The sequence below is a fragment of the Astatotilapia calliptera genome, chromosome 4 (genome assembly GCF_964374335.1).
Source record: "Astatotilapia calliptera chromosome 4, fAstCal68.1, whole genome shotgun sequence".
NCBI classification, from domain to species: domain Eukaryota; kingdom Metazoa; phylum Chordata; class Actinopteri; order Cichliformes; family Cichlidae; genus Astatotilapia; species Astatotilapia calliptera.
Window position 1 is genome coordinate 23,650,651 of NC_137425.1, and position 128,163 is coordinate 23,778,813.

Sequence of the window (128,163 nt, forward strand, 5' to 3'; positions counted from 1 at the left end):
GATTAAAGATCTGGAAAGAAAGCTTGTCACTCTGTCACAAGAGAAGAATGACCTTGCCCTGTCATTGGCTGCAGTAAGTAGATCATTATGTCTACACACAGCACTGCTTAGCAGATGTTTCTGTGCATTTATGCTATATTTAGAGTCCTGCAAATTAAATTCCTGTAGTATATTGGAAATCTTTTTTCTGCAAAGTAGCACAGTAAAACAACCAATACAATAAAAGGCTGATGCCTTTGTTGTTTCTTTAGTGTAAAGGATGCTTATGAGCCAATGTTTGTGCTTCCCATGTGTTACCGTTACATCAGGATAATACATATTATACATCTTTAAATCGCTTTGTTTCTCTTGTGCCTTTGTCTCTCTGCAGGAGCAGGACACAGTGGGTGATGCAGAGGAGCGCTGCACATGGCTGATGCACCAGAAGGTCCAGCTGGAGGAGACTGTGCAGGTAATTTGCAATACAGGATCTGTACTGTGTTACAGACGTCTTTAGCATCTACCAGTAGAGCTCAGTGGAGGCCATTTGGTATAATCTGCAGTAATACAGCAGCAAACAGGATAAAGGGGATTTTTTTTGTCAGTAATAATAACTTGGATCGCCAGTATATGTGAATATAAATGGAGTAAAATTTAATGTTGGGATAACTAGCAAAATGGCCTTGTGTATGTTTAGCACATACACAAGGTCGAATACTCATTAAATGAGGTCATTATTATTTAGAGCTTTTCATTTCTTGGAATCCACAAAAAGTCTTTTTTTTTTCTTTTTCTTTTTCTTTTTCTTTTTTACAAACAATTGTGAGTTTAGGATCTAAATGAGCGCCTGGAGGAAGAAGAAGGCAACACAGCGTCTCTTCACAACCAGAGAAGGCAGCTGGAGGGGAAACTGCATAAGCTGAGGAGAGACCTGGACTCCCTGGAGTCTACACTGGCCAAGACTGAGAAGGAGAAACAGGTTAAGGGCACAGGGAACAGGAGTGTAGCAGCTGATGAGATGTAGCTCATTTGCATTTTCTGTGCCTGCAGACATTTGGACAAATAACCACAAAACCAGGAGATTTGATGCAGAATTTGAAGGTTATGACTAAATGCTGGTGACCTGTCCAGAGTGTACCCTGCCACTTGACGAATGGGAACTGGCATATGAAAAGTGAGAGAGGGGACAAGAGTGCTCTCACACACACACACACACACACACACACACACACACACACACACACACACACACAGATTTACATTTATTTCCTGGACACTTGCACTTGATAAACAAAACTTTCTTCCTTGAAAGCCTAACCTAAAAGTAAACTAAAATTTGTCTTCATCTCAAAATTTAAAGCCCGACATTATAGATACATGCTTTTTGTCTCATCATATTGACCTCATCTGTAAGTATAACATAGAAGAAGATAAAGGTTTACACCATTTCTACATATATTTGTGTATGTTCCTGTTATCTACAAACTGTCAGTGGAAATGGACCCTCTTTCATGTTCTGCTGTGTCCATTTGTTGTGTGTTTAAAGGAGAGACTTTGAAATTATCAACACGAACTAGAAGGAGGAGGATGAGCAAGCTCTCAGCACCACGCTCACCCAGAAACTCAAAGAACACCAGGTTGGTGAAACTACAATAGCTTTTTATTTTCACTATATTCTTAATAAGGGTTATTTGAAACTGTTCCTTCTTCTGTCAGGGCTAACAGGGTGTCAGAAGCACCGTACAAGATGCACACTTTAGCAGTTGTAGATGCTATTTATGCAAAACCTGAACTACAATTGTAAATTATTTTTAGCAGCACAGATGGCTGTACTAGTTGGTCTACTGTTTATACAGAAAGTTCCAACACTCTGAGTCTGGTGGTCATCTGACCTCTCTGACGGCATCATCATGAAGCTTAAATTTCTATTCATCCATTAAATGTCTTACCAACAGTTGGAGGATTGTTCATTTTCTTTTGGCTGCTCCCGTTAGGGTGAGCCACACATCATCTGCCTCCATCTCACCCCATCTCTAGCATCCTCATCTGTTACGCATATCCACTATCTGTCCTCTGCACATGTCCAAACCTTCTTCTAAACCTCAACCGGAGGAGTCAACCGGAGTCGTCTCTCTGATGTATCCTGTCCATCCTGGTCACTCCCAAAAGAATCATAGCATCTTCACGCTACAGGATGAATTCTAATAAATACACTGATAAAAGTGAACTTTTATTGGAAGTGAAGAGAAAAAAAGATTAAAGCTTGGTGAAAGCAAATGAAAGCTAACCGGACGGCTAAAATGACAATGATGGGAGCAAAGAAGCATTGCAATGTGAAAATTTGGAAATAGGAAAGTGAGAAGCAAAAGAGGATAAAGAGCAGTGATGATTAATAGTCTGGCTTTAAAGACGCAAGGTTTTTGCTGTGAGTGCTTATGCACGCGTTGATTCGTTTTCTATCCTCTTTCAGGGACGCATCGAGGAGCTGGAGGAGGAGCTGGAAGCTGAACGAGCCATGAGAGCCAAGGCACACGGACAGCTTGTATCACAGCTTTACCTAGCAGTTTCATCTTTGAGAGTCTATTTCAGTCCAAACGTGATACATACCTGACCACTACGCATATGAATTCAAGTAAAAAATACGCAGACATGTGACATTATGCTACAGCTAGAGAGTCAAGTTGTTTTCCTGTTAGGTAGAGAAGCAGAGAGCAGAGCTGTCACTAGATCTGGTGGACCTCAGTGACAGACCGGAAGAAGCGGGAGATCTCAACGCCACCGTGAAAGCTGCTCAGAAAGCAAAGCTAGATCTTTAGACTCTTGTGTGCTTAACTCTTTCAAAATAAAACAGCCACAAACATAGACGCTCAGCCACTCTTATAGATGAACTCTGAGGCCCACAAAGTGGAGGACAGCGTGTCGGAGGCAAACACTCGCCTGGCTGAGATGGAGCACACTCAGACAGAGCTCAGTGCTGGCAAAATCCATCTGACTGGTGAGAATGCGAATGCATGCGTTACTGTTCCTTGTTGAGCTGGATGCATCATGCATTTGCCTCTCCACCTCTCCATCCAGACTACCTATCCACAGGCTCATAACTCAGCCTGGTGAATGCCCTGCATGATCTCTTGCAGTTAAAGGAGCAGCTGGATGAGGAGTTAGAATCCCGTGGGGAGATCCAGCGTCTTGTGTCCAAGCTCACTGCTGACGTCACCACATGGAGGAGCAAGTATGAGACGCCATACGCCGCACCGAGGAGCTGGAGGAGACCAAGTAGGTTCAAAAGAATTTTAAAAAAAGAGTCTTATGAATCATGACAGTGATAAAATTTTAATTTAAATTCCACTCTGGTTCTTTCCTCCCACTCTCTCCCAGGCGCAAACTTGCAGTGCATCTCCAGGAGGCTGAGGAGGCAGCAGAGGCGGCTCAGGCCAGAGCTGCCAGCCTGGAAAAGGTCAAGCAGAGGTTGCAGGGAGAGATGGAGGACTTCACTATAGACATAGAGAAGATACACATGCACAAAAACAAAATCTCAATGTGTACAGGACACAGAAGCACCAGAGGCTATTACACGGCAGAGGTCATGCACATGAGGTTAGTTGCTAACAAACAAATCCAGCAGAGAGCAGTCAAGAGGCAAAATTCCAATAAACAAGCAAAGTGTTTTCAACAGCACTGGAAACAAGAGCAATGCTGGAACGTCTGATTATTCAAAGCTATTACTTAGAAACTTAGTTACCCAACTAATTTCTGATCCAGTTATCCTCACCTTTTGTGTGGATAATGCACTTCTTTATTATATTAATGCTTTCTGTAATGATATATCAGCAACAATTAATAATAATAATGAATCTAACTAACTGAGTTTGCTATGTCTGCCTTTGTGTAAGCAGTCCAATGCGGCAGCTCTGGATAAGAAGCCGGGAGTTTTCGATAAGATGGCAGCCGAGTGGAGCCAGAAGGATGAGGAGCTGCAACTGGAACTGGAGAACAGCCAGATGGAGAGCCGCTCCTACATGATGGAGATCTACATGCTGGAGACGGAAAGCCAGGATCACTTGATGACTGTCTGCAAGGAGAACAAAACCCTCTCAGGTGCTTTCTAACTTGTCCATTACAGCTGATCATAACTTGCAAGCATTTGAAGAAAGGAAAATATGATTCTCAGTGATTAACTGTTGTGTTTTTATTTCTGTGCCATTTCGTTTCAGAGGAGATCAAGGAGTTGACTGTCAGCTTGGGGAAGGAGGCCGCAGCGTCCACAAGCCAAGAAGAACGTGGAGGTGGAGAAAGAGGAGCTGCAGATGACTCTGGAGGAGGCTGAAGCTTCACTGGAAGTTGAAGATGTGCCTTATTTTCCCAGTGTTTTAAAAAATATTATGATGTTATTTAGAAAGGTTTAAGATTTGACATGTGACATGAGTGAAAGAAAGCAGACACAGTGTGTGTGTGTGTTTCCAGGTGGAAGAAGGTTGGTGCTGGAGCTGGCAGCTAATTTGTGTGTTTCTGTAAGAATAGCAGGCCAACAGCAGCCTGTTTAAATACATGAAGACCATCCATGACCTGGACGATGCTGAGGAACGGGCTGAAATGGCAGAGATGACCCTGACAGGAAGTGGTGAACAAGGTCTTAAACTATCAAAAGTCTTTAACATCACTGATAGTCATAATCAGTGTAGTCTTAGGAAATAGCCTGCATGCTGTTGATGTTTTTGCTGATGTGCTGTAAATGTACTGTATGTGTTTTTGTGGAACATCGGGTTTGGGGCTTTGGTTGTTGCTCTTAAAGTTTTGCAAAACTTTTAGATCCTGTATTGTCGATTAACATAGCAGAAAAATGTTTGAAATGTTTTTCTGTACATGTGGAATGTGATTTATATCATCTCAGCGTTGGTGCATAAGCCCTCTAGGAAGGAGTGGTAAAGCTGTGGTCTCACGTCAAGGATAGAGTCCACCCTCGCGTGTGAGTGTGTGTGACCTGCTGCAAAGTTCAATAAGCTGCAATGAAGCAACTTCTTGAGCACATTATTACTCTAGTAGCAGAAAATTTGTATCTTATTGTATTAATTTATTTTTTCCTTGTAGGTGATTCAGATTTGGTCGACTTTCCTTTAAAGTGGTAGCGTTTAAAGTGTCTACAAAAGATTCTGACAAATGGCTCCTTCACGTCCTGAAATGTTACATGAAATGTGTAATTCAGTTCAATTTCATTTCTAAATCTGGACTACTTTGAAGTTCAAGTTCGTCGCATTGTATTAACACACAGTGCCAAAAAATTCTCCTTTTATAGGTGCTCACACTTGCCGATGATCAGTTAATGAAGTGCATTTGATTTTCAGCACCTGGCTGCCATGTCATGTGGAAAAAGTAAGGGTGTAAGTATTGCTTTTGTACTGTCAGGATAACTTTGATATTATGGCTCTTGGCATTACCCCCCTCCCCAAAAAAAGAAAAGAAAAAAAGCATATTCTGACTGAGGCAGTTGGAAAGGGGAACCCACATCACATATGAGCAACATGGGGTACTATAAAAAACAAAGCCACATGTGGTTGTGCAATGGAAAGCTAAAAATTATTTTTCACCTACACGGGCAGGGCTCGAGTCCCACATGAAGTCAGCACTGACATGTACAGAGCATGCACACATCCCCATGCTCTTTTAGTAGGAAGGGCATTAAACTGAGATGGGAGGCAGGTCTATTTTTTAGATGCGATGTTATGTTACAGCACACTGCTCTCACTCGGGCGTTCTGGTCTGTGGGTCAAAGGTTTCTGCTTAGCAGGAGTCATTCTTTCACATACATATTATAGTAATATTACAGTGTGGCATAGAGGATGTCTGAAATTATGTGGTAACACCTAAAAGTATAAAATTCCGATGCTTAAAAACAAATAAAATAAAAACTGGATTTTACCTGACTTCTATTGCTCCAGTAGCTGTGATGCTGGGTAACACATCCTCCCATTCAGTTGGCCTAAGATGCTCTTTATAATGAATGCAAGATGCCAGTGCAACAAGAACAAAAGGCACTTAACTTCATACATCAACATGAATTTATTTTAGTTTCAGATGAACGTTTCACATTTTATACAAAATCATTAGAAAATGCCCGACACTCCAAACTCCCACATCTAATCCTTACTTGGTGGCTTCACACACTGAAAAGGATTATTTGGAGAATCATGCAGCATCCCGGCCCAGATGATGAGGCTCAGCCCGACCTCCAGATCACAATCGAATGATGATGCTCAGCTTGCTCGTTGGCCAAACACTCACTATCCCTGCGTGACACAGTGATATCTCGCCACATCTAATAATGTACAGAGTAAGATACAGTAGGATGAGTTGTTAAGAGGAGACCGGAGAGCTTCCTGCCTTTCTCCGTCGATCATCACCAACCACCGCTTAGATGTATGGACACAGTACCACATCAACAACACCATGCATGTTTTCATACGCATGACACATCATTGGTTATGATTAGCTATGTAGTTTAAAAAAAACAAGATTGATAGTTTAAAAATTAACCAATGACTGCAGGCCTGAGGACAGGGAGAGGGCAGGAGAAGGTCCACTGAGCCTCTTGTTTGGATGAGGTAAAGTGAGCAGGGGCAGGTGTATAAGCTCATGACTAGATGGTTTGCTAATGTACATGCCCGAGCACACACACGCACGCAAGCAAACAATCACATATTTGTCAACACCTCTGCCTCATGCCAAAAACCTTAGACTGATGCCTCGCCCTCTGCAGGACAGTGTACAAGAAAGTGTGTGTGTGTGTGAGAGAGAGAGGGGAAGGGGTCAGAAAAGATAGCACACACCCTCGATTAAGATTGAACAAATGAAAGAAGATTTTATTCAGCCAATGAAAAGAGGTCGCCCCTCTCAAACACAAAAAAGCCATCACAGCAAGGGCAGAGAGGCACTTACACAATCGGTTTCTACTCACACACACAGGCTCGCTGTGTGTGAGAGAGTGTCTTTAACAGCGACACAGCTACATTTTTTATTTTTTTAAATGACACTCACACTCTCAGATACTCATTTTTCACACTTAAGCTTTTGGCACATGTACATGCAAAGCTTCAGTTTGGCCTGCTCAGGCTAAACTGAGGGAAAAGGGAGCGGAGGGGGGGGGGGGGGGAAAGAAAGAAAAAAAGACGACGTGTATGTGAACGGACGGATGCATGAACAAACTGGCGGACAGGCTCTTGAACACTTTAAAAGAAAAACAAAGACACTCCCCCCTCTCCGCCTCCATCTTTGATCCTGTCCACGCCCCTTTCGGGGTCACGTGTCTCTAGCAGCACCAGAGGAGCCCTCTGATCGGTGGGTACAGCCATCAGTCCAGTCACTCGGTCTCGAGGATGAGCGGCGGTTGCTCGTTGTCTTCCTCTAAGTGTAGGTCGCTGAGGTCGTCGTCAAGCCCCACCCCTCCCACAGCGCCCTGCTCTTCACAGTAACCTAGGAAAGAAGAGTTCACAAGTCAAACATTGATGAGATTTCTTCTGATTGGATCACTTCCAAACTTGTCCCGCCTTTCTGCACAACTTAATTACAGATAGTCGCTCTAGAACAGCCATCTTTACAAAATAGAAAAAAGTTTATTCGTTTTTATTATTAGTTTTTATTTACCTATTGCCTTTTTTTCCCCCAATCAGAAAAAAAAGAAAGATATCAATACTGTGTCACCTACCCTTTGAGACAGCAGCACTGTAGGTCTGGGCCACAAGTGGGCGATCATGTGACCCCTGCTCAAGGATCTCATTGGGGGGCTCGGTACTCCCGTCTAACCTGAAGCCAAAGACTGAAATCCTCAGTTTAACTCCCCAAAATTTACCTTACCAGCTAAAGCGAGCCACAATCTGCCAATGCTGTGTTACCTGTGCTGCTTCGTTAGTGTGCATTCGCCTCCCTCCTGTGGATCCAGGTTGTACATATACAGGTAGCCATCAGCCGCTGCTACAAGCAACCTGGGAATCTTCTGAATCCTAATTTTTAACAATTAAAAATGGAGATTCATGAAAGATCCACAAATCCAATCCAACACGTCAATCACATTTATCCTCTTCAGCATCTTCTCTTCTTCAGCACCAGATGTGACATACCAAGCAGCTAATAAGAATCCTACAAGCTCATTAATATTTTCCAGTTTCCTATTCTTAGATTCCTCCTCTGATTCCTTGGCACACAGATGAGGAGCGGCAGAGGTGACGGATGTTACATTACTCAAGTATTTGCATTATTTTAAGTGCCTGTCAGAAGCTCAGGACCTATTATGGAAATGCTACTAACTTCAGTTCTCCATACAAAGTGGTACAAAGGCAGAGTGACAGAAGCCTGCACATCCTCAGGAAAACCACCTTGTAAAAACTCATTTTGATTATTATTAATATTAATTATTAATACTACTCGCTACAACTTTAAATTGAAAAAAAAAAAAAAGTAGGTCAAAGGTGACCAAAGATTAAAATCAGTCAGTATTTTAAAACTTCCTACAATCAAAGTGCAACGTAAATAAAATGTGCTAGAAATTTTGTATGACCTGTGATTGTAAATTCAGTCAACGCTACTTCACATTTCCCCCCCCCCTTTCTCTGGCGTGATAAGAAGTAACAATTTCATAATGTCTCAAACGCAGTGTTGCATTTGTGCTCACTGCGAGTGTGGAAAGTGTGTACTCACACAGCTAAGGCGCAGATATTCTTATGCCCGCAAAAGGGTAGACGTACAGTGGCGAAGGCTCGCCCCTGGGTAAACATTTCCGTGACTTGGGAAGGCAGGTAGGTGGTGGACGCCATCAAGACCTTCCCCAGGTAACCTCCCCACGTGGTGGGCTCCTCGGCTGGCCTGAGCGAACACGTACAGAATGTGAGATGCATGTTTTCGTTGGAGGAAGCAGCAGCTTGATATGTGGCTACGAAACAAGCCATCCAAAGACAGACAGCTACGTACACATACTTCTCCTTCTGTGTTTCTAATTTGAAGATGTGGACCGTCTCTGTGTTGCTGGAGGCAGAAAGGTACAGGCTGTCCATACTGAACGCCAGCGAACAGATGCTCACGCACCTGAGAAGACAAGCACGGCAACACACGTGCACAGAGGAGATGGTAAACGCGTACAAAAGCGTGCACAGATGTTACGAAGAATCAAAACTGCAGTGCATGAGCCGTCTACCTCTTGACTCCTCGTCGAAACTCAAAGAGCTTCTGTCCCTCTGGGATCGAGAAGACACGGATGACTGTACCCTGAGAGGAAGTGAAAAAAAAAGGCACAAGATGTACAGAGTTGCAACACTATTACAGGATGCAAGAATCAAAATCTGCATTTCCTCATGTGGAAAACAAAATTAGCTGCGGAGATGACAGGGTAATGTCCTGCACAGCAGCTGAACTACCTTCTCTGATGCTGTAGCCAGCTTAGTTCCAGTAGCATCGAAAGCCAGAGCCGCTAATGGGCTGTCGTGGGCTGGAATCATATTTGCTGCTCTCTGGAAAACGACACACAGATTAACTACTTTACAAACCTGCTTTCAGGCCCAGAAACACCTTCAGACAAAAACAGCCAAACGCACAATAAGCACTGCAGGAGTGCTCAGACCTTTATATAAGAGAAGCCAAACCACCAATTTACAAAACACACGGCACAACACAGGAGAACCAGCTGAAGAGGAAAAGACTCAACTCTAAGCCTGCACTTTAAAGACAAAGGTCGCTCTTTCAAAGATGCAAATGTTCACATTTTAGGCCGAGAAGATGGAAAAGTAAAGGAGGTCATCCACGTCCACTATGAAAGACCATCAATTAACCAAGTTTGTGATTCTGGTCAGACACAGGGGCCATTCAGTCCTTCAAGACTCCTCCATCACTGTGTGTTGCTGGAAGCGCATGAGTTAAGTATTTGCTGAATGGTGATTGGTTGACTAGATCAGGGAGCGACAGCTGAATTAACCAGCAACGCTTTTAAAAGTAATAACTGTGGTTCTTCACTGCAGCTGGCTGACCGACCAATAACAGCACTGCCTCCATCTGACAACAGAGCTCTCTGCAGGCAGACGGCTCTGTGCCCCGACTAGAGCGACTACATCTGCTGTTACAGGCTGTTCAACCCCCGCTCGCACTCACACTGTGCCTCAGGAGACCTCAGCAGCCACACAATGGTTGGGCGGGGCAGTGGCTGACGGAGGTTTCACACTTCGGTGCTCAGTGATGGTAATGACCCAGTCTTTTTTCACAACTTGGCTGATGATTAACAACAACCCTTAGTGGAAAACCCCCACTAGGTGTTAAACACCTCTCAGCCCAAGTAGTTTTAAAACTGAAGAAGCCTCTTTGATGAACCTAAAGAAATCCAGCTGATTTCTTTTCAAGCACTCAAAGCTACCATGACCTGGACGACTGAGTATCTACGCAGACATTCGTCAGAAACTGAAACACTACTGTGGCACAGCAAGCGTATGCCCCGGAAAATGCTTTGTAATAAATCCTGATGATGGCTTTATTTAAAAACAGGAGCACATAAAGTATCATTGTCTGGGTTCACCTACCAAGTTGACTGTGTCAAACACTTGGACCTCTCCTATCGTAGCACTGCCTGGGTATGCCAGGTAACAGTTATCATTGCTGATGGAAAGGGCACACAATCCTGGAGAGATACGAGCACAAAGACAAACTAATCAGTAAAAAAAAAGATGGAGAGAAAAAACAAAACGTGTCAACACAACCAACTACAACAATGGTATCGGTAACATTAAAAGAAAAGAGGAGAAGAAATGAAGTCTTAGTGTTGAGAGTGGCAGACAAAACAACGCTGTTCAAAATAAACTGAGAAAATGAAAGTGGAGACACTTCTCAGCTGATACGAGAAAGTCATATTACTGCTTTCAGTGGGCCTCACTCATAAACCGCGTGAGCACACGTTACGCACAAATCTGAGTCGTACTCTGCAAACAAATTTTGAATAGCTACGTATGAATCTTGGGCTAACTGAACAGATGGTCCTTTCACTCCAGCTCTTTATTCTCTTTTGATTAGTTTTATTCATTCGTTTTTAAACCTATGCTACAGTCCAGATCTACATACAGTCATGGAGGCCCAAGATTTTTTCCCTTTCATTTTAAAATGAAAAACTAGATTTGTACATTTCTAAATATTCACGATGAGGCCCAATACAAGCACATACATGTAAAGTGGAAAAAAAGGTAAACTTTTATAAAAAGCACATATTACATTCACTATATTTTCCTATTTATATGATGATGATGACAGACTGTTTCTTCAGACTCACCTGAAGGGTTAGGCGGAGTCTCTCTAATAGTGTGCAGCACTTTCATGTCTCTGATGTTGTGAATATAGAGCGACTCTTCCAGGCACACAATCAGCCTCTGCGGAGGAACCACGCAACATCAACTTGTGTGTACTTAGCAAACAAAGTCGTCATTAGAGGGTAAATAAGCCTCTTCATATTCATGAACACTGCAAACGACCCCTGGCCTACCTGTCTGTTGAGCTTCACAGCCAGTATAGTGTTTGAATAGGAGTAGTTGCAGATCTCAGTTCCCTTCTTGAAGTGACAGACTTTGAGCTTCCGGGGGGCCTTCAGACTAACTATAGCCACCAGGCTGCTGGAGAACAGACGCTCCACAATGCACACATCCTCAGTGTCAGCTGCAGGAGACGGACACAAAATTATTATTTCATCAGTGCTCTGACATTTTATAATCACTTATGTGATTAAAGGATTAGATCATCTTAAACAGTTTGACAATTTGGGCTTAGACATTAAAGCATCCCATAATAACTACAATACTGTAATAAATAATCAGCTGATGAGCAAAGGAATAAAGCTCCAAGCATGATAGTGCATTTGTAGCCTGCAGGTGCCATAGAGCACTGTGCAGACCCACATACCCGTTTACTGTCACCAGGGGGCAGTGTCAAAAATACAACAAAGGAAATACGTGCTACGCTGTTGTTAGTGTAGCACGTACCATCCAGAAGAAATAACTCAAAAAACTTAATCAGTGAAGTGAAACCAAATGTTAAAAACAGTAACCTATATCTGCTCCCAGTGAGTGCATTTCCCCATTCCTCTTTGTGGTGAGCTCTACCTTGTTTCCCCCTTTCCTAGTTGAGCTAATTGAGCTACACATTGTTGCTTCTTCATAGCTAAAGACTTACACCAATGTGTCTACCCTTTATTTTTTTTTGACTCTACTCGAGTTATTTTCTGTGATTCAGACTTCAAAATATACATATCCACCTATAGTGGAACAAAGAACCACAGTGGCATCACTGATAACTGAAAGAACTACTAAATGAAGTAAAGCTGAATTCATGTTTTTCTACTGCTATCATACTTAAAACTCAGCTTGGATCCTTTGTTTTAGTGATGATTAATAACATTGGTGGAATATGGGGCACAGCTGTGGAAGCGGGACATGCCACAAACAGGAGAACCACTACTTAAGGAAGCTGTCTTCTGATTGGCTGACATTTGAAAACAAAAGGTTTCAACAGCAGCCGTATGGGTTGCTGTCTCAAAGCCAGAGGAAATACAAAAGCAAGAGGGAGGGGAAAAAAATTATTACTTGCACAGATTACTCATAGTTTTAAACTGACCATGCTGAATGTGCACCATGTAACAGTGTGTATGAAATGTGAGCAAAACATTCTGGGACTGGGAATACCCCCCCCAATTATTCTCTCTTTGACAATCTTCAGCGTGGCTGCTATTTTTAGATCACTCCATGGAAGTCGCGTTAGGTCTCATTGCATCTGCGCCTCTGTAAGACCTGCTGGATCTCCTCCAGTGTCTCAAATCGTGATCCTTAAAACTTTATTTTCATTTTGAAAAGTGGAACAAGCTGTAGGAAGCCAAACGGTCCACGTGGCGAGTGAAAATTGGTTTGGTGAGGCCAAGAAGAAAACTCCTGGTATGCAATGCGACTCAGGGCTTTTCATCTAAACCGGGGGGGGGGGGGGGGGGGGGCCTCCAGGGCTCACGCACCCTAATCATTTGATTCGGGTGCGTGAGCCCTAGAGGCCTGGAGTATTCCACCCCTGATCTAAACATCATCTCTCCGAGTCCAGAACTCTGCAGAGGGAGGGCAATTCATGAGGCAGGGTCCTAGGAATATTGAGCAATGATTTCTCACACACACACACACACACACACACACACACACACACGGTCAGTGCTTATCTGCTTGCAAGTCTGAGGTCTGTGGTGAAACTGCAGCATGCACAGTTCCAGTGGTCAGAAAGGGACTTCCAGGGAATGATCCAAAAATACAGAGTGGGCTGGAATCTGTCTGGTCTTGCTCAAGAAGTATAGATGTGGATAGTTTTGCATTTTATACCTAGACTGTGTGAACTTCTTTCCTTCTTTTATCTAGGGTGCAAAAACAATCAAAAAGCTAGCCTTTAACACTTTGTTTCATGAAAGAGTCGAACGAGCGGTGTTCAGAAATTGTAGAAATGGCTTTCCCATTCTCTTGTGCTGACTATAAAACTTAAATCACCTACTCCCGTCTTCTTCTTTGGTATTTAAATATAAATTAATTAGCAAAAAAGTCAGAATACAACATATAGGTTAATAAAAGGGATGCAGCAGAAATCATATGTAACCTTTGTCCATATACAAGGAGGATGGTTGATGCTTAAGCATACTAGTGAGAGGAAAGGGCAGACATACTTCATTAATTATTTAAAGTAAAAGCACTGCACGAGTGGTATAGTGACTCCAAACTAACAGGAACAAATGCAGTAATACCTCATAAAATATAATCAAGCAATGAAGTAACAGTTTTTATAAGACAAGTACCTTTAAAGCCAACTAACTTAAAACAAATTATTTGCTCCGCTGCAAATACCTCAATGGCCAACTACATCTGGACAACTAGATAAAGGTATATCTGGCAGCCTCTCCAGCGAGACTGTCCTGCAGATGGACTGCTTCAGACTGCAGCTGGTAAAGGTAGTCGGCCATTTTATAACAGGCAAACCTTGCAGTGTCCTCCTTCCCCTGTGCAGTTTTTCGCGTTACGCCGCATGGACCGATTATCTACCTGTTGAACGTTGCTTCAGCTCTACAGTGTGCAGTCGATCGCCGTCATCGGCATCAGTCATAGGTAGCACAGATGGAATCTGTGCCTGGGAGTGAAGACTAACTGGAGAGGCAGAGGAAGAGCGACATCGAGGACCACCGCAACAGGGGCCTACTCTGTCTACGCCATCAGCATACACATGTGTGGTTAAATTACTGGAAAGAGTTTCATGTTATGCAGCCTCGTGCACCATTACCACCACCATTACACCCAAGTCGCACTTTCACAAAAACAAACCAAAAAAAATGCATGCCTTTAAAACAAAACAGCTAACTGCATGCAACTATTGTGTGTGCATTCTGTTTAGTGATTGGATGAGGAAAACAAACACAAACGGGTGAGTAGATGGAAGTAGAAAGCCAGAACAGAGGTCAGTTTATACTTACTACATTCATATATCTGCTCCAATTTGTCCACAGAGGACAGGGAGAAAAACTTGTATCCTGATTTGGTGCCAACAGCTAAGGACCTGTACATGACACAGAAAGGAAGCGTGGCAGTGACCAAGCACGGTGTCACAGACATACACTGAATAACAATGCACTCTGTGGTCGTTGTTACAGCCACATTGTATTAGTCTACACAATGAAAAACAGGGGGTTCGGTCTAATTTCAGTGATATCGACTAACTCCGCGTACCCTAGATACATTGGTCACTGTGGTCTCAGTGTGATTGTGATCACACGACTAACGCTGTGTTGCAATAATACCAGGCCTCTGCTGCTGAGAGCAAACACCGGCAAATTTAGTACATGACCGAGTTTAAATTCGACATGTCTATCTTAATCATATTAAAACAAATACAGTGACCCAATTCGAGTCACAATTTCCTACAACAATTTCCAGCAGTCTTCCAGCTGTTCACCAGTAATGAGTCCAAAACACAGAAAAATCGAATTGCCTTTTACTATTTCTATCTACCGCCAGCCTGAATAAGTAATTACAATTACCCGTAGCAAATATGCGCCTACAGCACACTTAATTTACGAGCATGTTGCTAGTTAGCCTCGGACCACAAAACACTATGCTAGCTAGCAAGCTATGCTAGCATCTGATAAAATAAAAGGTAAATGGGTAGTTTAAAAGAGTAGCTAACCCAAAACACGACGCCTACTGATAGTCTTTTCTAGCATGACAAAAACTACATCTAGGAGATTTCAAATCCATTCCTGTGACCCCGCTAGGCGTCCACACAAGTCCAAGCTGGGTTAATTAGCATTAGCTAGTTTCACAGCACAGGCCATCCGATCCCAAGCCACTTTCCCCGGCCCTGCCTTACGTGTTGTCCTGGTTAAAGTTGGCGAAGAGCAGCTGGCTTCCGCCAGCGTCTCCGCTTTGACTGGCCAGGTTCATGGGTTCGGCACCATCGACGTATAAAGCTTCAGTAGAAATAGCAGCAGCTGGACTGAATACAGTGGTAAAGACCAGAAGTGTTGAGCTTTACGGAACCATCTCTGTTTGCTGCTCTGCTCTAACGATTGTTGTTGTTTTCCACAGGAGCTTGTTGCTCACCCCCAATACGCATGCGTTATGCGCACAGCGTGCAGTTCCTTTAAAGGGCCATGACAGATTTTAATAAATGAGCTCCCCGGACTCTAAACAGGAAACGATACAAAACAAAAATATGAAATGAACAAAAACAAAACATTTAAATAAAGAAAAACCCCACAAACAAAATTATGGTAAAACGGTAAACATACTGGTATCTCGGTTTCTGTCCTTTTTAAACCAATAGGGAGACAGAAACCAGGACCAATCACGACTCTATCAGAAGACTCCTCTGTACATTGAGGATTTCAGAGAACCAGCGCCCCCCATCGTTACATTGTGTAAAAGTCATCTACAATGGAGGCGCTGCTAGTAAGTATTTATTCTACAGTTCCCATCTCCTCATAACACCAGCATGAAAAATTATATTGTTGTATCTTTAGCTTTAATTTAGTTTAAAATTTTAACCTCCTGTTATTCTCTTTTTTAAATTATTAAATATATATAAACAATCATCAATCGAGGCAACGGGATCCTCCCTAAAATGACGATAGTTTATAGTGAATTTTTAAAATGATAAAAAGTTAGTTTTTTTTTCTAATTTGAAGCCTCTTCAATCTACAATTTATGTGCAAGTTTTGTGTTTATTTGCCACTTCTTTTTTAAATGAATTTGTGCACTTCTTATTTCTTACTGAGTGCAGTTCCTGCTCTACACTATTGCAAAGCAAACCTCCAAATAACTAAAAGAACACTGATTGCGTGTGTGAGATTTGAAAAACTCAATGTACTGACACTTTCACTTTCACATAGTCAGATCTTTGTGTTAGAGAGAGGCAAGTGAGTGCAAACTAAGTAATGCCTTTAAAAAAAGAGTTGCAACATTTCATACATCACCATTTTTTAGCCATTATCTGTTGCCTCTTCAATTAATGTGCCGCAGTTTACAACATTTTAACAGATGCTGAAAGGATCATGTAGAGCAGCTTTCAACATATGTGAACATCAGATATTAAAATTGTATTACATATATGTCTAAGTAGCCCGCGTTTTTTCCTTTTAGTATGCCATAATACTGAAAAATAGAAAATTAAGCTTAATAAAGCCACTTATTTTGAGCTTTCTGTGCTTTTGCAAATGCCTTCAATGACTTCAAATGAAAAACGTTCTCTTTCCTCTTTGAATTCTCATGTGGGAGCACTGGACTAAAAACTTTCACATAGCATGACAAAAGTCCCAAATTCTGGCAGTTGGAACAACAAAGTATAAGGCGTGGAATGAAAAGGAAACAGCGAGTGATCCCATCCACTGACTGAAATGTAATTTAGAGCATGAGTCATAGAATTTTTGTCTGTGTATTGGTTTCACTGGAGTTTCAGGTGTAAGTCTGAGCATGTTGGAGTGGAAATTATTCACTCACGCAAATCTGACAGGTAACGTGAAACACCAGGATGAGACAGTCTTTCCAGACAGTTTATCAGTGAGGATCTCCCGGGAAAACAAAAAGGAAGTGTATAATGTTGAAATACTGTCACCTAGTTGGCAGAGGGGTAAAAGCATAGAAAACAAGAACACGAGTAAACTAAACATACCTTAACCAGAACTCAGTCCACTGTGACAGACTTTTAGTGTAATGAATTACCCTGTTTACCTACAAAAATTCCACTAGAGTAGCTTTGCATGAGTCACAGTATAAAGAAGGATTATTATTAGTGCAGCCTTTCAGTTCATTCTGTGTAGGATAAATGTTGTTTAAACTCTCTCCTCTTTAACACCACTTACCTTTCGTCCCATTGGCTGCTCCTTGCAAACAGAAGGTTTGAACAGCAGGTGGGTGGGGCTTGTGTGCCCACAGCCAGAACAATGACCTTTGATCTCGTTGAAAGTCTGGTGTATCCAGGATAAACACAAAACATATGGAAGCTTGGCTTTAAGAGCAGGAATCTTTAACCAGTTTCTCTCTAAGGCTCCTCTCAACATTATTTGGACTGTTTCAACACTATCTAAACTCTCATTATGAACAATATTTTGCATTTTCATAACCATGGTGACGACTCTAGTTTTTTTTACACAATCAAGATCGATTATAGAGCATCGCACACACATTTATTATAACCAGTGACTCCACCGAGAGCTTTTCATTTCTTCGTCTGCTCCAGTGCCTTCATCGATCTGAGTCAGCCGTGTCCTTTGGACCAGCCTGCCGTTTCCAGGGGCCGGGTGGCCGCCTCTTCTCCAAAGGTCTGTCAGCACAAACATGATGGGCAGAGATGTGCAGACATATCTTGCTTTTCAAATAGAAAGCAAAGCTGCAGTCCTGGCATTTGAGAAATTTAAAGGCGATTACAGTAGGAGACAGAAACCAGCATGTCTGGCCTACACAGATGTTTGTCACCACACCCCAATCTACCAGCTGTGTTACAGGATGTTAGTTTAAAATACATTCAGATACGCAGTGTTTAAAACTGAATGTTTGCAGTGAGGCTAACCACAGGCAGCTGGTATTTATAAGTATTATTCACCTGAACAAATATGGTTGTCAGGTCACTGTCCCTGATATGGAATCTTATCTGCAAACACAGCCGGGGTGGTGGCAGCAGTGTTGGTCGCCTGTGTGTGTGTGTGTGTGTGTGTGGGGGGGGGGGGGGGGGGGGAGGAGGAGGTAAATGTATAACACATTTCTCTCGCAGTTTGGGTATCTGTGCATTTGCATAATGGGTCTGTGCTGTCTCTCACATCTGCAGCACGGTGCCAAAAAGGGCTTCTGCTGGCCACTTTTACTGTTGGATAATATTTAATTTTCCATTCAGTGGAGCATATGTGTTTGAAAGGAAGAATAGGGGTGGTGGGGTTGTGTGTATGTGTGTGTTTATGTGTGTGTGTGTGTGTGTGTGTGTGTGTGGGGGGGGGGGGGTGTCTGTAAAATGCCAGGCACATAAATGAACTGTAGAGCCAGCAGTCAGCAGTGTATACTTTCCTGTTATACACAACATTTGTGTATTTTATGGGCACAGAAGAAAACATTGCTACAGGGAAGGACTGCATAAATTAAAACACTGTTAGTCCAAGTCCTAGCAGCCTTCTTCTTTACTTTAAATACACTTGCTGGCCACTTTATTGGGCACATCTGTAATAATCTAGTAATCTAATAATTTTATCAGCCAATCAAATGGTTTGCAACTTACTGCCCGTATTCATGTAAACATGGTCAAGATGATTTACTGAAACGGAGCATCAGCATGGGGAAGAAAGGTGATTTAAATGGTTGTTGGTGCCAGATGGGCTGGTAAAAAAAATGCCTTGTTGATGCTAGAAGTCAGAGGATAATGACCAAATGGCTTTTCACTGTTAGGAAGGTAACAGTAACTCAAATAACCACTTGTTACAATCAAAGTATGCAGAAGAGCATCTCTGAATGCACAACATGCTAAGCATTGAAGCAGATGGGCTACAGCAGCAGCAGAAAACCACATCGGGTGCCAGTCATGTCAGCTAAGAACAGGAAACTGAGGCTATAATTTACGCAAGCTAGCCAAAATAGAATAACAGAAGAATGGTCTGATGAGACTCGATTTCTGCTTCGAGATCATAAAATCGCATAAAAAACATGGAAGTGTGGATCCATTCTGGCTTGTATCAGCAGTTCAGGCAGCTGTTAGAGGTGTAATAGTGTGGGGGATATTTTCTTGTCACACTTTAAGGCCCTTGGTACCAACTGAGCAGCGTTGGCTCATTAGCCTGAATGAGTTTTGTTGCTGACCAAGTTCATCTCTTTATGACCACAGTAGTTAAGACACCTTAATCATTTCAAACTTGAACACGACAACAAATCCTCTTTAGTTTGGAAACTATTGCACAAAGAATTCAAACGGCTATAACTTTAGCTTATAAAGTGGCCAGTGGTGTAAATATCAAAAATCTAATAAATAAAATAATTCCAGTGGCTCCAAACCTTGAGGTCACTTCTTATTTGGAACATAAGCGAATAGCCAATAGAGAAATTTCTTTCTTTCTTACTATTTTGTTTTTCCAATCTTTTGCGAAATTTCTGCATATCTGTCCTTCCCTGTTCCTGGACTTTATCTAAATGAAACGTCAGAGGAAGGGGATTCCCTGGAACAACACAATAGCACAACAGAGTGATGTAAAACTACTTTCCCGAGAAGAATGTTGAGAGAATCCCATTGAATACTTTAAAACTACAAGTTGTGTTATCTCAGCTGGTCACAGTTTTATTATATGAATCTCTTGAAGTATTTGAAGTTATTAAGAAGTCACTCAAACCCCCAAACAGCTACTTTAAAGCACAGTGGAAAGAAATTAGAGCAATGGAAACAGTAAAGGAAATAAATAACAAACAAACTAGGTAACAGAGGTAAATGTCTGTCCAGGATGTGTTTGGCATCATTTTCATTGCAACAGCGCTCGCTCCAGTCTCTTGAGTTCAGTTGACTCATTTGGTCAGGTTTTGTTATCACCTTTGTGCCTCCCTTCCTGTCTTGTTTCAGTCCGGGTTTGTGTTTCAGAAGCGACCTGTTCACATGTCACACTTGCAAGTCACAGCAGAGGGTGTCGGTGCTTTGTGGTGAGGGGTTTGCCTTTCGTTGGTGAAGTTAGCAGCAGCCAGGAGAGCGAAAGGGGAGGGGAGAAGAGGGCAGGGGAGGGGTTACGAGCCCAGTCCCGCGGAACATCCTGCGACCACATCTGAGAGAGTCGGAACGAAGCTCGGCAAGGTCCCCTCACCGCCAACTTCTCTTGCTGCGCGCCGATCGTCGCTTTCGTGCCCAGTCGTTTAAACCCCGGAGCAAGCGCGGGCCGGTTGTCCTGGTACCCGCTCTGCGAGTCGCAGGCTCTCCTGGACTTATGTTTTTATCTCTGGACGCGCGGTGGTGGGACATCCGGAATGGGGAATCCGTAGGAGAAGACTGCGCTGGCTGGTTTTACTGTTTGCGATAAAAAACAAGAGAACGCAGGCGCGCAGACGCGCTGGCCCGCATAGCCTACGCACGAGATGGACTTCAAGAAAACAAAATTTGGAAAGTAAGTTGAATTCCCAGGAAAATAAGAAAAAAAGTTTGAGCGTTGTTATCTAGCAGCATGTTTTTGTTTTCGTTTGTGACAGATCCTGTGCATCCATGCGTACTGACGCGCCGGCACGTGCGCGATCAGAGGGATATGTTATAGATTAGTTTGTGTGAAAAAGCCAGAGAGAGGGAGGGGGGGGGGGGGGGTGTGTGTGCAGAGCAGCTATCTTTATTAAAAATATAAGAAGATTTTTTTTAATCTTACTGCGGTGATCGATCCCTTTGATGTATAAGTCGCTTTGTGGTATCTGTGCAATCCATCGGGCTTTCCTTGGGAAGTTGAAAATAGTTCAGTGTCAGTTAACTTTAGACAGAACCGGTCTGTCTGTGTGTGTGTGTGAGTGTGTGTGTGTGTGTGTGTGTGTGTGTGTGTGTGTGTGTGTGTGTGTGTGTGTGTGTGTGTGTGAGAGAGAGAGAGAAAGTGATCTGGGGACGTCGGTAATCATGAGAACCAGAGTCCCAGAGGAGATTAACTTGATCTTTGCTGTAAAAGGAATAGCCTTGAAGTCACAAATATTGGATACACACACGCACACACAATCTGTGGGGGGTTTATTCGTTTTACTGCATTCCTTAGCTCCTTACCCTAGCCATCACAGTTGAATGCCAGCATTCCCATAATTCTGGCCTTTACCCTAAATCCAAGTCTTGGCCTTGAAAAAAACCCAGCGTGATCTAACTAAACTAGCTTGTGTTGGTACAGTCAGGTCAAAGTCCCCACTGGGCTTGATAATGTATGGAATGTGCTGTAATGCTCAGTGAGATGAAAACAGGGGTGCCACATGCATGCACGTAACTGTGCCGTGACACATCTGCCGGAGAGGAAGAGGTGAGCGCACGGAGAGGGAGACTCTCAATAGAAAAAAGGGATGCTGATACAATAATGCCCTGTCTGATCAGCCTTTGAATTTCCATCCCTCTATTTCACTTCATTACTCACACACACACACAAAGCCCTCCTGTCATAACTGATTAGAACACATCAGAGTACCACACTGAGCCACAGTACAGCAACAGTGCTCAGAAAAATACTGCTCCCTTGTTCTGTTGCTTGGCAGAGCCTAAAGGGACACCGGACAAAGAAACGAGGAAAGGCAGTCACAGAGCGATCTAATGTTATCTTGCTAAATGCTGTTTTTGCTTTTTATTACACGTTTATTACAAGTTTAATGTGTCCAGAATTGTTTTTTTTAATTTTGCAGTAGGAAAACATTTAATAAAAGCACAAGAAGATGGAAGGGATGAGTCCTGGTGTGTGTGGGAGACAAATGGAGGTTGTTTGTAAATGATAGAGCCCTGATGACACCAGCCAGACCAACAACAACCCCCCGAAAAAGCACCAACTTTCCTGTTATGAGGGAATACATTCATATTTATGCATATTTATGTTTTAATTTTAGTCTGTTAGTCTAATCTCAAACAGTTATGGAAACCTAGAAATGTATCTGTTCATGCTTTTTCATCCTTCAGGGTTAGCTGGGTCCTCGCTCTCGTATTTTGGTAAAAACTATAAAGGCACAGATGCTGATCTGTTATTAAATTCTGCTATCAGCCACTGGCTTAGCTTCTGTGTCAGCAGACTCGTGCTCTGTAGATTAGTTTGACAGGGAGGGAAACCCGAAGTCTTCCTGCGTGCGAACACAAGTCGGCCCACACGGACCTGATGTCAGGGCGAACTGGCAAAGTGTAGTTTTAGCACGTTGCCTTGGTGTGAACGTAGATGACGGGGAAGCCGTTTTTAAGTGCAAAGAGGTGAAAAGGGGTTAAGAAGTCCACGCTCCAAAACCAGAGGGAGCTCGTTCCCCGCATGTGGGCACAAATTGAGGAAATGCTTTTTGTCTGGGAAAAAGCGATCAGGCAGGAATAATGAAATAGAGGGAGAAGCTGGAGAAGTTAGTCCTGGAACAAGCATCAGGTTCTTTCACAGCTTTGAGGGCATGAGGACAGATATCACCTGAAGGAGAATGTGAAGGAAACAGCAAATATTAACTCAAAATCTACAAAGAAACAAAAAATGAGAGGATGAGCAGGTCATAGCGAGGCTGATTGCCAACGTGTTGCCATCAGTTAATGAGCACAACTCAAGCAGACTTGACTCAGCTGGCTTCCAGCCACTGACAAAGTTACATTTGGAGGATGAAATTTGAAGTTAATTAAAGGTGATAAATACCAATGCATGCTGTTACAATACTCAGCATAATGACAATAAAATCCTAACATGAGTTAGAAATATTGTGATAAAAGTATCCTCTGCCCTCTATTCCCCAAAAGTGAAGTTTTACTGCTTTACTTACCTCTCCACAAAGCTGCGGCGTTCACTGACACCAAAAATACAAAACAAAAAACCCCCCCTGCTGTCATCTTGGCATTGGTCAATAAAAATGAGCACACAGTTTGTGCATTTTAAAATCTGATATTTTTTGAATTTGAAAGGAAGTCACAGTGGTTTCCTTTCTCCCACGAGCTGCATTTTGCCAAAGATACTTTCTTTTTCATAGTCACGTGACTTTCAAAGGGTTCCTTATCTGTGATATCTGTGAAGCGTCAGAGGTTTGGATTCAGAAAGTGTTTTTCTCCCTCTGATGTCTGGTCAGAGTTCACGTAGCCTCGTATTTGGTAGACATTTAGGTGACTAGTGTGTGAAGTCGTAGTGCATAAGCTTAAGCAGCCACGTTACCTTCCCTTATCTGCTCTCCTTCTTCTGCTTTACTTCCTCCCGACTTACTCTTTCCATTCATCTTTTATAACAACGCAAAGACGAGGCACGTGATGGTGAGTGCGCGGCCTAAATGTGTAATCAAATAACACAGCTGACCAACAGCGACGCACCTGTGGCCCTGCATGAGAGGCTTCTTTTAAACCAGTGTGTGCGTGTCCGTGTGTGCGTGTGTTCATCCTGATGTAAAAAAATGTGATTTCGTAACATCTCCAGATGTGTTTTTTCCCTTTAAGCTGGGATTGAGAGGTTTACTGCTGATTACGTAAATACAACACACACACACACCTACGCATATACACACACCCGCACACACACGTAGCAACTTTCTCATGGCGAATAATGCAATGCGGTTAATAGTTAATGGCCAGTGGTGTCCCTTTGTGGTGGTAACAATGAAGCACTCTAAAATGCAGACAGTGTGATGAGGATTAGAGAGCTGCAAATCCTTTCACAATGACCATCTCACACACACACACACACACACACACACACACACACACACACACACACACACACACACACACACACACACACACACACACACACACACACACACACACACAAGAACAAGAAGTAAGGCCTCCAGATCTCCTTTCATTATCTAAACACATACTTTCGCCTCTCCGTCTTCCCCCTCTCGGCCCTCTCTCAGGTTCATGAACTGCAGGGTGCCAGCCAGCAAGAGATACCAGCCCACTGAATATGAACACGTTGCAAACTGTGCCACACATGCGGTAAGTCTAAACAAATACGTACGTAGAGCAAACAAACAACACACAATACATGTACACAAAGAAATACACGTGTCGCTGCTGTGTTAGCTCAGAGGATCCTCTAAAAAAACGATGAGGAGGATTGTGAAGAATGAGGCACGGTGATGTGTGATGGAAGCATTGGGCTGTAATCTCTGAGTCAGCCTGTAGTTTCCTGTAATCTGCCGTAATCCCAGTGTGTCCCTATGGAAGACTACGACTGCCAAAATCAAAAATTAAATAGACATGAAGTGTAAAATAGTGACTTTCACCTCCCATTCTTTACTTTTCTGTTTCATTTACAAAATATTCCTCAATGTATAAATAATAAAATAGCTAATTAAAACTGATAATTATGTAAAACTACAATAGTTTTTAATCAATGCTAATTCATGCTACAATATTTTGTAGCATTAATGATGAATCATAGATACAGAAGATCTAATACGCCTCTAAATCTCTCATGGCAGTTAAAATACGTTCAAACGTGTACACAGTGAATATAGATGTAATGTCGCCGTTTGGTGCTCAGTTGAAATGTCAAATGTGCAAATATATGTAGTATTTGTACAAAATATTTGTATACACCATATAGATGTTCGCACTCAGTCCCAGAGGGAATATTTATGAAAAGTTTCATCAACATTGGTCCACTTGTCTAGGAGGAGATAGGGAACATACAAATATAGATCCATACGCTACGATCACTATAGTATGATATACATCGTTACTGCTTCCATAGGAATTAAGAAGGTCAGTAGCAGCCAACTGCTTCAAATCAAATGCACTGGATTAACTGCTCAGTGGGGTTCCCACCTGTATAAAAGCAGAACTTTTGGCAGTTTGCTCGTCAGGAGTTCGCAGGCATGTTAACACAATGCCACAGTCTTACCAGGTGTGGACGTGCCAGCAAACTCGTGCCAAGGTCAGACCGTGCACTGCTCAGAGAAACTGTAAAATACCCCAAAACCGACATCTGGGATTCCACAGGCCTCAGTCAGCATGTTATGACAGCACAATTAGAAGAAAAGACTCAGCAAGTATGGCTTGTTTTGAATGGTTACCTGGGAAGTTGCATCTGATTGAACCAGATTGCTTCTGAAACAAAGTGGAGATGTGAGACCATAATGCAGCCGCATACCTGGGCACCTTGCAGTCACTGAGTCGACCATGACAATGGCAAACTCTCTGACGGCCAAAACTGGGTCATGTGACAGGACAGTGATGCCAAACACAGTCTACACAGTCTGAAAAAGAAAAGACGATTCAGTCAATGTTCAGACCCCAGCCCGACTGAAAAGCTGTGGCGTTACCTTAACAGAGCTGTGCATTAACAAATACCCACAAAACTCAATGAGCCGAATCGTCGTAAAGAAGAGTGGGTGGAAATTAATCTGGGATGATGTGAGAGACTGTTAAAGTCAAAAATGAGTCATAGTCATTTATATATGACATAGCCTGATATATTTAGATATGATTTTGGCAGCTTGTGTCCTCCATATGCATCTTCTCAGTGAGAGTGAATGATACAAGCAGCGAGAGGAGACACTACAGCTCTAATGGCCGTAAAGCTTTAAACAGGATGTTCTATAGCCATTTGTGTTCATGATGTATGTTTTGATCATCCCCTCTCCTGCCACAAAGCCCATTAGCATGTGAGTCGGTGTATCTCGTAAACATACAAACAAAATGTCCTACTTCTGTTACCAAAAAAAGTTCAGTTTTCATCAGTCATTAACACTTATAAAGGATCCAAGTGGACTTTTAGTGAAATCGTGGTTAATATTTTCTTTATATCCCACTTTTGTCCCCTGGTTGTTCACAGAATAACATCAAATACAAAATCCGTAAATATAGTTCATGACCTTTTTGGGAAATATACTTACGTGCTTTATTATTATTATTATTATTATTACTATTATTATTATTATTATTTCTTGCTGGGAGTTTGATGAGAAAACACGACGCCACAATGAGTGGAAATAAAGCGGAAATTTTATTGGCTCTGCTCAAAGGTAATAAACTCCTCGTGGATTTATGGGGGAGTTATACGCTGGTATAATAACCACGGAGTTATTAAGTCTGGCAAATAAATAATCCCACACATGAAAGCACAATGTGTTATTTTTCAAAGGTGTTAATCAGCGTTGTTTTGGACAGAGCCAGACTTTCTGCTAAGCAAAACTTTACTAGAGCTCAAGAGTGCTATCAAAAAGTGATTTCTCCTGGGCTCAGAGGAAGAGAAATGTGAAAAGTTTCATTTTTAGGAAGAGTAAAAAATGCAATTTTTCATGACGGCGGTAAAGAAAGTTAATTGTGTAAGGGGATGGAGCTCTGGGTACATTTATTTATTTATTTACCTGTTTGGAACTTGATTAGCATTATGAACATGAGTGTGAATGAACTGCACATATTAAAGTCTGACATGATTATTGGATATTTGAATCTTTTCCAGTTGTGGATTCTTCCCAGTATGGTCGGTGGGTCCGTCCTCTACTTTCTCTCCGTGGACCGATGGCATCGTGTCGCTGCCTGGCTCTATGGGAGCGGCCTCACCGGCTTATTCATCACCTCAACTCTTTTCCATACTGCTGCCTGGAAAATCAGCCACCTCAGGTGTGTGTTTGTGTGTGTGTTGGGGGGAGGAAGTGCTGATAGGGATTTGGCAGATGTGCCATCGTGTACTTATGAGCTGCTCCGGTAGGTTTACGACACAGTTAGATGAACACTTTGTTTGTTGCAACCCAAAGGTTTTACAAAAACCAGACGAGGAACAATAATCAAGAAATTTCATGTCACTTTGGCTCACAAAAATGTGTTTTTGGTGAGTTTTTTGTTGTCAAAGTGTCCAAAACAGAAGATATTTGTGATACTGAGGTATGACAAGCAAATTTTATTTTGGCTAACAGCTTTTCCAAAACAACAACAACCAAAAAGTCCCACAAAGGAGAAAAAAAAGATTGTTATGGAATGGAGAGACAGGTTATTGATGGAAAAGATGGCAACTGAAGCGTTGCTTATGCACTTTTTATCTACTTCCAGGGGCAGTAGTCTCGCTTCTTTATATTTTGCTAGGAAAATGGGAACAAGGGGCCATGATTTATTGAAACATGCACAAAGATACTTGGAAATGCAGTTTATGAGCCAAAATTGGGTTTTGTTTAATTCTAACAAGCTTGAAAGTCAATATTTGGCATGACCACCTTTATTCTTTAACAGAGCCTGAACTCTTTTAGGCAGCTTTCTCAACATTTCTTTAAATTGTCTTTAGGAATACAGAGCTCTCAAAATTTCAAAATCCCTGGTAGCCCTTCGGGCAGGGACTCTTCAGTTTTTGGTAGCCCAAAATAAATTTAAGTAGCCCGAATAAAAAAGAGAGCAATTTTTTGATTGATGTTTTGTTTCCTTTACAATATTATACATTAAAGTATAATATTGTAAAGGAAACAAAACATTAATCAAAAAATTGTTGAAAAACAAATTACAACATTGTATAAAAATTACAATCATCAACTCAAATACTTGGTTCTAATTGAACAGAAATTTCTATGAACTTGTAAGAACTGTGTAGGACATGAATCAGTCTGTGTCAGATCCTGAATTTGAAATTTCCACTGAAGTCACGGGTAAGAGACAAGTGGAACCAAGATCTAGGCCATTTGCTTTTTAAAGTTTGCAAAGACTGCTACATTTTGCCAGTGGTAGTTCACTCTTTGCAACATAGTACGCTGTTCTAAACAGATTTTTCAGGTTTATTTTTAGTATGTTATTTGCAATTGGTGTTTGTTCTGGGAAAGATATTGCAGACTGAGCAATAATACGTTTCTTGCATTTCTCATGGGTTCTAATGGGGGCCTTTCTTAAAATAACTGGTCCCAGTAACAAAGGCGCTTATCGACTCAGAAATCGAGAGAAAACCAACAACACACCCGGCAGAACATTATGTTATTTACACGGGTGCACATAAGTGGTCCGCATGTGCGCATTCGCTGTCAAAATAAAGCGCACCAGATAAGAAGTTGCAACGCGCGTTTGCGTCCATATAAATAAGCACTGTTTTTGTCCGCTAGAGTGGGATTTTCACGGCACATTCTGCACCACATCTCTGTGCGTTCATCATTTGTTTGAAGCCAGCTCACCTCCTGCAACCACTTTTCCGAGAATACGCGCTTCTTTTGTGGTTCGGACTCCTTCTGACATTTGTCTGGAGGTGGAGGAACACCAAAGTAATTGCTTAAAGGAGCTTCTTCGACATCTTTAAGAGTTCTAAACAAATGTCTGTCCTCCTCCAGAAAATCTTATGTATGCAAACACGCGTTGCAACTTCATATCTTGTGCGCATTTTTTTTTTATTTTGACAGCGAATGCGCACCTGCGGACCACTTATGTGCAGCCCTGGTTATATAGCTCGTCATATTGCAGCCACAGAAATTCTTTTGTCCATGAAACCATAAAGCTGCACTTTCTTTTTGCCTTATAGTCTGATTTGTCCTAACTTTTCCGTTTTGTGGTAAGCTTTTCTTTGGCTGTCACTTCTTCACCCTGACCTGTCTTATTTGGCTCAGCAGAACTAAAATATATATCCTGCTGCTTTTACACACACACACACATAACGGTCAGCGATTCTCTGCGCGATCAACCTCTCACATGTTTAAGCTTGCTGCGGGAGATTTCACTTGTCATGTTTGCATAGTAAGCTAACGATTGATAAGACGATGTCAGAGGAATTGGTGCGCAAATTATCATCACTCACAGATCAGTGCTGTCGCTCTCTATACACAGTTCGAGCAATTGCAAAGTGAAAGCAAAAAACAAGAGCAAATTCAAACGTGATTTCAATATGTCACATATTGACAGTGGCTCACCGATGCCAATGACATAATTACCCAGCTACATTTCTGAAAGAATGCAAAAGCATTGACATTGTAGCGGGTCAGGGCTGTTCGGGGTTCTGTTTGTACAGTTACGTTTTGTGTATGTTGCCATGGTGATGGGTGATGCCCTCTCGCTGCGACGGTGTGTCCTTCCGGGGTCAGAGGGCGCCCTGTGCGGTGTTGTTATTGCTGTGCGGTTGCCGCGCTGAGCAGTTAGCTAGCGGCAGTGTTCTTCTGCAGATGTCAATAAACGGCTGTGCTCCCTGGCTAGCTCACGGGAAGCAAGACCAAACGACACCTCCATCTCCTCCTTGTCTGAGCTCGCCACAATATATTTTTCCTTCCTACAATAGCCCGACGGGCAGGGCAGAGAGATTTTGGTAGCCCGACTGGAAAAATCGCTAGCCCCGGGACGTCGGGCTAGCGATTTTGCAAGCCCTGGAATAGTTCTCCAGGCTTTGTGAAAGACATTTAAAGCTCTTCTTTGGATGTTAGCTGCCTCTTGTTCTGTTCTCTGTCAGAATGATCTCAAACAAATTAAGTTGTTGCCAGTCAGATGCTTTTCAGATGGTATTGCATGATGGTTCTTTCCTGTGTTTGTAATTCAAAGAATTGGACAATAACACAATCCTAATCCATAACAGAGCCTCTGCTGTGTTTTACAGATGGCTGTAGACACTCTCTGTTGTACCTCTGTCCTGTCCTTTCCATACGTATTAAAATGAATCTGAACCAGAAAAACGTTCAAATTGGGATTAATCACTTCATCTGACCTGTTGTCACTGATTTTCAGTTCTTTTGCAATTTGCCGTACTTCAACCTTTTCTCCCCATTCCCCTTCCTTAATAATAGCTTCTTGACAGCCACACTTCCACTGAGACCATTTCTGATGAGGCTTCAGTGAACAGTAAATAGGATGCATCTCTCAGGTCCCGTGTCAGGTCTTTGCAGGATTATCTCCGACTTCTTGAGGTCATGACTTTCAGATAGAGTTCGTCTGCTGTAGATAGTTTTTAGGCCTGCCACTTCTTCTTTTGTCCTCCACTTGCCCAGTTTACTTAAGTGTTTTAAGGACACACTGCACACCATGCTGATATGGCAAGTTTTCAAAAGAAATGGGAACATGTGTTGACATGTTTTTACTCACAACAAAGTGCCTAAAGATACTATTTAAAATTGGTTCCTTGCTAAGGTGTCTGTTATTTGTGGACACAACACGGCATCATTTCTTGAGTTAGTCACCTTTTTGATCCTTGAACAGTTCACAGGTCAATTTGTTATGTTTCAACAAGAACAGGTATTTTAATGCTGCTATATAAAAATACATTTCCAGGAGATCTAAAATTATTACATGGATTATGCTTATAAAATGTGCTCATGGTTTTGGTTTAACCCTGTAAGATCAAGCCTGCACGAGGGTTGATCTTAGCAGGCCACGTCACCGGGTGACTATTCTTGTATGAAGAACAGCAGATGTTTTTTTTTTGTCCCATTGCTGCAGGTGTATAAAATCAAGCATCTAACCATGCGTTGTAAATAGCTCACCAACTTTACACTAACTGTAACAGGATGCCACCATTGCAAAAAGTCAGTTTGTGAAATTTCCTCCACAATCTACTGCAAGTTATATTATTGCAAAGTGGAACCACTGCAAGGCAGCCACAAAGTGTCACACCAGGTAAAGTTACAGAGCGTGGTCGGCGAGTCCTGATGCCCACAGCACGTAAAAATCATCAGTAACTGCAGTGCTCCAAACATGAGCATTAACGCAAAAAGCATCAAGAGCTGTTTGGGTTAACATTGTAGTGCTGTAATTGTAATGTGTAGGTGATTCAGTTCATTTTGTTATACAGCCCCAGAAACGTGGATGCGTATTAAGAAAAGGTGCATGATTTGTAGGACTCACTTTGACAATTTAAATGTGTTTCTACCCTTTACACAACATTTTCACAGTCCTCCTCTGGTCTTTCAGCCATATTGCTGTCCAAAAAACAAACAACACTTTCCACACTTTGGTGGACAATCATATGACCCCCTATGAATAAGCAGTTGGCGACAGTGGAAAGGAAAAACTTCCTTTTATCAGGAAGAAACCTCCAGGAGAATCAGGCTCAGGAAGGGGCAGCCATCTACCCCAGCTGGTTGGGGGTGCGGGGAGGAAGACAATAAAAATCTTCATACAGCCTGGATCCTTTAAATTTTAGACTTATTATGTTACTCTAACTGAATCTTCACAAATGAGCTCATGCCTCCTCCTCTCTCCGTGTAGGAAGGTGGAGCAGCGCTTCCACATGTGTGACAGAATGGCCATCTACTTCTTCATCGCAGCCTCCTACTCTCCATGGTGGGTCATGTGACTACAGCAAAAAAATAAATAAAATAAAGACCAGAGCGAACACACTGTGACTGTGTAGGTGCGATGTTGTGTTTCCTCAGGTTGATGCTGAGGGAGCTGGGACCCTGGACGTGCCACATGCGCTGGCTCATCTGGGTCATGGCGTGTATAGGATCGGCGTATGTCTGCTTTTTCCATGAGAGGTAACACAGCCTCCGTTTGTACTGTGTGCACTAATTTGACACAGTTAACCTTTAACCTAAAGCCAAACGCCTCCATTCAAGTGTTGACAGAAAACACAAGACTGCTGTTTGGAGCACAAATAATTAGGCAGGAAAATGGAGGTATTGTTATTTTTATTATGACTTCACGGTCCAGTTTTCTACCTGCAGGTACAAGCTGATCGAGTTGCTGGGATACGTGGCCATGGGGGCTGTTCCTGCTTTGGTCATTCTCTCTATGGTAAGTCTACATCACATAGATGAGTCTTTCTCAGCGTCTGCCACTCCCCTTCCCCCCTGCAGACTTCCTTCCACTACCGTTACTATTTAAAGAACCAAACCGCGGCTTTTGTTTGAGTGCCCCATAACCCACAGATGCGTCTAATTGCTGGTAATAGAACTGCTGACTATTTTCCAATGCATAAGTCTTACATTGACTTCCCCTGTTGCACTGAATCACTGATTTCCATTTGATTACGCTCTTGATTTCAACTTATAGAAGCCTGAAATTGTCACTTTGAGGGTAAGACAGTCAACACCTACTGAAGTAGCTGCCACGTTCACTTACAGCCCGAGCCGTTATGGAGTGATTTCTTTTTCATGTCCCCCTGAAGATAAAGGTAGTAACGTAGCTCATTCTCTGGCTCCATAAATCACGCTGTGTTTTAGTTTCATGTCTGAGAAATTGTATTTCTTGACATCTCTTTTATTAAAGGGAAAAGCTGGCATAAATCTTATAGTCATATTTTATAAAAAGGCCTTAAACAATGTGCTCAGAACCTGAATCTGATTCCTTTGGGTTTCTTTTACCCACATGGAGCTCCAGGCCCTTATTTTTCGTAGCACTTCATAGTTATGGTGCAATTTTCTAATGTCTATTTGAAAATTCATGCTCCAGATTTCAGTGCATAAAAACACATGAAGGACAGAAGAAACAGAAATCATTTAGGCCAGGCAGGGCATGACTTGATATACAGTATACTCCCAAAGGTATTCACTCACCCATGCAAATCACTGAATTTAGGTTTTCTAATCACTTTCATGGTCACAGGTGTATAAAACCTGGCATCTAGGCATGCAGACTGCTTCTAAAGATGTCAGGAAGTCAGCGAATTCCAGCATGGTACTGTGATAGTCCAGCCCAGTCATGAAATTTTCTCACTACTAAATATTCCACAATCAGCTGTTAGTGGTATTATAACAAAACGGAAGCGACAGGAAACGACACCAACTCAGGCACAAAGCGGTAGGTCGCACAAATTCCAACATGCACCTCAAAATCACGTGTTATTACAATGTAAGGATAAGTGGTTAGGATAGTCCGTGATACAGCCTGGGCCCTTAATAAGTCACCGTAAGAAACATTGTTGGTCTGATCTTCTAAAATAACCAAAAACTACTCATTACTCAGTATAATTTGTTGCTTCTTTCTTTTAAAGCTTTGTTATCATGCTGTACCTACAGGTAAGGAATTTTAGGTATATAAAGTTACACTCTAACCTGTGAAAAAGTCCTTGGTAAATGTTGGAAAACTACACCAAGTATTGGGCTGTTCGATGAAGTGCTACTCCGTCTTTTATGGAGTGGGCATGTAAAACGGCATTTCTCAAAAATTTGGGAAACCTCTTTTAAATAAGAGTATTTCTTATTTCAGATGAATTCAACCAAAAACTGGATACATCTTTAGCAAACAAATATACAGTTAAATAAAGCATCTTTAAATTAAATACCAGCAAACTTTCCTATGTTCCAGGTGGAGCGCACAGGTGTGTGTGAACTGGCCGTGGGAGGTGTCTTCTATGGAGTAGGCGTGGTCTTCTTTAAGAGCGATGGCCTTGTGCCATTCGCCCATGCGATCTGGCATCTATTTGTGGCCGTTGGAGCAGGCATTCACTATTACGCCATCTGGAGGTACCTGTATTTACCGGGGACACAGCTGCAGACGTCGAGGTGACCGGCTGCATACTGACGTTAAGCGTTTCCATGCCGACAGGCTGAATGACAAAAGTGCATTTCATGTAGTTAGGACATTAGTGTTTTGACTACGGTAAGCTTCACTTACGAAGCTGGGCCACCGGGGACCAATTTTTGTACTGTGTGCTGACTATATAACATCTAGCCTCACTACACCAAATTGACGCTAATTTATAATGTCTAATTCTGCTCTTTTAGATGCAATTAGCGACACTGACACTGGTTTGCGTGCCATGTTGACTGTCTGTAGTGTTTCAGACGAGATCCGAGTGCCAGGCCTGCATTATGAAATCTTCCTTCCTGCTTATCTCCGCCAGTTAGAGGAATAGTTTCTAATTTTGGGAAATGTGTTTATTTTCTATCAGAGGTAGATGAGAAGATTGATAACAATCTATAATGTTTGTGGTAACCACGATACTGTGCACAGACATGTTCAGATCTACAGATTCTACATCGCGCCATCAGAGAGACATTTGATCACGTCAACGATCTGACCCCTCAAAGAGCCCTGATCCCAGACAGACATCATGGAATCAGTTTGGGATCACATGAACAGAAGCAACAGCTTCAGGTTATATTTCACCATGTTTCAAACATCCTCAGTGATGGGCATCCTGAAAAACACGGTTCAAGTGCAATGAAGGAGAACGGGTGCAAATTCAGACCTGAAAATAATGCTCAGTGTTTTGTTACGGCCTGCGGTTGAGCGTTGAGGTTGGACAGCGGTGTGCACTGGTGCGTCACAGCCTGCTCGGAGGTTTGCTTTTGCCTGGGGGGTGTTGGAGGTGTTGCCCCATCACTTGTAAACCCCGCCGAATTATTTAAAGCATTTCATTCCTATTATAAAAAATAGACATCATCTATTTTGCACAGTGGCACGGCAGTTGCCGCACAGCGAGAAGGTCCTGAGTTCAATTCCACCATCAGGCCGGGGTCTTTCTGTGTGGAGTTTGCATGTTCTCCCCGTGTTTGCGTGGGTTCCCTCGAGGTACTCCGGCTTCCTCCCACTGTCCAAAGACATGCAGCTTGTGGGGATAGGTTAATTGGATAATCCAAATTGCCACTAGGTGTGAATGTGCGAGTGAATGTGAGTGTGAATGGTTGTCTGTCTCTGTGTGTTAGCCCTGTGACAGACAGGCGACCTGTCCAGGTTGTACCCCGCCTCTCGCCCTATGACAGCTGGGATAGGCTCCAGCGCCCCTGAAAAGGAAAAAGCGGAAGTGAATAGATGGATGGATCTTTTGATGGGCTCTTACCGGCAAATATGTAAGCAATCAGGAGATACAACTCCATTGCTACACAAGCACTCACAGTACACTTAGCTTTAAACCCCTGCACACCACTCAGGTTTCTTGACTCATTGTTGCTGATGCTGTTGCACTGACAGACATTTACTTCCTAAAATACACTGTTATAAAAAAAGAAACACATTTTAATCAGATTATAGCATCAAGTCAATTAAACCTCTGGGGCATTGATCTGGTCTCTAGCAGAAGGTGTTTTCAGTCAGTTTCAGCTGCTTTAGTGTTGATGAAAAACAACAGGTGCACTAGAGAGGCAACAATGAGACCCCCACCAAAACAGGAATGGTTTTACAGGTGGAGGCTATTTTTCCCTCCCCATCTTTTTTGATTCTTTTTTTCCACTACTTTTGCGTTTGACTAGGGTCAGTGTCAGACAGTCATGCTGGATATCTGTGCTGATATGAACTGGGTAATGTTTTAACTCATCAGCTGGATCGGCATCTGCTTCTTTGTGTAAGGAGGAACATAATGAGCACTGCCAGAGCCACAAAATGACCCCCTGGAGGCCACCAAACAATTTGAAACAGACTTCATGAGAGTGGCTTGATGGGCCGATGTCCTCTAGTGGACCCTGTGCTCACTGCCTGGAAACATAGAGCCTGATTAATATTTGCTATAGAATACCAGAATTATCAGGTCCACCACTGACACCCTGTGCCTTTCACACAGATTCACCCACGTGACACAGATGAAAAGGCCTGAAGCAGCAGAGGAAAACATTATACTGCCAGTAACATTGTCCAGCATGACTGATTTGGTGGTAGATCAGACATAGTCTGGGGAGCCATATCCTCTACAGGCAACGGCACCATGACTGCCATTTGGTGTTGGGATGAAACCTTTGGACCTCACAGACCCTATAATGGTGCAGTGTGTACTGGGTTCCTCCTGCTGCATGACAATGCCTGGCCTCATGTAGTAAGAGTATGCAGGCAGTTTCTTGGAGGATGAAAGACTTGATACTACTGACTGCCCGCAATTCTCACCAAATCCACCTCTGGGACATCGTGTTTCAGTCCATCCGACGCCACCAGGCTGCACCTCAGATTGTCCAGGAGCTCAGTGATGTCGTGGTCCAGATAAAGATTTCAGGGTATCTTTGAATTCAGCCCTCTGTAGGTTGATCATTTTAATTTCCTTCAAACGATGTGTCATCTTTTGGTTCCTCATTACCCGTTCCATATGGTTTTCTTTCCCACTGAGATATTTTGTGTATTTTAAAGTGTTCCTTTTGTCCACACCAGCTGCTCAACTGTTGGTCACGACTATTCTGGGCATTATTTTACAAGCATGAGGTTACTGGAAAATCAATAAAGAAACCAGAGTATCACTATTTTTATGCCAGACTAGTAAAACTGTAAGAGTCTTATCGATCTTCTCGTCTTTACAAGAATATATATGCACTTTCCCAAAATAATGAAGCTTTACTTACTGGCATATCTGTTACTGAGCATTCCTAAGCTGTTAAACTCCCTACTTTCAGTAATCCAACCACAACTAATGTGCCAAAACTCACTACACAGGAATCCCTTTCTGCTGTTGGTGCTACATCCTTGCTCGGTGGTAAAATATGACAGTCAGGAAGTCGCCCAACAAAGCTGCCATTGACAGGCTTTCAATATTGATTTGGCTGTAAAAGCTGTTACAGATTTTTACCACCTTATGTGACCCCTTGAACATTTATGGACGATCTGAGAACTGTCGACATTGCCTGGGACGAAGCTGAAGCAGTTGCTGCTGACCGACATCGATGGAGATCACTAGCTGCCCGATGCGCCGCTCGGCGTAGGAGGAACTAAGTGCTAAGTAATGTGACCCCTTGAGAGGATCTGCTTTTGACTTCTGTTCATTTTCACAGTACATGCACGACCCCTGGTTTCGTAATTAAACATACTCATCTTTGGCCGACTGAGACCGAATTAAGCAATCTGCAGACAGACTTTAAGGTCACACATGTCTGTGTGACACACTGTAGCCAGACTGTAAATGATCAACCTGATGATAAGAGACGCGAGTAGAACCAGCTACTCGTGTGTGGCTGTGACTCAGCTTTGAGTTTTATTTTTTTTGACTTGTGTTCCAATTTAATTTTCCTAAAACTGTAATTTGATTTAAAAGACAAAGAAGTCCGTCTCATTATGAAAATGTCAAGGTCTAATGCATTTCGTGTCCCGTTCAGGGGAATTTTAATGCCAGTTGTTTTGTCTAAATGGTGCGCTCTTGACTTCTGAGCACTTTTCTATCAACACTGATGTGTAACGTAGAATTTGCTACAGTCCTCTGACTACGACAGAATCAACGTAGCTCGTAAATGCAAATTTCTATTTCCACATTTCAAGATTTTCTTAACTTCTAGTACTTTCATTACTTCTGTTTTAATTCTTGAAAACAGAGCACCTACTCAGGAAATGAGCAATTTTTTAATCTTTTTTTTTTTAATCAGATGATCTATTTTGTAAAATGATATTTCTGTCAAATCACTGTAATAAAGAAGAAAAATATTACACTGAAAGGGATCTGTGTGTTTTATGAAAATCATATCAGCGTCAACATCAAACAAATCAATTACAAAAATGCATTGTCAGCGCAGGATGATGTTGCGTTTTGTACATGAGTGTGTGTTTGTGTCACTGTGAGTGTGTGAGGCTTGTGAGGGCTCGCAGTTGAAGCGGCAATGCCACATTAGTGTCTCTGTGCCACTGCGGTGCGATGACATGGGGAGGTGGTGTCAGGACACTCTGAGCTACGCCGGGGGCCTTCAGCAGCGACCACAACTCCTCCCCTCGTGTTACTATAGCAACGAGGTCCTCCTCATCAGAGCACCAGGCAACCGATCCGCTTCTGGTTACAGTTCTTAGTTTAGAGAGGAACAGAGACACCCTAAAAAGAAAAACAAAACACACACAAATGATATCAGAACATTACAAAGTCCTGGATGAAGAAAAGAAAATATTGCATCTTTAAAAAGAGTCTGTTACCGAGGTATGAGGTCATGTGACCGTGACGCCAGCTTAGCGAGAGCGCTCATTAAAGTGTTGATGACTTTAGGGGCCGGGCAAACTGTTCCAGTTGGAGGGGCAGACGAAGTGATCTCAAACAGCACCGCCTCCAGTGCTTCAAAACAGGAAGTGATGAGGCTCACGGAACAGCGAGAGTCACATGACACAGAGAGGTACTCTCCCAGCACCCACACCTGAGAGACAAACAAGCTCAGTGCTGTTTCCGCATCAGGTTTTGAGCAAATGCTGAAATGTGAGAAGCACTGGGTTTTTGCACATAACCCAAGATACACAGAAGAGTCAGCACTCTCTTTACCACATGTGTATAAAGTTCCTCTTTGCTGTAGACGTTGGCTGTGCTTCCAGCAAACTCCAGCAGCTCGTGGGACTGGTTCACGACCAGAGAGGGGTGGAGCTTACATAGCCTCAACAGGTGGCAGCTGAACACCCTGCAGAAACAGTGAGAAGTGGTTGGAGCGAGTGAGTGAGGAGATGAAGATGAGAGTGAGGCAGCCAGCAGCGCTTTAGTGTTTCGGTGTACCGGTGTATCTCTTTGATGTACGCAGGGATGTTAAGGAGCAGGCTGCTTCTCTCCAGCATCACCAGAATCAAATGAGCCAAAAGCTTCTCGTCAGCGATCTGAAAGAGACGCGCGACATATTTTTTTAATAAGGTGTATATTGTAAACTGCAACACAGCAAGTACAGACGCAACGAATTTGTAAAGAATGTCGAATCTTTTCACCGTAACAATTGTGTTGAAGAAAACGTGCAACAACACGGGGACCGTCCGAGCACACTGAGTGACTCTCGGCCAGTCAGCAGCTTCAACCAGCAGCTCGTGGAGTGTGCTCAGTCGGTCAATTGTGTCACCTAAACAGGGAGATACAAAATTACAATGATTTCATTGGCTAGAGCATAATTTAAGAAGCTACCTGCCCCTGCTGCTTAGATTTAAACAGAATTACAGAAGAAACAAAAAGCAAATATACTGTGTGTGCAGTGAAGAGAAGACAGGAAAGCAGGGAGGAGCCTTGGGTCAGAGCAGACCTGGAACAGTTTGGCCTTTTATTCTTATTTGATTTCCTTCTGTTCTGTGACTTGTCCTACCTGAGCCTGCCTCCGTTCGGAGCACGAAGAGGAAAAGCCCTCTGAAAGAAGGGTTTCGAAATGCATCCAGTGACACGAAGCTGCGACCGACTGGCTCAGAGATGGGCAAACATGTGGACCTGTGACACATGAGACCCAGTGAGACAGGGATAAAAACTGTGCATGTAACCAAATCCCTGTGGGAAGCAGTTTTTCTCCTGCGTGTGCCTGAACCTGTGCTGCAGGACCAGCGTGGCAGAGAGACAGGGCAGGTCAAGCAGGGTGTGAAGCAGCTCCACCGCAGTTCCAGTTGTAACCATAGAGGGCAGCAGATCCACAAAGTCGTCCACCATCGCTGGACTGTCCCATGCTAAAAACTACACAGAAAAAGAAAACATGTAAGGAATAAAAAGCACATCCACAATCTAACAATTGTTGCACATGTTTTCTCAGCTTTTCACCTTCAACAGATTTGGAAAGTAGAGCGTGTACTGTGGAACCCGAAGCTCTATGCTTTCCACGTTAAGTCGAAGGAAGCGTAGAAGCTCGTGTGCCAGGAATGGGTCATTGAAAAGCTCCGTAGGAAACCGACCGAACACCACCTTCCACACGTTCTCACAGTCCACTGCAGCCATCTCGCCTGATCGGATACAAATAAACATATTCAACCTTGCACGCACAGAAAAAGGGGTCATGTATGATGTCATCGTGTGAGCAACCAATTTACAGTGAACACACGTGACCCTGTTTTCCGTTCTAAACTTGTGGCAGCTGCGAGCACATGTTGCTGTGTATGCGCACCGTGGTTGAGGTAGAACTGTGCTATGGGCAGCAGGACTCTGGCATTCGACAGCTCTGAGCTGAGGCGACCAAAGAGAGCCTTTATGCAGGGGAAGGTCCTGTAGACCAGCGAGGCGTCCTCAGCACACACGCAGTCCAGGATGCACACGGCCTCCACCAGACACTGAAACAGGAAACAGGACACAAGGGCAGCAGAATAAATCTTGATAACACTGCAGAACTTTCTTTTGGTTAACACCAGTGGTTTCTCTAATGCAGGGGTGTCAAACATAAGGCCCTAGGGTTAGAATCGGCCTGCCGAGGAATCCAATCCAGCCCACTAGAAAATGTGAAGGAGGGCTTAGTTTTTACACGCTAACTACATTTTCGTAGCTTTTACAGCTTTTCCAACCGATAAAAACCTCAGTCATGGCCAATCATACTGCACTAAAAAACCAAAGTAATAGATAAACGTCTTAATGACAGAAGAGTTCCTCTTTTTTATTATCTACAACAGAAATGTCTTTTTTTTATAGTGGGTCTGGAGTTTAAAAAAAGATTCTCTGTACACGTCTATTCCTTACAATTTAATCATGCTGACAGGTTTCCTCCACTTACTGCAGCTGCATTTCTCAATTGTGTCAAAAATCAGAGATGCACTGTTGAAACTGCACTTCTTTTCTCTTATATGAAGCTATCTGAGGGACTCGGTGCAGTTAAACAACACAGGAAGGGGAGTTTTCTCTGGTCTGGCCCCTTTCAGGTCAGAGTGGGCTGTGACGTCAAGGGGTGATGTCACCGCCCAGACTTGATGTCTGGTTCAGCAACATTTATCCCCAAATGAAGAATGACTGAGCACTTTATGCACTCAACAGCTGTAAACAACCTCCAGAGGGATACATTCCACCTTCCCTTTGAGTCACTAATTCACATAGTTTGGCTCTTTTTTGTTTTGACATGTTTCTATTTATTTACATTATACTGCAAGTCATTCCCAAACTGTGTTACATATCCACAGAACTCAGAAAAACAAGTCAAACTGTGAGCTTGTATCAGCAAACAGCAGTGCATCTTACAACACCATTGTGTGGAAGTGTAACGCAAAGAATGTAAAATGTAATTAGGGGGTTAGGGGCAGAAAAGGACAGTGTAGATCAGCAACTGAGCCAGACTAAGCCAAGCATCCTATCTAGGTCTCCTTCTTTCAGCCTGACTTCTTAAACAGAACACCAGGAGGCGCTCTTTACTACAACACAGTGAACAGGAAAAGCTACAGTTATCTACATCAACACTGTGGCTCTTAGTTTAAGTATTAAAGGAAGTCAGGCTAAAAGTGTCTAAAAGTGATTTAAACCCCTCAGTTTTACAAACTGCACCATGAAATGTGTTTCCATAGTGATAATAAGTGATCTGCAGACTCACCGCTTTTTGCAGTTCTGTATCGGTCTTCTTGTGTGCCTCTGATGGAAAGAGAACAAATAAAGATCCGTGCATGAGGAATTCTGCTACGCGTCTCACTTTTCTCTCACCCGGTGCAATTTAATGCGCACACACTCACTGCGGTCGCTCTGTTCGATGAGGCGCTGGCAGTACTGGAAAGCCTTCTCTCTGAGACGCTCCTTTGGAGGCAGCAGTCGGCTGGAGGAGGACGTCGCCGAAACCATAGAAACTACGGACCCGTCCACCTCCGATCGGTCATCTGTGACAACGTGTAACGGCTTGGGAATTAGAGGTCGTGACCTTCTCGGTATAATGATTCGTGATTAAGGTCTATATCCGATTGCTCCGAACACATCAGGAGTCGGAGTTAAATTGTGTTTCTGATGATGTTAAGTAGAATCACTACAGGTTAGTAAAATGCCTCATGCCTCGACTGAAACCTACTGTTGCGGTCTCTAATTTCACCTCTTAGAACACACAGAAATGAAAGAAATCAACACAAATGTGCTCATATTTTTGTGATGTTAATCAAAGCTTAGTTACAGTATTCTTAAAGTGTACCATGCAAGGGATCAAAAGAAGCATTATTAGACCACATTAGCTAGTAATAACTTTGATATACACTTTCATTTTAGGAACCTTGTTTTCTTTGCTCATATTTCAGACTCCAGTACTGTGAAGCAGGATTTGAGGCTCTGTAAGCTAACATCAAGTTTAACCCTTGGATTTCAATATCATGAAGGGCGTTCCCATCTTACTGGGATTCACCATCATAGCACCCACAGCACAACCTGCTCCAGGACAGATCCACATGACTACCAAAACACCACCTATTGACCCTGCTGCACAGACAGTGACAGGATCTCCCTTTTAGAGACCGTCTAAATCCCGACAAGCATCAATAAGAGACACAAATTCTCAACACAGGGAGCATTACTCCAGTCCAGGTTTGAAAGAAAAGGGGACACTGGACTTTCACTGTTTTAGCCATAACAGATCAGCTCCCTGATAGCAACACCCTGAACCGCTGTTACATGCAGGACGGATTCATGCTTCTGTGCTGTTTACACCAAATTCTGACCATCTGAATGTTGCTGCAGAAACTGAGATGTAACCGGGCAATGTTTTCCCGATCATCTTTTGTCCGATTTTGGTGAGCATGTGTGAATTGTAACCACACTTTCCTGTTCTTAGGTGACAAGAGTGGCACTCGATACGTTCTTGTGCTGCTCCATCTCATCTGCATATTTTGGTTGCAACGAGTTGTTATTTGACTTCTAAGTCTTGTAAACTTGAAGCGTCCTGACAATTCCGTCTTCCACAAATGACTCGATTTTCTTTTCATTTTCCTCAAATTTGTATTCTTGTGGGACATTTATGGGTTTAGCCGTATCCATGTTTGCGTTTGGTCACGCCTCTTTTACATTAACCAGCTTTTAGCTTGATTTGGAAAATCTTGGCTGACTTGTCAGGCTGACGCTGCTCAGCAGAACTATGGTATAGCCAGGTAGTAAAACAGATCTCAGGGATCTGTTGAACTTTCTTTGGTAATCTGTAACTGTTTCCGTGCCAAATTATACAATTAAATCATTGCGAAAAATGTATGCCAGTTCAGAGTGATCAGAATATTAAGCTCACATAAATCCTTTACAGTTTTGGTAAAAGATTCAAAACGCCATCAGATTACAGTTTTATAATTCATGCTTACAAAAACATGTTTTGACCGTGTGGAGAAAGGCCAACCATCACTGCATGATTAAGACTAGCTTCATATTTTGTTTGTATCTTCGAGCCAGTCTGTGGGCGACACTGATTTACCCAAATCACTCATATCGGCATCTGTTTGTATCAGTGGATTCTGTATGAGGCCAACTGGACTGGATGAGTCACACTGACAATGTAAACAAAACAGCGTCTACGTTAAAACTGAACAAATTCACTTTGTTAACAGCAAACCGATGAACTGGCTCTCTGTGCACACAGGACTCATTAAGATCTTTAGCTTTAACATGAGCTCACTACCGAGGGCTAGATGTAAGTAACCATACACGTTTGAGAAAGTGACGATTATCACTGATGACACAATGACTAATAATTGTCGGAATGCTATTATAAGAAAGCAACACAGTCAAATTAGGGTCAAAGACCACAAACATCCAAACACAGAAGTTTCAAGATGAAATTGAACTTGCCGCCCACACTTTACACAACACATGCAATGTGTGGCTGTGTGGCATTTGCAGTTCAGCATCTCACCCTTAAAAGTGGCTGCTGTCAGAGCATATTTGATCATGATTAGGACCTCATAAGAAAAATTAGGGGAAGGCAAATGACTGTGGAAAGAGGAGGTTAAAAGTCAGAGATTATGATTTCTGATTAGAGACTTGTTTGTTAGTTAAAGTTTAGAGTTGTGAATTGATCTGTACCGCCTCCAGTTAAAGAACAGTGGGGGAGTTCAGCTTATTTAATTCTTAGAATCAGGCACATGCAGGGAAGGTTCACAACCTCTCATGTCTTACCATTTGAAAAGGAGTGGGAGACTGACAGGCTGAGTTGTAGCCTGTTTGCTGAAGATGATGAAAACACAGAGCAGGTCATCTGAGACTTAGTCATATGAAGCAATAACAGCCCTAATACATCCTACCTTGAAGCAAAGGCTCCTCAAAAAATAGAATAGTCATTCTTGGAGAAGTATTATACGGCCATTCAAACACCTGCCATTTAAGCTAGTTTATAACTAATAGAAGCAAAAATGGCTCAGATGGGCAGAACTGTGGAGCTGTTTGTAAATAGAAACACATAAAAGTGTCACTAGCATATTACAGCAAATGGTCATACCTGCATCTACTGTGCTGCAGCTGGAATGGTAGGTGAGAAGCCAATGACGCAGCATGGAAAAGGAGTAGACGTTCATCCACTGGTCTTCAGTGAAGCCCTGACCCACACATAGGACAGTGAAGAAATCTCCGGACACAGACCCATCCAGCTCTGCTATAGGCACCGGCTGACAGTGGGAGAAGGGAAAAAATCCACAAGCAATCCAGTTTAGCTTTACTAACTTATATATTCACTAGTTCATTACCTTCCTGGAAGAGTCACAAGCTTAATGTAATCCTATACTTGCTAATACTAATAATACTTACCTAACTTACCTAATACTTGCTCAATATGAAAATTAACTGCTCACCTGACGGGATCTGGGCCCCGTGAAGAATCCTCCAGAGGAAGTCCCGACTCCCTGCATGACGCTAGCATAACGCAGCCAATCAACAAGCTTTTTGCTTACAAGGGTCATTTGATCTGCAGACAGTCAGAATTGGAGAGAGATCTGAGTGCAACTCTCTCCAGTGCAAACAACTTAAAGCAATAAGATAAGACACACGGAGGTGAATCCAGAGGTTTCCCTTTACCCCTCATTATCACTCTTCTCCAAATTAACTGTACTTTGAAGGACTAAACAGGCTTGAAAACACACAAAAATTTTCTTTATATACATTTTAATTTTATGAAATTACCAACAAACATAACACAGTGTGTTCTACACTGTATGAACAATTAGTTGGTGCACATAGCAGATGCAGGAAGTGATGTGGAATTATTTTTTACAACATTTGATAAAAGTCCAGATCTGTATCTGTATGTCCCGCTACCTTCGCTGAGGCACTCTGGGCTGTGTGTGAGGACGTTGTTGAGGACTGGCAGGGTGTGCATGAGCGAGTGAGTCGGCCCTTCAGACGGTCGACTCTCCAGATTGCGAAGGAGTTGAGTGCAGAGAGATGAAAGATCACCCTTGGATACAGCCTGTCAGGATTAAAAGTGTGAAAGAGGATTGCATTAGATAATGCCTTTAAAAAAGCCCAACAAGTAAGACACACACACACATACAACACAAACTGGGACTGTGTTACTAAATGTCTTCTATATTTAAAATTACAACAATACTGGCTAATTATTTTTCCAATATCCTGAGCTGAAAAAGGATGTGGTGAGTCTTTTAAATACATGTCTCACAGTAATGAAGAAGTAGGCTCAACCACACAATTTCAGTTCTGCCCACCTGTGAGAGCAGCAGACCAGCAGCGTGACTGTTCAGCTGACCGAGATTGTCCTGGTTGTAATTCAGCTCTTGACCAGTGAGGGGCAGCGTTTCTCTGAGCACAGCGGTGCTCAGCACCTGATGCTGCTCCGCAGGTGATGAGAGAAGCGCTACAAACCTCTTCTGGAGCTCTAAAGGCAGCCTTGGGTTGACGACAGCAGAAGAGAAATAAGACAACGCACTTATTTATCCCACAGTGATGCAGACCCAAGACATTTGGCTTGACTTGCTTTTTAATAATTATATTAAGCTGAGGGATAGATTTAAACATTATTACAACTTTAATTAAAAGTGTGGGAAGAAAGGGAAGCTGCTGTTTACTGTGAAAAAAAGACCACATGGAAAGTGAGAGGCTGAACTGTTGAAAACACTGCCTTTGAGAACACAGAGCAAAGGAACAGCAACTTGCAGACATAACAGCAAAATGTAAGACCTGACATTTATTCGTTTGAACTGCTGATTAGTGGAACTCTTAACGCTTAGGTGGTCACGGTGGATGAAACATAGTTTAGAGGTTGTTGCAAGCAAACAGATGACATAGGTGCTGATAAGATGATAGGCGCTGAGAGCAGAGGAGACCACGGCAGTGTGGAAATGTGGGTGTCTGATCACCGATTTCAACTCCGCCCCCAGTTTCTAGGCGTCCTGACTAAACCACAATCCCAAAGTTTTCAAAAGGAAACAGACATCGTGCACAGGAAGTGCTACTGAAATTGACAATAAAAAAAAAATGTAGTGTTTGCGTACCCTGAATCTCTGACACTAATGAGGAAAGAGTGGGAGGAGGGAGTGAAAAAAGTGGGTTTAGAGAAAGAGATAAGTAGCTTAAGTTATAAGAAATGAATACACAAAGGTGGAGATGAATCATTAAGTTTAAAATGTAGAGCAGTGAGAATGAAAACTGGTATCAGCTCATCCACGACATGAAGTATGAGAGGCGTGGGTGGGAGTTCTTACGTTCGGGTGTACTTGGTGGCAGAAAGGATGAGGTGCAGCCTCTGCAGGGAGTCCACTGTGTCGTGACCGAGCTCCTTGCCCTGAAGCATCTTCATTAATCTGCTGTAAAACTTCTGCAGCTCAGACTCCTGAATCTCTCTGCAAACGACAGAGTGCGGCTGGTTTTGATCTCTTTAAAGACCCCTGACAGATCTCACGGAAGCTAAACACTCGTTGAAAAAAATAAAAATAAAACTCTGACAGAGTTATGTGACAGCGAACACATTTCTTTCTACTCAAGTTAAAGTCGCGAACGCTTTAAAGAGCCCTGAGAAGAATGTATCTTTAAAGTGCGTTTGAATAACATGGAGATATATTCAACATGCTAGCTAGCTTTAGTTTCAGTAGCTAAACAGATTAAAGGAAAGCGAAATGCGGGGAGAAAAAAAGAAAGCTATCCTTTCATTCTGCCCTTACCTTGCTTGTTTAATTAAACTCTCTGAAGCGTGAGAATACATTTTGAAAGAATATTATTCTGCCACATCTGTCTGAAGCGGAAGGTAAACAGTCCGTTTGCTAATCGAGTCCTGACTGGAATCACATGACGTGACTTTAGTTCCGCTAATGAACTAAAACCACTGCCGGACTCTCCCACTTCGTTTGTATTCAAACAGTTTAAAGAAAAAGTGCACGGTGGCAGGCATATAATACGGACGAACCGAATAAAAATGACTGTGCCTACAAACCTTCTTCCGAAGCATTTGAAAAGGTTCCAGGTTTTTGCGACAGTCCTTCGACTACACAATACGTTACAATCAGACGACAACGAATTTCTCAATTATAGAAGGGTAAATTTAATTCTTAATAGGTTACATTGTAACTTTTAATTTTGTTATGTCTTTATATTTAAACATTTACTTAGTTTGATACTTTTATAAATACATTTTTTCTTCTCTCACCTCTCCAGCTTTGTCCTACTAAACCTGAGCTGTCCCTTTGATGTGATGGTTTCTAATTCTGTCCTGTTTAGCTCTGCCTCTATACATGATAGCAGGTCTCACTACCGTCTTGTAGTGCTGATACTTGTAGTGTTTAAACTAATACAGAGCCAGTAATGCCAATATCAATACTGAGACCGATACTTTCAACTTTCATGCTAGTATCGATCGGATACCAATACCAGTGTTGGTATCAATACTATAGATCTGCGGACCCTCACATTCTGTAACCTTCGCTTTCACCCTTCCCTTCCTAGGCATTTGTCCCACAAAACACCTACACCACTTGTCTCCACTCACTCCACCCTGCCTGCACTCTCTTCCTCACCTCTCTTGTGCACTGTCCATTGGTTTGCATGGTTGACCCGGGGGATTTAAACTCACACACATTCACTGTCTCTACTCCTTGCTGCTTCACTGTTACACCTGTCTCCCTCTCATCCACACACATGTATTCTGTCTTGCTTCTAATGACTTTCATTCTTCTTCTCTTCAGTGTATACCTCCACCTCTCCAACCTCTTTTCGACCCACTCCCTTCTCTCACTACAATGGCGTCCATAAACATCACAGTCCACGGAGACTCCTGGCTGAGCTAATCTGTCAGCACTTCCTCTTCCATCACTACTGTCTCGCTGTCCTCATACGTCCCTCATGCAGTACCACAGTTCCTCTCTTGGCACCTTATCATATTCATTTTTCTTTAAATCCACAAAGACACAATACTCCTTCTAATCTTCTCTGTGCGTTCCCATCAACACTCTCAAAACAAACATCCCATCTGCAGTGCTCTTTGTCATCATGAAGCCACACTGCTGCCTACTGCTCGTCACCTCTCTTCTTAACCTATAGCTTTAACGACTCTTTCCCACAGCTTCACAGTACGGCTCATCAGCTTCATTCTTCACGCATCCTCACACTCCATCCTCTCCTTATCTCCATGTCACCTGGACCAATCTCCTGACTACTCTTCATTTACTACTATAACTTATGTAAAATAAATTGTGTTTATTTTCTTTAGTTTTGATCGCTCATTGTGTTGAATTCTTTCTATGAGTCTGTCTGCAACACACAGTTGTTGTTTTTTTTAACTGTTTCTGAATCGGTCAAAGTAACACTTCTATTTGCTTTAATGAAAATTAGCCCCTAGTCGTGTGCTCTTTCTCCAGTGAAGAGAATACAGCTCCTTCTCTATGTTAATGATAGTTGCATAATCCCACCACAACGTCTTCTTCCCCTATTTAGACGTGAAAGACATTACAAATTTGCGCACTATTAATACGCATTTTGCTCGCGTGTAAAGACCAGGTTTTTTTTTTTAGCCAGTTGTGGCTGAAACTTCACTTGTATGTGAAATCTAGACGAATGGCACATCGGCTCTTATGGACTAAAGCAACAGATAAATAGTTTATGCAGTGTCAGGGTGCTGAAATGTTGCCATCATCAATGTAACAATATGTAGGCCATATAAAGCCATAAAAATACAAATACCTATCGGGTGCCTATGGCCAAAGGGTGTTTTCACGTTATGATCGGTGAAGCTTGATCCTCGGGAATGCATTTAAGTGTTTCTCTTTCTGAAGCACAGCATCAGACGAAGATAATGAAGTGAAATAAAAGGGGGAAAAAGAAGCTGCCGTTAAGTTGATATCACCCAGCTGAGTTTACGTCAGATTGTTAGACAAGAAGCATAACAATCCTCATATAATACACTGTAAACTCACAGGTCCCTGTTAGAGTGGACGGGTTTATGGCAGGGCAGTGATGCCGTATCTGATCACAGCCACAGCGCAAACACTTGCAGGTCACGGCGGCTGCTGCGGGGTTGCGCTCTTCCTCACCTCCGTGCGCAGAGCTTGTTATTTCCATCCGAGCTCACATCGCCCGCCTCCTCTCTCTCTCTCTCTCTCTCTCTCTCTCTGTTTCTCTATCTCTATCTGAGGCAGTGAGTCGGGGCCGCAGCTCCCATGCGCTCTCCGCTCTCTTTTTTAAAAAGAAACTTCTCATTCTTTCGGATAAATGGAGACAACCTGAGCTTTTAGGATCCATGGTGGATAAACCGGTGTTTAGATTTTAACAAGGCAAGAAAAACAACAGAATCAGGCTCCACACCGCAGCTAGAGGCCAACTTTACCGTCTCTGCGACTCTTTGAAATTCACATCCGCCGCATCTCAGGTAAGCAAAAAAATGGCCGGTATAGACTTGCCCGTCTCCCCTCCCTTTCCCTCATAAATATGTCAAAACTTTTCATATTTATTATTGAGGGAAAAGGTTCACCAACAGCCTTGTAAACGTGCCGCACTTTTTTGGAGTGGAAAAAGCGAGGAGTCACACAGGCTTTACACCTCATATCACCGCAGCGATGACAGACTTTCTAAACCGTGCTGTGTGTCATCTAGATTACAGCTATGATTAAAATATAGACCGCACCACCCTTCTGAAAACAAGGCAGGTATTCTCTCAGAAGAAACGACACTCGATAAAAGATGATGGCAAATCTGTCATCTGCATTTATGACTCCGTTCACCTGTTTTTCTGGCTCTTACATTAGAAAATTTATAGGCTATTAGATGTGTAATATAATAGCTGCAATCCTGTCATGGTCTGCTCTTTATCTGGCAATATCCAAATGTTTGGGATTCCAGCAGCAGGTGGAGAAACAATGACATCCAGTGAGAGTGAGGGAGACGCAAGGACACACACATGTCACGGACAGCGCACCGAGATGTTATTGGCGTCGGCTTGTAAAAAACCAAAAACCTGAAAGTGTTGAGTAATATTTGTCAGGAAATGGGACGATCTAATTTTAAAAAGTGCACACAAAGGGACACCACCCCATCAACAGCATGCACTCCCTTTTCAAATGCTGTAAGCAGAAAAAGGAGTAATATTAACTTGTTGTGAAAGCTGGTCTAACAGGCATGGGAAGCTATGCCTATTGCCTGTCATCTCTGGGCTCAACTGTTCATTCTTTTCAGTTAAATTAAAAGTGAGATGCAAAGTATTTTTTTGCTTATTTATTTGTTCTGCTAAACTACGAAAGCAGTGCATATTAATCTTTTAGAGATGCTCGACGTCCGCCTTTGTCTGCTGTGTTCTTTCACCGATCTCCACAGAGGGAACCCAGATATCAAATTCTTATAGCTTCAGCTATTCGGCCAGACAATGGAGTCTTTATGATGGTTTGTGCACCTGAACCAATCATAATCTGCCTATCAGCTAGCTGACCCGCCTGTATGAGGCCAACACTCTGACAGTAAGCCTTGACACCCCCCCCCCCCCCCCCTCCCCCCACGTAGGATCATATGACCTGATCTCGTGCACCTGGATGGACTGTATTTGAAAACTCAATGCAAAACATTTATCCGCAACAGAATAAAGCAGAAAATAGTACAAATTGCATGTGCGGATCAATGGCACTGTCATCCTATGTCACACATTGTGAGTTGCAACACTGTTAAGCTGTATATTAGATCAAAATTTGAATTATTTGTATTATTTTATTTAGAGAGGAATATCTGTGCGTCTTTACCGTTTGCATCTTCCTAATTAAATTCTTTCAGCACTCTGATTTTGCAGGGATTTATACAGAGATTTATGTTCTCTGGGATTTACAGTGAACACCCCCCCTGCCACTGACTTTTTCTTGTTGATTTGAAAATTAATCTCAGCTTCCATTATATGCTCTGATCTTAGATGGACCCGCAGAAACTAGTGTCATGTAAGTCTCAGAATGACTGCATATTCGCTGATTGTCAGAGAGTGGTCTCGAGCAAACTGATTCCCATGATACAACCTGGTTTCACAGCAGTTTGGTGTGTTTCCAAAGCGGTTCACACCCGGCCCTGAAAGAAAAGCTTTCTAAATAGTCAGTGCACTGCAGACAAAGGATCACCATTTTAAGGACACTTTACTGCTTTCCATTACAGATGCACAAAAATGAAAATGGTTTCAGAATGAGTTTGATGCCGTTGTATTTGAGGTGAAACACTGACGCTCAAAGCAACTGAAATCCCGTTTGAAAACCATATAAAGTAAGTCTTTCACTTGGGTGCACAGGTCCTGATGTAGAGCAACGTTAAAGAAGCACTTGAAATGGAGGTTTCTTTATTTATCGTGTTCCACTGAGTGGAAATACTGAAGCGAAAACATGTAGTGTGACTTCTCCAAAAAGGAAATTCAAATTTTTTTTCTTTGGGTGGGTGTGTGTGTGAGTGCATTTCTTTCTTCACCTGCAAAAAGTCAAACTGAGTTTTCTAAGTATAGAGACATTAACAAAAAGGAAGGGAGGGTTAGACACACACACACACACACACACACACACACACACACACACACACACACACACACACACACACACACACACACACACACACACACACACACACACACACACACACACACACACAGATGCACACGTCTGCGCACTGCTTTAAAATGGACAATCAACTCCTCTGACCGCAGTACTATAAACAAGAGTGGCTGTCTGTGAAGACGAACAGAGAAGAGAGGAAGGGAGCAGCTACTCACATCTGGTTTGAAAAGGAGGAAGCAAGGATGAGCTTTCTCGGTAATCAAGTCCAAATTAAGAAAAGAGAGAAGAGGAAACATGTGTGTGGTTACTGAAGGGGTCTGTGCGTGCATGTGTGTTTGTGTGTGTTTATAATGTGCCTGCATGCACTGTGTATTTGTGCATGTGCACAACTGCAGGGGTGTGTGTGTCTGTGTGTGTTGGTCTGAGTGTTTGTGGTTTTATCATCTGCAGTGACTGTGGCAGGGTATGCATGCTGTAGATACAAATAATAGCTTAAGAGTTGAGAGGGTGTGATGTTTGTGCTTGTATCGAACTGCGGAGAAGCTTGTCATTGATTTTGTTCACTGTCTGCACAAATATCTGAAGGCAGTTACAAAATAATAGAGGTAAAGCTGTTGAGAGGAGCTTAATCTCACTTTTAATTTACTTTCACATTTACAATAAAGATTAAACTGGGTACATCAGATGCTGCTCTGGCATTATAACCAGCATGTGTCATTTCTAAGCAGGACAAAAGCACAAGCTCCAGTTTTTACACATGCAGTTAGAGTATGCAAAAGTATGCGTGATTGTGTGTGTTTACATGTGCTGCGGCATCAGATAACCATGATTTGCCTAACTGTTGGCTTCAAGTCACAAAGCGGGCTTGTAGGATAACACCCACTACCCAAAGAGCATGCAAATGCCAGCAGTGCATGGACAGTGTGCATGCCTGTATAAGATGGAGAGAGGAAACCAAGTGGGAGTAAGAGGAAGATCAAGAGAGCACCAATTTGTCTCTGGAAAAGTAAAAATTAAAAGAGTGGAGAGGCAAATGGAAAGATGTCAGCCAATTAAAGTCTATGTCAAGAGTGTGTGGGACCAAAGTTCTGTTATACTTAGTAAGGCATGAAGCGGCTCTTTTAGATGCATCGGTTATCATATTTCAGGACCATATCAGCTATAAAGATAAATATAAAAAAAGATTTTACACCTTGGAGGTAATACAATAAATATGAGATCAGTTGGAAGTCTCAGATAGGAAAATGAGTCAATAATGATGTGTTTTCTCGAGTGATGTCAGTATATGCAGTTTTGGGTAGGACAAGGGATTTACCAGACGTAAGTTCTTTCACCTCATGGCTCTCGGAGAACGACGGAGGAGCTAGAGAATGACTTAAGCTGCTTACAATGTAGCAACACAGAAGCATATAATTCTTATTGTGCTTCCTTTTTTTTTTTTTACCATTGTTTATGAAGGCCATAAGATAATCAAGGCCTAAAATGGTGGTTTCTCTCTGTATGGAAACAATGGTGGCAGTGAAATGGTTCAGCAATAAAAACAACAAAAAAAATCTGCTTTAAAAAAAGTAGTGGCTTCATGTAATTACAGCAGTATCAGTATATACATCCTACCTGGCATAGCTTCTGGTTCTGTTGGGCAGCCACAGGTGCTCTGTCCTTGACCACTTAGATGAAAACTTGGTAAATGAGTGTTTTCATATTTAAATACAGAAATGTAATAATTTAGACATTTCTCTATGAGACAGCAGTAACTATATGCACTATATGCACTAAAGGTTTCTTTTAATGCCCTTTCTTTTAATTTAGCATTTAGCTTAGCATGTTAGCATGCTAACATCTGCTAATTGATGCCAAACATGCAGCTAGTTTTTGCACGTAGCTGGTGGCTAAAATTGATACACTTCCCTCTGTATGAGATGTGTGTATTATGTGTCACTTGGTGGTCTGTTCGGAAATTTTATTGAAAACCACAAATGTCAACTTTCTGGTAATAGTTGGTGGGGGTACTAACGGAAAAACTAGGAGGCTAAAAGTTCAATCAGCTTCCCAGAACCATTAATATGCATCCCCAGATTTTATCTGATGGCAACCCATCAGACCAAAGAAGGAAAGAGATTCCATCCATATGACAGAAATAAGTAGCATGAAATTCATAAACAGAAATTATTGTGGCTCACAAACAAAATCAACTTTTATATATTTAAAAACACTGTGTTATTCTGTTTTTACCAAAGTAGAAACTTCTTTCGGGATCATATAAATGTGTATATCTTTTAATTTGGTGCATCTTTCTTAGTCTTGCTGATGTCTGAAAGTAAACTAAGCTATCATATTTCAAATGTGGTTTCTCATAACCTAACAAATATGTCCTCTCAGTTCCTTCTCCTTTTTCATTCACCATTTTGTGCCTGATAACTGTTCAGGCAGCATTCACAGATCTGCGATGTCCTCAGCTAACTCGCATAAGTTAATTTCCAGTACGAGACATGTAAAAACAGACAACATGCTGCACAGCTAACCCCCCCCCTGTGGGTTCTGCTACTTTTTAAGGGTGTAAGAAATGGAAAATGGGACATCTGATGATGTGGAGGCATTGTGGGAGAAGGTGGAGAGCCAACGCTACAACCTGTGTACTACGATCACCCCGTCAAAGCTCACGCCCTACCTTCGTCAGTGCAAAGTCCTGGATGAACTGGATGAGGATGAGATTCTCAACTCACTAGTGCTTGCCACAAAAACAAACCGCACAAGTGGGTAGAAAGGCGTATTTCCACATTTGTTAATTATTAAAGGCAGAACTCCTATTTTGCTTTCTTTTTCTTTGACCTCTCACATGTTAACCCTTCCTCTCTCAGGCCGTCTACTTGACATCCTCCACACTAAAGGCGAGCGGGGGTACGTGGCCTTCCTGGAGAGTCTGGAATTTTACTACCCTGACCTGTACAAGCTGGTCACGGGGAAGGAACCCACACGACGCTTCTCCACCATTGTCGGTGAGGCAAAAATCTTTGCATCCAGCACATACATGCATGAACACACATCTTCCGTGTACTACAAAGACTCATACAGGCTTTGATGGACAGTGAAGTGTAGAAAATTTCTGAAGTGAAGCGTGACATGTGTGAGTTGAAGGTTGGTTGGTGGATCGATTGCCTGCTCCTTCTGCAAGATGCTGAATCCAAAGTTGCCCAGGAGTATTTGACTCAAATGGAGTAGATAGCTCCAGTTCATAACTCCAGTTATGGGAGGAAACTTTGTGAACTGGTCGTTCTGTAGCTGCTTTATAGCTCTGTTCAGGCAAAAGCAGTCACTTCAGTTATGCAGTGTAAGAGCTGAATTGATCCAAATCAGCTTACTTTGCAATCCTGTTATAAAGTCAGAGGTGTATAATATACTTTGTTTTTTTTTTCCTCCTCTGCTCTCCTGCAGTGGAAGAGGGTCACGAGGGTCTGACGCAGTTTCTGATGAATGAAGTCACGAAGCTGCAGCAGCAGTCCAAAGTCAAGACCCTGCAGCACGCTGAGCTCAACAAGAAGTTCGTCACTCTGGAAGATGAAAAAAGGAAGTTAAAGCTGGCCAATCAGGAGCTTCAGGCCTTCCAGCAGAGTAAAGTTTTTGTTTTTGTTTGATATATTTCCTGACCGCAGTTTACTAGCTTCCCACCATCTGTGTCTCTACGCTGAATTTGTATTAATAAGACTGACAATGCAGTTGCGTGGCTGCACTAAGGTGTTGTTTGCCATTCTCACAAAGCGAATAACTTACAGTATATCATTAATATGTTTACTGGGATGCATTTACCGAAAAGATAATGCTTCCAACCACTGCTGCTGATGTCTTGGATGCTTAAAACACACACACACACACACACACACACACACACACACACACACACACACACACACACACACACACACACACACACACACACACACACACACACACACACACACACACACACACCTACTCGCTGCAGACAGTAAAGACAGATGACTATTGTCTCAAATGGTTAAACCTAAAATCTAAACCAAAAGCTTACCACGATTTGCTGAAACTGCAACCCACCACACAGGCTTGGTTTGCCCCGCCTGGTGCACCACATTCAGGTTCGATATGGATAAACTCTGTTGTCTCTCAGAGACTACCAGTGAAACTAGGACGCTGTGGTCTTTATGCCCCATGCAGTTAAACACTGCAGCTGGAACACCAAGCACAAACAAATAAATACTAAAAATAGTGCAAGTACACTCTTTAGGCTTTCACATGCTCATATAATTAGCTTTGCGACTTTTATCATTTTTTTAATATATCAGCGTTGAGCTTGTTTTTGGATGTCATGTAATGTGCTGCAAAACATAAAATGATGTTAATCTTTACACATAAAGGGAAGCCATATTCCTTATTTCCACCAATGAAACAACTGCTGCCCAACAGCAAAGCGAATAAAGAAGAAGGATCTAGTAAAGCTACATTTTCACATTTTTGGTTGCCGCTTAGGGTACAATAAGCTGAGAGAGGAGAGAAACACCTACAGTGATGAGCTCCTGAGAGTAAAGGATGAAAACTACAAGCTAGCCATGAGGTACGCCACGCTGAGTGAGGAGAAGAACATGGCTGTGATGAGAAGCCGAGACTTGCAGCTGGAGGTACTGCCTGACGTATTAAAGCACATGCAGATAAACACCATCATCACTCTGTGTATTAATGATAATCAATGAACAAAAAACAAAAACAGTAAGAGCGTTCCTCTAGCTCGGTGCTGATCACTGTCTTGTCTGCGTTATAGATTGACCAACTGAAGCACAAGCTGAACAAGGTGGAGGAAGAGTGTAAGATGGAGAGGAGACAGAGTCTGAAGCTGAAGAACGACATCGAGAATCGGCCAAAGAGAGAGCAGATCTTTGAGCTGGAAAGAGAGAACGAGATGCTCAAGATCAAACTGCAGGAGCTACAGTCCATCATACAGGTACTTGAGCATTATGTAATAAAGCACTGACATTGCCTGCTCTGCTATCATAAGTTAAACCGACTGTAATAAATACATTTTCACCACTTCAGAGCAGCACAACAAGCTGTTAGCGTGAGCTGTCAAATGCTTATCTCCGCATGTGTGTAAAAATATCTTAGCAGCTAAATGCAACACTGAGTTTGCAGCCCAACTGCTGTTTGTCTGCTGCTGTAAGTGCAAAACAAAAGTGTAAGGTACAAAAACCATCGACACCAAAGGACTGAGCTACTGAGCTGGGTTGGACTAACTAATAATAGAACCTATTATTCATTCATTTTTCAGTTCCAATTGCATAGTTTTCTATTTGCATGATTCACAGATAAAAAATAATCTTATATCATCGGTCTATGTGTGTTTATTTGCTGTGGGAACTTTTAACTGCTCTGCATTTTTAGTAAGTAAGTAAGTAAGTAAAATTTATTTATATAGCGCTTTTCACAGATAAAAATCACAAAGTGCTTTACAACACAGAAAATGGGAATATAAAACAATATAACAGTAAATAAAACAATGTAAAACAATAAAACTATAAAAACAGCATAAGAAGAAATTAATCAAATGCTTTTCTAAATAAAAATGTCTTCAGCTGTTTCTTAAAACAATCAATGGAGTCCGTGCAGCGAAGAGACAGTGGGAGAGAATTCCACAACCGTGGTGCCACAGTCTGAAAGGCCCGATCACCACGAGTTTTACAACGAGTGCGCGGTACCACCAGCAGTCTCTGATCTAATGACCTTAAAGCCCGAGAAGATGTATGTGATTTCAGCAGGTCAGATAAATATTGAGGAGCCTGACCATGCAGGGCCCTAAAGGTTAGAACTAAAATTTTAAACTGAAACCTAAAATTTACAGGCAACCAGTGAAGGGAGGCCAAGACTGGAGTGATATGCGATCTTCTCTTGGTGCCTGTTAAGAGACGTGCTGCAGCATTCTGCACAGTCTGAAGACGATTTAAGGCTGATTTGTTAAAACAAGTAAAAAGGCTTATCTACCTTTAAGCCAACTTTTTTCTTGCCTGCCTCTCATAAACAGAAGGCTTTGAAAACAAGTGGGTGTGGCTTCTGTGCTCACCGACAAACCTGTTTGCCTCAGATGACCATATTGGGAAAATCTGCTCTCATTGACATCATAGAGAGCTAAGAGTATTTGGTCATGTTTAATATGAACATCCACCATCTTTAACAGTAGACACGCTCACTGGCCACTTCATTGGGTACACCTTGTTAGTACCAGATTGGGCCTCTTTTTGTCTTTAGAACTGCTTTAATTCTCCGTGGCATAGATTCAACAAAATGCTGGAAATATTCCTCTGAGATTTTGGTCCATATTGACATGATAGCATCACACAGTTGCTGCAGTTTTGCCAGCTGCACATCCATGATGTGAATCTCCCGTTTCAACAACACCTCAAAGCGTTCTATTAGAGACCATCTGAGTACAACAAAGTCATTGTCATGTCCAAGAAAGCACCATCCCTGCACCATTACACCACCAACAGCAGCCTAACCTGCTGAGGCGAAGAAGGATGGATCCATGCTTTCATGTTGTAATCTGAATGTCGCACTAGAAATTGAGACCAAGCATGTTTCTTCAGTTGTCTGTTTCCCCTTTTGGTGAGCAAATATGAATTCCAGCTTCAGTTTCCTGTTGTTAGTTGACATGAGAGACCAGATCCAATGTGGTCTTCTGCTGCTGTAGCCAATCTGCGCCAAGGTTACATAATTCTACATTCAGAGATGCTCTTCTGCATAACTTGGCTGTAATGAGTGGTTTTTGAGTTACTGGTGCCTTCCTCACTCTTCCTAATCTGGGAAAACAAGACATTGGACTCAAAACTAAGTACACATACACGGGACAGGAGGCTAGCAAAATAAAACAGGAATCAAAAGACAATGGATGTAATATAATGATGGGAAAGGGGTTAATGGTAAACAATAACTATAGTTACAAAATATAAAAGAAAAGAAATTCTGAGCTGAAAACATCATGGAAAACCAAACAGGAACTAAAGTTAGAATACAAACCTCTAAAGAACCAAGAACAGACTCCCAATCAGGCATTTCTACCCAGAGAACTGCAGCTCATTGGATGTTATGTCTTTTTCAGGACATTCTCTTTAAACTATATAGATGATTATGTGGGTAAATCCCAGTAGATCAGCAGTTTCTGAAATACTGATCTGCCCGACTGGCACCAACAACAACGCCACCTTTTAAAATCCCTTAAATCACCTTTCGTCCTCATTCTGATGCTCAGTTTGAGCTTCAGCAGATCGTCTTGACCGTGTCTACACGCACTGACTTGTTTTGTGTTAATAAACAGCTGAAAAGCTGTACCCATTGAAGTGTCCAGTGAGTGTGCCATGAAATAAGGGAACGGACAATAGATGCATCATTTTATTTTTCTTAACTTTGCTCTATAAATTACTCTGAAGAAGGTCTAAATGTGATGAGGTGTTCTATCAATAAACTCACACTTATTGGTTGACTCACTATTTCCTTGCTGATAAGCATAAAAAGGAAAGGTTGACAACTGCAGTGTAGCAGCCAGTCATATGATTTCATATCTAACAGTGTTAATGTGTGTGTGTGTTTCTTACCCAGCCCGGCCCTTTACCTGAGTCAGACAAGGCCATCCTTGACATTTTGGAGCATGACAGACAGGAAGCACTAGAAGACAGACAGGATCTGGTCAACCGCCTCTACAACCTGCATGAAGAAATCAGACAGGCAGAGGAACTACGAGATAAGGTTACAACCACACACACACACACATAAGAATGTATGGCTGTATGCTGTAAGTGGGCTAAATGGGAGTTTAGCAGTCATATTTCTGTCTGGCAGCTTGTTTCCATCTGTGTTTAAATGTGTGAATATGTAGCAGTGTGGTGCAGAGAGGCACACTGAACAAACAGGCTTTGCAGTAACACACCCTAAAAACCTAAACCAGTGCCCCATGAGACCTTTGAAGAAAGCCCCGTCTCAGGCCTCTTTCTGCATAATCTGGTGGCTCTTTATTTCTCTCCCGCTGTTTCTCTTCCTGTATTTCTCTACCTGTTTTTGTCTAACTATAAATAACCGTTAGTTTTGGTCTGTGTGCGTGTGTGTGTGTCCATGTATGCAGTACCTGGAAGAAAAGGAGGACCTGGAGCTGAAGTGCTCCACACTGCAGAAGGATTGCGAGATGTATCGCAACCGCATAGACACCATCGCTGTACAGCTAGACGAGGTGGAGAAGGAGAGAGACCAGGTGAAAACACACACAACACACATGATTTCATACGTACAAAATCATTCATACTTCTGTGTTAACTCCTCTGCTGCTTGCAGGCGTTTCGAGCCAGAGACGAGGCCCAGCACCAGTTCTCCCAGTGTCTCATCGACAAGGACAAGTATCGCAAGCAGATCAGAGAGCTGGAGGAGAGGAGCGATGAACTCCACCTGGAGATTGTACGCAAAGACGCTAAGCTGGTCACTCTGGAGTCTCGCCTGCGACGAATGTCCAAAGACATCAACCTAGACCAGGTCAGACACAGTAGTGCGAAGGGATATTGTTTCTTTTCTTCACATATCGATTTAAAAAATGCTCAAGTTTTCGCCAAACATTCCTCCCCTTTAACAGTTTCACTGTTTTTGCAGAGTCTACCAAGGGATTTACCTCCGTCCATCATTTCTCAGGGAGATGATAGTAAACTGGCACAGGGACAGTCTGAATGCTCCAGCGACGAGTCGCCTGACGACAAGTTCTTCTCCGAGGAGCCCCGACTCAGACGCAGACTCAACCTCAAAGCGGGGGTCAGTTATTCTCTCCTTAACCTTATAGATCATGTGAAGCAAAGACCAAACTCAATACCTTCTAATGCACAGAGCAGAGATTTATCAAATGGCTCTGCTACACATGACAAACTGATCAAAATGACTGTGTTTTGTCTTTTAGAATAGAGTAAAGTCTCCAGTCTCTTTACTGAAAGACTTTCCAATCAACTCAGAGAACAGTCACCCTGCAGGTAACACTACCTACCGCCGCATTTCCTACAGCAACATGTGACCAATCCTTTTGTGCAGCTTTATCAAAGTTTATCTCCACCTTCCAGCTTCGGCTCCTACCAACGGAGGCAACTTTCTGGAGATCAACGTGCCGAATTATGGCAACAGCAGCTCTCTCCCTCCCTCACCCAGCATCCCTATTTCCCCCACATATCCGCCCTCGTCGGCTCCCCCGCTCACCTGCTCTTCGTCCACCTCCCAGCTCATGTTCAGCCCGGTGGATTCACCCAGCAACAGGCAAATGGTGCGACTCAGTTGTTTTTGCTTACTTTTAATACCAGTGAAATTGCGCCGCTCTGATTTTGGTAAAAAATAATCATCCTGGCTGCTCTTTGTAGAAATCCTGGTCTATCCAGAATCTAATGCAGTGTTGACGTAAATGGCTTGTCCAGCGTATAATGGCGACTTCTCCCTTTCAGCTGCGTTGCCGTAACGACAGCATCCTGTCCACTCTTCCTGAACCCCCTGAGAAAGCGTCCCTTTACCGTCGAGAGAGGGAGAAGGAGCACGACTTCTACCCCCGCAGGTACTGAATAAACATCACGGAGACGACCGATTGAACTTCATGGCAGTAAAGTTTGAAGAATTTCTGCTGGTTTGCCTTCCCTTCAGTCTGATTTGTTTTGTCTGTTTTAGCATCTCTGACTTTGACAGTGACAACATGGAAATGGAGCTTGGTAATGCACTTTTCAAACATCTGCTATTTGTGATCTGAGATACTATGTTTACCTTCAGTTGACCTGGTTTTTCTTTTTGAAGGAAAAAAAATGATCCATCTATTTCTATTCTTTCCTCAGAGGATGAGCGTGGTCCTCCCTCTGTGCACTCATCTTCCTCTTCCCATCAGTCTGAAGGAATGGACACTTATGACCTGGAGCAGGTCAACAACATCTTCAGGAAACTCTCTTTGGAGAGGTACAGCATGTCCGCTGGTGCAGAAACGCACACAGGAATAAAAGCGAAAAGTGATGCTGACTTACAAACACCTTCTGCTTTGTGTCTTTGCGTGCTCGTGCAGGCCGTTCCGCCCGTCTCTTTCCTCCTTCTCCAGACTCAGCGGGTCCCTGAAGCCGGTGCAGGAGCTGTCACTGCAAGGCGACAACCTGCTGAAGGACATCAGGCTGATCGGTGGCAACGACAGCGGGATCTTCATCTCGTATGTCCAGTCTGGGTCCAACGCAGAGAAGGCGGGGCTACGAGAGGGCCACCACCTCATGTTTGTATGTCATCTACCTCCTGAATGTTTTAATTGTGAAAAGATTCATGGTGGCAGTAAGACGACCTCAGTTAAAACAGCTGGATGTGCAAAAAGAAAAGCTCTTTAGAGAACTGGGAACGTGGATGGACATTTAGAGAGGAACGAGGAACACGCCGAATTCATAATTTTAGACACCTGCTTGTTTTATTTGTTCTATTTCTGTTCCTTTTCCTGTGACAGTTTTTAGAAGGGACTAATCGGTAATCTTTGTTTCTGCTGTGATTGGCTGTCCAGCTTGAAGGGTGCATACGTGGGGAAAACCAGAGCATTTCATTGGAGACGAGCACTCAGGAAGAAGCCCACTGGACTCTGCAGCACTGCTCTGGGCCCATCACCCTGCACTATCGAGCCAGCCACGACTGTAAGTGATGTTTATATTGGAACATTTGTTTAATGTGACTCCACAGCATACATGAACTCAAATATATGCTCGCCCTGCAGCTTATCGCCGTCTCCAGAGCAATCTAGCAGATGGCACTTTAGCATCCGGCGACTCATTCTACATACGTGTCAACCTCAACATCTCCGGACAGTCGGACAGCTGCTCTTTGTCCGTGCGCTGCGATGAGGTGGTGCACGTGCTGGACACCAGGCACCAGGGCCGCTGTGAGTGGCAGTGCGCCCGTGTGGACCCCTACAGCGGCTCTGACCTGGCTGAGCGAGGCACTATACCCAGTTACTCACGGTACAGACTTTGTATGCTTTTGTTTTTTAAACTGAAGTTTGTGAGTGAGTTTTAGCTCAGATTTTCAAAATGCAGTAGCAGCTGATTACCACTGATCTCCTGAAAGATTACACATTACACCAAAGAAGCATTAACCTGAAACATCTGCAGAAACAGCCTGTTGTAACCTCAGAGCATAATAAAAAGAAGCCCGAGGGAGGACGAGTTCGTACACGGAGGGAGAATCTTGACAAGCATTCAGTGTGCATGTGTGTGTGTGTTTTTGTGTGTTTACGTGTGTGAATAGAGCCCAGCAGCTGCTCCTGGTAAAGATTCAGAAGTTAGTGTATCGAGGGGGGAAAGAAGAGAATGAAATTCAACGGAACAACAGGGTGAGAAACCTCAGCCTCTTTCTTTTTCCTCTCGCTCTCTCACTTAGTTTAAAAAAGTGCATTGAAAATTTGAATACGGGTATTTGACTAAAGCAAAGATGCGTAAATAAGTCTTATAGTCTGGGTTGCAAATTAAGGGTTCGCAAACTAACGCGTAATGTGGGGGAAAATCCTTCCTAGGTCATTGGATTGGCGGGGGAGGTGGTTTGATGTACACAACCGGAACAACAAAGGCAGTTTTCCCAGAAATGATTAATATCCAACTATTTCCCAATAAAAAATTTACCATTTAATAGTTCTTATCCTGGCCATCTCTGTATATTTTGGATATTTCTTTCCAATATTGATTGCAAGCAGTTTGCATGCAACCACGCCTGCATGATAGTTGCAACCCTCCCCTCGAAAAAAAATTTCTATGCATTTCCAAATAATCTGAGACTAGGCGATGGGTTTCCAGATTGCATTCCAGATTGGATTTATTTTGCAGTTCATCCATGAGATACCCTTTCAGGTACCTGCATTGCATGATAAACAAGCCGTATACATGCCCATGCATCTGCAATCAAAAAGAAAACACTCTAGAGTGCTCTTTGATAACACGCTAGAACTAAGCTTTCTGCTTAAGCTTGGGTCAGCATCAGTTTACATTGATGTCAGGTTGGTTGAGTAAGTAGTTATTTCAGGGCGTTATTCTGCTATGTTGTGCTCACAAAAGCGTGTTTGTTACAGTTTGGATCACAACATTCATGTATGCTTTTCATTTCTGCCTAGAATAATTTACAACCAGAAGAAACCAGCCACTCTCCTGATCCCAGAGCCAGCCCGCGCTTGTCTAGAGCGAGCATCTTCCTCACTCAAATACTGCAGGTAATAAAGTTCAAACAAAACCTCCAGTTGTCGCGATGTCGAGAGTTGTTCGGCGGTGCGGAAACTTAAGACAATGAATCAAGATTGGTCCTAATAAACTCTTCGTTTTCCATAAAACCGATGCGCAACTGCCTCCACGTCTCAGTAACTCAGGCCTTTTTTTCTATATCTGCTTTGATTTGCAGTTTGTGAGCAGGGTGGACATCAAGTACAAGCGAATGAACAGCAATGAGCGTGTGAGGATCATCAACTCAGGCAGCACAACACTACCCAGGCAAGGCTTTGAGGTGCTTCGACCCGAAGGTGAGCACAAAGCGTTGCAGTCGGTCGGTTGGGGGGGAGAGACAAAACAAAGACGGTGCACATGTGCTAACTACGGAAAATTCACAGCTGAAGCATTTGAAGTGGCTGTCAAAAGCGCAGAAAGTGAAAGCAGCAGTGGTAAAGAGCTGCTAAAGGGTGCATAGGTGCCATTTTCCATGCAAGCAATTCTGGTGAAGCTGAAGCGCGAAAAAAAGGAAGAAAAAAAGCTGAAAGGAGTTGAGGATTGAAGACACCGTGAGCACAGAGAGCAACTGAAGTAAATCGCGTCTAAAAAAGCAAAAGTTGTGGAAAGTTGTTTTGATGGTTTTTGTTGTCAAAAAGCTCAGAGCGTGTGAAGTGTCAGTTGTATAAGAAGCCCTGACAGGAGCTGAAGGAGTCATTGGAAGAGTAAGATGAAAGTGTGTGAAATGTCACTTGATGTAAACACAGACGGGTGTGCGGTGGAAACGGTTGGAAGTTGTGCTCAAGTGTAAGACTGGAAAGTGCTTGAACTGTGTGCTCTGCATAACATGTGTGAGCCAAAGCAGCAATTTAAACATTTAAATTACATAGCGAGGTGTGAAAAGGCCATGAAACTAAAACTGCTATAACAGTAACACTATAAAAATATGATAACGTGGAATTAACTGTTTAGGTGAGAGCATGAATGAAAGGCTTTAATAGAACATGGGGGTGGGGCTGTGACTGGAAATGTTGCTGCACAAGATTCATGTTAATTTTTAAAAAGAGTACTGAAGGTGTACAATGCAGTGCTTAGTTTCTTTTATCTGCACTGAGCCCTTCTTTTGCTGGCTGCTTTTTCTCTTTTCACTCTGTTGCTCAAATTCAAACTAGATATTCGTTTGCTAAAATTATTTTTGGCAGCTCTTCACTTTCTGTTCTCAAACTGAGTCATAATTGTGCTATACCTCTCGTTGCACGCTGTGGCTGTTGGTGCAAACAGATGCCGCTGACGGAGATGGTGAGCTGAGCAGGAGCTTGAGCCTGATTCCCTACAGTCCCGTCACCCTCCAGCGGACCCAGAGAAGAAGACCGGTCCTATTCACGCCCGCTGCTCTCGCCAAAACCATTATCCAGAAAATACTTAACATGGGGGGAGCCATGGACTTTAATATCTGCAAACCAGGTCAGTGTATGAAGGCTCACAATGAGGAATCTTTATACCTCATTGAGATAAGAAGTATATAAACTATAGACGAGTCGTTGAGAGAAGAGGAAGCAACTACTCAGATGTAGGTCAGGTATTGTGCTGTGTGTAAATGTTAAGGAGTATAGCCAAAGAGACAGCAGAGGCAGGATTTAAGATGACCCAGATGATAGTTAGAATGACGATGCACAGAGATGACACAGATAGTTTAGTTGCGACACTTCAGCTGACCCACTGTAATGTGAAAACGTTGCCGGCCCCGTCAGATTTTTAGAGAATTAACACTCCGGTCACATGACAAACCGACCGGTCCCAGTGGACCAGGGGCGCGACAAGTTGCCGGTGTAAAAAATGTTGAACATCTGGCGAACTCAAGAGACTGCTTGAAGTCTCAATTACGTCGACATTCCCCACGGCAAAAACCACAAAGGTTTCTGTTCCTTGTGCTAAATGTGCTGTGGTGACTGTTAACAAATGAACAGTTTCATCTCTCTGCCCTTAGAGCCACAATTTGACAAGACAAGAAACAGACTTGACATCTTTTCTTTTTTTGTCCTGTTTCCTTTGCATCCTGCTGAGCAGACAGCTTGACCAAGGAGGAGTTTCATCTAAAACAGAACGTGGAGCCCTTCATTCACTACAAAGAGAAACAAGCCACTTTTGAATGCATCACCAGAGAAAACATAGAGGCTGTCGCTGCAAAAGTGAGTTTATATTGTGTGTGTGTGAAAATGCAACGTCTCCTAATGTGTTTACTCCTTTATAAACGTTAAGGGACCACTTTAGTCAAAGGGGAGTGTGGAAGACTGACATGACCCCCGTTGTTGTGGGAATGTTATTCTAATGTAATTATTCAGATTTGTAAAGTTAATAATGATCGAGACAACCTGACACTAAAAGACATACAACAAATGTAACCAGTGATAAACCTGTCATATTCACAGGCCTAATTATCGCACACATAGAAACTATAAGGCTTTATTTGTTAACTTTACACTAAAGTGTACACTGTGTGTGATGAAACTGAAACAAACAAGCCTTAAATGTGCTATCATCCTAACCCCAATCATATAACTTACCCCTACTTCTCACCCTTTAAGAAATAGCTGTAAAAATGTAGTAAACATGCTATAGTAATGCTATGTGATTACAGTGGAAATCCTGATGAATATATTAACAGCAAGATATAGATTTTTTTGAAATATTGTTTCTTTTAGTAAGCGCACATATTTACAGGAATTCAAAAGTTAAGTTTAACCCTTTAAACCCTAAACTAATTTATCCTTTAAACCAGGGGTGGGCAACTCCAGACCTCAAGGGCCAGTGTCCTGCAGGTTTTAGATGTGTCCATGATCCAACACAGCTGATTTAAATGGCTAAATTACCTCCTGAACATGTCTTGAAGTTCTCCAGAGGCCTGGTAATGAACTAATCATTTGATTCAGGTGTCTTGACCCAGAGTGAGGTCTAAATCCTGCAGGACTCTGACCCTCAAGGCTTGGAGTTGCCCAACCTTGCTAAAAATGCTAACCGTCACCGGTGACAGGTTATTGTTTAAAGGGTTAAATAATCCATTTATGAATATTTTGCTTGTTATTTCAGTTATTTTGTGTTTAGTGGTGCAGTGGTTAGCACTGTTAACGCAAAATAAGAAAGGCCCGGCTGGTTGGAGCTGTATGGACTTTGCATGCTGGGTACTTGAGTTTCTAAACTGGCTAAAGGCATGAATGACTGTCGTCTGGCTCTCTGTGTTAGCCCTGTGACAAACTGGCAACCAGTCCAAGTGTACCTATGGCTTTCTTAGGATAACACTGATATACTGTCATAATATGAAAACTTAAAAAAAAGAAAATAAATTGAGAACATGAGAGTCGCAGCATTTTACAGTAATAAACTGTTCATAGAAATTACAGGGGGAACTAAAATAATAGTATAATGGTAACCAAAGATCCTACAATATGGTATTACATATCTTTTATTCTATACAGCATGATTATTTAAAAACATATAAAAAACAAACCAATATTACAGTTCAGTTTTACTTTTATTTGTCATGTGTGATTTACGACAAACACTGAAATGTGTTTGATGAGATGAAAAACAAGAAATTAAGATAAAAGAAGTAAGTTAGTAAGTAAGTAAAGTTTATTTATTAAGCGCTTTTCATAGACAGGTAGTCACAAAGTAGAGATTAAAATAAACAGTACGATAAATAGCAAAATGCACGATATACACAATATAGAGTTTAAATGTAAATTAAAAATATAAAAATGTAAAAAGCATTGGTCAACAGAAAGCTTGTTTAAACAGTAAAGTTTTACTGTAGTAATAAATAAGGTTAAAAAAGTAATGAATAAATAAATGTACATGGGATGGGGGGGGGGGTGCAATATGCAGCATGTTGCACATGAGGAAACTGAGAACTGTAAGCAGCAGTTGGGTGTTGCTGTAGAGGCGTCTGATGGCTTGATAATAACACGTGTTCTTTAATCTGTATCATCTGCTGTAAAAAACAGTTAAAAGCTGGTAAATCCAGTTTCTACATCCAGACACGGTGCACGGAATATTAAAACACAGACACACAATAAATAAATATGCAAAATAAGGAAACATTAAAGATGTAAAGCGTAGTTGTTCAGTGCAAGTCTCGGTCTTTTTTCTTCTCCTTAAAAAAAAAAAAAGTCAAAGAAAGTCAACTGCTCTAAAAATGACATCGTTGTTTGTCAGTCCTATTCATACCTTTTGAAATAAAGTGGGTCAGTTAAGTGATACCCCCCCCCCCCCCTTCCACCAATGTAAAGAAATTGAACTGCACATTTAATCCCTCATATGTTAGTATGAGAAAAAGAGGTGGAGGTTCAACAGTATGTTTTGGTTTTTCTGCCTGATAAAACAAATGCTGCTGTAGTAAAATCCCCCCCCCCCCCCCCCCCCCATTTTCCCAGGTGAATGTGCTGACTGACTAGCTGTAGTCCCGAGGTCCAAGTAGTGCTAGTTTGTCTCCACCTGTGCTTCATATGCCAAGCACGGAAACACCTGTGATACTCGAAGCAGGGGAGCTAAAATGGAAAAAGTGTGTCCAGTGGAAATGGGGTGCAGGCTTCTCAATCACAATGCTTCTGAGGGAAGTGTGAGTCAGAACGCAGGCCTGTAGGAAGCTAGTGCCCTCTGAATGAGCTGTCACCAGCTGTGGCTAATTAAAAAATAGACGTTATCTAAAGGCTAACCACAAGACACACATTTAGGTCTGATGAGCCTGTGGTAGGCCTACCTCAGCTGACAGCGTCTTGCAGTTAAAGGCCGAAACGGTGTCAAGATGTTAAGCCTTCAAGGCCGACCTCATTTAATTTATTCGTAGTGCAGAGAAATCAGGTTGTAAGACCAAGTCCTCACCTAACTCCTCAACAGAATGAATAGATATATATGCGAAAGCAGTTAACTTTAAAATCTTTTAATGAGACTTCCTTGTTCATGTATGTACGTAGTAGATCTGTATTTGTCTGTAAAGGCTGTTTTTTTCCACCCGTCACCAGGGCAAACACTGCCTGCTGGAGGCTGAGCTGAGCTGCGTCAAGGACCTTCTGCGGAGAGAAATCTACCCAATCATCATCTACGTCAAGATCTGTGACAAAAATGTCAAGAAATTAAGGTAGACCTAGCAAAGCTTGTTTAATCTTGCATGTTTACCCTGTGACTCAAACCACACAGCTGCAAACCGCAATTCTTTTTTTCCAAGAACAAGAAAAAAAAAAAAACAGTCCCTGATATTTTGATATGACACCAGATAAGAGTTGGCGTTGAGCCGAGGATGTCAGTTTAATGTTGTTGTTGCTTTTGAACTTTTAATCGTAGCTGGCTGCAATTACCTTTCTTTTTGTGTGTGTCCTGCCCAGAAAGGTACCAAGATCTAGATCCTTACTCAAAATATCTGTGTGCGTGATCCCCTCAACTGTCCGTTACGTGATTTTAAATGAAGCCAGATGTTTGACGTGTGTTATGGTGGATTGTGTCTTTAAATAGCAGTCCAGCTCATGAACCCATTACCGTCAGCCTTATCTTTCTGAGAAAAAGCATGCAGACCGCTGTTGCAGACTGTCGACAGGATCTCATCAGAAACACTGGGTTCTAAACCACACTCACCACCTCATCGCTGCTTCCTTCCTGTTTCCTCTCCACACAGGAAGTTGCCTCTGCGCGTGGAGTCAGAGGAAGACTTTGTGAAGCTGTGTCGCGCAAAAGAGAAGGAGCTGGAGGGCATCCCATGTCTGTATGCCACCCTGGAGCCGGAGGCCTGGGCAGGGACGGAGGACCTCATCAGGGTGATCAAAGACCGAATACTGGACGAGCAGAAGAAAACCATCTGGGTGGAGCAGGACCTGCTGTAGGCAAACACAGATACACGCAATAGCCTGTACATGTGCCGTTAAACACAGTAAAACACAAAAAGCCTTCTATATCATGCTTTTCTGCGTTTATATTTATGGTGAAACTCAAAAATGTAAGTGTGGAAATTGTTAAATAAATAAATGCATTATATATTTTGTAAATATGTCTTTTATTTAGAAAAATAAACAGTTTGAAAACATGAAAAAGAATCCTTTCTTTGCCTTGAATTGCATGTTAAAAATAAGATTAAAAAATGAAACTTAGCTGTACTTTCAATAAGAGTGAGACCGGACCTACATGAGATTGTGCTGCCCTCTAGTGACTAAAATTGGAACGGCCCGATAAGCAGCTTCATTCATTTAGCATGAAAATGATCCCAAACGCACTGCCAGTGGAGTAAAATCAAACTTGGATAGAAAAACACAGAGTGGAACACTATGAGTCATGGATTGGCCTCCCAATCATTTGCAGAGCTCAAAATTATTGAAGCAGTGTTTGATCATGTTGATGGAGAACAGAACAAAAGGCAGAAACATCCAAAGAAAAGCTTTGAATGTCCTTCATGAAGCCTGGAGAACTATTCCTGAAGACTACTTAAAGAAATGACAAGTAAGCTGCCTAAGACAGATCAGGCTGTGTTGAATAATAATTACATCTGCCGTAAAACTAACACAGCAAAAGATCATCAGCAACAGTGGAACATGGTGGTGGTAGTGTGATGGTCAGGGGCTGCTTGTCGTGATTGATGACAAGCAGCCCCTGAATGAATTCTTCTCTCTACCAGAAAATCCTGAAGGAGAACGTGCATCCATCACTTTGTGTCCTGCAGCTCAACCGTGCTTCACTTATGCAGCAGGAAAAACATGCCAGAAGGTCCGAGTTTGGGCTTAAATCCGATTGAGATGCTTTGGCATGACCTTAAACAGGCCGTTCATGCTTGAAAACCCTCCAGTGTGTCTGAATTAAAACAATTCTACAAAGAGGAATGAGCCAAAATTCCTCCACAGTGATGTGAAAGACTCACTGGCAGATATCACAAATGCTTGATTGCAGTTTTAGCTGCCAATTGTAGCACAACCAGTTATTAGGATTAAGGGGCAATTGCTTTTTCACACAGGACCAGATAGGTTTGAACAGATTTTTTATCGAATATTTAAATCTGTTTGATGATCTGAAACATGTAATTGTAACAAATTGTAATGCAAAAAATAAAAGCTTTCTTGCAAACTACAAAGACATAAAGAGTGGCTCTAGACTTGCTCACAGGTCCACATGAAAAGAACTTCTCTTCTTTAACTCACTGAATGTTTATCATGGTGTTTTCTAAGGCTTAAAATCAGTGTCTGGATGTTTTGGGGGTTTTTAATGACCACATTTGGATTCAATCTAGTGAGAATGAGGCTGCCAGAATGGGATTTAGAGTAAACCCTTTCATATGGATGCAGGATAATCTCCTCATCTGCGTGAAAAGACATGCTTGTGTCCACAGTAGTGATCATAACGGGCACACACTGAACATAACAAGCTCACCAGACTTTAACTCCAGTGTATTAAAAACGTATAACATACATGCACATTATAAAATGTATAGAAGGAATACATGGCTTGACATGAAAATAATCAGGATGGATGTGCCCCCACCCCTTTCTTTTTTTTTCTTATAATCCGCATCTATCTGTTCTTAGGAGTGATGTTATATATAATCTTAGTTGTGTGTGTGCGTGTGTCCAACGTATAAATACTGCCAGAGTACAGAGTACAAGGTTATAGTACATTTATGAGAACACAGGGGCCTAGGAGCGGGGTGAAATATGTGATGCTGATTGAAAACAGATGATTTTGTGTGTGTGTGAGGGGGATGCAAAGTAAATCAGCTGCTCTGTGGGGGCTCCTTGCTACGTTGGAAGTCACAGGATGAAAAGAGTTCACAAATAACTGGATTTTAACCGCATCAGCCCGAGGCAACGGAAATAATCACACGTACCCACGAACACATTTACTTAGGATCATTCTTAGGGTCTTATTTCGTGTGTTTGAGAGGAGGGTGACATTTAGGATTGCAGGTACAATATGTTATTTTCAGTACTCTGCTCCTGTGGGAGGTTGGGAGGGAGGGTGGAGAGGCTGTCTCCATAAATCATCCCCGAGCAGAGACACGGTATGCTGGAGCTGACCCAGAAAAGTGAATTTTTCCCTTCGTGCGCTCAATCTGCAGAAAGCTCAGCTTGTGAACTCTCGCGGTGCTTTGGGTGCTCGCGCTCCTCCAAGAGGACAAAACAAGAAAAAGCGGCTGGCAGCACAGACAGGTTCAGCTGACGAGGCGCTGGGAGCTAGTGGACACAGAGCGAGGTGAGAAATGTGTGTTTTTCCCACGTCGTTCCTGTCGTTACATAGAAATCTTTAAAGTAACGCAACGTGTCGGCTCTTATTAAGCAGCTAAACAGTTTTGCGCTGACCTTTTCTCCAACGCCGAGGACTACTTTAACACCAAGACACACCGCTAGGCACACTATCAGCCCGCCTTTGGCTTCTCTTCATTATTTCCCACGAAAAAAACCCGATAAAGGACAAACAGCTGCACGCGACGCTTTAATTAACCGAAACCCCCTCGCGGAGAGCTTTCCGGCGCGAGGAACAACCCGTTCCCGCGGAGCTGCTTTCGCGTCAAAGGCTACATTGTGTCCGGTCTGGCATCCGCTGGAGGCGGCTGCGGACAGGACGGAGTGATTTATCTGCCGCTCGGTCTACCGGCACACGGCTTTGTCTTTGGTTTACACCGGCGGGGTTACACCGGCGGGGACGTGCCGAGAAATAAAACAAACGCGAAAGAGTTTTGAAGCGACTGTTTAAATCGCTCAGAGGAAATGTTTCCAATAAGTCCGTCTAAAATCCAAAGCTTCAGCCTCCTGTCCACGGATAACAGTGCTGACTTGAATGAAAGAAATAACCACACATATTTTTCACAAGTTTTCTTAGACTTAACCAACTTGTTTAGGCATAAAAATGAAGGAAATATAATATTAATGAACAGATTTGGGTAGTTTAAATAGCATAAGCTTCATATGTGAGTTCTTATGTGGAAATCGTGGCCTCCTTGACATTCAGTATCCAATCGAAAAGATTTGGTAAATGTACTCGTATGAATGTGAATTTGAATGTGAATTTCTTGTTGTGCTGTTTGAAATGCACCAAAAAAATTCCACACAAACATACAGCGCAAGAAGATGAAGAAAATCCAGCGGATTAATTATTCAACTAATAATAATAATAGTAATAATAATAAATCACAACATTTACAAAATTCACAGCAAAAACAACGCATATGAGTAACATGACTAGAAAGTAGGCAAGCTAGGAATATGAAAACATAACAATACATATAAAATTAACAAATTATCAAACAAAGAAAGTTAAGTGCTATTTCTTCTATTATTATTTAGTAATGATGATAACCCGGTGTGGCTTATTAATTTATGTGCTTTTTTGTGGCAGCACGGTTGTTTCTAATGTGCTCGATCAGTTGTGAGTTTTTTTTAAATTATTTGATAGACCTTTATATATTTCTGTGTGTCAGATCTAGACCTAGAAGTACTGTAGCTGTGGTTTCAGAAAGTGTGCCTCTGATATGTGGTGCAGCAGAAGTAAAGTGCTATGAGACAGAAATACTGATTGGGGAAAAAGAAGAAGTATGTCAGAACTGTACTTATTTAGCGGAATTAATGTACGCTCATTTAGTGACTGATGAACTTAATGCATTTGGGCTTATGATGTATATTATAGAACAGCAGTTAATTTGTTTGTGCACAGAGAAGTGCCATCTGCAGGCCGCCGAGTAGGCTGATGATGACTTTCCATGTCAATGGACCCCTCTTAGCTTCAGGAAAGAGGAAATAATATGAGGACTGTTGCAGAGAGCTCCAATTTTAGACGTGCGTAGGAATGGAAAGTAACGCCCTGCGACTTTTAAACTGAACATGAAGGAGCAGATAGACTGGCGGTGGATTAAAACACATGAATTGCGGCTGAATTAAGTCACGGGGAGGACAGATCCTTTATGTATTCCATCACTTCCAGGCTGTTTTTTTTCCTGTAGCTATAGAAACAAACCCATTTTGTGCATCACTTGAAGACATAGGGCTTCAGTGTGTTTTGTACATGCAGACTACATCGTGGTCGGGTATGTAAAATATTTGGTGTTGACCTTTTTCACTGTGGGCTTTTACTTCATTACTCACTATTAACGTGCTGTGCCCTAATCAGCTGGAAAGCTGCTATGGATACAGCTGGATACTTGTGCAGTGCAAAACTTTTATGGCGTGCAGAGCCTCCTAAAATGGAAATATTTGACAACCACTCGTGATTTTACTGCAGGGAGTGGGAGTGAGGTCAGCTCCGAGCACTGACAGAGAGATTGAGTGCGCGCCTCGTCAAAAAAGCAAACTCAATAAACTGTCATGCTCGCTTGAGTTTGCTTTAGATTTCAAGTTCTTACTAATAGGAGAACCAGAATACCTTAGTAGGTTGTCATTTTACTTTAGCATCAACGTGTATGCTTTAGTAGGTTCGCTTAAATGTGGGGAAAAGTGGAAAAACAGTGAAAAGAGAGACGAAAGGAAGGGGATTATCCTATGAAAGATTTATTGTTGCATTTAAAAAAAAAAAATTGTCAGATTTTTTTTTTTTGTCAGATACTTTGAATCTTTTCACTGTATGAAAGTAAAATCATTAGAAAGCTTCTGTCATCCAGACTGCAGTTCTGTGCTTTTTAACCAGACTTCTTTTTTGAATTTGCAAAGCAACAAAATAATTAATTTAATAAATTATTGTTTCTGTGTTAGTGTCAGAACAGGTGTTGAACCCTGTACTCCAGCTGGACATTAAAGACACGACTATGCTTTCTGTGTGTTTGTGTGTGTGTAGGTATGACACAGAGGTGAGTTTATTGATGTTTGACCCCTTCTTCTCTTGTGCAGCGCGCTCCTGCAATGCACCAGCACCACAATAAGTCTGATGCTACCACAGACTCCGTGCATCTATCGCCATGGTGAGACAGAGAGGGAGAGAGAGAGAGAGCGCTCCTGGACCTTGACTCTGTTGCCATGGTGACCCTGTAGCAAGCAACAGTCACCATGGGAACGTCCAGGATGTTCCGCATTTTTGTAGTCCTGGGCTCGGCCTTTATGATCCTTCTGATCATCATCTACTGGGACGATGTCGGTGCCTCCCATTTCTATTTGCACACTCCTGTCTCCCCGGGCCCCAAAGTCCCACACCCCGTTCCCCAGAAGAGGCCACAGACCTCTCGAGCCCCGTCCTTCCTGTCGGACATCGATGCCTTTGTTAACCAGTTCTTAGAGCCGGGAACTGGTGAGCCCACTGACGCTGCCCCGGCTGACACAAGCAACCAGTCAGAGAAAGCAGAGGAACGATATATACCGCGGCGGGAGTGGAAGATTCACCTGACCCCACTGGCTCCAGAGCTCCGTGACAGACAGGTTAACTCAGTTTTTATTGTTGTTAGTAGTAGTAAATGTTTACTAGTTGATTAAAAGTTTTACTGCTGGCATTTTGAGATGTCTTAGCAGGAAAAGCACAGTTGCTGCACAAAAAATGAATCATTCTGCGTGCCGGTTTCTTGCTTCTTCAATGAGATGACTTAAATAGAGTCACTTAAGTTGTTCTTATTTCCACCTGTGTGCCTTCTCCCTGCTCCAGCACATCCAAATGTCTGTCATGTAACAAAGTCCAGTGAGGAAATCTGTACTAATGAGCAGAACCTTCACATTTCTGGGCTGTGAGTAGTTGACAGGAGCAGAGCTTCTAATTGAGACAGTGTTAACCTAGTCGCAGATTTAAGAAATTCAAACTGGCATTAAAGAAAAAGAGCCTGTTATAACTATAATCACGTGTGACAGCAGTAACCTTAAAGGCATCCACAGAGGTTGATACTGTTGATACTTCTTGCTGTAGATATAATTTTGGTTAATATCCCTAAATATGTAAATGAAGGAGCAAAAGCTCCCCAGTCAGTGAGCAATGTCTGAATATGAAGTATTTATAACCTCAGTTGGTAATTGTTAATTTTCCTGTGCTTCACGAATGGAACGATAGGAGCAGAGGCGGAGGTTGCTTCAGGAGATGTGCGCCAATGACAGCATCTTATTTCATGGCAAAAACCGTTCATTTGACGACATTCCCAACAAGGAGCTGGATCATCTAATCGTGGATGACAGGCATGGCATTATCTACTGCTATGTTCCCAAGGTATGCAGACACATGCTCCTGTAAAACTTAATAAGGCACATGTAACAACGGCATACATGGTTCCCTCCTGTCAGTGGTCACACGCTCATAGACAGTGTGTATCTGCCTGTTTCACTGTGACATCTGAGTGGACAATAAACTTTCCCTTCTCAGGTAGCGTGCAGTAACTGGAAGCGCATCATGATAATTCTCAGTGAAAGCCTGCTGCAGGAGGGCGTTCCTCAGAGAGACCCCCTGGCCATCCCCAGGGACCTGGTCCACAACAGCAGCATGCACTTCACCTTCAATAAGTTCTGGAAACGTTATGGCAAGTTTGCAAGGCACCTCATGAAGGTCTGTCCAAATTTCCCACCTTCTTGTTCTCTGTATGGTAGTAAAAAAATATAATTTAACTTGGTAAATATGCTGTTGATTTATTTTTTTATCTTTTGATGAATTTGCTTCGAGCTACCTGGAATGTGTTCTGAACCTTCTACCTCAGTTAGATGTTTATTCTGTTTTATATAAGGCCCTTCAATGTTATGGGGATGCATGACTGATCTCTCACAGAGACATTATTGATGCAGCACAGGAAGATGAATACTGCTCTCTGCTCTGTTCTTTTTTTTTTTTTTTTTTTTTCTCACCTTTACAGTTTTGAAATGCACATGTGTGTATTCAATAATTGAATGTTAAGAAAACTGTAATTTATTTTTCCCAGGTGAAGCTGAAGAAGTACACCAAGTTCCTCTTTGTGCGCGACCCTTTTGTCCGTCTCATTTCTGCCTACCGGAATAAGTTTGAGCTACCCAATGAGGACTTCTACCGACGCTTTGCGCAGGTCATGCTGCGCCGCTACGGCAACCAGCCGACGCCTCCTGCTTCTGTGGATGAAGCCTTTTCTTTGGGTATCCATCCCTCTTTCTCCCACTTCATCCAGTATCTCCTGGACCCTCAGACAGAGAAGGACATGCCCTTCAATGAGCACTGGCGGCAAGTGTATCGGCTTTGTCACCCATGTCAAATTCAGTATGACTTTGTGGGACACTTAGAGACGGCAGAGGAAGATGCTGAGCACTTGCTGCGACTGCTGCGGGTAGACAACGTGGTGGAGTTTCCCACCTCCAGCAGGAACCTTACAGCCAGCAGCTGGGAGTCGGACTGGTTTAGCACAGTTCCAGTAGAGGCACGCAGGGAACTGTACAAGCTGTACGAACCTGACTTCAGGCTGTTTGGATACGAGAAACCAGACTCACTCCTCAATGAGTGACTCGTGATTCTACTGAGCTGATGAAGCCACGCAGACAAGATGTGTTTGTTTTTTTTATTAAATGTTGACCCCAACCACAGTGACACATCCCTCCTTCTTCTGGGTTGTGCAGATGTTTTCTCCAGTGTTGCTTATGCTAAACTAAACGTCTAGACACTCAATCTTCTGAGGAAGCACACTAATGAGTCAAAGCCATTATCAGTTATGGTTTTTCTCAACAAAGCTAACAAGAAGCACAGAGGTTAGACATGAACAAACGGATAAAGTGTGTTCAGTGTAGTCCTTAAAGAGGACCTATTGTGTTCTCTCCTTATTTTCTTTCATATATGTGCTGTTACAGTGGTGGATGCTGATACGAAACGTGGCCAAAGTTTCAAACCCTTTTCAAGCCCTAATGTTTAATTTCAAACTGTGTTTTTTTGTCTCTTTTTCCTACTCTTGAATCTGAATCACATCAGTGGGAGCAGCTATTCCTAATGTTGGTTGTCTCATAGCCAGCTGCTCCACCCCTCTGCTGCTCGAACCTCCTGTCTACAAAGGGCAAAACCAATCAGAAGAAGAAAGCTGGCTTAAAGGGAGGTGAAAGGAGGTGAACAGCAGATGAGCTGAGGTTCTTCACCGAGGCCCAGTTTGTTTGTTTTTTTTGTTTAAACTCTGAATCGTGCGTAGTTGTGGCAGTATCATGTCCCCTTTAATTCAAAACTCCATGCTGCGTGTGCTGCAGTCTCATCTTTGATGTCCCCTTCATGCCTGCCATTTGTGGCCACAGTTGTGTTGTGACTAACTGTGATGATCAGAGAGGCTTCTGTAGTGCGACGTTTGAAAGATCCCACCTCTGCGGGGGCACGGAAACCATGCTCGTTGTGATGCTAGCACGGCTGCAGCAGTTTTGGAAATTTTGGCCTGCTTTAAAAAAAAAAAAAAAGTCTGCTTGCTTAGTTTTAATTGTAGTTCCTTTAATTGTAGGTCAGCTTATTTGTTTCACATTGTAAAAGTGCAACGTTTATGTTAAGCATGAAAGGGATTTTTCTGTTGAAAATGCATACTAATGACAGTTCAGTTATACCTCATACACGGACATGAAGAATATGTTCATGTTGCTAACTCTTACAGAGAAAACCCTGCTGCTTTTTCACACCTGGAACATTTGCATGGCCCATTAAATGATACCAACAGTTTATTCTGACAACATTTTAGCTGCTTGCTTTATTTTAGCAGTTTCAAAGCATGATGTAGCCTCATCGTACAGAAGCACAGCAGCTCCATTAGGCAGCACAGCAGGCAGATTAGTGGGATTTGTCTCAGCTTGTCTTTTAAAATATAAATCCCTGGTGTGAGGATTTTTTTTTTTGGTCTTCATAGTTGTACTTGTTCAAACGTGCCTCTGTGTATTTAAACAGTTTGTAAAGGGAACATTTTCTTTTGTTTCATGTTGTTGCCATCAACACTTGCTTGGTGTTTCCATGCACAGTGTACAGTTTTTAACACTTAATTATGCTGGGTAACCCTGAAGACTGCAACAGTGCCATAAAAGGCTGATGGGGTTGACGGGGGTAACCGGGGTGGTGTGGACACCCAACTTTGTGAACACGAGGCAACTTAGGAATTTCAAATTGATGCCATAGGTGATAACTGACCTCTTCTAAGGTCAGAGGTCAAGTTCTGAAAATCTTGTGAATGTGATAACTGAAGGAGGATACCATAGGTGCATCTAATAGGAGGCTGAGGGGGAGCATTGATAGGCAGTAATTTATTTACATTTTTTAAAATCTAAGGGCAGAATTTTCATGGGATGCATTGTTTTTGTAGCAAATGAGCTGAGCACATCATATGAAGCCAGCAAAACACAGTTTTCAGTTGTGCAACGCTACTGCGCTGCTGTGAGATGCATCGAGTTGGTTTGATGATAACATCAAAGTACAACTGTAACGTATAATGAGGCTATACTCGGCGCTAGCTGAAGGGCGAAGGCGTGAACACGGTTAGAGTCGGAGCTTCGCAGCATGAGGCTGGGTCAATTTTAAGGGAGAAAAGTGCAAAGGGAAGACAGTGCCTTTGGTTGCAAAAGTTTACACAGCAAAAAAAAAAGTATTTTTGTAGGACTTAATTTTTACTTAAATCCAAATACAGTAAGAGCTGTATGAAGCCACAGCAAAGTATGTTTGACGTGCTGGCCTGTGTTTATCGTGTGCAATCATCATTTGGGGGGGGAAAAAGGAAACATAGGAGCCCTTTTGGAGAACCGTAAATGTCTTTATGTGTGAATTTGTATGAATTTGTTTCTCCAGCGTGCCTGTGTTTGGTTCAGACTGTATGTGAGGTCATGCTCTGTCCGACATTATTCTGCACGTTCTTATGTGTGTGCACTCACAAACACACACACTGAGTCAGTGTCGTTTCAATGCTTTTTGGTTTGTTTTGTGCAACTGTGGGGTGTTGTTACTGTAAAAAACAACAACAAAATAATTAAAAATCTAATGTCATCTCAACATCATTGTTCTAAATATACAAAAAAAAGCTTGTTTGTATGAAGATAATGGAAAAAAACTGCATTTCAACCTTACTCGTGTTTTTTTTTTTTTTTTTGCAAGTCAGTCATCTTTAACAAAAACAAACTTCTGTTCTTTGGTCTTTTTTTATGTGAGTGTTCACATTCATTCAGTTAAAAATGATATTTTTCATTTCTGTGAAAGTGCAAAGAATTGACTTTTATTTATTGGCAGAAATAAAAATCATGAATAAATGCTGCTTTCTTTTTTCAACGGGAGCCTTGAACACTTTGTTTACACGGCAGTGCAAAAACCATAGCGTACTTCATCTCAACTGATGTTAAAAACACAAATGTCATATTTGAACTTGATGGCACATTTTAGAAGTATTCATGTAGCTGGAATTCAGAGAAATAATGTTGCGGGGCAGGAAAGGTTAATCTGCTCTTCTTTAGTGTGATTATGTGCAATGCTAACATTAATCTACCAGACTGCGAAAGGTTACACAATGTAAAACACAACTATCACTTTGAATGAGAGCTGAGAATCGTGGTGAAAAACACATGGCTTGTAAGAGAATAACAGGAAACCAGTGCAGCCCACAAAAATGTTAACAGGAAATGCTGACCGTGTCTCCAGTGTGAACACTTCAGCTCGCCACTTGCTTTAGTTTGTTTGTGCTTGTATATGTTTGTGATTCATATCACAGGTGGGACAAGCACCTCTACTTTTATTCCTCAAGGTGTCAGTGTGGACAAGTTTATCACCATCTTCCAGTCATTTTGTCGTGGCTGCCAGTGCTGATCTGGGCACCTATATACTAGAGCAAACCTAAATATTCGTGGCTTTAGTTCAAACTGAAAAGACGAAAAGTGTACCATAAACATGGCATGTCTTAAATATGCTTCCTGATTATGCCCAGTTGATTATGTCAGGCAGATAAGGTGCTGTGATGTATGTGTGATTGGCTGGAAACCCACCTTGATGATATACCCTGACAACAAATCAACAAATCTAAGTTTAATGATGCAGGTTCCAGCTGAAGGACTGACCCTAGGGACAAATGATGGTAATGTGAACAAGTGAATGGCAGAAAATAAATAGTTTAGATGAGTAGAAACAAATGAACAATAACCCGTTTTCTGCTTCTTTCATTTATTTTATATAACTGATGTCAGTCTGTGGGGACTGACATGAGTGGACATGAAATAAGACGGTCTCACAGTGAGAATTACATTGAACATGTGTCCAAAAAGACGTTCTTATCATTATTGTTGCTGACTACTATAAACAACATTCACTTTTTATTCCAGTCACGGAATAACCAAAGCCGGATAAGCAGTCACTGCTGTTAGATCATCAACGGCACGACCTTAAAGGTGGAACAGACTGTATATAAAAGATGGATGTAACCCCCATGACGTCACCCATGGTGAGTGAGGGTCATGCTGCGTTCCATTTGTCTCAGAAGTGAGAACTGGGAGTGATTTGACACAAGTGTGGAAAAACAGCACAACACCTGTTTTTGCTCTTCAAAACATCGCTGCAGTGCTTTCATGGATATTGGCTGGTCAGTGCTCTATGTATGGCTTATTTAGCGAGTCACAAATACACAACAGTGTATACACAACTTCAAATGGAGCGCACTGTTAGATTTAACCATGAAACTGAGGCCCACGGCACGCTCACTGCCTTATGACTTGTGAGTCGTGAGCAGAGATGGGCAGTAACGCGTTACTGTAATCTGATTACTTTTTTCAAGTAAGGAGTAAAGTAAGGGATTACTATTGCAAAAACGGTAATTAGATTACCGTTACTTTCCCGTAGGAACGCTGCGTTACTGCGTTACTAAAACCGTGATTTTTTTGCGAGAATGTCTCATGACAGTGACGTAAGCGAGTGCGACGTTCGTGACAACAGCTGTGTGCAGATCAACAGTGGATCATGTATCGAGTGCGGGAGAGAGTATGAGCGTGCAGCGTTTAAAGCGAGGAAGCACTGACCTTACTTTGAGTTTGATTCCATAAAAAGTGACAAAAACATTAGCGTCCGTTGTGCGTGGGAAGAAAACTTTTTACAGCGAAAAAACACCCTAAACAAGCACCGAGTGCGCTACGGCATAATGGGAAACTCACAGAGAAACTCACGGATTCTTCAACTGACCGCTGCGGCACACCTGCACCAGAGCACACCTCCGCCTGCCCCACTCCTGCTTTACAGGTGAAAATAGAGCAACAGGACCGCTGAGTCTTTGACTTTATTTATTTTCTGCTGTGTTTTACTTGCATCTATTTGAAAGACTGAGTGTAAACACAAAAAATATTTTATTTTATGTGCTGGAATGTGCAGAAAATAGGTTTAAATGTTAAACTAATTTCTTCAAGTTAGAGAATGTTGCATATAATTTCATTTTTGCTTGATGCATAAAGTTAAAAGATTAACACTGATAAAACAAGTTTAAAAAAAAGAGACTTTTCCATTTGATTACATTTTGTATGATGGATTATGCAGAAAAAGTAGAATTGGGCTGAAAAGGGCAGAAGTAATCAGTAAAGTAACTGGATTACTTTTTGGGGGAGGTAATCAGTAATTAGTTACTGATTACTTTTTTCAAGTAACTTGACCAACACTGGTCGTGAGTATACGCTGATTTATCCTGTTTTGTGACTCTAATAATGGTCATATTTACAACGTGAACCCAACTGTGACCTGAAATTAGTAACTGAGCACATAAAGTCATAATGAAAATGTTTATTCTCGTCACAGAGAAAGGAAAGTAACATTACTTATTTTTCTTTTAACAGCCTGATAAGTCTCCCCCTGCTGGCCATTAGAAAGAATGCAGGTTTAAAGCAATACGGCAATGGCTCACTTTTTAGTGTATACAGTTTAATTAATGCTTCATTCTCAAATATTACATTATGTATCAATGTTTGGAGTGCTTTTAATATTCAGATTAGTATTTGTGTTTTGTGCTGCATTAAGCTCTGCAGTCCAGAGGGCAGCGTAGTTTCATTTTCCTTCACAGCTTTAGTGACATAACTTTGTCGGGTTGTGTGTCTGCACTTCCCTTGTAATATCTAACGAATGCTATCAGGGAATTTCCTCAAACTGACACAAATGTTTATGTGGAATCCAGGACGATTTAAAAAGTTTTTAGTGGTTAGAAGTGAAGGTTTACTCAGATGAAATGATGACATCATAAAGGTTAAACATCGCAGTTTTGCAACAAAAAGACTTTTCTGGCTGTTATTTATCTGTTATTAATGCACGACTCAGGATTAGAAGGTGAGAGTTATTCATTTGCTGTCGTCTGGAGAATCAGTTTTCTCACTCGTTAGAGTGTCGAGTCATTTTAAACTATGACTGCCAGAGCTTAGCTATTTGTGTTTTTAATTTATTGGTTTTGCATGCATAAAAGATTAAAGTTAGCTGAAGATGTAAATCTTAGAAGGAAAGGAGAATACTTTGTAAAATATACATTTCCCAAACCCAAATTCAGCAGGAGTTCAGTTAGCACCGTGTTTTAGCAAAACTCACTAACAGCAAATCTTCCCAGTGAATGTCATATAAAATGCTTCTGAACACCAAATACAGATAATTTTTCATGTTAAATAAACAGATTGAGCCTGCATCTTTGTAAAGTTCATGCTTTGTTTAATGCATCTAGTTTTACACATCAGGGGCAGGAGTGATGGATTCCAAACCAAGACTTATTTGATATTTGATGGTTTAAAAACATGTCTGTGATTGAGAAACACAATGAAACTGCTTTGTGGGTTATAAAATGTTATATAATGCAAATTTTTCTTTTTTCTTTTTACTGTGGGGTTCATAAGAATATATTTACCTCTCTCATTTGGCAAATATGAAACTACAGCTGCCAGCTTAGCTCAGCACAGTGGAAACAGTCCCCCCACCTTTAGGTAAGGGTAACAGAATCTGCCCACAGTCACCTGTAAAGCTAACTAATGTGCATGTTTCACATTTGTGAGAGCTAAGACTAAGCACCATCTCTTACAGGCAGGTGTGGGCAGTCATTTTTTTCCCTTTATGAGCACAGCTGAAAGCAATGAATCTGTTTGATTGACGCTGGATCAGTATAAGAGTCGTTGGTGCAAGGAGGTGATGCGACTGATCGTCTTGGTTTTCCAAAGTGAGACTGACTTTGGCTTTGAGCCCCCGGCTGAAGAAAAGAAGGGCTTATGTTACACTCCTGTCAGAAGCTCAAAGCAGACCCTGCAACCGTATCCTGTGATACCTGTTGAAATGTGAATCTAATCTAAAGACAGATTTCAGGGCCTAGGCTATTGCACACCTATTGTTTGATGTATCCTGTTTTAAATGGTTTTATTTTTTCCTCCCTGAGATAAAGATATTTAATTCAAGTTTTTCTTTTTCTTTTTAATAGTGATACAGAGCATTGCCCTTGTAGATACCAATCTGGTGTGGTTTTAGGGTTGCCAAACCCTGTTTTTTTCTTTGCTTTTTTTGGTTCTAGACCGGCGATATCGAACTCATTCTATTGAGCCACATGCAGCCCGCTTTGATCTTTGGGTCAAAGCGGTCAAACGACATAATAATTGTGTAAAATGACACAAAATTTGACGATAGTTCATTGCACACACTGTCCTATAATTATTGTTATTCATTTAGAGTGGACTTAGTGGAACAACAGGAACGTTTCCTGTCATTTAATTGTTTATCTGTTAGTTAAAAACTTTTCTTATTGATAAAGACTGCCCACCCCCATTGCCAGTCTTTATCAATAAGAAAAGCTGTAAAACTTATGGAAATACAGTTAAAAGTTAAATATTTATGCACTCCTTACATTTACTAAAGCCGTCCAGTGGGCCGGAATCGAGTCTTCGCTGGGCTGATTCTGGCCCCAGAGCCTTATGTTTGACTAGACAGTGGAAGTGCTGCAGAGAGCTGGTGTGGTTTTTCTCACTGCTTCTTGCATGCAGTGCAGTAGATCTAAGCGGTAGAGGCCACTTGAGACTTCTTGACAGATCTCGCTGTTTTTTCTGTGCAGTTGACGTGTGAACATGTGGTGATTGTTTTTTTTATACTTACTGCAGAAAGCACACTGCCCATTTTATTTAGTTAGGCCACTCACTGCTGTGCAGTATTTAAATTATTTAATATTTAACTCATTATTTGTTGATTTCGTTAAATGTATTGTTTTGTCTTCTTAAATCGGTGACGACTTCATATTTTCTTAATATTAATATTGAAATTTTGAATCTGAATGCGCGTGTATGGCTCTTCTTGAACCTAAAATTAGTATAAATTTATACTAGTAAAACAAATGTTTTAACTTTATACTATTAACAAAGTGTCATTGGGTTTTACAGTGTTGTGTGGATTTTTTTCAGCCCACCAGTGAAATCTGGTAAAGCTAGGAGTCTTTCTTTTTATATAAACATTTTGATCTTGTTGAGTATGTGTTTATCTACAAGGACAGTTTTGTGGTAAATTGCTTTCGAGCTCGACCGGGTACAGTAATACTCGGCCGATTCATTCCTTCTCTTCACTGGGCTTGATGAGGTATCCACTGAACGTTATGTAGATATCTACATCGTCACTGTAAATGGCGTTCTCTCTCTCCCTCTTGTACAGGCGGACCCACACCTCATCGTTCAGCTCCAGCTCCAGCATCAGGCTCTGACTCTGCATGATTGAGCGGTCGCTGGGCTGAGCGTACACAATCGCCCGCTCTGTGTCGTTCTGCATTATGTGGAGGTACGTCTCCTTGAAGTTCCACGTGTGGATGTTGACGTTGAAGAAGTAGATGCCTGGGATGTGGCAGACGAACGTTCCCTTGAACATGTTGAAGTGGTCGTCGAGGTTAACGAAGACCGTGTCGAACACAAGTGCCTGATAGGAGTCCAGGCTGTGAAGGGATTTTCGACGGCCAACGGAGAAAGCAGAGTACTGGACTTTGCAGGGGTCTCCTGGGAGACCAGCCTGACCCTTAGAGCCTTTTGATCCCGATGGCCCAATAGAGCCTGGAGGTCCTTCAAGTCCAGCTTTGCCTGGTGTGCCTCTCTCACCACGGTCTCCTTTGTCACCTAAAGTGAAAATAATTACACGACAGTATGAGATCATTTTTAAAAAGTCCAAAACCCAGAACAGTCGTTTGATCCTGTTTGAAACTCTACCCATAGATGGTAGAATCATGCCCTTCAGAAAAATGGTGAGGATGAATTTAGCAAATAACATGTGTGATACTGTCATGTCACCAAGGAATGCTTCCAGCACCTTGCTGAATCTGTGTCATGAAGAATTAAAGCAGTTCTGAAGGGAAAAGGGCAAACCAGTATGAACCTGGTGGCCAGTGAAGTTGAAGCAGAGCTTTTAACATGAATGCCGTTGGGGGGGGGGGGGGGGGGGGGGGGGGGGGAATTGAACTAAAAGTACATGTAAGAAAACTGTCATCTTGCAAATGAAAGAGCTTTGCAAAGAAAGCTGGTCTAAAATTGTCTTTGAGGCTGTCGGATAATCATCCAAAACCTGCAATATGTTCTGTGAGTGGTGTGATGCTTCCTTCTGATGCCAATGACCAGCTTGCTTTATCATAACAAAGAGCATCATGTTAGCTGATGTCTGTGCTTGAAAAAATAAAAACAAACAAAAAACAGGTAACTGGATTTATTTAAGTTTTTGAAGACTTTTCACCTCTAATCTAAAAACTATATTTGCTGATATTTTTTGTTGAATAAAGTATTGAAATAAATAGTTTTCCCTCGCCGTCCATCATCTTTATCTATAGTCTCAAACACGACCAAATACTTCAGCACAGCCATACTTTCTGTTTTTGCACATTATACAGTGTAGAAACACTGGGCCTGTTGTGTTGTCTTTGGCTCGGTTGTCCAATGACCTGCATGGCTTCATAAACATGTTGCCTTCACTCTTTTTTTGTTGCCATAAATTCCATCCCAACATAACTCTTTATAAAACAAGACCTCTCCTTAAATTTCAAATACACATGTTTAAAAGTGTTTTTTCCCCCAAAATTCTGGCTTTATTGTGAAAACCTGTGAGTCTGCAGATGTTCTACTACATATATTACACAGGTTCACACAGAAAAATGATTTGGTGCTTGGTGACTTGACTTGACCTCAGATGGCTGCTATAGATGTGTTACCTTTCAGAATGGTCATGTTGATATATGTGCGGACCTCAGGGGCATAACTACTTGGCTGGGCGCCGCTGCCCTCTGCTGGCTCCAGGTGATCACAGCAGTGTCTGCAGGGGACTGGAGGAGGCACCGTGGCCACCAGGCAGGACAAGGACAGGAGCAGGAGGAGGATGCCCGACATGGCTGTAACTAAGGTGAGAGCAGAGAGTTAATATCTGAAAAGGGACTCGAGAGACTTTTCTATATTATCTGGAATTTGTGTGTCATCATCCTGGTGGTGTCCTGGTGACACTCACTGTAGCAGAGTTTCATCATCCAGTTTCCCAGACGTATGTTAAGTCTGCTTGTTGGCTCAGACTCAGCAAAGACCTTCAGCGAGAAAGGTTTCTAATCCTGGATTATTCCACGTCTGGGAACTTGAGCCTGCACTTCTAGCTGTCTTTTTACTTTCTGAACGCGATAAGTCGCACAAAGCATGTAAGATAAAGTCATGAAACTTTACCAGTTTGTAGCTGAAATCAAAATGAAACCCAAGTGGTGTAATCACATAGTGAGATGGCCTATATGTGGGATGTCAGTTGTTGGACAGCTGCTTTGAAAGTGAGATAATGATGTCAGAAGCTGGAAAAAGAAAGAGGAATCTGAAGCAGTGAGCCAGCAAAAACATGCATCAACCTGGGAAGAAAAATCAGGAGACTGGAACTGTGGAAAAAAAATCAAGTAAAGCTTTTTGTTTTTTTCAAGACAGTCAGTAAGTTTGAATATGAGTTGACCAGGCAGCCCAGCGGCCTTTTAATGGTCAGTTAAATGTGATTCTGAGAGTATACCTCAATAATAATAATGCTGTTAATAAAAACAAAACTGGGCTTTCTGGTATAGTCATGCCAAACCAGATGTTTCTCTGGCCATATTTTACCATGACTGCACAGCCAGCTAGACAGTGGCCAACAGGAGTTTGAGACTGGGCATGCTAGTTTTGCCTCATAAACACCTGCTCCTCTTACTTCCTGCGTACTTTACTCGCTTCTTCTACAAACCAATCTTTGTAGCTGGTTTTTGTTTTAATCTCACCATCTGTACCATCCACAGCTGCAGAATTTCTTTCGAAAAAAAAAACTCTATTCACAGACTGGCCTACATATAAACAGATGTAGCAGGAACTACCGCAGACACTGTTTGCGGTAGTTGCTGCTACAGTGTGTGTCACCAGAACCAACATTTTTCCTCCATGACAGACTCGCAAATGAGCAAATGAATGAGAACCAGCTGCTTAACCTAGTCATTGTGTGTTATCCACAGAGATTTAACATTGCAAAAGGAATCTGGACTGCAAGAACCATAAATCGTTTGAAAAATGACCCTGGGCTTTTTTTGTTTTCAGATAGCAAACTCTGGAGAACTGGGGGATAGGTGATGGCCGTCTGCCAGACTCTCTGTGTTCAGAACAGGGTGTACTGCTGTGTTTATAGGACAGCTCGGTCCATAACCACAGTTGCATCCTTTACGCACAGGTGGCTGCTCAGCTAAAGACCACGAACGCAACCTCTGCACGCTCTTAAAAATAACTTGCTCTTGTTGTTTTGCTATAATCAAGAGAAGAAACAAAGTAAGAGCCACCATGAAACAAAGTAAGTCTGTAATGCGCCTTAGCAGATATGAAATGCCGGTATCCACCTTCACAGCGGCCGATATTTTCCGAATGTTTACTTGGCACCCTCAGGAAAGGGTTCTCGTGTAACGCTGTATCACATCGTACGGGTTTTCCTGAAATGTTACATTCACATTTATTTGCATATTTCTATGGGACATTACTCTTAATAATCATAGGGGCAAAATAGAGGCGCAACCACAGAGTACTTGAGAAATGCCATCAAAACATCAGGACACTATCAGATGCAGAGTCAAAATTGTGTATAAAATGCATGTTTTTAAGGTGAAGACTTGGATTAAGACTTCACAACAAAAACAGGATTTTTGTAAACGGAACTAATAATTTGAAAATGCTATTTAACCCCCCCCCCAATTATTTATTTATGTTTTTGCCTTGAATTAATCCTGATAAGGACTTAGTTTTCAGGATTCAGCTGTGTCTAACTCTCTTTCCTTTTCTTTGACAGTCCATTTCAAAGGGACACTTTCCTAAATGAGAGAAGCAGGAGGTTTTCTGTGTCTGAGTCATATTTTAGCACTTATGTGTCCACCTTTGTGCTACAGACAGCTCTGAGAGGGTTTGAATGGTTGAGTTGCAGTTGATTAAACTAAAGGTCATCTTTTTTTGTTCACCAAATCCAAAAAGTAACAGAGTCCAAGGGTAAAATGATGAAAACACAAGAAGAAAAGAAGCAAAAGAACACGGAGAACAAAACAGGAACAAAAACTGATGACACGACAAGAGCAATAAGAAGGACAGGGCTATTTATACACCGAGGACTAATTGGGAGAAGGTAAAGAGGGGAGGGGAATGAGACGCAAGTTAATGTAATCAAGACAACCAGGACAAACTGGAAGTTTCAGCCAAAACAAGATGACTCACTCCAAACATGAGACAAGCAAACACTGGAGGACAAAAGTTAGCACAGAAAGATGAGCCAGAGGGTGGGGATGGCAGAGAAACACCAAGGACACTCAAAGTACCCCTAATAAAGATCAAGAGCAGAAGCAAAAATAAAGAATAGAGAATGAAAAGCAGGAATGAAAAGTCCAAACACAAAAATCAAAGCACAACAATAACAGGATAACCTGAACTCAAATATATTTAGGGAGAATTCAAAATCCAGAACAAACACGATGAGGAAAATCCTCTCAGACCACCTCTGTGAGCAGTCTAATAAAACCGATAAAAACCATCCCCATGGTGTGAGGTCAGCTGACTTCAGGAGTTCTAACAATAAAACTATGACTCCATCCTACAGTTCGTCTGTCTGAGGTGCAGAAAGCACCATATGCTTGGAGCAATTCATAGTTACGTAACGCTAATCAGGGGTTGGATTTAGCGCTATGTGGGTAAATGTGCACTGTTTTGCAGATCTTTAGGAGTCTCACATAAATTCTGCTGATCTGCTGCTTCAAATTAAATAAAGTAGAAAGCAACAAAAAACAAAACAAACGCTCCTTTCCCAGGTTACAGGTTACATTATTGGTCATTTGTGCTTAAACTTGAATTTATAATAATTGATTGTGATTATAGATTGATGATTCCCCCCACCCACCCTCACCCCAACTGCCTGAATGGTGTTTTCTTCCTTTCTCACAGTGGAAATGTGCTGCTTGCTTGTATTTGGGTCCTTCTGGGATTTACCCAGATGTTTGACATGGCTCACGCTCTGACCAAGGGTATTACATAAGATTTTCTCTTTTTTTCTTTCTTGCGGAAATCTCTACTTGAACTGGAAACTTGTAAATCAAACGGGATTTTCTCCTAATATCACGATGAAAGGCATGTTTACATACCGATGCTTCTTATTTCATAGCATCCATAAGTACATGCAGTTATTATGCTGGCTGTGTAGTCCACACTGCAGCATTATACAAGTTAAAGCCAAACTGTAGTTAGTGAAGCCTCCGTGCTTTCTAGCAGACTGTCATGCATCACAATCTCACATCACCGCCACAGCGCTCCCATGCAGCCGACTGATCTCTATCTGAATGACTCACCTCGTTCACGTCTGCACTGCCGCTTCACACCACTCAGAAGACTGGGACGGAGGAGGGGGAAAGTCCTGAGTCAGCAGCTCCCTCCCTCCTTCTCTCTCTCTGTCTGGACCTCTTTGTGAATTAGATGTGAAAAGTTTCCTATAGAAAGGAAGTCCTTCTTTTCTCCCTGACCCCTCCTTCGTGGAGCAAGTATCAGTCCGTTCATCTGACAGTAAAAGATGCTCAGTGATCCGGATCTGAGTTTTTTCCCCCCCTGAAACATAAAACTGATGAACATGTGAAGCACCTAAAGCCTTTCATTTGCTCAGAGTTGTATCCCCAATCTGCCAGATGCTAATTAGGATCAAACAACACGCCTTGTTAAAGTTTAGCAGCACAACTTAATGATGATAATACCACCAGCAGCAGCTGGTATGTTTAGGGAAAACTCTTCATATCCTCTAGGGTGTGAGCTTCCGCTGCTGAATATCTGCAAACTTCCAGACCTCTCATCAGGCGCAGCTGCCAGAAGAAAGAGAGGGAGAGCAGAGAGAGCAGGAGTATAAAAAAAGAAGGAATGTCCTAAAGCTTAAGTAACCTACCGTCATATTGTGTATTATATCACATGAAAGGGCACGGAGAGAGCTGTACAACACACTTTTTATATATTCAACTTTACAATGACACCAGAAAGTTTTTCAAAATTACACACGGCATGAATAGATCTTAAAGTCTCAAGTTTTTACATCTTATAGAAGCTAAAGATTTCAGCCAGTCTCGCTTTAATCATATGGGTAAAGATAATAAAATACACCATTTTAGTATGTAATGCTTAAAGGTCATAGGTCAAAAGGTCAGACATCACCACGTTGTTATAAAAACAGGCACAGTTCGTGTTTCTGTTATCTTTATAAGGACCAAGAATAATAAAAACATCATAAAATATAAGATTGATCAGGTACAAGCAGATTGGATTTATCTGCCAGATCCAGTTCACTTTCTGTCAAGACGAATCCCAGAATGGCTGCAAAGCCCGAAGGGCGCTGACCAGAGAGTCCTCAGTGAAGGAGCGACTGGAGCTAAAGCTTAAAATAACCACTTTGCTGTTAATTGAAGTTGTTTTTTTAAATATAGGATTGATTTAACATTCAAAATGAAATGAAACAACCCTTTCTTCTTTCGTCTTTTTCATCATTTCATGCGCACAATGAAAACTGGCACCAAATTTAGAAAATGATTACATGTTTGAGCCTCATTCTTCAGCTTGGAAACAAGTCCATGTCTCTTCAGTTTCAGGCGACATGCTATGTTACGTCAAAGGTCTTTGTTTTTTAAAATAACTTTACAGTCAATGCAGCTCATGGTGATTTATCACCAGTGATGGGTAACGGCGTTGCTAACAGCGTTACTTTTTTCAGTAACGAGTAATCGAACTAATTACTATTCCTATCGTTACAACGCCGTTACAGTTACTAACAAGAAAATGCGATCCGTTACTATTTTTCAACAAACAGACGGTTGAAGCTGTGTTCAGCTTACAGCATCTTATATCAGTTGCACGGAAGTAGCTGTAAGTAATCTGGACGTTACAGCTTTAAGCAGCTGCGCGCTCCCGCCGGCGGTAATCACGATCACTTTTTGGCGCAACACCTGGAGCTAAGGGGGCAAAACAATCACATGAGTGCTGCTGTTTGACTGAGGAAGAATAAAGTAGTCGTGGTAAGCCAATCACATGACCACTTAAAGATAAAGCAACAAGGTGACATACACCAGTTTATAAATTGTGTTGATAGGCCACGTAAAGCCAGAGTCATCATAAACAAAATATATGCGGCGTTTTTTCCTCAATAGTTTCGTCACGTTTACTGTCTAAGGACAGCGCAGCAAGCACTCTCTGCTTATGAGCCAAAACAAACAAACAAACAAACAAAAAAACAAACAGGGGAAGTTAGGAGTGACGGCGAGAGAGAGAGCAGAAAGAGAGAGAGCGAGTTTTGAGATGTGAGAGATTTGTGACGTTTAGCGTGTTTGGAGCGTGTAGTTAATGTGTTGTCTTGTGTAGTTAGTGTGTAGTGTTGTGGATAGTATTGTGTTGTGTGTCAGAACAATGAGGCGATTGCTGTCTCCAGGTAGAGACAGGAGTGATACACCTGCTGCTGTCAGGCCTGCAGGTATCAGGCTGTGATGTTCTCCTTCATAGTGGACAGAAATAGTTTTTTTGGAGTGGCACAAATAATTTGTGAGGCATCTTATTGAATGCAGAACAGCTGATGGTTCTGTAAATAGTTTGAAATGGTTGTTTAAAAAAATCAAGGTAAAAGGTAAATGGATGCAAATAACTTTGTTGTTTGCAAAACTTGTGCAGAGGATTTTAAAATTGACAATTTATATTTGCATTTAAGGTTATGAAATATGATTCAATAAACATGTTTGTGGTTGTTACAGTAAAAAATATAACTTTCTACTCGGATTTTATGTTTTTTGTCTGATTTTAGATCAATTGTGTTAATACAGTATGTAAAAATGAAAACATAACTGTAAATTCAGACACGTGAGGTTGTGCTGAAAAGGATGATACCAAACAAGGCAAAGTAAATAGTTTTCAAAGGTGAAATGTGGAGGGAAAATCAAAAGTGGTTAAAAATGGCCAATTATACCCTGGACCCCAGAGGGTTAAACGTTTTTTTTAAAAGTAATGCAATAGTTACTTTTCAAGTAATTAATTACTTTTAGAATATTGTAACTCAGTTACTAACTCAGTTACTTTTTTGAAGAAGTAACTAGTAACTATAATTAATTACTTTTTTCAAAGTAACTTGCCCAACACTGTTTATCACTGAATTATTTGTGTTTATTTTGTTTTTACAGTTACTCCCGTGGAGTCCCTGAAGTACCTCAAGGTGATCTGTTTTATGTTGAGCACACATTAGCCAAAGACAAGGATGCAATCCAGAATTTCAAAGAAGAATGTCTTTGTCTCCCATTAACTTCCCTGCTATGTGCATTCAACCAGGCATTTAGCCACTGTATAGCCTGAATACCAATGCCTTCATAAAAACAGTGATGGTAGTAATAACAATACCTCATTATCTATTGTAGCAGATGTGGAGGAGGATGAAACATCAGCACCTTACTGCTGTTGCATTGGTTCGTATTTAGAAGTAAAGTCAGAGGAGGTTAGGGATGGTTTGTGCACATGTGGCATGAGAACAGCTGTTGAGCATTACTGCCTGTGGGGCCCGAGGGTTGAGGTAGACCGTTCTTCTGTGTTGGTTACGCCCGCAGAAAATTCCTGTGCTTTTTCCGGCCACTGTTGACTGATAAAGAGTGACATCTGAAATCAGCCGATGCATCTCATTTAGTGTCTGCAGTCTTTGAGTAATCAGACACTGACATCCCAGCACAGCTCACATTTCCTCACTTTGGTGTCTCTCTGATAGCTGCATCAAGTATTTTCCTGTAGACTTTTGCTTATAGAGAATATTTTATTTGGAAGCATCTGGTCTTAAATAAAAACTCTAATTTTTCAAGCAGCAGGAAGAGCATCTCAGAAGCAGCATGCTACTGCACACAGCTTATCCTCTAAGGAGCTGGGGTGATAAATATCTTATGCCACTGACCTTTGGCCTTGCAGGTGAACCACACACACCCGGGTCTAAGGAGCTTGGAAAGAAAAGCGTCTGGACTTATTTGAGTTGCTTGAAGATGTTTCACCTCTCATCTGAGAAGCTTCTTCAGTTCTAAGAAGAGGGGGGAAACTCCCACTGGGTTTATATCTGGGACTCTCCACCATTTGACCTTAGAACTGAAGAAGCTTCTCAGATGAGAGGTGAAACGTCTTCAAGCAACTCAAAGAAGTCCAGACGCTTTTCTTTCCAAGCTCCTTAGACTATACGATGACCTGGATGACTGAGAACCTTCACAGACACACACACACCCGGCTTTAAAATATACTTTAAAATATGAAAGATACTTTATTTGACCTTACTGCTATTTTGCTGCCTAAATGTTGGTGTTTTTGTAATGAGGACTTTGTGCATTGCAACCCTACTTTCCTCTCAGTGTCACCGTTCACCGACCACGCTTACTAGTTACTAGCAATTATTTGCAAATCTCGTAAACACATCATTTATTGATGCAGATAGAAAATGTGTCAAACATTTAAACTGCAACAGTTTAAAGAAAAGTACCTGTACATGTTGAGTTCGATGGCAGCAACAAGTCTCAAAAAAGTTGGGACAGTCCCGTGTTTACCACCTTGTAGCATCGCATCTTCTTTCAATAGTCTGTAAACATGTGGGAACTGGGGATGCATGTTGTCTCGTTCATGTCTGATGAGACGGTCCCGAGACGTTTTTGTTGTATTTCTTATTTAATTCCATAACCTCCATACCATCAGAGATGCAGGTTTTTTAAATCGAGTACTGACACCAAACTGGATGTTTTTAGTCTGGAGGACGTGGAGTCCACATTTTGCAAAAATAATTTTGATTTGTTTAATTTATTTTTACTCATCAGAACTGTTTTCCACTTTGACTCAGTCCATTGTAAACGAAATTGGACTCAGATAAGATGGCGATGTTTCTGGATCATGTTGGTTTCTTCTTTGCATGATAGAGCTTTAAGCTGAATGTGTGGGTGTCGCCGTAAACGAGCTCACAAACAGTGATTTACATAACAGAATAATTCCTGCTTTTTTAAGGCCAGACGATCACAGACATCTAATGATGATTTTCAGCCTTTACTTTGCGCACAGAGATTTCCCCAAATTCCCAGAATCTTTTGATGATACTACGCAGTGTAGATGATAAGATGTTCGGTCTTTGCAAAGTCATTTTCTCACTTTAAACATTTGATATGTTTTACATGTCTGTATATGTGAGTAAAATATGGGGTTGTGAGATTTGCACATCATTGTATTCTGATAATATTTACATTTTCCACAATGTCTCTCCCCTTTGCTCTTTTCCTCTTCGTCTCCTCTCCGCACAAAATCCAAATCTGACTGCTCAACGCTTTCATCCACAACACAGAGCAGGATTAAAAGCGTGCAGCTCACCTATGTGGAAGCACCTGCATTTGTTTTACAGCGACTGCAGTTGTGTAGGCAACCAGGAAGATGACTGCAAAACCTGTTGTTTCATTCTGACATAATTATGGGGAACTGCATTCAAATATGAAAACCAACAGAGAGTTGAAATTTCAGACCTCAAAGCATTCTTGTGGTTCAGCTCAGGAAAAACAAAGAAAGTTGGTGACAAAGCTCACTATTGCTATTTTGAACAAACCCCCTATTGATTTAGAAGAAGACGCTTAATCACTATTCAAAGTGTTTTTTCAGATTTTTTTAACGATACGGGGAAGCAATTTTTAAAAAGCAGGAATGCAATGCTGCTGTGTTCGTTTAACGGACGAGTTGTATTTGTTAAGAAAGTGTTTGGCCTCGGACGTGATCACGACTCCTGTGCATTTGCTGGTTTCTGTTGCTGCTTCGTGAGGAGAGTGAAACACATGGTCACCTCGGCCTCGCACCCTCCCATTTCACTGTGGCTTAGATCCAAAACACAAAACAGCCTGTGGTTTTTCAGCAGAATCTACAGTTCTTTTTCAATCTCTCGGTTTATGTTTTTGCACACACCTCGCTCTTCTCTCTTGCTTTTAAAAAAAAATCTTGGCCAGCTGAAAATCGAAACTTAATGAAGCGAGGTGGATTTAAACGCATAAAGACTCCTAGCTGAATGCCAAATGGATACTCCTGGCATACTCTGCACATAAAAATAAATTTAGTTTTTTAATAAAAGTGGAAAAATTAATGATGAGGTCCGCCCCGAGTTCCTGAAGGCTCTGGACGTTGTAGGGCTGTCCTGGTTGACAAGCCTCTGCAATGTTGCGTGGAGATCAGGGGCAGTACCCGTGGACTGGCAGACCGGGGTGGTGGTCCCCATCTTCAAGAAAGGGACCGGAGGGTGTGTTCCAACTACAGGGGGATCACACTCCTCAGCCTCCCTGGGAAAGTCTATGCCAGGGTGCTGGAAAGGAGAGTTCGTCCGTTAGTCGAACCTCGGATACAGGAGGAACAATGCGGTTTTCGTCCTGGTCGCGGAACACTGGACCAGCTCTTTATCCTCTCCAGGATACTTGAGGGTGCATGGGAGTTTGCCCAACCAGTCTACATGTGTTTTGTGGACTTGGAGAAGGCATTCGACCGTGTCCCTCGGGGTGTCCTGTGGGAGGTGTTGCGGGAATATGGGGTGTCTGGCCCATTGCTACGGGCCATTCGATCCCTATACAACCGTTGCAAGAGCTTGGTTCGCATTGCCGGCAATAAGTCGGACTCGTTCCCGGTGGGTGATGGGCTCCGCCAGGGCTGCCCTTTGTCTCCGGTTCTGTTCATAATTTTTATGGACAGGATTTCTAGGCGCAGCCAAGTGGCGGAGGGCTTTCGCTTTGGTGGCCTCAGAATCTCATCTCTGATTTTTGCAGATGATGTGGTTCTGTTGGCTTCATCGGGTGAGGGCCTCCAGCTCGCACTGGAACGGTTCGCAGCCGAGTGTGAAGCAGCGGGAATGAGGATCAGCACCTCCAAATCTGAGGCCATGGTTCTCAGCCGGAAAAGGGTGGAGTGCCCACTCCGGGTCGGGGATGAGTTCCTGCCCCAAGTGGAGGAGTTCAAGTATCTCGGGGTCTTGTTCGCGAGTGATGGGAGAAGGGAGCCGGAGATCGACAGACGGATTGGGGCTGCAGCTGCAGTAATGCGGACGCTGCACCGGTCCGTCGTGGTGAAGAGGGAGCTGAGTGTAAAAGCGAAGCTCTCAATTTACCGGTCGATCTACGTCCCTACCCTCACCTATGGCCACGAGCTGTGGGTAGTGACCGAAAGAACGAGATCGCGGATACAAGCGGCAGAAATGAGCTTCCTCCGAAGGGTGGCTGGCCTCTCCCTTAGAGATAGGGTGAGAAGTTCGGCCATCCGGGAGGGGCTCAGAGTAGAGCAGCTGCTGCTCCACATCGAAAGGAGCCAGCTGAGGTGGTTCAGGCATCTGACAAGGATGCCCCCTGGGCGCCTCCTGGGCAGACCCAGGACACGCTGGAGAGATTATATCTCTCGGCTGGCCTGGGAACGCCTTGGTATTCCCCCGGATAAGCTGGAGGAGGTGTCTGGGGAGAGGGAGGTCTGGGCCTCTTTGCTTAGGCTGCTGCCCCCGCGACCCGGCCCCGGACAAAGCGGATGAAAATGGATGGATGGATGGATGGAAAAATTAATGAATAACGACAAAGACACTTTGGAAACGATAAAACCCAACAGACTTCAAAGGAGAGGAAGGAATCTCTTTTCTTTTTCCGTCAGTTTTCTAATATCAACAAAACACTGGTTTTCTGTATGACTTTATCAGGTTCCCACATCATTGCTGAGGATATTTTTGCCCACTTTTCTTTACTATTTGTTCAGTTTATTGAGGTTTGTTTATGAACAGTTGTCTTAGGGCCCAACCACAGCGTTCAGACTCAGGTTGAAGTCTGGACCTTGACAGGCCCATTGCAGCACCTTGAGTCTGCTGTGAGAATGACTAAAGGTGTCCAAATCATCACCCCTCAGCCACCGTGCTTAACAGTTGGTGTGAGGTGTTTGTGCTGATGTGCTGTGTTTGGTTTTCCCCTAACATGGTGCTGTGTGTTGTGGCCAAACATCTTGACTTTTTTCACATTTGGCTAAAGGGCAATGTTCCAGAAGTCTTGTGGTTTGTGCAGATGCAACTTTGCAAACATTCAAAGCTGTTCTGCCATGTTTTTGTGTAAGGAGGCTTTATCCATGCAAACCCTTCCAAACAAGCCACGCTTGTTCAGTCTACTGTCACGAACTTTGACATTTAACACGGTAACTGAGGTTTGTAGAGTCTGAGATGTGGCTCGTGGGAACAGTCTGACCTTGTGGTGAATTTGCTCAGACGTCCACTCCTGGGAAGATTGTGGGATTGCATTAACGCATTTCTAAATGCTCCAAACCAGCAGATTTGTTCATACTTGCTCATGATCAATTAATCAAATGCATTTGATTAGTAGCAGCACCCGGCTGCTACTTAATCTCTTAATTTCCATGGAAGCAGTAAGGGCTCAAAGACGCTGGTGAAAATGTATTTTTTTACATTTGACTGTAGATGAGAATTGAAATGCACACTAAAAATAAACTGGGCATAAATCTCGTCAGCATGCACAAAGTCACTGGATATAAAACTACTGGGTAACCAGTATCAATTCAAGGAGCTGTCCTGTTTTACCCAAGCATTAGTGCTGTTTTGTATTGTTCTTTGACCATTTTCCAAAAGAATGGATGTGCAACTGCATGTCTTTATGTAATGCTACTAAATCATCACATATTGTGACAGGTTGCCTTTTCTACAGTGTGTGAAATATAAATACTCATGCAAATACAATATGTATGAGTATTTGCCTCTAGTGTGTCTGTATCTTCACCATAGATTGGATGCTTTAGTTGCATAATGAATTACTGTTGGTCAGCGTAACAGGCTACCTAATAGCGAGCAACACTAAAAACATACAGACACAAATTGCTCTTTTTAAAACAACTATTTTCTGTGTATTTTAATCAGGGGGCTCAATGTAATTTATCCCTGATATAATACGTTTGAAGCTGCTGTGACTCTGATGCAGACAAACTGGTGAGGAGCAGAGTCTTGCACGACAGCACTGACATGGCTAAATATTGTAAATTCTGTGTGAGGTGAGCGGATGTTGCTTGTTGTGTCAAAGTTAAATGTCAAACCACACTCTAATACACACGCTCACTCACACATACGCTACCAGGACCACCTGACAGGACATGTAAAAACTCAAAAGTACACACAGGCCCACACACACACACACACACACATATATATAGAAACGTGCAAACACACAGGCTGTCTCCCACACTCTTTCTCAAGTCGGTACATGCCCACCCCTCAGCCCTCATTCCACAGAGACACAGGAAGTCAAAGGGTGACCCATTTCTACTAGAGCTTTTACTTTGTTTGGCGTCTGTACAGATGCCACTGAGCGTAATGGAAACATACTGCATGCGTAGAGACAAGGCGACATTTTACACTGACCTCAACGGCTTACACTACACAAATCTACAATGAGCAGTCCAATGAATTTAGCAGATCTGCTAAGCGTGTACTGTAAGCACAAACACAATTACTCACTCTGTAAAGTTTATTTAGATTTATTGGCAGATGTCAGCTCTGAGTGATTATAAATGTTCATCATTACAGACAGAAGAATAAAGACTATATCAGCACAATAGCAAATACACACTAAAAACAACACAGAGGCAAACCAGCTGCCTTTTTTTTCTTTCTCAACAACAGGTCAGTGTTAACTCGAATCAACATAATGCTTACTGCTGGTGTAGACTTGGTCCCTTCCCTTTCAATTTTATGCAGCCAAAAGGCATCATGATTACCATAATAAGCACACACAATACGTCACCAAAAAAAGAACATTTCACTACTTCAAAAGTTCAAAATCAACCTGCAGCAACAAATCATTTTCTGTCTAACAACAAAACAAAAATAGGAGCTTTAAAGCACTCTCATACTATTTGATTATTTGGAATTCATTTAAAGTAATAAAAAGCAAACTTTAAAAGGGCATTTATGTGTTGTTGTGGCATTTATACTTTTTTTTGTTTAAGGCTTTTTTCTAAAAGTACGACATGATGATGAGATGCTAAGTATGAGGCTAAATGATGCCCCCGCAGCAGCCTACATGCTGGTTAACTCTGCAGCGTTGTACTGCTTTCAGGAGTAGGTTGCTGGTTAGCATGCTCTGTCAGAAACACTGATTTATGTGCATATTTTTCTTGCTATGATACCAGTTATAGGTTCCAAACCATCTAAACAAAAGACCAGAAGTGTGAAAGTGAAACCTACATTAACCGATTAGCATGTAAACAGGAAAGCTTCTCTACTTTTATAGCAACAGCTGATTAAATGACTATATATGTTATATAAAATTGGCCTTTTTCATAGTTTATTGGCAAAGAAATATCACTGGAGTTCCCCTTAGACCTATGTAGCTTTTTGTTTCTTTATTAATGTTCCTTAATGCCAAAACTCAGATCAGCTTGCTGAATGGGAGCTTTCCAACAAAAATACATTCACCACTAGCATTCAGCAGCTATACAGCTACATGTCTGATGGAAGGAAACGATAGAAAGAGTATTACGCTCGCTTTCACCATGATTACACTGGGTGATTGCCGGCACACTTGCCATAAAGCTTTATAAAGTAACGCTTTGCTTCTGGAAGCAAGTCTAAGCACTCAGCAGCCATGCTGAAACATATTCAGGCACTTATTTAGGCACTTGTAATCAAAACTGCACGGCGATTTGCCGTGTATCCCGCTCGTGCTCAACATCTTTGTTGATATGTCAATTTTGCATTTTCTTTTGTGCTCTAATGTCTGCAAAATAACTCGTACACGAATAAATCATGTAGGCGATCGTGGAATTCGTTTCTTTGTCAGACTAGAAGTTACACTTTGTTTGTTGTGTAAACAGAAGAAGTTTTAATTGACTGCACAGAAACTCTAATTGCAACTTTTCAGATGGATTTGTTGCTGAATGTTGCCTGCAGCTCTTTCAGTGTCAGGTAGCCGGTTTTACCGGGCTCCATGGGCATGGAGGAAGATCTGCACATGGCGCCAGGCACGAGCCAGGCTGAAGAGCTATCATCGCTAGCAGCTGTCATGGGTGTATCCTCCTGATGGCTGTCAGAGGACATCTGTGGTTCAACAAGGAGGCTGGGAGGTGTTGGAGGAGAGAAGGCGGGGCATGTGTGTGGAGGAAAGCGTACAGGAAGGATGAGGAAAGGAATGTTGTGATCATCCAAGAGAAATTGCTCTCCTCCTTCCATGTACCTTTCTTCCTCATTGTCAGCTTCAAGTTCGATTCCGAAGCCCGAGTCTGGGCTCTGCGGCTCCCTCTTCAAACTCTCGTAGGTTGGAAAACCGCAGAGCGAAGGGCAGAAGGACGGGTGAAAATCATCGTGGTAGGTAAAGTAGGCCGGGGTGGGGTCAATGCACGCGAAGCCACCGGAGGAGCTGGAGGTGAAATAGCTCCGGTTGGAGAAGATGGATGAAGAGGCGGAATTGTTGACAATGCCGCTGGTGTCTGAGTTCTGGAAGTGAAGCAGGGCGCTGCTGGAGCTGGAGGAGGGAGAGGTGGATGGGACTACATCAAAGTCCTCACACACCTCCACGGGGGAGATTTGGTCGATGGGCTGTGCTGTGAAGAACGACTCTGAAACTGAGAGCGGATTCAGCCATTTCTGTGGGGGGGAAAACACTCAGACTATAATATTCACCCAAAGAATCACACAACAGTATCAGAATGTGTGTATGTGTGTCACACTCTGAAACTGAACAAACTGAAAGGTGAATTAGCACTTTGCATAGTAAGGACAGGTTTCACGAGTGAGCTTAAGTGCATTTTTAGAATATTTTGCTTGAACAAGGGTCAAAATCACGGAGCAGGAGGGATTAGGAAAACTTATCTTTTGCTCCCACTGATGCAGCCATTAACATCTGTTCTAATTTCCCCCTCAAATTGTTTGAATTTCACATTTTCATTGCAGAAATTAGGCTGTCCACTTAACAAAAAGGCTTCAAACCAATTGCAATCCAAGATTCTTGGTACCTGCACTCGCTGTTTAAGCATATGTGTAGGACAGACAGACAGTTACAGCACCATGGGAAAAACTGCTCTAATAATAAAAATGCTGTTCTCGTTTTGTTCAGTTTGAGGACAACTGTTAAAAATGTCTCATTCTTAATGATCCGTATGCATCAATGATTATTTTATGAAATATGGTGCTTTTTGGATGCTCAGACTCACATTTATTTAAATGCTATATGTATTTATGAAGTTACTTTGCTCAGTAGAAGTTTGTGTGAGATTTTGAATGCAGAATTGAAGTTGTGCGTATGTTTCTGTGATGGTATTACTCGTTTTTTCCCATAAAAGGATGTCAGCAGTTCTCTTTTGGGATACCAGCCTTACAGTTTGTATGATGTAGAGTGAACATGCGCAGTGACAGTTTAACTGGTTGAATCTTGGCGAATGTGCCAGAAAGCAGAAAACTAGAACTTTACAAACTATTTCAGGCGTGGCGGGAATCCAAACCCATCGCCACAGACAACTGACGGGAGTGCGGTTCAGGTCTTTCTCCCTTTGTTGTGGGCTGTGGGAATCAGCGCCTTTGATGAAGAGCTAACTTTATGACATTTTATCATTTTAATCAAACTTCATTGTCTTCATTTAATAAACATTACTGAGAAGGAGAAGCAGGTCATAAACTAACACCGTGGCCTTTGCATTATATACTTATATGTTGTTTTGATCCACGTCTAAAGTGAACAAATTTAGCCAGCGAACAGCGCACACACTCACACTTAAACAGTTAAAGGTCCCATGAATACCACATAATATACTACTTGCTGTGTGTTGACACCTCTGCAGTGAAGCGGTCTGTGTTGCCTGCGGCTGGATATTTTGATAAATGGATTGTTAGTCGAGAACATTTATTATTTTTACCTTTAGGTTTCCTTCGTGGACAGAGTGCAGCGACTGGAAATACTTTGAAGGGTTCGGTACTGCCTTCCCTTCGAGCAGCCTGAAACAACATGGGGTCGAGCGTGTATATCAGATATACAGAGATATATACAGATATATGCGCACTCTGATAACAGCCAAAGTCACAGTTTACTCACCCCCTGGTGTTGCATCTTTTGTAAACGACCAGCACAACAACAATAATGAAACACACGGTGCCGAACAGTCCCATCTTCACCAGTGAAGACAGACTAAATCCCTCTGAAACAGAGAGCAGACAGACTGAACATGCACAAATGTACATATTCAGTTGACCTTTACTTTGTTGCCTAGACAACGAAGCAGACTGGATGCATCCTTTTTTCCAGCTGCACTTATTCCCAATGAAAAGGTTGAACTGTGATGCTTTTAAGACTGACAAGAGATAAGCAGAGTGTTCACCAAGCTCACCGTTTACACTGTTTGTGTTGTTACCAAGGTTGTCCGATGAATTCACTTTCCAGGATGACGCTGGACTCCAGTGGCTCCAGTGGCCGTTATATCCAGATTTTTCAGTTTTAACTCTCACTCTGACGTCCCCATGCCCCTTTAGTTCAGACAGAGCTAATCTCAGCTCTTTGTCTGGTGTTTTGAAATCTCTGGCCTCCTGAAAAATGGAAAATTCAAGACAGGGTCAAAATAAAGGAATAAAATACAGAAATACTTCTCCAGGCTTCTTAAAGGACAATCAAAGCTCTTCTTTGGATGTTTGCTGCCTTTTATTCTGTCCTCTGTCAGGATGAGGTCCGAGCTCAGGGGAGGCCAATCCATGACTGATCCTCCATTGTGTGTGTTTTTTCTATCAGGTATGCTTTTACTGCATTGGCAGTGTGTTTGGGATCGTTGTCATGCTGACAAATCAATCAGACACTTTCCAGGTGGTGTTTGATGGTGAATCAAACCCTGATGGTGGTTTTCTTTGTTGATAATTCAGTTTGACAAGATCTCCAACACCATGGGCTGAAAAGCAGCCCTAATCCACGACAGAGCCTCCGCTGTGTTTTAGAGATCACCTCCTCCATACATCCTTTTTGAATCTAAAAATTTCAAATTTTCTCCCTTTTTCCTTTTGTTAAGAATGTCTTCATCTACTGCAGATAGTATTTAGGCCTGCCAACTTCCTCTTTTGTCCTTTGCTTTTACACGTTTATCAGTTTTTTAAGCTTATGGCTTTTTGGAGTCTTTGGTTTTATTCTTGTCCTACCGTATTATCTGATGTGTTTTTGTAACAGGGTTCTGGCAACAACGTGCCTAAAATACACCATTTAAAACATTTTTTTGTGCCAAATTCATCTGAACATGATCAAATACAAGGACTGGACTAAAAATGAATGAAGAAGCAGAAGATGTCCAAAGCAAAAGCCTGAAAAATCTTGAGAAAGCCTGGGAAACTTTGCTCAAGTCCTCTTTAAGACCCAACCCATCAAAAAATACCCAGAAAATTCTGATTCTTTTGGAACTGAGATGTTTAATAATCCTTATAACAAAATCTACAAAACATGTTTTGCTGTATCATGTTGTTTATGATATATTTTTATAATTTATTTATTATATATTTTTTCTATCGCATTTCATACATTGGGCATTTTCAGCAACATTTCGTTAAGAACAATGTTAATTTTAGACCAAAAAAAAGAGTTTTGTCCATAACGTTTTGAAATCATGGCAAGTATTGCTAATGTTGATAAGATGAGGTCTCAGAAATTGATGAACATGTGGCAAATATGATACAAATGGCTTTATTGATTTACTCAGTAATTTGTCTAAAAACTCTGTTACTGCATGTATGTAGATGCTCACCGTCCAATCTTGGTCACTGGTTTTGGTCTGGATATGGAAGTAAAGGGCTGACAAGTACGGTAAGATTTTTTCGCCTGGGCTCCACGTTATGTAGAGGTCTGTGCCGTTGATGCTGACATTGGGAGCACTTGGAGGATTCATTATAACTGCATACACAGACGCACAAACAAGGCAGATTATTAAATGTTGGTAATTGTTGCAGTTATTAATCCATCGTTGTAACTTATTCCAACTGTGCGGTGTATCAACAACAATTTGAATAGAAGTCAGAGCTACTCACTGCAATCTACTGGGCGATAGTTTATTAGGGCCTCCACTAACACTCCATTACAATTCACACTAAAGTTCAGTCTTTTAAAAGGATTTAAAGTCTGGAAGAAAGCAATAAACCATTAAACAATGAGGATAGAACTTGTGTGAGTAATCCAGTTTGCCATGTTTGCATGTGTCCGATACTTACTTTGTTTTCAAAGACAATACTGCAGCCAAACAGAGAGTTCTCATGTTGTTCAAGCTTGCATTTTTGGCTAGATGAGAAAAGGACACAAAAAGGGCAAAATCTTCACTTAGCACTGACGTTTTGTAGCCAAACTGTGACCCATGATGTTCCTTTTTGTAAAATTAAAACCTTTGTCCCCCAACTAATACACACAGTTTTCAGTATGTCAGAAATATCTTACATATACAGGGCAGGACTGCCATGTGTCCAGATTGTCATCACACCCGAAAGCCAACAGTCTGCACCGGGACCCACGGCAGAGCTGTTCAGCGTGCAGCTGACATTGTTGTAAAAGTCATTTGCACAGGAAAGTCCTTGAGTAACAGAGACACAACAGAAAACAGGAGTTGGGATAGTGTTGCTTTATCAGTATCATGAGACTTTACGTTCAGATTAGACTGAACTCTGTGTGCACTCAAATATATACACTCATACCATGTGAGAGTCTGTGGGAGTGGGCCGCATGCACTGAAATGATAACTATCAGGAGGTGTGAGCACAGCAGCACCTCCATCGCTGCGAATGTGGTATGACTGTAGGCAGAGAAGAGCGGTCATACACTGAGCGTTAGAAGGGCGAGAGGAATAAAAAGTTGTAAATACACCAGCTTAGACCTGGAAGTCAGCTAAATACAATCACCACAAAGCTTCTAGGAAGGGCAATATTCACAGCTTGAAAAGCTGTGGCAATACATCAACTGTGTTTTACAGTAAGGACCTCCTCTAAGCCATACTGTTAATGCAAGCAACACCTTATTTAGTTTACAGTAGCTGACTTCATACTTTGCAGTGTGTGTGGCTTTATGCTAATGAAACAAATGAGAGAAGATGAACAAACCAGTCTAAAAAAAACCTCGGGGAACATTATGTGACCTGAAAGAGATGAATCTTCCCATCACGCTATTTTGACTCCAAAAACTCACTAAAACTATCCAGTACAGTAAAAAATCATCAACTCCAAGCTGAAAGACACACTTGTGTTTGTGTGTATGTACTTTAAAATTATTACATCAGCAAATGATTGTTTTTATTAATTAACATAGTAATTCCCCCCCCCCCCCCCTCCCCTTAAACAGGACTAATAAAAAATGTTTGAAGAAGTAATAAATTACCTCATGAGTCTTGGTAGCAGGTGGTCAGGAAACACATTGTTGCTTCCTCTTTTGGACTGACGAGAAGATTTCCTTCTGTTCCTTTCTATTTGAACATCGCCGTCTTTTCTGGTGCTGTCGTTCTGTCACTCACAGTCATCCCCCTGCCTCCTCCTCCTCACCCCTCCCTCTTCTCTTAAGTGCCCAGTGATATTTTCCACTTGAAACCACAGCTTACAGGGGCTTACAGGAAGCTTCGTGCAGCGGTGAGTGATAATGAGAGACGATGGGCCGGGGTGGAGAGTGAGATGATGATGGTGGTGGTGGGGGCGGTGGGGGCTTGGCTTGTTGTACAACACCTCCTTCTGTTCACCACCAGCTGCAACTGCTACCTGAGGCCCCGTTGCCTTGTTTAAGGTAATAATAATTGTACCGAAAACAAGAAATCCAACCACATCCTGTTTCAATCACAATTGTAAAGTGGGTTGTATAAAGAGAAACTCGCGAATTGCTCTATGAAGTGGTTTATGTCAATGAAACTCATCTTAAAAAGGACATTCAAAGGATTATATAGGCTAAAGCTACCCGATTTAGAATCGTGGGGTTATTTAAAAATGCAAACGCGAGAAGCTGTGCATGAAAACCGCTGCTGTTACAGCCGCAACCGCTGCAGACACATACTGAAGTACTTCCAAAGAGACAGAGAGTAAAGGAGGTTGAAAGTTAAAGCAGCAGACAGCTCTTCAGTCAGTGGCCACCAGGCATTTCTGTAGTCAAAGGCCACCTGTTATTCCGTCTCACTGTGTCAAACGTTAACCCTTACAGCGACGAGGGCTATGTGGCAGTTGTTAATGGTGATATGGGGCAAAACGGTAAGCAAGCGAGTTTCTAGAAATACAAAATGACGAGCTGGAAGGGCATCACTTGTTATACAGCACAATCTGGTTAATTTGCACCTCAAAAGGTTGTCACAAGAAAAGTGACCGTAAGAAACCAGAATTTGTCTTTGTGCATATTGCCAGTAAAATCCGAAATATATAAAAACAATACCAAACAAGCTAAACGTGATAGGTAAAGTTGAAAAAAAGAAAAGAAACAGAGAATCTCCTGTTTAACAAGACACACAAACTTTTGTAGGTTTGTAGGTTGCGAGCACAGTGATTGTGCAAACCAAATCAGTGAGATCAATTTAAGTTTGCAGAACGTTTTTGTTCATCTTTGTCTTAAAGGTCATCGGAGGCCATTGTGTAACTTGCCTTTATACTAATCATATAGGCCTACAAACCACACGCACAAAAAAAACTTTCATGCAGAACATTACAACTGTTGCGACACAGTGTTTTTGAACTCAGCTATACTTTGTCTGCCTGAGTGGGCTTAGGCCTGCAGTAGTAGGCCAGAGGGTGATGGCGTGATGCAGCCGCCACGGGTTCCTGCAGTTACTTAGGTGTCAGCATCAGTGAGAACCAGCGAGACGAGAGCAGGGGAGGGTTTAAATGTGCAAAGGAGCGGGGGGGTTGGTGAGGGTATATGACACTCACTGAAAGGTCAAAGTCCGCTGTGCCTGTGGCAGGAAGTCGTCGAAAAGACCATAGAGATGTTTGTGCTCGGAAGGCAACAAAATCATCATACCACAACCATAGTGGGGAAATGTTCAGTGGCGAGAAGGTGAGAAGAATAACAAGGGAGGGTATACTCATAATACGAACCCTACAGCTCTATAAAACAAAGCACAGTGCTGCTCTTGAAAACTACTGGGTTAACACTGTTTCAAGATTAGTTCTCCTAACTGACAGAAATACATCATTTATTGACTCATCCCCCCCAACAATCAGACTCAACTAATATAACCCCCCCAATAAAATTATGAATTATCTTGCATAAATAGGCTGTTGATTTTCTTTACTCATTTCAGGTATTACCAGCAAAATAGTTGCATGTTTGATCATCTTGGAATTTACCCAGATGTATTTATTTATTTAGACAGCGATTGTGACACCCCCCCCCCCAATGTTCAGCACAAAGTTATGCAGATGCATACATTCATATACAGCATTATTGTACATGCTTTAACAGAGCTAAACTCACCAGTTAACCTAACTGGTGGGCTGTGGGAGAAATATTTGATATTGTTGGGACAGGGAAAAAATGCAGGGTCCGTGCAAAACATCCCCAACTATCAGATGTTTCCAGACATTGATGGTAAATGTGCTGCAGTGTTATTCAAGCTTTGGACTATCGACTTCACTGATGAACAACAGCGTGTGGGGCCAAAGACTAGATAAGTTGCAAATGTTCAAAACAAATGTGGTAGATAGCATAAGTGCCCTCTTATCTGTAGTTCCATCAAGTGAACAACCCAATGTGTTGGGCCAAAGATAGCACAATCCTGTCAGAATTCATGCACTACATATGTATATGGTGTATATATGTGTAGTTTCCACATATATAAGTATATATATGTGTGTGTGTGTGTGTATACACAAAATTTATATGCAACTTAAAATAAACAGAGAAAAAAAAAAGTAAAACATGTTAGCTTGCTGTGATAAACCAGAGCTAGCAGCTAGCAATGCTGGATTCTCTGTAAAAGGGAACATGGCACCACAACGCGGAACTACACACTGAAAGCATGAACCACTGGACTTTTAATTCATCATAGTGAACTGATGACATTTTGTATCTACATTAAACTTCTGCAAAAATGTCAAATTAGCTTCACACAGGCTTCATAACAGATGAGCTCAGACATGAAAGCTGTACTATCTGCTGATCAGTTCACACTTAACACATTCAGCTAGAGCTGAATTTGACAGTTTATGCATTGTCTAGTCAGCATATGGAACTTCAAAGAGACCCCTCCACCTCCTATCTTTGTGTAGTAAAGGATCAGATTGCTACTACAGATACTTATTATATAGGTCTGGGTTGACAGGAGAGGCAGGAGGTTGTGACAAAAACACAAGTTTCAGTGGTTTGTGTTGAAACCACCTCCATTCTACTGCCTTTACACATCACACAAAGAGCCAAATAACCGCTTTAGCTACTACTGCCATTTACAGACCCAGTTCTCCAAGTTATAATATGAATTGGGATTGCATTTTATAAAAGCGGTTATTTTATTCATTCATTTTTGTTTACTTTATATGGACATGAATCATATTGCTTTTGTTCTGCAAACTAAAAAAACTTATGTTAATTGAGCGGGATATTACAGAACTTCCCCTGACTAAGCTTTTATTTCGAGCGCAATATTTATCTCTGTTTTGTGCATGCTAAAAGTGCAAGCAGCACCATCTCCAAAATAACCTACAGTGAGTCATAAGACTGGTGTGTGTGTTGTGGTATCAGAGTAGGAAACAGGACCTCGTTTTGCAGTGCCCTTTTTTTTCTTTTCACCATTTTCATCACATGCTTGGTGAGCTGCTGTTTCTTTCTGTTATACAGACAAAACAAACGATATATTAAAAATAGAAAATAGTGTAATAGTAGACCAAAAAAATTTGAAAATTAAGGTCAAATAAATATATGTTAAGCGACAAAGTAGAACAGGAAGAGAATGTCTCTACCGACTTCATCTGTCTTGTGACGCTACCACAGATGTGGTCTGCCAATCACAGGGCAGCAGCGAGGAGTTACTATGATACAGGGGAGTCTAAGGACAGAATATTTTGTGTAACATAATTAAGAGAAAATCTGACTAAGACAGTCATTTGGACCTTGGGCAAGATACTAACCCCGTGTTTGCCTTGGTGGTGGTCAGAGGGCCCGGTGGCGCCTGTGTCCGGCAGCCTCGCCTCTGTCAGTGCGCCCCAGGGCAGCTGTGGCTACAATGTAGCTTGCTATCGCCAGTGTGTGAATGTGTGTGTGAATGGGTGGATGACTGAATGTAGTGTAAAGCGCTTTGGGGTCCTATGGACTAGAAAAGCGCTATACAAATGCAGGCCATTTACCATTTACCATTTAGAATTTTAAGTGTATGAGGAAATGGTGACTTAAATCTAAGGATGCAGGTGATAGTATAAAAATATTTTCAATAATAATGTATTATTATCATATAAATGATAGTTATAGGCACCTTTGAACACACTCAAGGACATCTTACATTAATTAAATACCAAACTCACAGTATTCATAAATTAACAACAATGCAGAATCAAACAGAATAAGCGGGCTTTAAACTCTCTTTGATATTTGGGCATATTGGGGCCCGATGAATGTAAAAACAAAGAATTACCAGATTTTTTTTTACCTTATTTTTGTTTTTAAGAAAAATAAGCACCACATATGAAAATATTTGTTTAAAATTTTGATAGAACAGTAGCAGTATAATGTCCTCGTAAGTGGATATCAGGGCCCTGTAGAGCAAAATTGAGTATTTTGGTCTAAATAACCTAAAATGTGATGTCCACATATGTGGACGCCAGGTCGTAGGAGGTTAAAGGCTTGCCTTTAAAGCCAATATTGTAAATGTGGTGCAGGACATGCCACTCAGCTGTGAAGCCCACAGTGGTCTGGTAAGAGGGCAGTATAATCTCAGCATACGGGACGTACGAGTGCCACTGTGCAGAAGATCAGAGAGATATGAAGGTGTGAGGTTACAGAGAGACTAAATAAGAAGCAGACACTTAAAATTAATGTGACATTTATCACACATATGGTTTATGGAAGAGGGTCTGGTAACACAAGCAGCCACATACTTTGAACCAGTTTTTTGTGCGGTAACCCAGAGAGGACAGAATTATATTAATCAAGTAATGCAGAGCATGAGTGAGAATAGAGGCACTGTCATGAATGGGTGAATTAATATTATGTAAGTGGAGATATTGATGCGTGCTTCATTAAAGGAGGAAAGAAGAAGGAGAGATTAGAAAATCAGAATCAGAATCAGGAAGACTTTATTTATCCCTAAGGGGCAATTAACATACAACAGAGCAGCATGACGTTGAAGATAAGGACAGGGCATAAACAGGCAGTAGGGGTGAGATAATAAATACACACAATATAGAGTACATACACAGTTTTAAAATTACACAGTATTAAAATTAAAGTGACTGAAAGGTGAATAAGTGAGTAAAAGTGAGTAAAAGTGAGTAAAGTGTCGACAGTATAAAAAGAGTGTAGAGTAGTTTATGTTTCTTCAGTCTGTTCCTCTTCTGAAGGCTGAGGGAGTGGAACCAGAAGGCGATGGAGAAGGTCATGATGCTTTCCAGGAAGGCATAGTAAAAAGTCATCATGATGGGTGTGCTGACTCCAAAGGAGTTGAGTTTTCTAAGGAGGTATAGCCGTTGGTGGCACCTCCTGAGAATCTCCTCAGTGTTGTTGGAGAATTTCAGGAGGTTGTCAAAGATGGTTCCCAGGTATTTGTACTCCTCAACTACCTTCACTGGCTTCCCATGGATGGTGGTGGTGACTGAAGCAGCCAGATCCCTCTGCCTACTGAAGAAGGTCACCACCACTTTGGTTTTGCTCACGTTCAGTTCAAGTTTAGAGCTGTTACACCACTCTACAAACTCCTGCAGAGCGGGCCCGTGGTGTTGTGAGGGGCCTGTCAGCAGTGACAGGAGAACTGTCTTGTCAGCATTTTCACCAGGTGACAGTTGGGCTGTGTGGATCTGCAGTCATCGGTGTAGAGGATGAAGAGCAAGGGGGAGAGCACACAGCCCTGGGGGGAGCCAGTGGAGGTGGAACGGAGACCGGAAAGAGAGTTGTTGACCCAAACTTTCTGAGTCCTGTTGGTCAAAAAGTCCAATATCCACAGGATTAGCTGATCATCCAGGTGAAATCGGGAGGAAAGTTTAGTGGCCAGGATATGAGGCTGCAGAGTGTTGAACGCTGATCAGCAAATAGAAGTCTGGTGGAGGAGTCAGGGAACTCCAGATGTTTGTGGATGGAGTCCAAGATGAAGATTTTTGCATCATGGACACCTCTGCGTGCACAGTAAGCAAACTGAAAAGTCATGCACAGACAGAATTTATCACATATATCCCAAACAGTTCCTACCAGAAGAACCTCTATTTCGTCACTGTTTAATTTGACAACCACAATTCAAATCAAATCAAATCACTTTTATTGTCACATCACATGTGCAGGTACATTGGTACAGCACATGTGAGTGAAATTCTTGTGTGCGAGCTTCACAAGCAACAGAGTTGTGCAAAATACAATAATGTAAACAAGCAAAATACAAGAATGGCTACATCTGAAACTAATAAATATATGTACAATATATAATAGTATATGCATTTCTGGATGTGTATACTAAATATTTTTCTACGTGTGTGTGTGTGTGTGTGTGTGTGTGTGTGTGTGTGTGTGTGTGTGTGTGTGTGTGTGTGTGTGTGTGTGTGTGTGTGTGTGTGTTTATTCAATTTTATCTTCCCTAAACATTCAGTAAGAGAATAAGGCAGGAAAGTGGAACTAGACTTAGTGGAGAGACAGAGCTGTGTGTCATCAGCATAAGAATGAAAAAGTATGACAAATTACCTACAACTGTGAACTAAAGGTAAAAGAAATGATAAATATAAGGGGGACCAAGGCAGAGCCCTGTGTAACACCACTAAAAACTAGTCATGTGGAATCTTATGACATGGATATAATTTGTGGTCGAAACTCTGAAATGATTGAAGGTAAAATCGCAGTTTAGCAGCCTTACAAGCAGAAAGCCATTAAGGATATTAACTAACTTAAAAAATATTTGTGTTCCATCAACGTGTATCTAAAGCTTGAGGACTGAAAAAATATCAACTGGTAGGTTGTTGAATTTGGAAATTCATGTATATATATCCTGGCATGGTGGTTAGCACTGTTGCCGCACAGCAAGAAGGTCCTGAGTTCAATTCTAACACCAGGCCGGGGTCTTTCTGTGAGGAGTTTGCATGTTCTCCCCGTGTTTGCGTGGGTTCCCTCCGGGTACTCCGGCTTCCTCCCACCGTCCAAAAACATGCAGCTTGTGGGGATAGGTTAATTGGATAACCCAAATTGTCACTAGGTGTGAATGTGCGAATGAAAGTGAGTGCGAATGGTTGTCTGTCCCTGTGTGTTGGCCCTGCGACAGACTGGCGACCTGTCCAGGGTGTACCCTGTCTCTCGCCCAGCTGGGATAGGCTCCAGCGCCCCCCGCGACCCTGAAAAGGATAAGCAGAAGTGAATGGATGGATTGATGGACGTATATATATCCTACACCTAAAGAGATTTAGTTCATTCCATTGAAATGTTGGATTTTGGCATATTAAGGTAACGGTATTTGGAAGAGAACCTGGAGAGAAGCAGAAGCAATACATTTGTGTGAAAAGTGGAGAGCCAAGGAGTAGAGTTAGTGAAGGTAGATCAGTTTAAAAGCCTGGGGTCAACTATGCAAAGCAACAGTGGGTGTGGGTGGAGATGAGTGTTAACATGAGGATAGCAGCAAGAGTGAAAGCAAAGGTTTAAAAGATGGAGCCCTTCTGTGATGTATGGTGTGGCTCTGACAAAAATACAGAAAGCCGAACTGAAGAAGATGGAAGAAGTGTTTGGATAATTTTCTTATGTGAATTAAATCCTTAAATTAATTTCTGCTAGCAAACATTAGCAAGAAAAAGAGAAATAATGTTATTTCACCATCTTCTGATCGTCTAGGAGTGGTGAACGGATCAAAGTCACTGAAATTCAAAGGACTCCCCCCCAACACCACCACTATGGTCAGCACAAACTGCTAACACTAAACAAACCTTGGAGTTAAACCTCAGTTGAGAAAGACCGCACTCTTTTGCTAATGTGTTGGGGTTTTTTTCTAAATGCTGGTCAAACATTAACATGGATACAGGAAAACAAATGAGTCATAAGCAAGTGTGTCAGGCAGTTCGGTTTGTTGCAGATTGCAGTGGACATGTCTATTCTGATACTCATACAGTGGTGTGAAAAAGTACCACCTTACTGCTTACACGGGAATTAAGAGGGTGAGTAGCAGCCAGATGCTGCTAATCAAACATACTTGATTAGCAGCAATCATCAGCAAGCGGAGCGCCTCTATAAAAGCAGAGGTTTCGACAGTTTGCCGTTCTGGAGCATTCAGGTGTGTTAACAGGGTGAATGTCATGCCCCCGTGTTGGTCATCATAATAATGCTGATCCAGGATCAACATTGCAACTGACCAATCATGTTGGCTTTGCAATGTGTGTGTGGTGGAGTCTGCTAATTAGCTAATGTCTTGGCTAATGTTAACAGATTACACAATGTCCTTGGTCAGTTTCTCCTGGACCAACATTGTTATGATGTGGAAACAACACCATCACCATCACGGGGATATCCAACTGTGTTGACACAATGGCTAGGAGGAAAGACATCGGCCATGATTATAGAGAAGCAACTGTTACTGCCCATCATCGCGGGAAAGGTTATACGGACGTTTCCAAACAATGTGAAGTCGGTCATACTGTAGTGAGAAAGATTATTCACAAGTGGAAAACACTTGACAGTTACCAATTTCCCAGCAATGGACATCACAGCAAATTCAGTCCAAGGTCAGGTTGTGCAATGCTTAGAAGTTAACCACGTAACTGGCAGCAATGTGCTTAACATAAATTTAGCTCAGATGTGAAAAGACCTCTGGTAGTTGAGAATGCATTTCAAAGCAGGAAAGAAAGGCGCAAAGTGGTCCAAGCTGCCACAGGTGAGGTGACACAAGGTTGATCCAGGACAAACTTGGCGATGTGATAAGAGCTTTCAACTTTTAACTGCCCTAAACCTGTAGCAGTGTGGTCAGAAGAAACAAACAAGAAAACAAAAAAAACTGCTTCGCAACATTTTGATTCCTTTTTTGGTCAGATGAGATCATTCAGAGATAAATAAAAATAAAAAAATAAAAAAAAACCCACAGCAGAGGGGAAGCAAAACAAAAGGTGTTAGATTTCTTAAGAATATCATGCAAGACATCCGAGGACATTACACCCTTTCATCTTCTGATGATAATAAGAAAAACATATTGGTCTGCAAAGGAATTGTGCTCCAGATTCACTTTGAACTGTAGTGGTAACGATCCTTGCAAGCAGCAATGAGCCCGGAGAACCAATGAGACGGGCTGGAATCTGTATAATCCCTTTAGGCACTTATTTTCAAATCTCCAAAGAACAACTTTGACTGGCAACTAAAGCACCACAGCTCAGTTTTTCCTGATCATTTTTCAGTAGACTGCATTTTTCTTTCAGCCTGTGATGGTTACAAGCTAATCCATGTCTGGGAAATGGCTGCAAAGGTGTGCAAGGGCTCAAAGATCAACCTCATGCTGGATTTTCCCTTTATTTAAAGCCAGATGAATACAAATTAAAATACTAGTAAATAACAAATTTCATAAATACGGAGACAATAAATGGCCAGACACCCCCCGTTCCCCGAAAAAGAAAAACAAGAGATCTGCAAAAGAAATGTTTTTCTTTGATTTTATTTCACAATTTGATGCATTTAATGTGTCCTTTGTTATAATACCACACACAAATGTCAACTGGCTAAAACAATATAAAACATAACTTCCACAATTTTCCGTTATTTATATTATGTACATGCACTCATATATTTAGAGGCAAAGAAAGAAAAATATCTCAGGCCATCTCTCACTCTCAAGTGCACTTTCATTTATCTTCTTTGCTGGCTGAGAGGCCATTCCAATGAGGATGCTTCAGTTTTTCCACGTGGACTTGAGTTTGGACTTTTTTTGTGAGCACTGTGGCATAAAATAACTGGGTGGACGGGGCCAAAAACAAACACACAGCAGTAGTTTATAACCTTTACGATGCAACTTTTCTACACAGCATGTTTGGAAGGTGATGACACACTGATGTCAGATGGGCGTAAAGTTTGGTATGGTGACAGTTTCTATTTCAGGTGTTTGTTTTTTTTAACACCATGTGGTTTCACTGCAATAAAAGATTATCAAGGCTCAAGGGAAGAACCAAAGGCCTGACTCAAGTGCCTTATTACTCCAAAGTCAAGCCATGGAGGTTATGTTTTCAGTGTTCAACAGGGGGTATTTGATCCCTATCAAACTTGTTTTGGGAAAACTCTCCAAATACTTTTAGTGGCCTTGGTGGAAGTCTGCACTCTCTCCCTTCCTGTTGCTTCTTGTTACTCTCCTAAGTGCACGGCTTAGCTGAGCACATAAGAAATGCCAGGATTGTCTTTTAGGTGCATTTACCTTTAGATGGTTTTTGATGGGTCACTGCCAGTTTTCTTTAAGTGCTTTGTGCCAGATGGTATGCCTGTGTATTTGTCATGATAATGAAACAGCGGGCAGAGAGAACAAAGGAAGAACAGACAGACTCCTGTTGTGCTTCTGCTTTGTCACAGTGAGAGCCCACATTCATGAAACACTATCTACAGTACTCCTGGCCTCTGATGGTTTGATAAAGCGTGTAAGGTTACCAAAAGGGCAAATCTCTGCTGAACATCACACTGAGTGGGTTGGGCCTGATGTCTTACTTTTACAGCTCTGTCAGCACATTAGTCACACGCAGTTTTATTCGAGGCATGACCAAAACTGGATATGGATAGTACACATATTACAAATGTCATACTGACAGCAGGATTATCAGTTATGCACTGAAAATGCATAAAAACTGGATTTTTTTTGAGGACAGGTAAAATGTATGATATTACTGAATTGTCAAAAGAAGGGAAAAGAAAAACAGGCTCACTTGTAGCCTGTATCAAAAAATATATTTAGAATATATTTAGAATACTTAAAAGTGGATTCTTATTGGAGTGGTCCTTCAGGTGCTGCCTGCCACCTGTTTGTGAGCTCTCGGTTCAGGCTGCTCAGGCCAGGTCGAGGCCACCTCTCCGCTCTATGTGGGGGCAAACTTCTTGGCCTGTGCCCTTACCCTCTTCTCGTAGTCCATCCTGTTCTGACTGAATGATCAAACGAAAAGAAAGTGATACAACAGCCTTGCAACCACACTAATAACACATCACTGTTTAAAAAACAGGTGTGATTTCCCCTTAAAGCTTATAACAGTGTTAATATATTAATTTTAACTTGAATACATAAGTGACCTTTGGCAAATAGAGGCCTGTTCTTCCTGTAAAGAGGATGGTGCAGTTCAACATGCACACCTGATAATGTAGAGAGCTAGCATTTCAACTTCAGGTGACTTTTGGCTTTACAAAGGGTCGCCACAGCGGGTAGCTCTCTGTGCTTGATTTAGCAGATATTTTTACGCCGGATGCCCCTCCTGATGCAACCCCAAAAGAATGTATATCTCTGGGGATCAGTCACTTGTTAGGCTAATTTGCAAACCGCAATCACGTAAAAAGCAGATGCGGTTGTTAGTAGTTATCATGTTGCTATCAAATCACATGACATTACTTAATAATATCACAACATTGCTTAATAAAAATAAATAATTTCTTTCTTGATTCTTTTTTTGTAGGATCCACTGAGTAAATCAAACAACCACACTTACCAGTAAATTGTGTAAGCTTCCGCTTGTGCTGGATCTTGAATGTTGGGCTCATTCAGCAGCTCCTGGATTCCCAGAAGAATCTAAAAAACACAGCAATACAACCATAAATACATATAACTTAAAAGCAAAGCAGCCAACTCCAATGCCATTGAATTGAATCATTACTAAGGAACAGAGGGCTGTATAGAGAAATTACAGATGCCCTCCTTTTATGCTCCAACACTGTGAAAGTAATTGGAGTAGTCACAAAAACAAAGCTGCATTCGCGGTGAAGTATGGAGGACGGGACTATGAACACAGGAGCTTTCAAACCTGTTTGATGGTGATAGCAGGTCTCCAGTCTTTGTCCTCCTCCAGGATGGACAGACACACAGTGCCTGATGGGTAGACATTTGGGTGGAATATCGGTGGCTCAAACTTGCCTGAGGACAAATTATTGAAGACAAAGTCGTACAATCAAGCACGGGAACACTGACGACACTGACCACAAAATACATTAGAATCACTATAAGAAACCATCATTAGTTGGAACTAAAATCACAAGAGGCTGTGTGAAAGTGAATTTACACAATAGTGTTATTTTCCTTTAATTTTGTCTCAGAGATCAAAAACAGGCCTTTGAGTAAATCATGGGATTGTAGCGCTATCGTAGCACTGTTTCCTAACATCAGAGAGGGAAATTCAGGCATATAATATACAACATGTGATTCAGAAGTTAACAGTACAATGACACCAGGGAATTCTGGGATTGAGCTTTGGTTATACACTTTCAAATCTTATGTTGTGACTAAAAACATGACGCTGTCTTCTATATGTAGAGATGATAGTTATTTATCTTAGAGTCATGCTTTGACCAAAGCAGTTCACTGACCACACCGGCTTCGTAGCCCGACGCTGTTTTTAACGTTTCTGCTGTCTGTAACTTTCCAACATCAAACATTACACCGAGCCCGTCCTTTTTCTAACCATGTATCTTTTTCATTGTCCTAATGGATTATTTCTGCTACAAAAGCTTTTATATTTTCAAATAAAGGAAAACTACAAGTTATTTTATTTGTTTGCAGTGTTTCGTACCATCGCTATAAACTTTCCTTTAATCCTGTTCTCTTTTTGTCTCTAATGTGTGACTTTCTGTATGAATTTAATGTTCTGCTTTTTTCACTCGCTTCTGTAAACCCTGTTTTTAAAGGTGCTGTTTGAGTTAAATTGTTATTATTATTACATACCGAGAGTGGAGAAGAGATAAGAGGTACTCACATTTGGGTGGAGATGAAGGGTAGTCATCCTTGAACAGCATTCTGAGTTTATACAGTCCTCCTTCCCACAACGTCTAACGAAGAAGAATGAAAACAACTGTGTAAGCAAAGTAACTAACAACATACCAAGGTTATTTAACAACAGCAAAGCAGCGTTACAAAAGTAACTGCATTAACAAATTTCTAAACTGGCGTTTTCGTTCAGCTCATCTTTTTATCCCCATTCTTTGGGAGTAAAAGAAAAATACATACAATGTTTTAAAAGCATAATTTCATAGATGTTAACACTAACTTTACCATCACAGTAATTGTCGCCACTACTTATAATACTCTTGACTGTAAAGTTTTGCTATTAAAGCTTGTGAAGAAAAGCAATGTTACTTTTTATTTGAGAAAAGAGTGGCTTGAAGTTGTTTTGATGATTTAGCCTATGTGTAGTACTTCCAAAGAGAACCTCGAATAGAAGCACATTACTCAGTTTTTGTGTCAAATGTATCTGATCAGCAATGAAGACATCCTGTAATTTAGCAGGTTTCTGTCCTGCATACAAAACTGTAGTTATACTAAAGCATAGCACAGATTTCTACTTATCAAAAACACAAGAACATGTAGAGATTTCAGACAAATAAAAGAGGAGACTGTAATTGCTCTCACTGAAGTAGGATTCCTGGTGCTTACATGCATGAGCACGTGCAAATGGCTCAGTGTGATCCGGTTTGGTACTAATGTGCAGACAGGTTGGGTAATAAAGTTGCTGAAGGAAATGGGGTATGCATTTTATGTGTGTGCGAACAAAGTTTGTGCTTAAAATCCAGCATCTTAGAAGGCCTCCTGCTGGTTATTTCCTACTCTACATCCAGCTCCAGGTAACTTACTCCTTTCTTCCCTGGGATGGCACACTCCCAATTCATCAGGTTCATGGTCCCATCTGGATTCTTAGTGGGAACAGCAACAAATCCCTGTGGTTTACATGACACGCAAAACATCAGCTGCCAACCCGAGTCTGGTTTGTGTTAGAAACACTCACAACAGTTAGTTTCAAAAAACACTGGACATGAAGTTGCTGCAGATGACAGATGCTTACAAAAGGGTGGTCTTTTCTCCAGGCTTTGCGCTCCTGGGACAGTCTGCTAAGAGCGATGCCAGACATTGCTGCTCATCAACGCCCCCCTGTGGAAAAACAACCCCAAAACAAATTGATTAAATGCGAATCGTTAACAGGCGGGTAATGTCCTTGTTTCTACTAAAACGGCGACACATGTTTAGCTTGTTATTACCACAAGTATGACTTGTTTATGAGTCCTGCTGTAACGCAACGGTAAGTACAGGTGAGCTCCCACAATGCTAACAAACGCTACACATGAATCACCTCGCATTACTGTGGGTCCACTGTCTAATAACATCACTTCTCGTAAACTCACCTCGTGTTTTATTTGACTAAATACCAAAAGTGAAGTTATATAAGTCTCAAAGGTGGCTCGTTTGCTTCGCTAATGCTAACGTTGCCCCCGTTACGACGGCGACCGAAAAAAAAAACACACCCTTCGACGGTAAAAAAGAAAAAAACAAATACAACCGGGCTAGCTAGGCTACTAATGACCAAACCGGAAGAACAGTTTCTTTTATCAACATTACTAAAAACACTTTACTCAGATTACACTGAAGGAATTTTTCCCACAGTTTTGTAAAACAACGTGAGTCTGAAAACCGTTTCGACTTGCTAGCCTATCGCGAGGAAGGACCCCAATTTGTTTATCTCGTTAGGACCTTCAGGCAGCGTAACGGGCAGCCTAGTGACACCCATCAGAGATGACGTGATGCGTAGTTCACAGCCGTCTAGTGATTTAATCCTTTTGAGTCACGTCCAAACCCAAAATGTATCACCAGTCACGTCACAATTTTATATTTACCTTAATAAAAACCCACCTTTGTCTGACTGATATTCATATCACCTGGATAGCGTCGTTACTATCAGTGATCGTTTTATTGTGCACCATCCCATCATTCAAATCAAATCACTTTTATTGTCACATCACATGTGCAGGTACATTGGTACAGCACATGTGAGTGAAATTCTTGTGTGCGAGCTTCACAAGCAACAGAGTTGTGCAAAATACAATAATGTAAACAAGCAAAATACAAGAATGGCTACATCTGAAACTAATAAATATATGTACAATATATAATAGTATATGCATTTCTGGATGTGTATACTAAATATTTTTCTATGTGTGTGTGTGTACACATATTTTACAAATTAAATAGAGTCAACAATAAATAAAATATATAAAAATATACAGAGTTGAGACATGTGCAAAATATCTGCTTGTCTGATGCATGATAAGCAGGGTATTGCAGATGCACCTCTCCCAGTTTTATCTTGTGTGATCCGAACATCCTTCCAGGACAGGTGAAACCTGCTATTTGTGTCTCTACCTGCTGGTCTTCATAAATCTTTACATGCCCAGGAAATGTCCCAGGGAAAGCTGGCACCTTTCAGTGCACAAGCTCTTGAGTTCCTCATCCTATGGACAAAACTTATGCTTATGCTTCAGCGGGAAATATATATTGTAATGTAAAATCTAACCTAACGTGCACCTCCTGAAAAATGTAACTACAGTTCCAGTTAATGCAGCCCAGAACTACTGTGATTGGCCTGTTCAGCATTGTTGATTTCTCCTGAGCATTTCCAGCTTGTAATTTGCTGCAGTATGAAGAACAATCATAGCATTGATAAAAGGACTCACAAATATCAGATTCCTGGAGGGAGATAGCTGAAAGATCCAGAATGCGCATGAAGGAAGGTACAAAGTAGAAAAACCTGACAACCGCACAATAATTAACAAGTAATGCACCACACATGAACATAAATGAAGACAAACACGTCAGCCACTTAGGAAGTTGATTGTAGGCTCTCCAAAGACTCCCCGCAGAAATCCAATTAGCAAATTTTGTTTTTCTTCCTTATGAATCTTTACAATAGATTCATTTAACCTTCATATGATTTCATGTAATCTACATCACAACATGCCTTTTAGGTCAATATATATTAATGAGGGTCAAAATAAAGAGCAAGAGTGATGTATCTGCTGCCAGTTGCAGAGCGGAAAGTTTGATTCATTTTTAGACAATGCGTTCAGCTGCTGCCTCATCTTCAGCCTGAGAAGAATCATTTCAAATGAGCTGTTCGTTCCTTTTCGCCCAGTTGGAGCGCTCTTTTATTCCGGACTCGGCATTTTTTTTTTTTTTTACCTCAATGAGACATAGCAACAGCTGACATCATACAGAGTGGCTAAGATTACCCCTTTGCTACATTGTTAATGAGAAACAAAGTGCTACTCGAGGAAGAATAGAGTTGGAATAAATATATACTCTGATCAGTTTTTTATGAAGCTTTCAAAATAGCAGTCCTCATGATTGATTTAATGATTCTTTCTCAAACTGTAAATGCGTATTAGTGCACTTACACTTCCTGATGACCTACATGGTGTGCACAGAACAGCTGCACGTAGCTCATCCTGGCGTGAGCTATAATCCATAAACTTTATTTTGGCAATCGGGCATCTTTCCAGACACCTCATATAAAACTGCAGGAACCGGCTCAAACTGGTTTCCATTTCCTCTGTGTCAGCAATCTTTTTTTTTTTCAAAAACGCTGTGCATGTTTTAGAAAAAGTGTATTAAGTATTTTTAATTAGATTTTTATTATTATTATTTCTTCTTGGGTGCACACTAACAATGAATTACAATGACTTACGTTTTCAAAACTGGCAACTTTTACACAGTCCGATCAAGTGAAAGCAAAAAATCAAGATAATTTAACCTACCCCCCCCCCCCCCCCCCCAAAAAAAAAAAAAAAAAAAAAAACAGGATCTGAAACAACATGTTTCCCACAACCCTGCGAGGTCACCTGAGGAAGCTATATCTGATCAACAGTGAATTTTGCCCTGTGTGGCCTTCTAACAAAGCTAAATATTTACTTTACTGGTTACCCAATGCACGTTTTCCTCCACCTCGTGAGCTAGACTTACTTTTAAAAGAAAAAGAAGATACCTGTGGTGGTACCCCATCAAAACGGAAGCACATAACATATTCAGGTTATTGTAATGGAATTCTAATGCATCACTTTTGGTTAAAGAAAGAACCAAAACAATACATATGAAGTGAAACTTTAGAATGTTACATTTGCTTAAAACATTAATTATTAAATTATTTGAAAGGTTTCTTACAGCTGAGGAACCTTACAACCTATAGTGTGTATAATATACTCGGGGGGGGAAAAAAGGATGTTAAGGCGTAGGTTTAAAGTTCAGGCACAATCTGCTGTCCCCGTGTTGGTGCTGTTCCTACAGCATAATAATGCATGTTGCTCGAGGACCATCAGCGCAAGTGACCAGTTACAGCTCTGCAACTTTGAGAAATAAGATGGGGGGGAAAAAAACAACATTTTTTATTGAACTCTAACCTTTAAAACTGTGTAAAACAAATATGGGTGTGTCATGGGGTAGATGCAGTGGTTAGAATTGGTGCCACATAACAAGAAGGTCCTGGGTTTGGACCGACCTCCTGGGGGGAGTTTGGGTGTTATTCACCTGTTTTTGTGGGTTGTCTCCAGCTTTCTTTCGCAGTCCAACAGTCCTAGGCTAACTGGCAATTCTAAATGTGCCGGTGCGAACATGACTGGCCGTCTGTGCTGCTTAGCCTTAGACCTATCGAGGGTGTTCTTTCCGCTTCTTGTCTTGACACCTAGGCTCTTGTTAACCCAAAGCAATTTGTCTCCCCTGCATAACATTTGTGAAAAAATATGGTCCTAACCCTAACTAAACGGTTCAAGCCAACCAACTTGCCAGATTGCTCTTTGTCACTTCACATGACTTTTGAAAGCCAAAGTCTGAAAGCAATCACCTCACACATCTATGCAACTGGTCATTTGCGATCACAGTCCTAGAGCAACACTGTGATGCTGTGGGAGAAACACCAACACGGTCAGGTCAGATACACCTGTAGCTTAGCTCCCTCTAAAGAAGTGACTTTCCCCTCACGCCTTCTTTCCCTCCCCCTCTGAGATGATAAGTTCTGGTGATGCCTTTTGAAACCACTCGCACCAGGAACCATCATAAAGGCAAACCCCGGGATGCCCGAGCAGGTGGGCGGCCAGAATGACTTGACACGCTGTGACGCCTGAGCCGCAAGAAGCCCAGAACGGTCGCGTCATGTCCACCCCTGCATCCTTGAAAATCTCAGCCAGGCTCTCGGTATCCTTCACCTTTCCAGAGGGATCCAGCAAAGTTGTATATGGTATGTTGATCGCTCCGGGGTAATGTCCAGGCAGTATGTCTGTGACCGGGAGAAAGAAGAGTGAGAAATTTAGGGGACGTATCAACATGTGACAGGTTTTTATCTTAAATTTCTTCCATAGCTTTTAGCAGCATCTCCTGGACATCATCAGTGGATGTTTGCTTCAGTGAAAACCACCAAGATAGAAGCTGAGCACACAGTATCTGCTGGTTATCTGCACGTGGCTCAAGAGCTGTAATTAGCAGCTGAAATAAAATTTGAGTGATGGCTTTCAACACGGCTCACAGTTTCTATCAGCAGCTTTTTTTGTGTAATAAAAAAACCCTACAGAGACTCTTCAATAATATTTGTTTTTTAGTTATCAATTATCATTAGATTTTTTTCCTTTTCATTTCACATTCCGTACCTACTTCAGATTTTACTGTAGTTTAAGTTCACTATAGTAACCTTACTGAAGAGTTATGTTCAGTGACAAAAAGCAGGAGCAGAGGGCAAGGCCACCACAGGACACGGCCACAGGGCACGGCCTTTGATAACAGCCAAAGGTTTCCAAGATAACAGCCAGTGTATACAGAGTACCTTAAAAAACAAAGTACAAGTACCTCTAAAACTCAGTGCTGTTTCAAAGGCAAAGAGTGCTGAAGCTAATTTATTTTCCTGCACTTTGTGTAAAAGTAGCTATTATATAAAAAGTGCTGATATTAGTATTTTTTGAAAGCATGTTCACTTTGGAGTATTGCACACAGCACTGTGTACACGATAAATGACAGCAGCAACATGTGAAGTATGCAAAGCAGTCTCATCTTTCTTGTTTTGATGCAAAACCCTACATGTTGTATCTTATGCTCTAAGCTGTTTTTAACCCTTGGAGAACTAACACGACTGACCGATAAACTGTTGGCCTCTTCTTAAGTTTAAACGCTTAAAGTTTGACTCACCATCTCGGGGCTCTGGCTCAGTACCCTTGAACCTGCCAGGAGACCTGGCGTCCACAACCTGGACCTGCTTGGTTCTGATGTTTTCCAGCACGTCCTCGTAGCTTTTAACCCACGACTGGTTCAGAGTGGCCTTAAACTCTCTGCTCTCCGGCTTCAAGTACTCGGACGTCACTGGATAGCCGTCAACCAGCCAGTTCTTGAAGCCACCATCCAGCAGCGACACCAAACTGTGCCCGAACAACCGGAACATCCACCACACGCGGGGCGCGCTGTACGCCCCGGTGTCGCTGGTGTCGTACACGACGACGTGCGTGTCATTCCCGATGCCCAGATCTCCCACATATTGCGAAAAGTAGCTGGCAGTTGGCAACATATGATCAAACGCAGAGTTCTTGTCGGAACATTCGTCCAAATCGAAAAAGGACGAGCCCGGGATGTGCTTCTGCGCAAACTCCTCTCTGGTGTTCCGTTTGGCTTTCGGCAGGTACCAAGAAGCGTCGAGAACGCGAAGCTTGGGACCGATCAGGTCATTTCTGACAGCATTTGCCAGCCACTGACCTGACACCAGAGCACGGGTCTGAGCCGCCATGACGAGCCTCTGCATGAAATACAAACCCGGAGCGCTAGAGGGAAGTCACTGTGCAATTTTGTTTTTGAGGAGCGAACAAGTTCGGCACGTAAAGATCATTTTGAGAATAAAGTCGCAATTTCGAATTACAGTCAAAGATGGAGACGGTTAATTTAAGACTAACCGCCTGTTCAGCTGCTCATTAACGGAAATATCTAATCATCCAATCACATGGCAGCAACTCAGTGCACACAGGCATGTAATGTAGGAATGCTCAAACTAAGCCAAATGGGGATGAACGTTTAATTCAAGTGACTCTGAATATTAATGACACACTGGTTGGTCTTAGTATTTCACAAACTGCTAATCTGCCCACCTGAGTACAGCTGCTGACCATTTCCATTTTTGACCATAGTGTACCCGCCTTGTGGCGACAGCAAGTAAACGCACCACATCACAAACCCGAAATAATCTCAAACTGGTTTCTTGAACATAACAATGCATTGATTGTACTCCAAAGTCATCACATCCTTTGGTATGTGGTGGAACGGGAAGGTCACATCATGGAAGTGCAGCAACGTTGTGACCCTATCATGCCAATAAGGACAAAAAAATCTGGACTTAAATCAAAGAATCAGAAGTGTCGTAACTTTTAAATTAGAGTGTTGGAGCACTAGAATAGCTTCAGTGTGTTTTCCAAGAGCTATTTCCTATTTTGGTGTCGATGATGGTGATGCAGTGCTGCGTAACACGATGGTCCTCCCATAGAAGGTCTGCTGGGCTGAGATCTACTGACTGAAAAGCCTAATTTTCATATTCATTAAACCACTTCCTGACATCTCGTGCTGTACCTGTTGAAGACATTGCTTCCACCAGGATAGAAATGATTCATCATGTAAGACAAAGATGACCAATCAGGACACCTTTGCATTGATTTGCAGTCACCCCTTGCTGTTAGGTAAGAGTGTTAATCATTTTAGATCACTGGCCATATACAGCTCAGTTTCATCTCAGGTAGACTGGACCAGTAAATCAAAAATTACCAGACGCTAGAAGATGTAATTAATTTCTTTTAAAAGTATTTTTCTTATTTAACAAGTAGTTCATTGAGAGAACAGAAGATGGAGAGCCTGAGATGTCTTAAGGAACATCTTTAAGTGCACTTAAAAAAAAAAAAAAGCCACTTTTTCTACTGTTATAGCGGAAATGTGGAACCTCTAAATTCACATGTAGAGTTTCTGCACTGAAACAGCAGTATTTATATAACTCATTTAGATACAGACATACTTTTCATTGCATCAGTTCTTATAAATACTGGCATATTAGTACTTTTTAGCAATGCAATTGAATCAATGATTCGATTGCATTTTTCAAACTTTGCACAGCACCATCATCAGTGAGATTTCCCCCCTTTGGTGGGACAGTTTCTTCTGTTCTCTACATGTTTATTCTCTTTAAATCTTTCTCTTTTGAGTTATGAAAAAATGTCTTTATCAAGCACAAAACGTCTTATGTATCTAATATTCATGTGAAAATTGCCCAATAAGTACTTTCTTGCTTTCTGAGTTTAAAACCGAGGTCACAATGAACTAAAAAACCTCAGAGTCAGATTTGTAATCAGATTTTATTTTTATCATTCATAAATCACAAATAAAGATGATAATCATTTCTAAATAAAGTTGCGTCACTGCTTATTTATCCTCAAAGCTTGCTTTTAGCCTCTGAGAACCTCTCAGACGAGGAAATACACGATGGCGCTGGCATCATGTGAGCAGCCAGCATCATGTGACAGGCCGTCACACTGGAGCCACAAAGCGGCTCACTCAGGTCCACCTGTGACCTCAAAGAGCTGCTTTAGCTCCTGCGTGGAAAGCATCATGCGGTCACTATCAAGGCAATTGGGAAAAAATGCATGAATCTGGAGTCTGGGATGCGACCTGGTTGGACGCCTGTAGGATAAAACACTAGTTTACATTTCTGCACACATCTGTAGCGCTGCTTAGTCAGGCATCCACACACTTTACATTTCCTGCAAACTCTTTTTCATAATCAGCATCACATGAAACAGTTTACGGTAGTTCTCCTTCCAGAATGTCTCACAGTCTTGTTGAGTGTTGATATACTGTAGGTGGTATTGCTGCAAAAGTGACAATGCATCTGTTTTCTTTTTGCATTCAACAGTAAGAGCTCTGAGTTTTAATGATAAAGAAAATTTTCATCACTCATGTTCTGAACAGTCTCCAGAGTTTGGTGACTTCGT

General features: G+C 41.9%; 9 protein-coding genes, 1 long non-coding RNA gene and 1 pseudogene across 18 annotated transcripts; 5 read left to right on the plus strand and 6 right to left on the minus strand.

The window, feature by feature from the left end:
- Nucleotides 1-2,862: 2,862 nt before the first annotated feature.
- On the plus strand, nucleotides 2,863-5,411 carry LOC145419322 (putative uncharacterized protein MYH16; annotated as a pseudogene). The gene is made up of 5 exons (XR_013908752.1): nucleotides 2,863-2,994; nucleotides 3,114-3,252; nucleotides 3,355-3,487; nucleotides 3,867-4,074; nucleotides 4,191-5,411. The product of XR_013908752.1 is annotated as a putative uncharacterized protein MYH16 (transcript).
- Nucleotides 5,412-6,014: 603 nt separating this feature from the next.
- wipi2 (WD repeat domain, phosphoinositide interacting 2) lies at nucleotides 6,015-15,755 on the minus strand. Of its 5 annotated transcripts, none has more exons than XM_026165521.2 (13): nucleotides 15,367-15,755; nucleotides 14,474-14,556; nucleotides 14,049-14,207; nucleotides 11,477-11,646; nucleotides 11,267-11,363; nucleotides 10,527-10,624; nucleotides 9,378-9,470; nucleotides 9,158-9,228; nucleotides 8,935-9,048; nucleotides 8,665-8,829; nucleotides 7,863-7,970; nucleotides 7,676-7,773; nucleotides 6,015-7,443 (listed from the first exon to the last, which is right to left on the minus strand). In XM_026165521.2, the coding sequence occupies exons 1-13, from the start codon at nucleotides 15,438-15,440 to the stop codon at nucleotides 7,331-7,333; spliced, it is 1,443 nt and encodes a 480-aa protein (XP_026021306.1). In that variant the 5' UTR covers nucleotides 15,441-15,755; the 3' UTR covers nucleotides 6,015-7,330. The 5 variants fall into 5 exon arrangements, with proteins under 5 accessions (XP_026021306.1, XP_080156540.1, XP_026021307.1 ...); XM_080300414.1 differs by having other exon boundaries at nucleotides 14,049-14,150; nucleotides 15,367-15,754; XM_026165522.2 differs by having other exon boundaries at nucleotides 8,941-9,048; nucleotides 15,367-15,753.
- Nucleotides 15,756-19,785: 4,030 nt separating this feature from the next.
- Nucleotides 19,786-37,349, plus strand: mmd2a (monocyte to macrophage differentiation-associated 2a). 2 transcript variants are annotated; one of them, XM_026165528.2, is made up of 8 exons: nucleotides 19,786-20,614; nucleotides 24,030-24,111; nucleotides 26,585-26,745; nucleotides 31,273-31,347; nucleotides 31,440-31,541; nucleotides 31,731-31,800; nucleotides 33,313-33,509; nucleotides 35,507-37,349. In XM_026165528.2, the coding sequence occupies exons 1-8, from the start codon at nucleotides 20,586-20,588 to the stop codon at nucleotides 35,610-35,612; spliced, it is 822 nt and encodes a 273-aa protein (XP_026021313.1). In that variant the 5' UTR covers nucleotides 19,786-20,585; the 3' UTR covers nucleotides 35,613-37,349. The 2 variants fall into 2 exon arrangements, with proteins under 2 accessions (XP_026021313.1, XP_080156541.1); XM_080300415.1 differs by having other exon boundaries at nucleotides 36,361-37,349.
- ap5z1 (adaptor related protein complex 5 subunit zeta 1) lies at nucleotides 37,339-46,811 on the minus strand. 2 transcript variants are annotated; one of them, XM_026165525.2, is made up of 18 exons: nucleotides 46,654-46,811; nucleotides 46,198-46,335; nucleotides 45,202-45,382; nucleotides 44,795-44,945; nucleotides 44,332-44,444; nucleotides 43,983-44,148; nucleotides 43,664-43,711; nucleotides 41,263-41,403; nucleotides 41,127-41,164; nucleotides 39,726-39,888; nucleotides 39,386-39,564; nucleotides 39,159-39,301; nucleotides 38,946-39,064; nucleotides 38,581-38,708; nucleotides 38,378-38,475; nucleotides 38,153-38,285; nucleotides 37,816-38,030; nucleotides 37,339-37,717 (listed from the first exon to the last, which is right to left on the minus strand). In XM_026165525.2, the coding sequence occupies exons 1-18, from the start codon at nucleotides 46,692-46,694 to the stop codon at nucleotides 37,465-37,467; spliced, it is 2,448 nt and encodes an 815-aa protein (XP_026021310.1). In that variant the 5' UTR covers nucleotides 46,695-46,811; the 3' UTR covers nucleotides 37,339-37,464. The 2 variants fall into 2 exon arrangements, with proteins under 2 accessions (XP_026021310.1, XP_026021311.1); XM_026165526.2 differs by lacking the exon at nucleotides 43,664-43,711.
- Nucleotides 41,403-42,748, plus strand: LOC145428319 (uncharacterized). The gene is made up of 2 exons (XR_013908602.1): nucleotides 41,403-41,552; nucleotides 41,809-42,748. It is a non-coding gene; the product is annotated as an uncharacterized LOC145428319 (long non-coding RNA).
- A 2,279-nt stretch (nucleotides 46,812-49,090) lies between the features above and the next one.
- On the plus strand, nucleotides 49,091-69,790 carry card11 (caspase recruitment domain family, member 11). The gene is made up of 25 exons (XM_026165529.2): nucleotides 49,091-49,349; nucleotides 54,043-54,242; nucleotides 54,348-54,485; nucleotides 54,922-55,098; nucleotides 55,990-56,138; nucleotides 56,279-56,458; nucleotides 59,104-59,250; nucleotides 59,624-59,749; nucleotides 59,830-60,024; nucleotides 60,139-60,294; nucleotides 60,437-60,506; nucleotides 60,594-60,790; nucleotides 60,966-61,072; nucleotides 61,183-61,223; nucleotides 61,344-61,461; nucleotides 61,565-61,766; nucleotides 62,039-62,165; nucleotides 62,246-62,489; nucleotides 62,776-62,860; nucleotides 63,632-63,727; nucleotides 63,913-64,030; nucleotides 64,995-65,177; nucleotides 65,781-65,902; nucleotides 68,732-68,847; nucleotides 69,379-69,790. Exons 2-25 carry the CDS (start codon nucleotides 54,053-54,055, stop codon nucleotides 69,581-69,583), a joined length of 3,489 nt encoding a protein of 1,162 aa, XP_026021314.1. The 5' UTR covers nucleotides 49,091-49,349; nucleotides 54,043-54,052; the 3' UTR covers nucleotides 69,584-69,790.
- Nucleotides 69,791-71,794: 2,004 nt separating this feature from the next.
- Nucleotides 71,795-77,176, plus strand: LOC113021090 (carbohydrate sulfotransferase 12-like). Its single transcript, XM_026165532.2, has 5 exons — nucleotides 71,795-71,933; nucleotides 74,558-75,079; nucleotides 75,696-75,848; nucleotides 76,002-76,181; nucleotides 76,549-77,176. Exons 2-5 carry the CDS (start codon nucleotides 74,714-74,716, stop codon nucleotides 77,095-77,097), a joined length of 1,248 nt encoding a protein of 415 aa, XP_026021317.2. The 5' UTR covers nucleotides 71,795-71,933; nucleotides 74,558-74,713; the 3' UTR covers nucleotides 77,098-77,176.
- Nucleotides 77,177-84,968: 7,792 nt separating this feature from the next.
- Nucleotides 84,969-90,525, minus strand: c1qtnf6a (C1q and TNF related 6a). Its single transcript, XM_026165534.2, has 3 exons — nucleotides 90,388-90,525; nucleotides 86,740-86,922; nucleotides 84,969-85,660 (listed from the first exon to the last, which is right to left on the minus strand). Exons 2-3 carry the CDS (start codon nucleotides 86,912-86,914, stop codon nucleotides 85,107-85,109), a joined length of 729 nt encoding a protein of 242 aa, XP_026021319.1. The 5' UTR covers nucleotides 86,915-86,922; nucleotides 90,388-90,525; the 3' UTR covers nucleotides 84,969-85,106.
- A 9,048-nt stretch (nucleotides 90,526-99,573) lies between these two features.
- On the minus strand, nucleotides 99,574-106,692 carry il2rb (interleukin 2 receptor, beta). Of its 2 annotated transcripts, none has more exons than XM_026165538.2 (10): nucleotides 106,429-106,692; nucleotides 105,753-105,850; nucleotides 105,499-105,631; nucleotides 105,279-105,345; nucleotides 105,099-105,189; nucleotides 104,819-104,964; nucleotides 103,430-103,625; nucleotides 103,138-103,240; nucleotides 102,962-103,040; nucleotides 99,574-101,696 (listed from the first exon to the last, which is right to left on the minus strand). In XM_026165538.2, the coding sequence occupies exons 1-10, from the start codon at nucleotides 106,431-106,433 to the stop codon at nucleotides 100,971-100,973; spliced, it is 1,644 nt and encodes a 547-aa protein (XP_026021323.2). In that variant the 5' UTR covers nucleotides 106,434-106,692; the 3' UTR covers nucleotides 99,574-100,970. The 2 variants fall into 2 exon arrangements, with proteins under 2 accessions (XP_026021323.2, XP_026021322.2); XM_026165537.2 differs by having other exon boundaries at nucleotides 103,138-103,261.
- A 9,117-nt stretch (nucleotides 106,693-115,809) lies between these two features.
- Nucleotides 115,810-120,900, minus strand: LOC113021093 (SUMO-conjugating enzyme UBC9-like). Its single transcript, XM_026165539.2, has 7 exons — nucleotides 120,520-120,900; nucleotides 120,183-120,268; nucleotides 119,974-120,057; nucleotides 119,100-119,172; nucleotides 118,155-118,264; nucleotides 117,843-117,922; nucleotides 115,810-117,288 (listed from the first exon to the last, which is right to left on the minus strand). The coding sequence occupies exons 2-7, from the start codon at nucleotides 120,246-120,248 to the stop codon at nucleotides 117,225-117,227; spliced, it is 477 nt and encodes a 158-aa protein (XP_026021324.1). The 5' UTR covers nucleotides 120,249-120,268; nucleotides 120,520-120,900; the 3' UTR covers nucleotides 115,810-117,224.
- A 1,883-nt stretch (nucleotides 120,901-122,783) lies between these two features.
- Nucleotides 122,784-126,285, minus strand: mpst (mercaptopyruvate sulfurtransferase). The gene is made up of 2 exons (XM_026165540.2): nucleotides 125,336-126,285; nucleotides 122,784-124,436 (listed from the first exon to the last, which is right to left on the minus strand). The coding sequence occupies exons 1-2, from the start codon at nucleotides 125,937-125,939 to the stop codon at nucleotides 124,138-124,140; spliced, it is 903 nt and encodes a 300-aa protein (XP_026021325.1). The 5' UTR covers nucleotides 125,940-126,285; the 3' UTR covers nucleotides 122,784-124,137.
- Between the last annotated feature and the right edge of the window lie 1,878 nt (nucleotides 126,286-128,163).

Coding starts and splice junctions, on each gene's coding strand:
- c1qtnf6a (XM_026165534.2), bottom strand. CDS start 86,914: ATGTCGGGCATCCTCCTCCTGCTCCTGTCCTTGTCCTGCCTGGTGGCC. Junction 85,661..86,739: donor CAACATGACCATTCTGAAAG/GTAACACATCTA, acceptor TTTTCACTTTAG/GTGACAAAGGAGACCGTGGT.
- mmd2a (XM_026165528.2), top strand. CDS start 20,586: ATGGACTTCAAGAAAACAAAATTTGGAAA. Junction 31,542..31,730: donor GTCTGCTTTTTCCATGAGAG/GTAACACAGCCT, acceptor TTCTACCTGCAG/GTACAAGCTGATCGAGTTGC. Junction 31,801..33,312: donor CTTTGGTCATTCTCTCTATG/GTAAGTCTACAT, acceptor CCTATGTTCCAG/GTGGAGCGCACAGGTGTGTG.
- wipi2 (XM_026165521.2), bottom strand. CDS start 15,440: ATGAACCTGGCCAGTCAAAGCGGAGACGCTGGCGGAAGCCAGCTGCTC. Junction 7,774..7,862: donor ACACTAACGAAGCAGCACAG/GTAACACAGCAT, acceptor CTTTGGCTTCAG/GTTAGACGGGAGTACCGAGC. Junction 7,444..7,675: donor CAGTGCTGCTGTCTCAAAGG/GTAGGTGACACA, acceptor CTTCTTTCCTAG/GTTACTGTGAAGAGCAGGGC.
- card11 (XM_026165529.2), top strand. CDS start 54,053: ATGGAAAATGGGACATCTGATGATGTGGAGGCATTGTGGGAGAAGGTG. Junction 61,462..61,564: donor AGGAAACTCTCTTTGGAGAG/GTACAGCATGTC, acceptor GTGCTCGTGCAG/GCCGTTCCGCCCGTCTCTTT. Junction 61,767..62,038: donor AGGGCCACCACCTCATGTTT/GTATGTCATCTA, acceptor TTGGCTGTCCAG/CTTGAAGGGTGCATACGTGG.
- ap5z1 (XM_026165525.2), bottom strand. CDS start 46,694: ATGTATTCTCACGCTTCAGAGAGTTTAATTAAACAAGCAAG. Junction 39,302..39,385: donor ACTTTCCAAATCTGTTGAAG/GTGAAAAGCTGA, acceptor TTTTCTGTGTAG/TTTTTAGCATGGGACAGTCC. Junction 38,286..38,377: donor TACATCAAAGAGATACACCG/GTACACCGAAAC, acceptor CTGTTTCTGCAG/GGTGTTCAGCTGCCACCTGT.
- il2rb (XM_026165537.2), bottom strand. Junction 105,346..105,498: donor GGCAGTCCTGCCCTGTATAT/GTAAGATATTTC, acceptor TTTCTCATCTAG/CCAAAAATGCAAGCTTGAAC. Junction 103,041..103,137: donor AAAAGATGCAACACCAGGGG/GTGAGTAAACTG, acceptor ATGTTGTTTCAG/GCTGCTCGAAGGGAAGGCAG.
- LOC113021090 (XM_026165532.2), top strand. CDS start 74,714: ATGGGAACGTCCAGGATGTTCCGCATTTTTGTAGTCCTGGGCTCGGCC. Junction 75,080..75,695: donor CAGAGCTCCGTGACAGACAG/GTTAACTCAGTT, acceptor ATGGAACGATAG/GAGCAGAGGCGGAGGTTGCT. Junction 76,182..76,548: donor TTGCAAGGCACCTCATGAAG/GTCTGTCCAAAT, acceptor TATTTTTCCCAG/GTGAAGCTGAAGAAGTACAC.
- LOC113021093 (XM_026165539.2), bottom strand. CDS start 120,248: ATGTCTGGCATCGCTCTTAGCAGACTGTCCCAGGAGCGCAAAGCCTGG. Junction 119,173..119,973: donor CCATCCCAGGGAAGAAAGGA/GTAAGTTACCTG, acceptor CTTCTTCGTTAG/ACGTTGTGGGAAGGAGGACT. Junction 117,289..117,842: donor GAAGCTTACACAATTTACTG/GTAAGTGTGGTT, acceptor TTGATCATTCAG/TCAGAACAGGATGGACTACG.
- mpst (XM_026165540.2), bottom strand. CDS start 125,939: ATGCAGAGGCTCGTCATGGCGGCTCAGACCCGTGCTCTGGTGTCAGGT. Junction 124,437..125,335: donor TGAGCCAGAGCCCCGAGATG/GTGAGTCAAACT, acceptor TCCCGGTCACAG/ACATACTGCCTGGACATTAC.